General features: G+C 42.4%; 1 protein-coding gene, 10 non-coding genes and 1 pseudogene across 11 annotated transcripts; 6 read left to right on the forward strand and 6 right to left on the reverse strand.

Moving 5' to 3' along the window:
* Positions 1-4,670: 4,670 nt before the first annotated feature.
* LOC138095565 (U1 spliceosomal RNA) lies at positions 4,671-4,834 on the reverse strand. The gene has a single exon (XR_011146324.1). It is a non-coding gene; the product is annotated as a U1 spliceosomal RNA (small nuclear RNA).
* Positions 4,835-9,153: 4,319 nt separating this feature from the next.
* Positions 9,154-9,317, forward strand: LOC138095576 (U1 spliceosomal RNA). Its single transcript, XR_011146332.1, has one exon. It is a non-coding gene; the product is annotated as a U1 spliceosomal RNA (small nuclear RNA).
* A 7,623-nt stretch (positions 9,318-16,940) lies between these two features.
* On the reverse strand, positions 16,941-17,030 carry TRNAY-GUA (transfer RNA tyrosine (anticodon GUA)). Its single transcript is given in 2 exon segments — positions 16,941-16,976; positions 16,994-17,030. It is a non-coding gene; the product is annotated as a tRNA-Tyr (tRNA).
* Positions 17,031-19,628: 2,598 nt separating this feature from the next.
* On the forward strand, positions 19,629-19,792 carry LOC138095589 (U1 spliceosomal RNA). The gene has a single exon (XR_011146343.1). It is a non-coding gene; the product is annotated as a U1 spliceosomal RNA (small nuclear RNA).
* A 7,485-nt stretch (positions 19,793-27,277) lies between these two features.
* LOC138095612 (U1 spliceosomal RNA) lies at positions 27,278-27,441 on the reverse strand. Its single transcript, XR_011146364.1, has one exon. It is a non-coding gene; the product is annotated as a U1 spliceosomal RNA (small nuclear RNA).
* A 2,600-nt stretch (positions 27,442-30,041) lies between these two features.
* On the forward strand, positions 30,042-30,131 carry TRNAY-GUA (transfer RNA tyrosine (anticodon GUA)). Its single transcript is given in 2 exon segments — positions 30,042-30,078; positions 30,096-30,131. It is a non-coding gene; the product is annotated as a tRNA-Tyr (tRNA).
* A 3,148-nt stretch (positions 30,132-33,279) lies between these two features.
* LOC138095600 (U1 spliceosomal RNA) lies at positions 33,280-33,443 on the reverse strand. Its single transcript, XR_011146354.1, has one exon. It is a non-coding gene; the product is annotated as a U1 spliceosomal RNA (small nuclear RNA).
* A 2,791-nt stretch (positions 33,444-36,234) lies between these two features.
* Positions 36,235-36,324, forward strand: TRNAY-GUA (transfer RNA tyrosine (anticodon GUA)). Its single transcript is given in 2 exon segments — positions 36,235-36,271; positions 36,289-36,324. It is a non-coding gene; the product is annotated as a tRNA-Tyr (tRNA).
* A 3,572-nt stretch (positions 36,325-39,896) lies between these two features.
* LOC138095624 (U1 spliceosomal RNA) lies at positions 39,897-40,054 on the forward strand. The gene has a single exon (XR_011146374.1). It is a non-coding gene; the product is annotated as a U1 spliceosomal RNA (small nuclear RNA).
* A 1,773-nt stretch (positions 40,055-41,827) lies between these two features.
* SNX6 (sorting nexin 6) lies at positions 41,828-95,289 on the reverse strand. Its single transcript, XM_068990865.1, has 14 exons — positions 95,228-95,289; positions 95,027-95,074; positions 78,604-78,708; positions 78,257-78,367; positions 74,941-75,062; positions 72,881-73,004; positions 65,498-65,593; positions 63,115-63,220; positions 59,173-59,248; positions 57,281-57,320; positions 51,381-51,467; positions 47,780-47,939; positions 47,612-47,697; positions 41,828-43,467 (listed from the first exon to the last, which is right to left on the reverse strand). The coding sequence occupies exons 1-14, from the start codon at positions 95,231-95,233 to the stop codon at positions 43,414-43,416; spliced, it is 1,221 nt and encodes a 406-aa protein (XP_068846966.1). The 5' UTR covers positions 95,234-95,289; the 3' UTR covers positions 41,828-43,413.
* LOC138095633 (small nucleolar RNA U3) lies at positions 59,704-59,926 on the reverse strand. Its single transcript, XR_011146382.1, has one exon. It is a non-coding gene; the product is annotated as a small nucleolar RNA U3 (small nucleolar RNA).
* Positions 95,290-113,082: 17,793 nt separating the features above from the next.
* On the forward strand, positions 113,083-113,765 carry LOC138095439 (cleavage and polyadenylation specificity factor subunit 5 pseudogene; annotated as a pseudogene).
* Positions 113,766-144,179: the final 30,414 nt, after the last annotated feature.

The following is a 144,179-nucleotide window of genomic DNA, read 5'->3' on the forward strand; positions in this document are numbered from 1 at the left end:
TCTTAGTCCCGACCTTTTCTCAGCCCTTACCTTACATCGCTGTATATGTGAGATGAGACAGATGACAGCGTCTTGACTGTGAGAGTTTCTTCTGTTTCTCTACCAGCCTATACTGAAGTGTCTGCCCCCTTAGGGACAAGTGACCCCTCTTAATGATCCAATTCAGATGACTACTCTGTCTTATTTAATCCTTGCCCTTTCCTCTGATACTTTGTCAGATTTCTTCTTGCTTGGCTAGATATCTCCGCCTGCTGCAATTCAATCAATGTAGCACCAGATCGGCACAGCATCTTTCACCCCATTTCTATGCCTCAGTCAGAGCTACTTTTGACTCAGTTTCTGCTCTTACCACTTCCCAACATCCTTAGAGTTGCCATAGACTGAAAGTCTTGGAATCGATTGGACTCCTTTGTCCCTCCTTTGCTGACAAAGGGCTGTCTAGTCAAAGCTGTGGTTTTTCCAGTTGTCATGTATGGATGTGAGAGTTGAGCCATAAAGAAAGCTGAGCGCCGAAGAATTTATGCTTTTGAACTGCGCGGTTGAAAAAAACTCTTGAGAGAATCCCTTAGACTGTGAGGAGATCAAAGGAATCAATCCTAAATGAAATCAACCCTGAACGTTCATTGGAAAGACTGATGCTGAAGCTGAAGCTTCAATACTTTGGCCGCCTGATGCGAAGAGCTGACTCACTGGAAAGGACCCTGATGCTGGGAAAGATTGAAGGCAGGAGGAAAAGCAGTGAGAGAGGATGATGAGATAGTTGGATGGCATCACCGACTCAATGCACATGAGTTTGAGCAACCCTGGGAGACTGTGAAGGACAGGTAAGCCTGGCATGCTGCAGTCCATGTGGTTGCAGAGTCATCAGGCACGACTGAAACAGTAAGTGATTTTTATAGATATTATATTTGTCTTCGTCCGATCTGCTTAGTATAACCTCTAACACCTATTCAGTTCAGTTCGGTTCAGTCGCTCAGCCGTGTCTGACTCTTTGGGACCCCATGGACTGCAGCACGCCAGATCTCCCTGTCCAGCTCCCGGAGTTCACTCAGACTCCATGTCCATTGAGTCGGTGATGCCATCCAACCATCTCATCTTCTGTCATCCCCTTCTCCTGCCGCCTTCAGTCTTTCCCAGCATCAGGGTCTTTTCCAATGAGTCAGTTTTTCACATCAGGTGGCCAAAATACTGCAGTTTCAGCTTCAGCATCAGTCCTTCCAATGAATATTCAGGACTGATCTTCTTTAGGATGGACTGGTTGGATCTCCTTGCAGTCCAAGGGACTCTCAAGAGTCTCCCCCAACACCACAGTTCAGTTCTTCACTGCTCAGCTTTCTTTATAGTCCAACCCTCACATCCATACATGACTATTGGAAAAACCATGGCTTTGACTAGAGTGACCTTTGTTGGCAAAGTAATGTCTCTGCTTTTTAATATGCCGTCTGGTTGGTTATAAGTTTTCTTCCAAGGAGCAAGCGTCTTTCAATTTCACCGCTGCAGTGATTGTGGAGCCCCCCCCCCCCCCCCCCCAAATAAAGCCTGTCACTGTTTCCATTGTTTCCCCATCTATTTGCCATGAAGTGATGGGACCAGATGCCACGATCTTAGTTTTCTGAATGTTGAGTTTTACGCGAACTTTTTCTCTCCTCTTTCACTTTCATCAAGAGGCTCTTTGGTTCTTCTTCGCTTTCTGCCATAAGGGTGGTGTCATCTGCATATCTGAGGTTATTTCCCGATTTGGAACCAGTCTGTTGTTCCATGTCCAGTTCTAACTGTTGCTTCCTGACCTGCGTATGGATTTCTCAAGAGGCAGGTCAGGTGGTCTGATATTCCCATCTCTCTAAGACTTTTCCAGAGTTCGTTGTGATCCACACAGTCAAAGGCTTTGGCATAGTCAATGAAGCAGAAGTTTTTCCTGCAACTCTTGCTTTTTCCGATGACCCAACGGGTGTTGGCAATCTGATCTCTGGTTCCTCTGCCTTTTTCTAAATCCAGCTTGAAGAGCTGGAAGTTCAGGGTTCACATACTGCTGAAGCCTGGTTTGGAGAATTTTGAGCATTATTTTACTAGCGTGTGAGACGAGTGCACTTGTGCGGTAGTTTGAGCATTCTTTGGCATTGCTTTTCTTTGGGATTGGAATGAAGACTGACCTCTTCCCGTCCTGTGGCCACTGCTGAGTTTTCCACATTTGCTATGCCAGCACGTTCACAGCATCTTTTGGGATTTGAAATAGCTCAACTGGAATTCCATCAACTCCACTAGTGAAGGTCCTAAGGCCCACCCACTTGACTTCGCATTCCCGGATGTCTGGCTCTAGTTGAGTCTGAGTGATCACTGCTGCTGCTGCTGCTGCTGCTGCTAAGTCGCTTCAGTCGTGTCCGACTGTGTGCGACCCCATAGACGGCAGCCCACCGGGCTCCCTCATCCCTGGGATTCTCCAGGAAGAAACGCTTGAGTGGGTTGCCATTGTCTTCTCCGAGTTGAGTGATCACACCATCTTGATTATTTGGGTCGGGAAGATCTTTTTTGTAAACACCTATTCAAAGTGCTGTAAATTCAACAGAGACCCTTTTCCCACTTGCCTGGGTAATACTGAAGTAAAACCACACTAACCTGGAAAGGGATTTGATTTAGGTCATACCTGAATGGTCTAGCGGTTTTCCCTACTTTCTTCAATTTAAGTCTGAAGTTGGCAATAAGGAGTTCATGATCTGAGCCACAGTCAGCTCCCGGTCTTGTTTTTGCTGACTGTATAGAGCTTCTCCATCTTTGGCTGCAAAGAATATAATCAATCTGATTTCGGTGTTGACCATCTGGTGATGTCCATGTGTAGAGTCTTCTCTTGTGTTGTTGGAAGAGGGTGTTTGCTATGACCAGTGCATTTTCTTGGCAGAACTCTATTAGTCTTTGCCCTGCTTCATTCCGCATTCCAAGGCCAAATTTGCCTGTTACTCCAGGTGTTTCTTGACTTCCTACTTTTGCATTCCAGTCCCCTATAATGAAAAGGACATCTTTTTTGGGTGTTAGTTCTACAAGGTCTTGTAGGTCTTCATAGAACCGTTCAACTTCAGCTTCTTCAGCATTACTGGTTGGGGCATAGACTTGGATTACGGTGATATTGAATGGAAACGCCTTGGAAACGAACAGAGATCATTCTGTCGTTTTTGAGATTGCATCCAAGTACTGCATTTCGGACTCTTTCGTTGACCATGATGGCTACTCCATTTCTTCTGAGGGATTCCTGCCCACAGTAGTAGATATAATGGTCATCTGAGTTAAATTCACCCATTCCAGTCCATTTTAGTTCGCTGATTCCTGGAATGTCGACGTTCACTCTTGCCATCTCTTGTTTGACCACTTCCAATTTGCCTTGATTCATGGACCTGACATTCCAGGTTCCTGTGCAATATTGCTCTTTACAGCATCGGACTTTGTTTCTATCACCAGTCACATCCACAGCTGGGTGTTGTTTTTGCTTTGGCTCCATCCCTTCATTCTTTCTGGAGTTATTTCTCCACTGATCTCCAGTAGCATATTGGGCACCTACTGACCTGGGGAGTTCCTAATTCAGTATCCTATTATTTTGCCTTTTCATACTGTTCATGGGGTTCTCAAGGCAAGAATACTGAAGTGGTTTGCCATTACAGACTGGTTCCAAATAGGAAAAGGAGTACGTCAAGGCTGTATATTGTCACCCTGCTTATTTAACTTCTATGGAGAGTACATCATGAGAAACGCTGGACTGGAAGAAACACAAGCTGGAATCAAGATTGCCAGGAGAAATATCAATAACCTCAGATATGCAGATGACACCACCCTTATGGCAGAAAGTGGAGAGGAACTAAAAAGCCTCTTGATGAAAGTGAAAGAGGAGAGTGAAAAAGTTGGCTTAAAGCTCAACATTCAGAAAACAAAGATCATGGCATCCGGTCCCATCACTTCATGGGAAATAGATGGGGAAACAGTGTCAGACTTTATTTGGGGGGGCTCCAAAATCACTGCAGATGGTGACTGCAGCCATGAAATTAAAAGACGCTTACTCCTTGGAAGGAAAGTTATGACCAACCTAGACAGCATATTCAAAAGCAGAGACATTACTTTGCCAACTAAAGTCCGTCTAGTCACGGCTGTGAAGGCTGAGCGCCGAAGAATTGATGCTTTTGAACCGTGGTGTTGGAGAAGACTCTTGAGAGTCCCTTGGACTGCGAGGAGATCCAACCAGTCCATTCTGAAGATCAGCCCTGGGATTTCTTTGGAAGGAATGACGCTAAAGCTGAAACTCCAGTACTTTGGCCACCTCATGTGAAGAGTTGACTCACTGGAAAAGACTGTGATGCTGGGAGGAATTGGGGGCAGGAGGAGAAGGGGACGAACAGAAGATGAGATGGCTGGATGGCATCGCTGACTCGGTGGACGTGAGTCTGGGTGAACTCTGGGGTCGCAAAGAGTCGGATACGACTGAGCGAACTGAACTGACCCTGGAAACTGACAGGCGTTCGTAAAAAAAAACTGCAACTGGGAGTACAACTTTTCTGGGCAGTATCAGCACCGCAAACTACGAAACACAACAGCACAACAACGAAACAAAAGAAACACAAGCGCAGCGACCACAGAGGCAGCGAACTGGGTAACTACTTAGTCTCTATCTCTTCTTAGCAAACCGCGTTGATCAGGGGAAAGCGCGAACGCAGTCCCCCACTACCACAAATTATGCAGTCGAGTTTCCCACATTTGGGGAAATCGCAGGGGTCAGCACATCCGGAGTGCAATGGATAAGCCTCGCCCTGGGAAAACCACCTTCGTGATCATGGTATCTCCCCTGCCAGGTAAGTATGAGTTGTCGCCCACCCACCGCCCAACACGCTCGAGCTCGCCCCACTCTGCACGCACGGTCACTTCCCTCGCACCACCCCCGCACACTCAGCCCCTGCGCGCCCCTCGGCCCGGCCTCGCCCACCCGGGGAACAACCTCAGGAACCTCCGCGTGTGCACACGCAGGACACCGAGGCCCGGGAGGAGCGGGACCAGCAGCCTCGGCGCGCCGCTCATCTACATGCGCCACGCCCCCATGCCGGTTCTGTGACCAACCAATCCCCAACCTGGACAAGTTGCCTTGAGGTTTCTCGGCCCCAGGGTCTGCGCGCGCAGCGAGAAGACGCGACCTGGAGGGGGAGCCCCGGAAAACAGGAGTTCTGGGCGGCCGGAACCCCGCATTTGAGAGTGAGGGTGTGAGTCGCGGCTCCGTTCTAGTCTCCCCTTCCGATTTTGTTTCCACAGCCAGACCGAACTCATCCCCACTGGGCATGGTTATTATGAGGACCTTTCCCTCCCCCGACCCCCGTTAAATATTTAAGTAATAAGATTTCCGCAGTCAGTTTAAAAGCGATCGCTTTATTCGTAGTGTCTTCCTGAGTTAGCATCTCCATCAACTACTTCAACACGTATCTGCTTCAAGATACACAACTAAACCAAGTGAAACTTAAAGGGAAAAAAAGTCAAGAGTCTAACCTTGAAGAAAGTAAACCAGGGCAAGGTACAAACTTCTTCCACTTTGCAAAGAGTACAGTGCTTGAGTCAAGTATATAGTACTGGCAAATACAAAGTTTTAGATTTTATTTTGGCCGTTGCCCTGCGATTTGCAGGATCTAAGTTTCCCCACCAGCGACTGAGCCTCTGCTCCCTGCAGTGCAAGCACGGACCTAGCAACTTGACCGGCAGGGAATTCCAAACAATTTTCGGACAGTAAATGAGACATTTATATCCCAGCTACTCTGCCCACTTAGAGCCTACCCCTCCCCTGGAATCCCAGTAACTAAGCTGATCAACAGAATGAGGCCCAAGTGATTTTCAGGGGATTCTGAGGCTAGGTCCGCGGAAGCCTTGCATCTTCTGTGTCTCTGAGAACCTTGTGTGGCAGACTTGAGCTGTGAGTAAGAAGACTGACAACTCGGGCTGCCATGTTGAGAGGAAGCTGCTGCTTAAACCTGTCTCTTCTCCCTCCGTAAGGAGAGAGTAAAGATAGAGATGAAAGTGAAAGTGAAGTCACTCAGTCGTGTCGGACTCTTTGCAACCCTGTGGATTGTAGCCTACCAGGCTCCTCCGTCCATGGGATTCTCCAGGCAAGAATACTGGAGTAGGTTGCCATTTCCTTCTCCAGGGGATCTTCCCGACCCAGTGATCGGACCCGGTCTCCCACATTGCAGGCAGACGCTTTAACCTCTGAGCCACCAGGGAAGGCCAAGATAGAGGTAGGCCACCCTAAATTGGTAGATGGCAGGTCCAAGAAGCATAGGAACTTATTAAGATTGTCTTGGGTGGCTGAAAGAGTAGTAGCTCTCTACCTCTGCCTGCCAAGTCTTAAAAGTTTATAAAAAGGCCTTAACTGGGTTATCAGGTACACTGTTCAGATGGTCTCAACAACACCTTACTTCCTCAAGGTGTTTTCCTTGGGATAGCTCCCACTGTGGGAGTAGTAGGCAGAGGGTACATTCCAAGGACAGGGGAATGGTTGCCTGAGTCTAGCTCAAAGACCAGTGGTCACAGCCTACCGATCATCTCCTTCAACAGAAGACCAAAGTTTTGTCTCCAATCTGTTCCTGGTTGGAGAAGTAAGATCTCACAAGCCAAGAGCCATGCATGGAAAAGGGACACACTCGAGTTTCAGTCCCAAACTGTGACCCCAGAAACTGCAGATTTGGATGAAAATAGATGAGTGTTTTTGTTTCAAAGCTCTTAACTTTGGGGGTGATATTTTCTCGGGGGGGGGGTGATATTTTTGTGCAGCAATAGAGAAATAGAAGAGGGATACAGAAGTAAGCAAACAAGTAACATGAAGTAGAAAGGGGGAAAGTGGATTAAGGGATAAAGAAGACACAATGGAGAGCAGGGGGTGGGGTTGAGGGCTTACAGTGTTTGATGAGGGGGTCAGGGAAAGCCTCTCTGTTTCAGTTTGCTACATAATCCTGCTTCCCTTTGCTTGCTTGTCATTAGCGCATGTAACCACCAAAAATTGACAGGCTCAGCCCCTGAGTTTACTTGTTCTGTTACCAGTCCTAGAATCAAAACCAATTCCTTAGCATTTCCAATTCTTAGTTTTAAATTTATGGGAGTAAATAAGTAATGACTTAACTTTGTGGATCGGAATGAATATGGATGTAATTGTGGCCAAGGGCCACAATTCTTCAGCTCAGCTCAGTTCATTTCAATCCCTCAGTCGTGTCTGACTCTTTGCGACGCCATGAATCACAGCACGCCAGGCCTCCCTGTTCATCACCATCTCCCGGAGTTTACCCAGACTCACGTCCATCGAGTCCGTGATGTCATCTCATCCTCGGTTGTCTCCTTCTCCTCCTGCCTCCAATGCCTCCAGGCATCAGAGTTTTTTCCAGTGAGTCAACTCTTCTCATGAGGTGGCCAAAGTACTAGAGTTTCAGCTTCAGCATCATTCCTTCCAAAGAAATCCCAGGGCTGATCTCCTTCAGAAAACACCACAGTTCAAAAGCATCAATTCTTCAGCGCTCAGCCTTCTTCACAGTCCAACTCTCACATCCATACATGACCACAGGAAAAACCATAGCCTTGACTAGACGGACCTTAGTCGGCAAAGTAATGTCTCTGCTTTTGAATATGCTATCTGGGTTGGTCATAACTTTTCTTCCAAGGAGTAAGCGTCTTTTAATTTCATGGCTGCAGTCACCATCTGCAGTGATTCTGGAGCCCAAAAAAATAAAGCCTGACACTGTTTCCACTGTTTCCCCGTCTATTTCCCATGAAGTGATGGGACCGGATGCCATAATCTTCGTTTTCTGAATGTTGAGCTTGGCCAACTTTTTCGCTCTCCTCTTTCACTCTCATGGGTTTCCTAACAGGTGTCTCTTTCATGTCATTGTGACTCACGGGAGAGTATTGTACCTCCCAAGAGAGTTGGGTGGAACAATAGTTGAAAACCAGAGAAGGGAGTTCCCTGGCAGTCCTCCGTTTCAGGGTAGTGAGTCTGGGTTCAATCCCTGGTTGGAAAACTAAGATCCCACAAGCCAAGAGGCACAGTCTAAAAAAAACAAAACCAGAGAAATATACAGCATATGAGTGGTACATTATCCTACAACATTACAAAGCATAGAAAGAGCACAAGCAGAGGGAGAATCTGAAAAGGTATTACAGCAATCGTACAGTTGGAGTAACCATAGGTGCAGCATCTCATGGCTGAAAGGAATCCTAAAGGATCTTTCTATCTAGTTACTGATCCACCCATTGCTTGCAGATGAATTTTGAAAGACAGGTAGGGTTTGGATGGTGCTTGCACTGCAAGGAGCAGAGGCTCAGTCGCTGGTGGGGAAACTTAGATCCTGCAAATCGCAGGGCAACGGCCAAAATAAAATCTAAAACTTTGTATTTGCCAGTACTATATACTTGACTCAAGCACTGTACTCTTTGCAAAGTGGAAGAAGTTTGTACCTTGCCCTGGTTTACTTTCTTCAAGGTTAGACTCTTGACTTTTTTTCCCTTTAAGTTTCACTTGGTTTAGTTGTGTATCTTGAAGCAGATACGTGTTGAAGTAGTTGATGGAGATGCTAACTCAGGAAGACACTACGAATAAAGCGATCGCTTTTAAACTGACTGCGGAAATCTTATTACTTAAATATTTAACGGGGGTCGGGGGAGGGAAAGGTCCTCATAATAACCATGCCCAGTGGGGATGAGTTCGGTCTGGCTGTGGAAACAAAATCGGAAGGGGAGACTAGAACGGAGCCGCGACTCACACCCTCACTCTCAAATGCGGGGTTCCGGCCGCCCAGAACTCCTGTTTTCCGGGGCTCCCCCTCCAGGTCGCGTCTTCTCGCTGCGCGCGCAGACCCTGGGGCCGAGAAACCTCAAGGCAACTTGTCCAGGTTGGGGATTGGTTGGTCACAGAACCGGCATGGGGGCGTGGCGCATGTAGATGAGCGGCGCGCCGAGGCTGCTGGTCCCGCTCCTCCCGGGCCTCGGTGTCCTGCGTGTGCACACGCGGAGGTTCCTGAGGTTGTTCCCCGGGTGGGCGAGGCCGGGCCGAGGGGCGCGCAGGGGCTGAGTGTGCGGGGGTGGTGCGAGGGAAGTGACCGTGCGTGCAGAGTGGGGCGAGCTCGAGCGTGTTGGGCGGTGGGTGGGCGACAACTCATACTTACCTGGCAGGGGAGATACCATGATCACGAAGGTGGTTTTCCCAGGGCGAGGCTTATCCATTGCACTCCGGATGTGCTGACCCCTGCGATTTCCCCAAATGTGGGAAACTCGACTGCATAATTTGTGGTAGTGGGGGACTGCGTTCGCGCTTTCCCCTGATCAACGCGGTTTGCTAAGAAGAGATAGAGACTAAGTAGTTACCCAGTTCGCTGCCTCTGTGGTCGCTGCGCTTGTGTTTCTTTTGTTTCGTTGTTGTGCTGTTGTGTTTCGTAGTTTGCGGTGCTGATACTGCCCAGAAAAGTTGTACTCCCAGTTGCAGTTTTTTTTTACGAACGCCTGTCAGTTTCCAGGGTCAGTTCAGTTCGCTCAGTCGTATCCGACTCTTTGCGACCCCAGAGTTCACCCAGACTCACGTCCACCGAGTCAGCGATGCCATCCAGCCATCTCATCTTCTGTTCGTCCCCTTCTCCTCCTGCCCCCAATTCCTCCCAGCATCACAGTCTTTTCCAGTGAGTCAACTCTTCACATGAGGTGGCCAAAGTACTGGAGTTTCAGCTTTAGCGTCATTCCTTCCAAAGAAATCCCAGGGCTGATCTTCAGAATGGACTGGTTGGATCTCCTCGCAGTCCAAGGGACTCTCAAGAGTCTTCTCCAACACCACGGTTCAAAAGCATCAATTCTTCGGCGCTCAGCCTTCACAGCCGTGACTAGACGGACTTTAGTTGGCAAAGTAATGTCTCTGCTTTTGAATATGCTGTCTAGGTTGGTCATAACTTTCCTTCCAAGGAGTAAGCGTCTTTTAATTTCATGGCTGCAGTCACCATCTGCAGTGATTTTGGAGCCCCCCCAAATAAAGTCTGACACTGTTTCCCCATCTATTTCCCATGAAGTGATGGGACCGGATGCCATGATCTTTGTTTTCTGAATGTTGAGCTTTAAGCCAACTTTTTCACTCTCCTCTTTCACTTTCATCAAGAGGCTTTTTAGTTCCTCTCCACTTTCTGCCATAAGGGTGGTGTCATCTGCATATCTGAGGTTATTGATATTTCTCCTGGCAATCTTGATTCCAGCTTGTGTTTCTTCCAGTCCAGCGTTTCTCATGATGTACTCTCCATAGAAGTTAAATAAGCAGGGTGACAATATACAGCCTTGACGTACTCCTTTTCCTATTTGGAACCAGTCTGTAATGGCAAACCACTTCAGTATTCTTGCCTTGAGAACCCCATGAACAGTATGAAAAGGCAAAATAATAGGATACTGAATTAGGAACTCCCCAGGTCAGTAGGTGCCCAATATGCTACTGGAGATCAGTGGAGAAATAACTCCAGAAAGAATGAAGGGATGGAGCCAAAGCAAAAACAACACCCAGCTGTGGATGTGACTGGTGATAGAAACAAAGTCCGATGCTGTAAAGAGCAATATTGCACAGGAACCTGGAATGTCAGGTCCATGAATCAAGGCAAATTGGAAGTGGTCAAACAAGAGATGGCAAGAGTGAACGTCGACATTCCAGGAATCAGCGAACTAAAATGGACTGGAATGGGTGAATTTAACTCAGATGACCATTATATCTACTACTGTGGGCAGGAATCCCTCAGAAGAAATGGAGTAGCCATCATGGTCAACGAAAGAGTCCGAAATGCAGTACTTGGATGCAATCTCAAAAACGACAGAATGATCTCTGTTCGTTTCCAAGGCGTTTCCATTCAATATCACCGTAATCCAAGTCTATGCCCCAACCAGTAATGCTGAAGAAGCTGAAGTTGAACGGTTCTATGAAGACCTACAAGACCTTGTAGAACTAACACCCAAAAAAGATGTCCTTTTCATTATAGGGGACTGGAATGCAAAAGTAGGAAGTCAAGAAACACCTGGAGTAACAGGCAAATTTGGCCTTGGAATGCGGAATGAAGCAGGGCAAAGACTAATAGAGTTCTGCCAAGAAAATGCACTGGTCATAGCAAACACCCTCTTCCAACAACACAAGAGAAGACTCTACACATGGACATCACCAGATGGTCAACACCGAAATCAGATTGATTATATTCTTTGCAGCCAAAGATGGAGAAGCTCTATACAGTCAGCAAAAACAAGACCGGGAGCTGACTGTGGCTCAGATCATGAACTCCTTATTGCCAACTTCAGACTTAAATTGAAGAAAGTAGGGAAAACCGCTAGACCATTCAGGTATGACCTAAATCAAATCCCTTTCCAGGTTAGTGTGGTTTTACTTCAGTATTACCCAGGCAAGTGGGAAAAGGGTCTCTGTTGAATTTACAGCACTTTGAATAGGTGTTTACAAAAAAGATCTTCCCGACCCAAATAATCAAGATGGTGTGATCACTCAACTCGGAGAAGACAATGGCAACCCACTCAAGCGTTTCTTCCTGGAGAATCCCAGGGATGAGGGAGCCCGGTGGGCTGCCGTCTATGGGGTCGCACACAGTCGGACACGACTGAAGCGACTTAGCAGCAGCAGCAGCAGCAGCAGCAGTGATCACTCAGACTCAACTAGAGCCAGACATCCGGGAATGCGAAGTCAAGTGGGTGGGCCTTAGGACCTTCACTAGTGGAGTTGATGGAATTCCAGTTGAGCTATTTCAAATCCCAAAAGATGCTGTGAACGTGCTGGCATAGCAAATGTGGAAAACTCAGCAGTGGCCACAGGACGGGAAGAGGTCAGTCTTCATTCCAATCCCAAAGAAAAGCAATGCCAAAGAATGCTCAAACTACCGCACAAGTGCACTCGTCTCACACGCTAGTAAAATAATGCTCAAAATTCTCCAAACCAGGCTTCAGCAGTATGTGAACCCTGAACTTCCAGCTCTTCAAGCTGGATTTAGAAAAAGGCAGAGGAACCAGAGATCAGATTGCCAACACCCGTTGGGTCATCGGAAAAAGCAAGAGTTGCAGGAAAAACTTCTGCTTCATTGACTATGCCAAAGCCTTTGACTGTGTGGATCACAACGAACTCTGGAAAAGTCTTAGAGAGATGGGAATATCAGACCACCTGACCTGCCTCTTGAGAAATCCATACGCAGGTCAGGAAGCAACAGTTAGAACTGGACATGGAACAACAGACTGGTTCCAAATCGGGAAATAACCTCAGATATGCAGATGACACCACCCTTATGGCAGAAAGCGAAGAAGAACCAAAGAGCCTCTTGATGAAAGTGAAAGAGGAGAGAAAAAGTTCGCGTAAAACTCAACATTCAGAAAACTAAGATCGTGGCATCTGGTCCCATCACTTCATGGCAAATAGATGGGGAAACAATGGAAACAGTGACAGGCTTTATTTGGCGGGGGGGGGGGCTCCACAATCACTGCAGCGGTGAAATTGAAAGACGCTTGCTCCTTGGAAGAAAACTTATAACCAACCAGACGGCATATTAAAAAGCAGAGACATTACTTTGCCAACAAAGGTCACTCTAGTCAAAGCCATGGTTTTTCCAATAGTCATGTATGGATGTGAGGGTTGGACTATAAAGAAAGCTGAGCAGTGAAGAATTGAACTGTGGTGTTGGGGGAGACTCTTGAGAGTCCCTTGGACTGCAAGGAGATCCAACCAGTCCATCCTAAAGAAGATCAGTCCTGAATATTCATTGGAAGGACTGATGCTGAAGCTGAAACTGCAGTATTTTGGCCACCTGATGTGAAAAACTGACTCATTGGAAAAGACCCTGATGCTGGGAAAGACTGAAGGCGGCAGGAGAAGGGGATGACAGAAGATGAGATGGTTGGATGGCATCACCGACTCAATGGACATGGAGTCTGAGTGAACTCCGGGAGCTGGACAGGGAGATCTGGCGTGCTGCAGTCCATGGGGTCCCAAAGAGTCAGACACGGCTGAGCGACTGAACCGAACTGAACTGAATAGGTGTTAGAGGTTATACTAAGCAGATCGGACGAAGACAAATATAATATCTATAAAAATCACTTACTGTTTCAGTCGTGCCTGATGACTCTGCAACCACATGGACTGCAGCATGCCAGGCTTACCTGTCCTTCACAGTCTCCCAGGGTTGCTCAAACTCATGTGCATTGAGTCGGTGATGCCATCCAACTATCTCATCATCCTCTCTCACTGCTTTTCCTCCTGCCTTCAATCTTTCCCAGCATCAGGGTCCTTTCCAGTGAGTCAGCTCTTCGCATCAGGCGGCCAAAGTATTGAAGCTTCAGCTTCAGCATCAGTCTTTCCAATGAACGTTCAGGGTTGATTTCATTTAGGATTGATTCCTTTGATCTCCTCACAGTCTAAGGGACTCTCTCAAGAGTTTTTTATATCACTTATATGTGGAATCTTAAAAAAGGAAGTCAACTCAGTTATAAAACAGAAACAATCATAAAGAGAAAACAATGCTGGGCATCAAGGGGGAGTAGGAAGAAGAAGGGGAGGCAAAAGACAGGGATAAACTAATAGTATGGGATTAATAGTTATAGAACACTATGAAAAATAAGATTTTACTACATGGCACATCGAACTATATTCAATATCTTGTAATAACTTATAATTGCAAGGAATCTCAACTGTACACCTGAAATTAATACAAGATTGTAAATCAACTAGTTTAATATATAAAAAAATTTTAAAAGAATGTGGAGGGAATTTCCTGGCAGTGCAGTGTTTAGGACTCCAGGATTTCACTGATGGAGCAAGACATCAATCCCTGGTCAAAGAACTAAGATCCTGAAAGCCGTACAGCCTGAAAACAAAAACAGCAGATCTTTTTTTACATGTACAAGAGAACCCCCAAAGGAAGATAAATACCCTCAAAAGTGGCTAAGGGCTTCCTTTTGTTGGCCCTGGTTCCTTTTGCTGAAGAATGATATTTAGAGACTAAAATCTGGTTCCTCTTGTTGATGAATACTGGTGTATCACTGGTATTAAGTCCTGTACCTATTTGACTCAATGGATTATATTCTATTATTATCATTACCTTGATTTGGCAATGGGACTCCTTTGAAACTGGCTCCTTTGCGCTTGATATGCCCCCAAATCAGTCACCGTACATTTCTTCACTTTTCCAGGCTTGCATGTTCCTCTCCTAAGAGCCTCACCTCCCGTGGAAGCTGATGTGCCCCTTCGCCCTCCTGCCCACCATGACTTCGGGTCTCAGCGAGGCTTCCTGTGGAGTGATGGGGAAGGCTATCAGGCTCAGAGCAATCAGCACATTCAGGTGTAACCAGGCCTGTAGCTATTCAGCTTTGGCTGCCCTCCTTCACCCACCTACCCCAGTTCCTGGGCATAAGGGGCTGCTTCCTGGAAGAGGTCAAGGTTCTGTGGACTTCCTGTAGAGGGGGGTGGAATCCAGAGGGAGGGGCAGAGGGCACAGGTGTCCAGGTTGGACACTACAAACATTTCAGATCGCACTGGGTGTGTGTCCACCACCCAAGATTGCTAGCCCACCCAGCAAAAGTCCTCCAGAGGCACAGCAAGCCACAGTGAAGTGGCCTTCCCTCAGCCCGGTGTGTTGCCTCTCCCTGACCAGGCAGCAGGCACCTCTGCCCCTTTGAGGTTGGGGGGACAGTGCCTCAGAGGCCCCCTGCCAGTCTCTGTGACACCCAGACCAGAATAGTTGGCCATGTGGTCACCAAAACCCACAGCCCTTCCCACTTCCCCAAATCCAGGTCCCCAAGGATTGCACACCTCCACATCCCTTCGGGAATAGATCCAACAAAGGCCTAAGTTTCTTTCTTTTGGCCCCATCTGCTGGTCTTTACAGATGGTATCATTTGAGGCTGGGGTCTCTGCAGCCGCAGAGCCACGGACCCTTCTGGAAGGGCACCAGTCAGACTGCTGCGGCACAGCCCTCTAGGCCCAGGGAGACTCCAAAGACTCCAGGTTGGCGCATGTTAGTTAGCAGTGGGACGATGCGAAGGGCTGAGATGAGAAGTGCTGGGTGACCACAGGAGTTTGCCAGGAGAGGAAGACAAAGCAGAAACACAGTCTCCAGTTTGAGAGGCAGTTCAGTTCAGTTCAGACGCTCAGTAGTGACAGACTCTTTGCGACCCCATGGACTGCAGCACGCCAGGCTTCCCTGTCTGTCACCAACTCCCGAAGACTACTCAAACTCATGTCCATTGAGTCGGTGATGCCATCCAACCATCTCATTCTCTGTCGTCCCTTTCTCCTCCCGCCTTCAATCAGAACCAGAACCAAAAAATGGCTTGTGGCCTTAGGGGTCTGGGACGGCCGCCCCGCGCCCCTGAGGTTTCAGAGAGCCACCCTGCCATCGGTGTTCTGCCGAGAGTCCTCTGAGATGGACTCCCAACTGTAAGCAGAGTCTCTGGAGTTTCCCTCCCACAGGAAGGGAGAGAGAAAGTACCACTCCCTGCTGTTCTCTGTATCCACACCCAAATCAGTCTGTCCCCGAAACAAAGCTGCTCCTTCCTGATAACAGTCCAGCCCAGTTCCTTCTGGGTGCTCTCTCCACTTCATCCTCTTCTTTCTCCCAATTTAGCCTTAAGGACCCAGCACTAAAGTTAGTTACCTGGTCAGAAACCACAGGCTAGTGATCTGTGCAACTAGGTGAATTTATGTGCCCCTCATGCTGACATCTCACCTGCCTCCCATCCCACCCTCCACCCTTCTCCCTGCCATCAGCCCCCGTTGCTCCCGACTCAGGGCTCTCTGAGCTCGTCTGTACTTTTGTTGTCATCTCTACTTTGGCCTCCTGATGCGAAGAGCTGACTCACTGGAAAAGACCCTGATGCTGGGAAAGATTGAGGGCAAGAGGAGAAGGGGACGACAGAGGATGATGAGATGGTTTGATAGCATCATCGACTTGATGGACATGAGTTTGGGTGGACTCTGGGAGTTGGTGATGGACAGGGAGGCCTGGGGTGCTGCGGTTCATGGGATCGCAAAGAGTCAGACACGACTGAGCGACTGAACGGAGCTGAACTCTCTCCTCCCCCAGATGTACAGAATGGTGTGGGCGCTTTTAAGGGTGGGAGCAATCCTTGTTCTTTCCACAGGAACTCGAACCTTCCAGCGGCTACAGGGATAGGTGCAACGGCCCGTGAAAGCTGAGGCTTCCCCGGGGGCCACTTCCGGGTCCTCAGAAGGACAGGAAACCTGAAGCAGCCGCGGAATTTCTCATCAGTACTGTCAGGCCCACTAAGAGCCCTGCTGACTTTTGCTCTTGCCGGCGTCTGCTTCTATGTAGGAGCAGGGTAGGCAGTGGTTCGGAAGATCTCGGGGTGGCAGCTCTGCCCCGAGAGATGGCTGGGAAGGTTTTCTGTCCCCCCAAGTCTGCACCTGCAGAGACTATATGAAAGGGAGAGAGAGAAAGTGGTTGGGAGGTTGAAAGACTGTGACTGGGAGAAACAGAGACTGTGACCTTCCTTGGGGGGCAGAGCTGGGGGCTGAACCATAATTGAGGGGGTTTCAGGAAGGGTGCCCCGCTGTCCCTGACTCTGTGTGGCCTGGGTGCTTGTCGGCCTCGCTCCAGGGCTTTTGGAGCACAGATGCCGTTTTGTGGGCCTGGGCGGGAGTAGGGGAGGGATGCGGAGGGTGGGGTGGGAAAGAGAATAAAAGCAGAGAGGGCTCGGCCCGCAGCGGAGGCCACCGCGCTGTGGGCCTATGTGCGGCCTGCAGGCAGGAGACGGCCCAGGCGAGACCCCAGGCCAGGGCCAAAGCGGGGCTATGAGGGTGTCCCCGAAAGGCTTTCCCGCCTCTGTCCAAGAAGAAAGGACGCTGCGCAGCCGCAGGGTGTCGGGCGGGGCAGAGGCGCCGGTGGCGGGGTGCCTTTCCCTGGGGAGCAAAAGCAACCAGCACCTCCTTCGAGCCGGAATCGAACCAGCGACCTAAGGATGACCACACGTGTCGGATCTACAGTCCTCCGCTCTACCAGCTGAGCTATCGAAGGGTGCGCGCCACCATGCGGCCGGGGACCTTACTTTCCCGGAAATGCCGCAACACCTCACTGGGACGCCCGAGGTGAGACCGTCCGGCTTGGTCAGAAGCCCCTTTGAAGAGACCGGTGCGCTCACCGCCAGGGCGCCGGGTGAGGGTGCGAGGACCCGGCAATCCTGCGGGGTGGCTGCGGCCCGGGCGTGGTGGTGGCCGGCATCCGGGCGCAGAGTTTCAAGATGCCTCGTTTCCTCTCCGCCGTCCCTCTTTCTACAAGTGGGGACGGCGGCCTGAAAGCGGGGAAGAGGGCTAGGGGAGAGGCGTTGAGAAATGGATGATGGGCGCGTGGGGTGCGGGAGGCCGGGCCGAGGAGAGGGGCACCGGGGAGCCGGCTGCCAAACGCCTAGCCAGCCACCTGGTGCTCTTTAAGTGCCGTCAGTTCAAACTACTCCTTTGGTCAAAATGGTATTATTTGCTGTGGCACGTTGTGCCACCCTTCAAAGCCAGTATCATCTTGCCTGCATTCTGCAGGTTTCCTATGGATCTCCCTGCTTTCGCTCGGCCACCTTTACAGCCAGAATGATTTTCTCTCCTTTGCTAGGGGAGTGTGGAAGAGGGGTGGGGGTGGGGTGTGGAGGGTTTAGATGAAGCTGCCTCTCTTCTGGAAGCTTCTGGTTCACTCAGACTTGAACCCTTACAAAGGTCTACACGACCCTCACTCAGTTCTTGTCCCCACGCAGTCACCTCTCTCAGTCTCGGCGCCATTCATAAACTTTGTTCTGACTCAGGACCTTCTTGCTATTCTCCAGACACTGCTCTAACTGACCTTTTGCTAGGGATGCTCTTCCCAGACAGCCCAATGCCCATCCCCCTCCTCCCTCCAGTCTGCTCACATTGTCACCTTCTCCAGGGAGCCTCCCCTGACTACCGAAATCAACACAGCAACCTGCCTCCTTATAGCAGTTCCCCATCTCCTTTCCTTCCTCGTTTTTTTTTTTTAAATTTCTTCATAGCTGTTAACATCTAACATACTAATTAATTTGCCTACGGTGTCTATTGTCAGTTTTCTCCCACCTCCACACCCCTTTCTCTAACTAAAATATAACGTCTAAAACATTTTGCCTTACACCTGAAATTAACACAACGTTGTAAACAACTATATTTCAATTAAAAATAATTTTTAAAAGTCCTCTCTGAGTAAGTCCAACACCTAACACAGGCCCCTGTCATACTTCTTCTTTCTTTCTTTTTTTGTCCGAGCTATGCTGCATTTCAGTTCCCTGGCCAGGGTAACCCCTGCCCCCATACAGAGCTCAGAGTCTTAACCACTGAAGCGCCAGGAAGGTCGTCTAACTGCCATTTGTTAGAGCATTCATTTAAAAGGGCTTGCAATTGTGAAGATGGGTTTCTCTTAGTCCAAAGAGTCTCTCTTTGGGCTGGGAGCCATTCCTTTGACACACGTGTAAGCAAGAAGGATAGGGCCTCTGTCTCCCACTTTCTGTGCGAGGACCCAACCTAACTTCAGTAACTGCCCACTGACAAACACGGCTGGCCTGCCTCTCTACTGACCAACTCTGAGGTGTGTCACTGCTGCCTCTTCTGAGCCCCCTTCCTCTCATCCTCTCCTTAAAACGCTCCGCTCCCCTCGCCCATTCCGGAATGGAGCTGGTCAGCTCTGTCCCCTGCTGTCAGTATTCACTGAATAAAGTCTCTTTCACCACTTTCTCTGCGGTCTGCTGTGTTTCTCTTCGACCACGTCAGATCGGAAAGGACCGAAGGACACCTGGGGGGCCGCCCAGTGTCTGCCCGTTGGGGCAGCAGGCGGGGGTCGGGGGTGGGATGCGGGGGCAAGGCCCAAGGGCAAGGGCTCCTGACCCCGAGCACCGCGCTCCGGGAGCCCCCGCCTGGTGCGCTGGAGGCGACCGCTCGCGCTCTCACCTGGTTTTCTCTCTGCAATAGGACCCCGGGCTTTCCTTCCAGCACCACTAGGATAGGCTACATATCCCGAAGCACTTTCGTCACTTTTACTTAAAAAGACACCGTGAAGAAACATTACCACGCTTTCCTATTAAGGCGGCTTTAGCGCTTAATGTAAACCGGCAAATAGGTCTTTCCTGAACCTTCCATGACTAGAAGATGAGTTCAGGGAGGCGAGGGCAAAAATGGGCTATTTTTCGCTGAAAGGAAGGAGAGACCAGACTCGAGCCCCGACCCACCCCCTCAACTGTGGGGCACCGCGAGCTCGCGTCTTCCCATGTCCCCCACGACTGGTCGCCCCTCGCCCACGCGCTCCCCTCCCGAGACACCGGCGAGTCTCGGGTGGGGTTAGTAGGTCCCGCGCCCCCGCCTGGAAGAGCATGACATCCGGGACATCCCGGCAGGGGGCGTGGCGTATGTAGATGAGCGGCGCGCAGAGGCTGCTGGTCCCGCTCCTCCCGGGCCTCGGTGTCCTGCGTGTGCACACGCGGAGGTTCCTGAGGTTGTTCCCCGGGTGGGCGAGGCCGGGCCGAGGGATGAGCAGGGGCGGAGGGTGCGGAGGTGGTGCGAGAGTAGTGACCGTGTGTGCAGAGTGGGGCGAGCTCGAGCGTGTTGGGCGGTGGGTGGGCGACAACTCATACTTACCTGGCAGGGGAGATACCATGATCACGAAGGTGGTTTTCCCAGGGCGAGGCTTATCCACTGCACTCCGGATGTGCTGACCCCTGCGATTTCCCCAAATGTGGGAAACTCGACTGCATAATTTGTGGTAGTGGGGGACTGCGTTCGCGCTTTCCCCTGATACGTGGTGTTTTAAAAATAGATAACTGCCGCTTGTCAGGGTATGACTAACCGGAAAATTAACATCTATGATCTGGTTTTTGTTTAACTTATATTAGAAGGGTAGATTTAGAACAGTCGGACAGTCTTTTGCAAAGTAAAAGCTTTCATTTGTTCGTTTCAATAGTGGTGAAGCATATCTGAATTCAATCAATTCAGATGTTTTAAGTCTGCCGTTTGACTTGGTGTCGTATCAACTACATGTAACATATCACGTGTTTTGTCTCTTATCATTGAGCATTGTTTAAATAAAATCATTTTTGTTCATTGAATCGGTAATGTTTTGTAACTATCATTCTTCACTTGTCTCCTCCTCTTGCTCTTAATCTTTCCCGGTATCAGGTATTCTCAATGTCTCAGGTGGACCAAGTTGAAGCTTCGACTTCAGCATTAGTCTTTCCAGTGAATTTCTGAACTGACTTTTTTTTCGGTTTGACTAGTTTGATCTCGTTGCAGTCCAAGGGACTCTCAAGAGTTTTCTCCATCACCACAGTTCGAAAGCATCAGTTCTTTGGTGCTTGATCTCTCTTGTTCATGGGGGGAAAACATAGCTTTGACTATACAGACCTTTGTCAACAAAGTGATGTCTCTGCTTAATACACTGTCTAGGTTTGTCATAGTTTTCCTTCCAAGGAGCATGTGTTTTAATTTTGTGGCTTCAGACACCATCTCCAGCGACTTGGGAGCCCAAGAAAATAAAATGTCACTGTTTCCACTTTTCCCCCATCTATTTGCCATGAAGTGATGGGACTGGATGACATGTGATCTTAGTTTTTTGAATGTTGGGTTTTAAGTCAGCTTTTAGAGTTAACCTTTTATATGTAAGTCAAGTACTTACATAGACTGGAGCAAATATATATTTTTAAATGTATATATAACAGTCATTTTGCTGTACAGTAGACTGACAACACTACTCATTGTTTTCGTGTCAAATTTAACGCTTGAGGACATGGATTCAAGTTAGATTTATTTTGATATTATGAAAAGTGCTCTGCCAATAATCACCAATGACAGCTGTTCGACTTCAATACAAACCATTTCTGAGAGTGCAAAGTGGCATTGACTGGAAACATGTATCTGTAGGAAAGAATCATTACCTTTTCAGTGCAGCTCAGTTCCAACGTCAGTTATTCAGAAAATTTAAGTGTTATGTGCTTGTGTAAATCACCCTTTGGTCTTCCTAAGGTACTTACTGGCTTCACATGGGAAATATGAATCCAACTGATTTTCTCTTTCACTTTGATAGCAAATAAGCAACCCAAGGTCAGGGTTTGAGCCTTCAAAAAGTGTGGCAGCTGCTGCTGCAGCTTAAAAGCACACAAGTAGGCACTTCCAGGACACTGAAACCAAGAACTGAGAAACATGCTATTAGGTTTATAGCCTAATCCTGACTTTTGACTTAAAATTCCATTAACACAACTTTGTTTTCATTTCAAAATAAGTGAAAGTGTTTTGTTTTTGTTTTTGTTTTTTTCTAAAAATTGGAATACCCAAAGTTGGGGGAAAATAGCTGATTTTTCTTCAAAATCTTTTTTCTAGGGACCAAACCAGTAGATCTGGGGAATTCCCACACAGTGCTTTGTCAGAAGTTTTGCCTCTGGAAAAGCTGAAACCTACCATCTAAGTACCTGACTAGTGGTGGTGGTGGTGTAGTCGCTCAGTCGTTTCCAACCCTTTGTGATTCTATGGACTGTAGCCCACCAGGCTCCTCTGTCCATGGGATTTCCCATGCAAGAATACTGGAGTGGGTTGCTATTTCCTTTTCCAGGGGATCTACCTGACCCAGGGATTGAAACCAGGTCTCCTGCATAGCAGGCAGATTCTTTACTGCTAAGCCACCAGCGAAGTCCCTACCTGACTAGTACTTGTACCTGACCCCAAACCGTCTTCTTTTTTGGTACTAGATGCTTCACTGAAAAATTAGGTGACTCTTAGCTTGTAACATTTTGCAGCCTTTGATTGACAACATACCCTAAATATTTTACTTCTGTTTCACAGTACTACAGTTTGACTAGTGAGGCCTTGTTTCTCTGTGAAGCAAGGAGCTGGAACAAAGCTGAGGTGTTGGTTTTCCAGTGTCCTTTAGGAGGCTGTCAGAAAATCATCTACAATTAAAGACCCTTCTGCTGGGACATAGTTCTGTAAGTTTTCCCATAAATTTCTGTTTTTTTCCTAGAGAAAATAGAAGAGTCCTGAAACCCTTGAGGAATCCTTTGCCATCAATATAGAACTCTGTGATATGAAAACAAAGACTCTGCCATTAGGGAGATAGAAAAATAACCAGAGCTCAGATCAATGACACAGATAAACCTCGCAGACGATGGTACGAAGTCAGGATAACTGCAGGGTTAGAAGCTTACAGGCCTTAACATTAATGGAATAACAAATTAATTTTTCTGAGATTGTGTATAAATCTACATGTCAATTATTTATCAAATTTAAGTTACTTCTTTACAAGGTGGGCGCTATTTTAAAATTCTCATTTTTCTAATTTTTTTAAAACTGGTTTATTCCTTCTATTGAATTCTTTTGCTAAACCTATTTAGTTATTTTTGGCTGTGTTGGGTCTGAGTTGCTGTGTGGGCTTTCTCTGGTTGCGGTGTGTGGGTTTCTCACTGTGGCAGCTTCTCTCGTTTTGGAGCACAGGCTCTAGCACGCGGGCTTCAGTAGCTGCAGCCCAGGGACTGTCAGTAGTTGTGGCTCATGGGCTCTAGAGCACAGGCTCAGCAGTGGCGCACGGGCTTAGTTGCTCCACAGCATGTAGTATCTTCCCTAACCAGGGATGGAACCTGTGTCTCCTGTGTCTCCAGAGGCAGATCCTCTACCACTGAGCCACCTGGGAAGCCCCTTTTAATTGAATTCTTGACAAAGGATATTGTTTTATACCTGACCATAGCTTATCCTTTTGGTAAATTATTGATTCTGATGGAACTGAATGTATAAACAGGACAAGAAAATTTAAGCGTAACATAGTCCCTGCCCATACGGGCCCTCCCTAGTGTGTGATGTATATTATACATTAACCAGATCTCCTTAGAGGTGGAAATGCCTGCTGGACCATAAAGATCAATTTTTTTCTCCCTTTCTTCTGACAACAGCGATGTAACTTCTCAGAGGATTGACATTCTTTCCCAGCTGTGTCAAAGGGTATGGTGGCTTGCTGCTTGATTTGTACATGCTTACCTGAACTATGCATCTTTGGTGAACTTTATGTAAAATGTCAGTATGTTGTTTTGATGTATGATTATTTGTTCTGAAAAATATATGTTGACTGTGCCTTGGACTTCTTTCTCAGAGCTTATCCTGGGTTATAATCCTCAATTTGACTAGAATAAAATTCTCTTTTTTCTCCTTAATTTGATTGTTAACTTTTGTTAATTGTTCTCTATCTCAAACTAAAACTGTCATTATTTGCTGAGGCCTACCTCCTTATGTGGATTGGTCTCTGTTTGGAGGGCTTTTCCAGTGCAGTGTGAGATAGTAACTCTTGGCCATCCGTCTTCTTTCAGGAGGTACATAGTTACCAAATTAATTAGGGAGTTTTTTCCTCCAAGGAGCTCCACCAACATGGCATCTCTAGCACAGGACATGATAGCTTTTAATATGCACAGCAGGTCTCCCCAGTAGTTTAAAAGGAGAAAATAAGAATACATGTTTCTCAAGTCAGAGAACTTGTTCTATATGCGAACCATGGAGGAAAAGGAACAAGTAGAAAGGTGGCCAAAAACCCAACAGTTTCTACTACGCTATCACCAGATGGAAAGTAAAGCACTTCCAATAAATTGAAGAGTAGTTCAGTTCAGTTGCTCAGTCATGTCCGATTCTTTGCAACCCCATGGACTGTAGCCTGCCAGGCTCCTCCGTCCATGGGATTTTCCAGGCAAGAATACTGGAGTGGGTTGCCATTTCTTCTCCAAGGGATCTTCCCGACCCAGGGATCGAACCCAAGTCTCCCTCATTACAGGCAGACGCTTTAATGTCTGCACCACCAGGGAAGCCCTGATGAGAGCAATGAAAAGTGAAAGTGAAGTTGCTCAGTTGTGTCCGACTCTTTGCGACCCCATGGACTGTAGCCTACCAGGCTCCTCGGTCCACGGGATTTTCCAGGCATGAATACTGGAGTGGGTTGCCAGTTCCTTCTCCAGCGGATCTTTCTGACCTAGGGATTGAACCCGGGTCTCTCAAATTGTAGGCAGACACTTTACTGTCTGAGCTACCAAGGAAGCTGGTATATATATATACACACACAGACATATTTATTTTACCTTCAGTGCTAATAGTGATCCTGAGAATTTTAGAACCTGTGGCACCCCACTCCAGTACTCTTGCCTGGAAAATCCCACGGAGGGAGGAGCCTGGTAGGCTGCAGTCCATGGGGTCACGAAGAGTCGGACACGACTGAGCGACTACACTTTCACTTTTCACTTTCATGCATTGGAGAAGGAAATGGCAACCCACTCCAGTGTTCTTCCCTGGAGAGTCCCAGGGACGGGGGAGCCTGGTGGGCTGCCATCTATGGGGTCGCACAGAGTTGGACACGACTGAAGTGACTTAGCAATAGCAAAAAAAATGTTACCCATGCTTACTTAATATGTTGATATTGAAGCAGGTGGTTCCTCTAGCTAGAATTTGAAAAGAGCAGAGGGCTAAAAAAGGGCTTTTTCTTTTTTTGCCACACCACATGGCATGCAGAAGTTTCCCTAACAGGGATCAAACCCCTGCCCCCTGCACTGGAATCATGGAGTCTTAACTACTGGACCACCAGGGAAGTCCTAAAAGGGAGATTTTTATATAACTCAGGGTCTTTATAACTTTTAATAACTCAGGGTCTTTTCTCATCTGACTCTTGTGAGACCACAAGACGTTTACCCAATTCAGTCAAGTCAAGAACCACCAAGCCAACACTTGTCCTCGATGCCAGACCATTGAGAATACCATCTCCTGTCAAACCAGGGAATCCTCTCCACAAAGGTAGAAAGAAAATATTTTTACTGAAAAACTACTAAACCACATTGCAATGTGCATCACAAGAAATGCACCAAATAGACTGCAAAGACAGGATATCATTCAGTTTGGGCTGCTGTAATAATACATCATGGAGTGCCAGGGAGGTTTGAATAATAGGAACATTTCCCAGTTTGAGGAGCTGTAAATCCAAGACCAAGATATTGGCAGCTTTGCTTTCTTATGAGGCCTCTCCTTGGCTTGAAGCTGTCCCTCACATGTCCAATTAAGGACATCAGTCATCTTGAATTAAGAGATCCACCTTTAAGACCTCATTTCAATCTTAATTTACCTCCTTAAAGGCCCTATTTCCAAATACAGTCACATGAGGGCTAGGGCCTCAACATATGAGTCTTGGGGCAGGGGGAATGACACAATTCACCCCATAACAATAAGAATGTTGCCTGTTATATAGGCAGGCAGATACAACTTATTACATATATGTCTTTAAGATCTTGTCCTCAATAGGAGGACTTGACAGCACCATTTGCTACACAGTTCATCCTAAATTCAACTGGTAATTGGAGTGGCCATCCAAAAGGAAATAAAACTCGTATCTCCATGGCAAGCAGGTCGTACAACATGGAGCCAGCCACTTTAGCTAAATTCCCTGAGGTAGGGGAAGATGGGGCACTTCCTTAACGTTCACACTTCAAGAAGATGGCTTCAAAGGCCCACAACAAACATTCTTAGGTTGCAACACTGACAAAAGATTTATTTAGCTGTTAAAAACACTATGTATCTATGTATCTCAAAAGGACAGATCAGGTATTTGCAAATTTTTTAAGAAATGGTGAGGACTTCCCTATTAGTCCAGGGGCTAAAATTCCACACTCCCAATTCAGGGGTCTGGGTTCCATCCTATTCAGGGAACTAGATCCCACACACTGCAACAAGAATCCCGCAAGCCAAAACTAAGACTGGCACAGACAAAAATAAAACAAAAGAATAAACAGTTTGAGAAAGAGGAGTAAATATTGTTCCCTGTTTTGCACAGGGGAGTTTTTTGTTGTTGTTGCAAATTTAGTATTCATCTTCCATTACACATGTTACATGTCCCAGTGCCTATGGGGCTGAAGAGCCTGGGCCAGAACTTGCTTGGATGGTGAAGTGAGTGAAAGGCTCTCAGTTGTGTTCGACTTTTGGCAACCCCATGGACTATGAAGTCCATGGAAGTCTCCAGGCCAGAATACTGGGGTGGATAGCCTTTCCCTTTTCCAGGGGATCTTCCCAAGCCAAGGATCAAACCCAGGTCTCCCACATTTCGGGCAGATTCTTTCCCAACTGAGCTATCAGGAAAGCCAGGATGGGGAATGGCAACATTATCACTAGAGGAAAGGTCCACATCAGGATGGTAATTCCAAGTCTTACGATGGCAGTCTCCTATTTCTTCCTGGGCAGTCAGGAGACCTCTATACAGCATCTATGAAAAACCTTAGCAAATGGCCAGGGTCTTGCCTGGTCTTCTGAATCCATCGAAAGCACAAGTCGCTTGTTTTGGAAGGGACTCATAAATAGGCCTTCGCTGTCATCACATGCCTACATCTTGAGAGTGGGGATAATGCTGTCCCAGCCCCTTCTGAAGGCCTAGAATTTGTTCACGGCTGTGTATTATATACTGTCTACACGCCAACCCTCCAGGACAATCTGATCACACGGACCACAGCCTCACTTAATGAAACTAAGTAAGCTATGCTGTGTGGGGGCACCCAAGACTGTCGGGTCATGGTAAAGAGGTCTGACAGAATGTGGTCCACTGGAGAAGGGAATAGCAAACCACTTCAGTATTCTTGCCTTGAGTAATCCCAGAAGTGAAGTGATGTCGCTCAGTCGTGCCCGACTCTTTGCGACCCTGTGGACTGTAGTTTATAAGGTTCCTCTGTCCATGGAATTTTCAGGCAAGAGTACTGGAGTGGGTTGCCATTTCCTTCTCCAGAGGATCTTCCCGACCCAGGATCGAACTCAGGTCTCCCGCATTGCGGGCAGACGCTTTACCGTCTGAACCACCAGGGAAGCCCACCTCATGAACAGTATAAAAAACAACTTGCACAAGATAACAAATCAACACGGTTAAAAAGCAGACGATCACAACCTAGTAAAGTATGTAACAAAAAGAAAAACGTCAGACAAGCTAAACCTAAACCGTACGTATATTTCAGTTCAACTGCTCAGTTGTAGCTCTTTAAGACACCATAAATTGCAGCACATCACAACACCAAACCCTCTATCCTCTTCACCATCCCAGAATTCCACCAACACAGACGTAGTCACTCTGCAACCCCATTAAACTCTTTTATTTTATATAGTTACTTCTCATTTTTCCCAACACACACTTAGACCTTTTAAAACTACTAATACATTAAAAAGCTCATAAGTTTAATAGAACTACAAGCATCCCCCCCAAAAAAAAACAAATTGATCTTAAAGCCAAAAAGACATTCAAGAGAAAACGCGTAACGCAGTCTTCTCCTACTACAAATTATACAGTCAGAGTTTCCCATATTTGGGGAAATCGCAGGGGTCAGCACATTCAAAGTATAACAGATAAGCCTCGCCCTGGGAAAACCACCTTCGTGATCATGGTATTTCCCCGGCCAGATAAGTATGAACTGCTACCCACCCACCGCCCAACACGCTCGAGCTCGCCCCACTCTGCACGCACGGTCACTACTCTCGGACCACCTCCGCACCCTCCGCCCCTGCTCATCCCTCGGCCCGGCCTCGCCCACCCGGGGAACAACCTCAGGAACCTCCGCGTGTGCACACGCAGGACACCGAGGCCCGGGAGGAGCGGGACCAGCAGCCTCTGCGCGCCGCTCATCTACATACGCCACGCCCCCTGCCGGGATGTCCCGGATGTCATGCTCTTCCAGGCGGGGGCGCGGGACCTACTAACCCCACCCGAGACTCGCGGGTGTCTCGTGGGGAGCGCGTGGGCGAGCGGCGACCAGTCGTGGGGGACATGGGAAGACGCGAGCTCGCGGTGCCCCGCAGTTGAGGGGGTGGGTCGGGGCTCGAGTCTAGTCTCTCCTTCCTTTCAGCGAAAAATAGCCCATTTTTGCCCTCGCCTCTCTGAACTCATCTTCTAGTCATGGAAAGTTCAGGAAAGACCTATTTGCCGGTTTACATTAAGCGCTAAAGCCGCCTTAATAGGAAAGCGTGGTAATGTTTCTTCACGGTGTCTTTTTAAGTAAAAGTGACGAAAGTGCTTCGGGATATGTAGCCTATCCTAGTGATGCTGGAAGGAAAGCCCGGGGTCCTATTGCAGAGAGAAAACCAGGTGAGAGCGCGAGCGGTCGCCTCTACCGCACCAGGCGGGGGCTCCCGGAGCGCGGTGCTCGGGGTCAGGAGCCCTTGCCCTTGGGCCTCGCCCCCGCATCCCACCCCCGACCCCCGCCTGCTGCCCCAACGGGCAGACACTGCGCGGCCCCCCAGGTGTCCTTCGGTCCTTTCCGATCTGACGTGGTCGAAGAGAAACACAGCAGACCGCAGAGAAAGTGGTGAAAGAGACTTTATTCAGTGAATACTGACAGCAGGGGACAGAGCTGACCAGCTCCATTCCGGAATGGCGAGGGGAGCGGAGTGTTTTAAAGGGAGGATGAGAGGGAGGGGGCTCAGAAGAGGCCGCAGTGACACACCACAGAGTTGGTCAGTAGAGAGGCAGGCCAGCCGTGTTTGTCAGTGGGCAGTTACTGAAGTTAGGTTGGGTCCTCGCACAGAAAATGGGAGACAGAGGCCCTATCTTTCTTGCTTACACTTCAAAGGAATGGCTCCCAGCCCAAAGAGAGACCCTTTGGACTAAGAGAAACCCATCTTCACAATTGCAAGCCCTTTTAAATGAATGCTCTAACAAAGGGCAGTCAAGCGACCTTCCTGGCGGTTCAGTGATTAAGACTCTGAGAGCCCAAAGCGGGGGCCGGGGGCGGGGCACGGGTTACCCTGGCCAGGGAACTGAAATGCAGCATAGCTCGGACAAAAAAAGAAAGAAGAAGTATGACAGGGGCCTGTGTTAGGTGTTGGACTTACTCAGAGAGGACATTTTAAAATTATTTTTAATTGAAATATAGTTGTTTACAACGTTGTGTTAGTTTCAGGTGTAAGGCAAAATGTTTTAGACGTCATATTTTAGTTAGAGAAAGGGGTGTGGAGGTGGGAGAAAACTGACAATAGACACCGTAGGCAAATTAATTAGTATGTTAGATGTTAACAGCTATGAAGAAATTTAAAAAAAAAACGAGGAAGGAAAGGAGATGGGGAACTGCTATAAGGAGGCAGGTTGCTGTGTTGATTTCGGTAGTCAGGGGAGGCTCCCTGGAGAAGGTGACAATGTGAGCAGACTGGACGGAGGGGGGGATGGGCATTGGGCTGTCTGGGAAGAGCATCCCTAGCAAAAGGTCAGTTAGAGCAGTGTCTGGAGAATAGCAAGAAGGTCCTGAGTACAGAACAAAGTTTATGAATGGCACCGAGACTGAGAGAGGTGACTGCGTGGGGACAAGAACTGAGTGAGGGTCGTGTAGACCTTTGTAAGGGTTCAAGTCCGAGTGAACCAGAAGCTTCCAGAAGAGAGGCAGCTTCATCTAAACCCTCCACACCCCACCCCCACCCCTCTTCCACACTCCCCTAGCAAAGGAGAGAAAATCATTCTGGCTGTAAAGGTGGCCGAGCGAAAGCAGGGAGATCCATAGGAAACCTGCAGAATGCAGGCAAGATGATACTGGCTTTGAAGGGTGGCACAACGTGCCACAGCAAATAATACCATTTTGACCAAAGGAGTAGTTTGAACTGACGGCACTTAAAGAGCACCAGGTGGCTGGCTAGGCGTTTGGCAGCCGGCTCCCCGGTGCCCCTCTCCTCGGCCCGGCCTCCCGCACCCCACGCGCCCATCATCCATTTCTCAACGCCTCTCCCCTAGCCCTCTTCCCCGCTTTCAGGCCGCGGTCCCCACTTGTAGAAAGAGGGACGGCGGAGAGGAAACGAGGCATCTTGAAACTCTGCGCCCGGATGCCGGCCACCACCACGCCCGGGCCGCAGCCACCCCGCAGGATTGCCGGGTCCTCGCACCCTCACCCGGCGCCCTGGCGGTGAGCGCACCGGTCTCTTCAAAGGGGCTTCTGACCAAGCCGGACGGTCTCACCTCGGGCGTCCCAGTGAGGTGTTGCGGCATTTCCGGAAAAAGTAATGTCCCCGGCCGCTTGGTGGTGCGCACCCTTCGATAGCTCAGCTGGTAGAGCGGAGGACTGTAGATCCGACATGTGTGGTCATCCTTAGGTCGCTGGTTCGATTCCGGCTCGAAGGAGGTGCTGGTTGCTTTTGCTCCCCAGTGCAAAGCAGAGGAGGTTCTCATCAGGTGGCTAACTTTAGTGCTGGGTCCTTAAGGCTAAATTGGGAGAAAGAGGTTGAAGTGGAGAGAGCACCCAGAAGGAAATTGGCTGGACTGTCATCAGGAAGGAGCAACTTCACTTTGGGGACAGACTGGTTTGGGTGTGGGTACAGAGAACAGCAGGGAGTGGTACTTTCTCTCTCCCTTCCTGTGGGAGGGAAACTCCAGAGACTCTGCTTACAGTTGGAGTCCATTACAGAGGAGCCTCCGCAGTACTTACCCCAGTTAGAGTACACAGTGTGTCTTTCTGCCTCCCCGCCCGGGATTAGCCTTGACTGCAGGCATCTGACTCCTCCGTACCGCCCCCCCGCCCGGCGCCCGAGGTCCCCCGACCTGAAGCCTCCACCTTCACTGCCTCCCACCACGTGGCCTACTTCGAAGCTTCTGCCAAACTGCGCTCAACGTGGATGAGGCCTTCGAGCAGCTGGTGCGGGCCGACGGGTGAGCTGAGCCCCCTTCCCGTGATCCTCCTCCTGCCCTAAGCCCCTGCTCCACCCAAACTCACCAGCCGATGGCACTGTGGCTCTCTGAAACCTCAGGGGCACGGGGCTGCCGTCCCCGACCCCTGAGACCACAAGCCCTCTTTTGGTTGCAGGAGGAGAAGGGGAAGACAGAGGATGAGATGGTTGGATGGCATCACCGGCTCAATGGACATGAGTTTGAGTAGGCTCCAGGAGTTGGTGATAGACAAGGAAGCCTGGCGTGCTGCAGTCCATGGGGTCGCAAAGAGTCTGTCACTACTGAGCGCCTGAACTGAACTGAACTGAACTGCCTCTCAGACTGGAGACTGTGTTTCTGCTTTGTCTTCCTCTCCTGGCAAACTCCTGTGGTCACCCAGCACTTCTCATCTCAGCCCTTCGCATCGTCCCACTGCTAACTAACATGCGCCAACCTGGAGTCTTTGGAGTCTCCCTGGGCCTAAGGGGCTGTGCCACTGCAGTCTGACCAGTGCCCTTCCAGAAAGGTCCATTGCTTTGTGGATGCAGAGACCCCAGCCTTGAATGATACCATCTGTAAAGACCAGCATTTGGGCCCAAAAGAAAGAAACTTAGGCCTTTGTTGGATCTATTCCCGAAGGGATGTGGACGTGTGCAATCATTGGGGACCTGGATTTGGGGAAGTGGGAAGGGGTGTGGGTTTTGATGACCACATGGCCAACTATTCTGGTCTGGGTGTCACAGAGACTGGCAGGGGGCCTCTGAGGCACTGTCCCCCAACCTCAAAGGGGCAGAGGTGCCTGCTGCCTGGTCAGGGAGTGGCAACACACCGGGCTGAGGGAAGGTGGGCTAGCAATCTTGGGTGGTGGACACACACCCAGTGCGATCTGAAATGTTTGTAGCGTCCAACCTGGACACCCGTGCCCTCTGCCCCTCACTCTGGATTCCAGCCCCCTCTCCAGGAAGTCCACAGAACCTTGACCTCTTCCAGGAGGAAGCCCCCTATGCCCAGGAATTGGGGTAGGTGGGTGAAGAAGGGCAGCCAAGCCTGGATACCTACTGGCCTAGTTAAGCCTGGATGTGCTGATTGCTTTGAGGCTGATACCCTTCCCCATCACTCCGCAGGAAGCCTCGCTGCAACCCGGAGTCATGGTGGGGAGGAGGGCGAAGGAGCACATCAGCTTCCACGGGAGGTGAGGCTCTTAGGAGAGGAACATGCAAGCCTGGAAAAGTGAAGAAATGTACGGTGACTGATTTGGGGGCATATCAAGCGCATAGGAGTCAGTTTCAAAGGAGTCCCACTGCCAATCAGGGTATGATAATAATGGAATATAATCCATTGAGTAGGTACAGAACTTACTAGCACTGACACACCAGTATTCATCAACAAGAGAACTCAGATTTTAGTCTCTAAATATCATTCTCCAGCAAAAGGAACCAGGGCCAATAAAAGGAACCACTTAGCCACTTTTGGGGATATTTATCTTCCTTTGGGCGTTCTCTTGTACATGTAAAAAATCTGCCTTTCGAGGGGGCCTGCACAGCTTTGGGGATCTTAGTTCTTTTATCAGGGATTGATGTCCCACCCCATCAGTGAAAGCCTGGAGCCCTAAACTCAGGATCCCCAGGGAATTCCCTCCAGGTTTGTTAAAAAAAAAATTTATGTATTAAACTAGTTGATTTACAATCTTGTGTTAATTTCAGGTGTACAGTTGAGATTCTTTTCCATTATAAATTATGATATTGAATATAGTTCAATTGCTATGTAGTATATTCTTGTTTTTTATACAGTGTTCTACCTATTAATCCCACACTCCTAGTTTATCCATGCCCCCCCCCAGCTTTGTTTTGTGATTGTTTTCGTTTTATAGACTTTTTTTTCAGATTCCAGATGCAAGTGATAGAAGACTCTTGAGAGTCCCTTAGACTGAGAGATCAAACGAGTCGATCCTAAATAAAATCGACCCTGAATATTCATTGGAGAGACTGATGCTGAAGCTTCAATACTTTGGCCACCTGATTCGAACAGCTGACTCATTGGAAAAGACCCTGATGCTGGTAAAGATTGAAGGCAGGAGGAAAAGGGGTGACATACAGGACGATGATGAGATGGTTGGATTGCACCACTGACTCAATTGAGCAAGGAGTTTGAACAACTCTGAGAAACAGTGAAGGACAGGTAAGCCTGGTTTGCTGCAATCTAAGTGGTGGCAAAGTCGGGCATGACTGAAACAATAAATGACTTTATAAATACTATGTGAGATATTATATGGGTCTTTTTCTGATCTTTAATACTATAAATGCCAAAGTTTGTTTTAAGACGTTCATCTTCCAAATAGGAACCCCTCTTTTCGAAAAAACCCCACAGTTGTTAGAAAAATGACAGGTGCTTGCAAAAAAAATGAAACAGAAATGAGATAAAATCGAAAACACGACTCAGAAGAGTTCGTTGTTGTATTAACCAAACGATCATGAGACTTAAAGACACAAACTATATAACAGCAACAACACAAAAAACACCGGAAAAGACGAAGTCCAATACACCCAAACACAAAGCCTCAAGAATAGTGTAGTAAATTAACTATCATAGTTAGCCAATTTTATCTATTATTGGTAAACCAAACTATCAGGGGAGAGCGCGAACGCAGTCCCCCACTGCCACAAATTATGCAGTCGAGTTTCCCACATTTGGGGAAATCGCAGGGGTCAGCACATCCGGAGTGCAATGGATAAGCCTCGCCCTGGGAAAACCACCTTCGTGATCATGGTATGTCCCCTGCCAGGTAAGTATGAGTTGTCGCCCACCCACCGCCCAACACGCTCGAGCTCGCCCCACTCTGCACGCACGGTCACTACTCTCGCACCACCTCCGCACCCTCCGCCCCTGCTCATCCCTCGGCCCGGCCTCGCCCACCCGGGGAACAACCTCAGGAACCTCCGCGTGTGCACACGCAGGACACCGAGGCCCGGGAGGAGCGGGACCAGCTGCCTCTGCGCGCCGCTCATCTACATACGCCACGCCCCCTGCCGGGATGTCCCGGATGTCATGCTCTTCCAGGCGGGGGCGCGGGACCTACTAACCCCACCCGAGACTCGCCGGTGTCTCGTGAGGGTAGCGCGCGGGCGAGTGGCGACCGGTCTGGACCTGGAGTGGGAACCTGGGAAGACACGAGACCGCAGTGCCCCGCAGTTGAGGGGGTGGGTCGGGACTCGGGTCTGGTCTCACCTTCCTTTCAGCAAGAAGAAAACATCAGCCCTTTTTTGCAGTTCCCTGTCTGAACTCATTTTCTAGTCATGGAAAGCTCAGGAAAGACCTATTTGCCGGTTTACATTAAGCGCTAAAGCCGCCTTAATAGGAAAGCGTGGTAATGTTTCTTCACGGTGTCTTTTTAAGTAAAAGTGACGAAAGTGCTTCGGGATATGTAGCCTATCCTAGTGGTGCTGGAAGGAAAGCCCGGGGTCCTATTGCAGAGAGAAAACCAGGTGAGAGCGCGAGCGGTCGCCTCCAGCGCACCAGGCGGGGGCTCCCGGAGCGCGGTGCTCGGGGTCAGGAGCCCTTGCCCTTGGGCCTCGCCCCCGCATCCCACCCCCGACCCCCGCCTGCTGCCCCAACGGGCAGACACTGCGCGGCCCCCCAGGTGTCCTTCGGTCCTTTCCGGTCTGACTCGGTCAAAGAGAAACACAGCAGACCGCAGAGAAAGTGGTGAAAGAGACTTTATTCAGTGAATACTGACAGCAGGGGACAGAGCTGACCAGCTCCATTCCGGAATGGCGAGGGGAGCGGAGTGTTTTAAAGAGAGGATGAGAGGGAGGGGGCTCAGAAGAGGCCGCAGTGACACACCACAGAGTTGGTCAGTAGAGAGGCAGGCCAGCCGTGTTTGTCAGTGGGCAGTTACTGAAGTTAGGTTGGGTCCTCGCACAGAAAGTGGGAGACAGAGGCCCTATCCTTCTTGCTTACACTTCAAAGGAATGGCTCCCAGCCCAAAGAGAGACCCTTTGGACTAAGGGAAAACCATCTTCACAATTGCAAGCCCTTTTAAATGAATGCTCTAACAAATGGCAGTTAGGCGACCTTCCTGGCGGTTCAGTGGTTAAGACTCTGAGCTCTGTATGGGGGCAGGGGTTACCCTGACCAGGGAACTAGAAATGCAACATACAGAAGCCAAAGGAAAGAAAGAGAGAAAGAAAAAACGGAGATCAGGGGCCTGTGTCAGGTGTTAGATTTTTTGAGATAGTATTATATATATTGTAGACTCTATTCACATGTTATTACAAAATATTGAGTATAGTCCTGTGTGCTATACAGTAAGTTCTCTTTGTTTATCCTGTTTATATATAGTAGTGTGGATATACTAATCCCCAATTCTGTCTTCTCCCCACCTTTCCCCTTTAGTAACCGTAAGTTTGTTTTCTATGTCTGGGATGAGACAGACATTTTAATGGGGGTGGAGGTCAAGGCAGGGACAGGACCTTATGCTGCTGAAAGCCAGGCTTGAGTCTGGTCAGGTCTCTTTAGTGCAGGAAATGGTTTGAAGGGGTTGCTACCTGCTGCGAACTCTATAGTTCTCAACTTAAATGCTCTATTTTGTGACCAAAGAAGATAATTCTCCACATCCCCCTGGGCAAACCCTGGCTCCTGGCCCCTTCTTTTATATCCTGATCTCCTCTTTGACAGTACTGGGCACTTTTCCACTCAACAACTATGTATTGAATGCCAGACACTGTTCAGGAATTTGGCAACAAAAAGGCCTCTTGATATTCCTATTTTACTTAGAGAAAGGTGTGTGGGGTGGGAGAAAATTGACAAGAGACACAGTAGGTAAATTAATTAGTATGTTAAGAGCTATGAAAAAGAAAAAAAAAGAAAAAAACCAAGGAGGAAAAGCGGATGGGACTTGCTATAAGGAGGCAGGTTGCTGTGTTGATTTCGGTGGTCAGGGAAGGCTCGCTGGAGAAGGTGACAGTGTGAGCAGACTGGAGGGAGGAGGGGGCTAGTCATGGGGCTGTCTGGGAAGAGCATCCCTAGCAAAAGGTCAGCTAGAGCAGTGTTCAGGTGGGACTGGGTCTGGAGAATAGCAAGGAGGTCCTGAGTACAGAACAAAATTTAAGAGTGGTACAGAAACAGAGAGGTGACTGCGTGGGGACAAGAACTGAGGGTCTTGTAGACCTTTGTAAGGGTTCAAGTCTGAGTGAACCAGAAGTTTCCAGAAGAGAAGCAGCTTCATCTAAACCCTCCACACCGCACCCCCATCCCTCTTGCCCACACTCCCCTAGCAAAGGAGGGAAAATCACTCTGGCTGTAAAGGTGGCCGAGCGAAAGCAGGGAGATCCAGAGGAGACCTGCGGAATGCAGGCAAGATGATGCTGGCTTTGAAGGGTGGCACAAGGTGCCACAGCAAATAATACCATTTTATTCAAATGAGTATTTTGAACTAACGACACTTAAGAGCACTTAAACGGCACTTAAACGCTCTCTTCAAAGGGGCTTCCGACCAGCCCGGTCAGTCTCACCTCGGGCGTTCCAGTGAGGTGTTGCGGCATTTCCGGGAAAGTAAGGTCCCCGGCCGCATGGTGGCGCGCACCCTTCGATAGCTCAGCTGGGAGAGCGGAGGACTGTAGATCCGACACGTGTGGTCATCCTTAGGTCGCTGGTTCGATTCCGGCTCGAAGGAGGTGCTGGTTGCTTTTGCTCCCCAGGGAAAGGCACCCCGCCACCGGCGCCTCTTCCCCGCCCGACACCCTGCGGCAGCGCAGCCTCCTTCCTTCTTGGCCAGAGGCGGGAAAGCCTTTCGGGGACACCCTCACAGCCCCGCGTTGGCCGTGGTCTGGGGTCTCGCTTGCGCCGTCTCCAGCCCGTAGGCCACACACAGGCCCACAGCGCAGTAGCTTCGGCCGCGGGCCGCGCCCTCTCTGCTTTTATTCGCTTTCCCACCCACCCCCCCCCCCATCCCTCCCCCACTCCCGCCCAGGCCCAGCAAACGGCAGCTGTGCTCCAAAAGCCCTGGAGCGAGGCCGACAAGCACCCAGGCCAACACAGAGTCAGGGACAGCGGGGCACCCTTCCTGAAACCCCCTCAATGTCGGCTCAGTCCCCAGCTCTGTCCCCCAAGGAAGGTCACAGTCTCTGTCCCAGTACAGCCTTTCAACCTCCCAACCTCTGTCTCTCCGACCCTGCCTTTCACATGGTCTCTGCAGGTGCAGACTCAGGGAGACAGAACACCTTCCTAACCATCTTAATCTATTTGTGGGGCAGAGCTACCACCCGGAGATCTTCGGAACCACTGCTAATGGAACATTAGTAAATGTGATGAAAACAGGAGACTGAAAAGTAGGTGCTCATCAGGACTTGCTCTTATTTGCTGTCCTGAGACCGCCATGAGAAGACTGACTTAGCCTATTGGAGGATGAATTATGGGAGTGAAGATGAAATATGTCTGCTGAGGCCCTTAGACCAACCTGCCCCAACTGTCGGACAAGTGACTGCAGCTGTATAAGTGAGCCTACATCAATGCCACAGAACTGCCCAGCTGAGCCCAACTGCAATTGATAACCCAAAGGATGGTGGGCAAATAACATGGTTGCTATTTTTTAAATTAATTAATCACTTTATTTATTTGCCTGAGTCAGGTCTTAGTGATCATTGCCTAGGCTTAGTTTCTCTGCAATTTTTAACCATGGGACCAGGGAAGTCACCCACATGGTTACTATTTTAAATTGCTAAGTTTTACAGTAATCTGTCACACAGCAGTAGATGACTGTTACACCACCCTAACCAAATAATGAATGTTAGCACCATCAATAACTGAACAAACTGGCTTCACATGCTTCCAGTGTAATGCCCACAGGAGAACACTGGATTAACTTGATAGGGCTATCATAATAAAGTACTACAATCTGGGTGGTTTGAAACAACATAAATTTATTATTTCACAGTTACGGAAGTTAGAAATCCAAAATCAAGGTGTCAGCAGGACCATGCTCCCTCTGAGATTCTGGGTAGATTCTGTCCTTGCTTCTTCCTAGCTTCTAGAGGTGACAGTCAATCCGTGACTTGCCGCTACAAGTCACTGCAAGACCACCGCTACAAGACCACTGCAGTCTGTCCTTTGTCATTACATGGCATTATATATCTCTGTCCTTACACAGCATTTTCCTCTTATAAGGGCAATATTCTTACTGGATTAGGGCCCGCTTTACTGACCTTTTACAGAAAGAAAGCTGAGGGCTGAAGAATTGATGCTTTTGAACTGTGGTTTTGGAGAAAACTCTTGAGTCACTTGGATGGCAAGGAGATCAAACCAGTCAATCCTAAAGGAAATCAGTCCTGAATACTCATTGGAAGGACTGATGCTGAAGCTGAAACTCCAATACTTTGGCCACCTGATTTGAAGAACTGACTCATTAGAAAAGACCTTGATGCTGGGCAAGATTGAAGGCAGGAGGAGAAGGGGACAACAGAGGCTGAGATGGTTGGATGGCATCACCAATTCGATGGACATGAGTTTGAGCAAGCTCTGGGAGTTGGTGATGGGCAAGGAAGCCTGGCCTGCTGCAGTCCATGGGGTCACAGAGTTGGACACAACTGAGTGACTGGACTGACTTACTGACCTTACCTTAATTATATGTACAAAGATTCTATTTCCAAATAAGATTGTGTTCATAGGCACCAGGGATTAGGATATCGAGGTGTGTTGCTTTTTTTCCTGGTTGGGGGGTGGGGTGGGGCGGGACACAGACGTAATTCAACCTGTAGACCGATACAGTATCATTTATGTTGTCTACCTGTCAAAAAAATACATATTTCAATGTAATTATGAGGACATACAGGACAATTTAAAAATCAAAGGATACTCTACACAATAATAACTGGCCTGTAATTTTCAAAAATGCCTGCATAATGAAATTAAAAAGATAGGGCTGGGAGTTATATCAGATTAAAATAGGTTTAAAAGTCAGGATACATAATGTAACACGTGATTCTGAATTTCCCTTTGTTATAAAGGATTACTGGGAGAATTGAGCAAATGGAATAATGTCTATAGAATAAATAACATATCAATGTTAATTTCTTGATTTTTATCAAGAAACACTGGGGTTAGATAAGAAAATCCTCTATTTTTAGGAAATATTCACTAAGAAAGAAAACTTCCTGAGACAACCAATAATCAAAAAGGGTGCTTGGGACTTCCCACTTGGTCCAGTGGGTAAGACTCCGTACTTCCACTGCAGGGCGGCGCGGGCGCGCGATTCCATCCCTGTTGCGGGAACTAGCATTGCCCCCACCAGACATCGCCGCAAAAAAAAAAAGAAAAAGAAAAAAAGGGTGCTATAACACGTGTTCTAGGATCTTTGAGCAGTCAGGACCCCAGAAAGCCTTCCCTAATCTTAAAATCTCCAGTCATGCCTCTCGCCTCCTGATCGCACAACAGTTCGTTCAGTCGTTTTGCTCACGTTTGAGGAGGAGCCACTTGATTCCGAGAAATAATCTTCATATACGGAAGAGGAAAAGACAAATCTGGCAGTTGAAAGGGCAGCCTAGTCTTTCAAGACTAAAACGTGATATTTGCGTGCATTTGATTTTCAGGGACCATCCAACACCTCACCCAGCCCATACACATCTACCCCTTACAGGGACGCTTTGCCCTGATAGTGTTTTTCTTTCGCTGTTGCAAGATTAGATTACTACACAATCAGAAAGAAAGATCATGGACGAGGACTAAATTTCATGCTAAATTTATGACGAAACACTATTTAACGTCAGATTGACATTCTGTTGCGTGTCAATTTCAGTAAAAGTGAAACCAGACCCAAGCCGGGACCCACCCACCCACCGCCTCAACTGCGGGGCGCCGAACGCCGAGAGCTCGTCTTCCCTGGTCCCCTCTGCAGGTCCCGACTTGTCGCCACGCGCCATGCCCCACCTCCACTGGAGATATCGGCGCGTCTCGGGTGGGGTCAGTAGGCTCCGCGGTCCCCAAGGCGAAGCACGCCGGCGACACCCACTCAGGGGCGTGGCGTATGTAGATGAGCAGGCGCGCAGAGGTTGCTGGTCCCACTTCACCTGGGTCTGCGCGTCCTGCGTGTGGACACGCGGAGGCTTCTGGGGTTGGTCTACGGCTGAGCGAGGCCACGAGGATAGGCGTGCAGGGGCTGAGGGCCTGGAGTGTGCAGTCGGCTGAGTAAGTGACCGTGCCTGGAGAATGGAGCGAGCGCGAGTGTGCTGGGCGGTGCGTGGGCGGAAACTCATATTTACCTGGAAAGGGAAATACCATAATCACGAAGGCGGTTTTCCCAGGGCGAGACTTATTCATTGCACTCTGGGTGTGCTGACCCCTGTGACTTCCCCAAATGTGGGAAGCTCGATTGCATAATTTGGGGTAGCAGGGGACTGTGTTCGCCCTTTGTGAATACAGATTATAAGGGACTTATTTGGTGTCTGGAGTATGTTGTGTTTCAATGTTTTATACCCAAAGGGATTTGTAGCGGTGCTCTTTTGTCATTTTTGTTTTCTGCTATAAACTTGCTGTTAGGTATTGTTCAGTGCCTCAGTCCTGCTGATTGTCACCCCATGAACTGCACCATGCCACCTATTGAAGTTTGCTCAAACTTATGTCCATTGAGTCAATGATGTCATCCAGCCATCTCTTCTTCTGTTGCCCCCTTCTTCTCTTGCTCTCAGTCTTTCCCAGCATCAGGGTCTTTTCCAATGGTAGCCAAAATATTGGAGCTTCAACTTTAGCATCAGCCTTTCCAGTAAACATTAAGGGTTGGTTTCCTGCAGGACTGATTGGTTTGATTTCGTTGCTGTCCAAGGGACTCTCGAGTCTTCTCCAGCACCTCCAGCACCAATTGACGCTTCTTCCAAAGCATCAATTCTTTGGCTCTCAGCCTTCTTTATGGTCCACTTCTCACATTTGTATGTGACTGGAAAAACCAGTTTTCTATGTGGACGTTTGTAAGCAAAGTGATGTCTCTGCTTTTTTAATATGCTGTTTAGCTTTGTCATAGCTTTTCTTCAAGGAGCATGCACAGAATTTTGGAGTCCAAGAAATTAGTCATTGTTTTCATTCCCCTCCCCCCCCCATCTATCTGCCATGAAGGGATGGGACCAGATGTCATGATCTTGTTTTTTGAATATTGAGTTTTAAGCCAGCATTTTTACGCTTTTCAAGAGGTTCTTTAGTTCTTCACTTTCTGCCATAAGGGTGGTGTCATCTGCATACCTGAGGTTATTGATATTTCTCCTCTACCCATAAGCAGTGAACAATCAATTTTTTGATAGCTTTCCTTTTACACTATGTGCCCACTGAAAAAAACTCTCATCCAGTTGGAGCCTCACTGGCTTCAGGCAGGCTTGCCTCACCTTTTTCACTGATTCCCTCTCCTGTCACTCTGCTCGCTCACCACATAAACTCCTAATCCCTTACATCCTTGGTTCCCACTGCAACCAACGACTCCCCAGGCCGTTTCCACAGACCGGGTTGCTCCACTCCTCTTCCTCGAAAAGCATAAAGCATCTCCTGAGGGAAACCATTTTTTTCCATTGCTGTCCTGTCTCTGCCACTAGGTTCTTCCTCTCGTACCTTTGCCATGCTAAAGCTTTATGAATGCCACAACTCAATCAAGAGCAGTGAATCCAGGGTGGGCTATTTTTAACAGGGACTAGGAGAAGGAAATGGCAACCCACTCCAGTGTTCTTGCCTGGAGAATCCCAGGGACGGGAGAGCCTGGTGGGCTGCCGTCTCTGGGGTCACACAGAGTTGGACACGACTGAAGCGACTTAGCAGCACCAGCAGTGAGCTATGGAATAAATGTTTCAATTGTTCTGGAGGTACAAAGTAAACTTTTGCCATATGACTTCAAATGAGTAACACACATTCTTTCCCAAGACCCTTGGATAGTAATTAACTCATTTATATATGTATTTATTAAGCAGGCCTTACCTCCCCACACCCATAATCGTCACCTCCAGTTTACCCCATTCCGTCAAGCATTCTAAAATGTAAACCAAAAGGTCAGGGGATGTACTTTCCACTGTACTCCCTTCCTAGAAAAAGGCCACCTTGGTAGAAACAGATTAGTTGATGGCTGTGTAGAAAATTGTGAACTTGCTATTTTTTAGCACTGACACAGCATCTTCACATTTCCAAAGCACTGTACCAACATTTATTAATCCTCACAACACCCCTGTGAGGTAGGTCAGTATATCCTTCATGGTGGAGAAACAGGCAAAGAGCTCAAGTGAACCCTGTGGTCTGAGGCCACAAGGGACTGCCCCTGAATCCAGAGGCTGGGGCCCTCCACCCCACGCTCACCCACTGGTGGGCATCACAGGGGCATATTCTCACCAGTGAAGGGGACATGGAGGACAAAAAACAATCTCTCAGCCAACACAAACATGGACAATTCAAACACACTGAGGAACAACAGTAACAGAGAGAAACATTGAGCAGCACACCAGTGAGGCAAGAGACAAGCAGCAGAGAAGTCGGGAACCGGAGTAACTAGCCCTGAGACCCAGGCAGGCGGTCTTCAGAATGGTTTGCAAAAACAATTAGGAACACACCGCAGGAGTGACCAACCCAAATGCCTGTGGTTTCTACATGGGAGACAACTTAGAATGGAAAAATCCAACCACTCAAGCTAATTTTAAACTAGGAATAACATAATGGTCATTCACATTAGAAAGGTCAATAATATTTGTGAAGTAGCTACTGACATTACCTTAACTTTGTACCCTAACTTTTATTCCAAATATTCCAACTTTTCCCCACTGACAAGTGCTATTCCCTATAGCAGGCCTCTTTCTCTCTACATACCAGTCTATACTCTGGCATATGTCTCATGGTTAATTGGCTGAGCTAGAGGTGGAATCCTGGAAATTATAACAGATCAGAGTCTCTGTTCCAGTTTTAGAAACAGTGGTCTCTAACCTGTCTCTGTCCAATTCCATCTTACACGAAGTGCTCAAAGCACCCAGAGAAGCAGTTCATTCTTTTGTAAAGCGGTGAACTTGGTTCCATATGCCATTTTAAAAGAAATAAAGAAAAGCTAAGACCTACACTGTAAAAGCATAGTATAGGAGTAGATTATAGCTACTCCAAATTTTAGAGTGATACAATGACCACAGAGTTAAAAACTATCACTGTTATCACTGTTTATTTGATAATAGTTGGTTTAGTCTACAAGTTTAAGGCAAACATAATAATGCATTTGCTTTTCTTCAGAAATCATACTTATAAAGAGTAAATAAAGCCTGTCCCAAAATTTCTAGGAAATGTTCATTAATTAAAATAAGTCTGATTAAGATGCTTTACCAGGATACAAGAGTGAACTATGGTGGTGTATAATTTTTTTAACAAAATTTAAAAAAAAAGGTAATGGCAATCCTTATCTTCGTTTAAACCATGTATTTTTGAAAGGGTTAAACTTCAGAAATTATTTAAAGGTAAATAAGATTGGCAGCCAAAAGGAATACTATTCATATACACAGTTATAGAGGCTACTTAAAAAAGACAGAACTTTGGACTTCTGAAGAGGAGGAGGGCGCATTGATGGGCAATTGTCCAGGGTGCAGGTGCCACCACACAGCCCGCAGACCCGTGGGTGGCACTGATCCGTTATTTTTCAGAAAAAGGAGAGGAGATGCACTCTGTCAGCTGTTTCTTTCGTTTCCAGTGAGCAGTAAATGCCTAACATCATTAAGAAAAAATAAAATCTGAAGGAAGGCAGCCCTTTTTAACTGGAAGGCAAGAGTGTGGCTTATGTGTCTCCATTGAGCACTGCCAGGCAGTTCTGCAGCAACTGTAGATTACCCTGCAAAGGAAGGAAACAGCAACAGTGAGGTTCAAATAGTGTGAAAGAGTCTTACTGAAAACACATGGCATTAGAAATCACATTAAGATACCAGAATTATGAAAACAGTCATTATGTAGAAATAAAGCTTTAAAGACATAAAATTACAGAATCTGTTCCATGCACAATAATATTTACCATGTACTAGATGCTTCAGTAAGTTTCTATCTAGACTAATAATATTTGGCATGCTCTAGTAAGGGTTATAAAATATGCCCTTTGTATACAGATTAAACTACTGAGCATGTTCTGATGGTAAGGTAGGTTCTTATTCTTTAGCTATTAAAATATACATTAGCTTAGACTTATAGCAGTTTTATAAAAATAGTAATATTACACAGAAGTATTCTACAAAAGTCATACCTAAATGCCCATTTATAAAACGTGAACTGGCATCCAAATTTAGGAACATACAAAAGTAAATTTAAGTATATTTATGTTACAGTAATATATTAACAGGAGTGAAGCAAATCCTTCTCCTTAGAAATTCAACTAAAATGTATAAAGATGGAATTAGAAAATGACCATTTGGCAATCATCACAAATTAACTGACTCAGGCAAAAAACATGAATGGATGCTATTATGAGACTTAAAATGGCAATACTGTAGCCATTAGCTATGTACAGCTGCATAATTAAAATTTGTTAATTAAAATCAAATAAAAACTCAGTCCCTCAGGTGCATTATCCACATTTCAAGGGATCAAGAGCCACACGTGACTAATGCCAACCACACCGGGCAGCGCTAATGAGTACTCCCACCATGGCGTGAAGTTCTGCTGGTCAGTGCTGGTTGAGTGATGGGGTGTTTAACAGTCTCAAGTACCTCCCCACAGAATACCTCTTAATTCCAAAGTATAAAACAGCAACTCGGCCACTGTGAAGCCTGCAGACATCACTTTAAGCAAATGATCAATGCTGTACATTGTACAAGGCAGCTAATCAACAGCATGTATCTCCCACACGCGATGCAATGAAACCATCTGAACATCACTTCTGTGTGGGACACCTTCCCAGAGTGCAGAACCCAAACCCAGGAATCAGACAAACCCGAACTGAGGGACATTCTACAGGCCTGTATCCAATGCTACAAAGCACAAAGACTCAGCAACTTCTCTAGACACCAGAAGTCTAAGACGACAGGTGCACTGAATACACACAATCTCTCCAGTCTCCTTTTGCCATTAAGGACATTACTGGCACAACTAGGGAAATGTGAATACTCAGGTCTCTGAGTTAGAGAATAGATTTATGTCGATATTAATTTCCTCTCCTTTATAACTATTTTAAGAGAATTACTTGGTTTTAGGAAATTCACACTGAAATGTGTAAAAGGGAGAAGCATAGTATCTGCAACTTATTCATATGGTTTAAGACAAAAAAGGTGTGTACAGGGGTGTGTGTGTAAAGAGAAACAGGGAAGAAGGGAGAGAAAAAGACAAAACAGATGTGATAACATGCACATTTGGGGATCCTGGGTGAAGAGTATTCAGGAATTCTTTGTACTTTCCTTGCAACATTTCTGAAAAGTCTAAACTTAAGTGAAAATAAACAATTGTAGATGTTTAAGTTACTGTCAATTTTTGGCCAGTATAACAACAGAACTGACAAATGACTCTAAGCCTGCCTATTGTTATGCAACTACCTTCTTACAGCTGCATCCCCCAACGGGAACCGGTGAGTCACAAGATGTATGTGCTGCAGGCTGACACCTGCCAAAATGCCCCGCAAAAGGTGTACCTTTCTCTGCACCTACAATAGGGTATGTGGGGACTCACGTCACACCCTCACAGTTGGCTCATCACTTTCTTTTGTTACTGCCCCTATCATACATTTTTTATTTCCTTAATAAAGAATCTGAGCCTATTTTCAAGGAAACAAAAGTGACCTAACTATCGAGTTTTCTGTTATAACTCTGCTTCAATTATGTGGTAAAGTCATATATGTCAGTTATAATAAATAAAATCCAAAGTAGTTTCAAACATCTTGCTGTAAATTTAACCATTACCTACTCTTTCTGGAATGGTTTACCTGGATCCTGAGACCAAAATGAGATTTTGTTTACAAAATCAGTAAGAAGTCTGAGACAACAGAGTTCTCCAAGCTCAGCACTCCTGACACTGGGGCTGTGTGATCCCCTCTTGTGGGGGTTCTCTGGTGCATCGGAGGATGTTGAGTAGCAACCCTGGCCTCTGGCCTCTCCATAACTTACCCATCCCGATTGGTAACAACCATAAATGTCTTCAGAAATTACTTAATGTCTTCTGGGGGGCAAAATCACTACTAGTTCAGAACAACTGGACTAGAACAGCTGTGAGAAACTGGCACCCAAAGGACATACCTCAGAAAGAATTTGAAAAAGTATAAAATCTGGAAACCAGAGGCTAACACCAATCTATAGCATGGGTCAGCAAACTCTTTTTTGTGAAGTGTTAAACAGTAAACATTTTAGACTTTCAGAGACATTTGGTCTCTGTTTCAACTACTCAATGTTGCTGCAGTAGTAGTATGAAAGCAATCATGGACAAAGCATAAGTGAATAAGCTTGGCTGTATTTCAATAAAACTTTATAGGTTAAATTTGAGTTTCATATAATTAGCAGGTCAAGAAGTATTATTCTTTTGATGTTTTTATAATCATTTAAAAACATGAATGCTATTTCTGACTCACAGGCTTTACAAAAACAGGTTATAGTTTGTCAACTCATCCTTAATCTATAACAAAATCCGTGATAGTTTATAACCTCTTTAAAAAGAACATAAACAGTGAATATCAGAAAACCAACACAGGCTCGATCCTAATGTCCTTCACAGATAAAATGGAGAAATAATGGTGGATAATAGTATAAATAAGTGAATTCATAAGTATTCAAATAAATATAACCAAATAATATTAATTAATAAGTTAATGTCAATTAGTATAGAAAGAACAGAAGGGAACTAAAAGTTTTTTGGTGCCACTTTTATAAATTAGATTAACAAACACTGATTCATTTAATCCTGATCAATCTTTTAAATCAAAACTTAGATGACATAAAAAGGAAGTTCATACAAATTGCAAATATCAAACTGACAGGAAAAACTAGTGTAATAGTCAAATACTACATGATCAAACCCAAGTTTCCAAAAGATCTCAATGAGCTGGGCTAAGACTAGCAAGCTAAAATTTCACAGACACACATGTGGCCTGCAATTACATTTTTAAAATAAATGCTCAATAAATGAAAAAGTTCTAGAGATCCGGTATACAACAACGTGAATATACTTAACACTAGTCAAACTTTACATTTAAAACTGGTTAAGATGGTAAACTTTATGTTTTTTAACCATAAAAAATATGAATTTGAGAGTAACATATACACACTTTTGTTTTTTTGAAAGTCGATCAGTTGTGTCCAGCTCTTTGCAACCCCATGGGACTATACAGTCCATGGAATTCTCCAGGCCAGAACACTGGAGTGGGTAGCCTTTCCCTTTTCCAGGGGATCTTCCCAATCCAGGGATCAAACCCAGGTCTCTCGCATTACAGGCGGATTCTTTACCAGCTGAGCCACAAGGGAACATATACATGCTACTATATATAAAATAAACAACAAGGACCCACTGTATAGCACAGGGAACTATACTCATATTCTGTAATAACCTATAATGGAAAAGAATCTGAAAAAGAATATATACATATACGTATATAACTGAATCACTTTTCTGTACACCTTAAACCAACATAACATTCTAAATCAACTATATACTTCAATTAAAAAAACATGCTGCAACAAGAAATGTGTACAATAATCATTTCACACATGCAAAAGTGTTTCCATTTTAAATGAGTATAGTATTTTAAATGAGCAATCACAGTAGGGTAAAGAAGATTTATTTTTTTAACTAGTCAAAAAATGATACCGTTTTTCCATATTAGGTACTAGAGTCTTGCAGAGCTAACCATTAGAGACACTGCAGATACTATTCTTGCTGAAATTAGATAATCTTTAAAATCCCTCTCAAGTCTAAGATTTCCTATTTTTAAAATTAGTATAAAGTATCATAACAGACTCATTCCTAAATTTTAAGTCACTTAAATTGTTAAATCTTTAATATGACACTACCTTTGCATGCTTCAGTTCTAACTCCGCCAGTTCCACTAAATTTTTTCTGAATGCAGCAACTCTTCTTGTCTTAAAATCTATAAGTTCTATGAACAAAACAAATTAGGATTAACTACTTGTGTAACAGTGTAAAACATACCTGATGACTAAAGGTTAATATAAAAGTACCTTGTTTTGCAGATTCAGATATTTTTTCAAATTTCTGACAACATAACTGTTGGGATGTTTCAGCCTGCAGAACATCTTTATTTTTCGCTCTTGCTTTATCCAGTGCTTTATTGGCATTTTCATAATCCACTAATGACCTAGATCTTCGATAGAGGAGATCCTATAAAACAGAATGCTTCATGATAACATATACTGCTTGTGTCTAGTAGCTGCTGCCAACCTCCCCCACCCCCACCCCTGACAACCATCATCGGAGCTAACAATTACACACTGAATGCCATAGGCCAGTTACTCTTCTAAATTTTTTTGCTAACAGCTTTATTGAGGTATAACTCATATCACCATATAATTCACCCATTCAAAGAGCATAATTCACACAGAGTTAATATACACACAGAGTTGTGTACCCATCACTACACTCAATTTTAGAACACCTCTGTCACCCAAAAGGAAATCTCATATCCATTGGCAATCACTCTCCATTTCCTCCTACAGCCCCCACCTCCAGTCATGGACAACTATTCACTGGCTGTCTCTACAGATTGCCTATTTTGGACATTTCATTAGAAAAGGAATCCTGGGCTTCCCTGGTGGCTCAGGGGTAAAAAATGTGCCTGCCAATGCAAGAGATACAGTTTCCCTCCCTGATCCGGGAAGATCCCACCTGTCGTTAGACAACCAACCCCATGTGCGCGACTATCGAGTCTGTGCTCTGGAGCCCGGGAGCCACTGCTGCCCGCGCTCTGCAGCAAGAGAGGCCACCACAATGAAGTCCTGCACCACAAGCGGAGAGGAACCCCACCTCGCCACCACTAGGGAAAAGTCCACATAGCCACAAAGACCCAGCACAGCCGAATAAACAGAGTCTTAAAGGGATCATTTCATATGCGGCCTTTTGTGCCTGGCTTTATTTTTTTCCTTTTTTGGCTGCTTGCCTTGTGAGATCTTACTTTTCTGACCAGGGACTGAACCTGGGCCCTCAGCAGTGAAAGAGTAGAGTCCTAACCACTGGACTGCCAGCGAACTCCCCTGTCTGGCTTTTTCACTTAGCATAAAATTTCAAGTTCATCTATCTATAGCATGAATCAGTATTTCATACCTTTTATTGCTAAATATTTCACTGTATGGATATACCACACTGATTTATCCATTCATCAGCTGAAAGATTTGGTTTGTTTCAACTTTTTGGCTATTTCATAAAAATGCTGTTACGAACATGTGTGTTTAAGCTTTTCTGTGGACATTTTCACTTTCACTTCTCTTTCATAGCTCTTTATTTAGAAGCAGAATTGCAGGGTCACCTCGTAACTCTATGTTGAACCTCTTGAGAAAATGCCAGACTACTTTCAAAGTGACTGCACCATTTACATTTTTCCACCAGAACTCTGAGGGGTCTCATTTCTCCACATTCCTGTCAACACTGTTGTCTTTTTTACTAGAGCTATCTAGTGGGTGTGAAGTGACAGAACTCCATGGTTTTGATGTGTATTTAGTGGCTCAGGGACTCCCCTAATGGCTCAAATGATAAAGAATCTGCCTGGCATGCAGGCAATCCGGCTTCAATCCTGGACTGGGAAGATCCCCTGAAGAAGGAAATGGCTACTCCCTCCAGTATTCTTGCCTGGAGAATCCCCATGGACAGAGGAGCCTGATAGGCTACAGTCCATGAGGTCGCAAAGAGTCAGACATGACTGAGTGACTAACACTTTCCTTTCCTTTCCCTAACAGTTAAAAATGTTGATAGAAAGGACCACTATCCAAAATACACAAATAACGCTTCTTTTTTAAACAGGTAGCTCATCAAAGCCACAGAGATGGCAAATAAGCTTGTGAAAAGATGCTTTACATCAAATGTTATCAGGGAAATGCAGATTAGAACAAGGTATCACTACACACCTTGTCAGAATGGCCAAAATCTACAATACTGATAATACCGATTGCTGGTGAGGATGTTATACAACAGGAATTCTCATTCATTCTGGTGGGAATGCAGTGATATAGCCCCTTTGAAAGACAGTTTGACAGAACTACTCTTATCATATGGTCTGGCAATTACCCTCCTTGCTGTTTATTACTCAAAGGAGCTGAAAACTTATGTTCACACAAAAACCTGCACACGCATGTTTATAGCAGCTGTACTCATGACTGCCAAAACTTAGAAGCAACCGTTCAGTGAGGTCAGTGGATAAACAAACTTGATGGATAGAGGCTACTAATTGCTGAAGAGATAAGAGCTATCAAGTCCTGAAAAGCACAGAACCAACTTAAATGCACGTTACCAAGTGAAGAAACCAATATGAAAAGACTCAACAATATGTCATTTTGGAAAAGGCAAAACTACGGAGGCAATTAAAGTACCAAAAAGTGTTAGGAGGAAGGCGAATGAACAGATGGAACACAGGATTTGGGGGCAGGAAAACTATTCTGTATGATGCTTATGTCACTACACACTTGTCCAAATCCACAGAATGTACAACACCAAGAGTGAAGGCTAATGTAAACTGCAGTCTTTACTGTTGGGCTTCTTTCACTCAGCAAAATAATTTTGAGAGTGACCCATCCTGTTGTATATATGCATAGCTTATTCCTTTTTATTTGTTGAGCAGCCTTCCCTTTTATGAATGTATTACAAACAATTACATATTATAATAATAAGTCTTCAAAGGTGAACAACTTATTTTAACCCTGCCCAACCATGTTAAGCAGTTCAAAATACACAATCTGATTTAAAACAAATTCGATATGGACAGTATATCTGCAAGTACTTAAGTCCTCAAAGTTAAAAGGGTTGTTTATAATTTGATGAGAGATAAAAGAAGGGTATTCAAAGCACCAGGGACCAGATGGGAATTTTCTGTACATCTCAATTCATAAATTAACACTGAATTGGAGTATCTGAGTCACTAAGATTTCAGTGCTTTTAGAAGTTTTTGTTAAACATTTTTTTTGATTAGTAAAGAGTTTTAGTTTTACACATGGACAGATTTACAAAAGGAAATTTGAGATGCCTTAAAATAAAACATATCCTTGTTTTATGACTCTCTCACCCTCAACAGAGGGCTTCCCTGGTGATTCAGTGGTAAAGAATCTGGGAGACACAGGAGACGTGGGCTCAATCCCTGGGTCAGGAAGGTCCCCTGGAGGAGGACATGGCAACCCACTCCAGTATTCTTGTTGGGAAAATCCCATGGACAGAGGAGCCTGGCAGGCTACAGTCCATGCAGTCATAAAGAGTTGCACACAACTGAGCAGACACCCTCAACAGAGGACTTAGATAGGCCAAATTAGGACTCCTCTAACTGTACAACTGTTATTTGGGCATTTTCCTTTTGTCTTTGCAGGTATTTCACCTGGCTAAATATATCAAATTCAAAAAAAAGATAAGTTCCAGACAAACTGTATCAGAAGTTAATAGAGGAGACTTTAATGTGGGGTTCTGTGACATACAATCTATAAAAGGAGAGAAAAAAAAATCACACTTGAAAATAAGATTTAAAATCAAGAGATAAGTCATCTTAAACCATCTCAAGTCTAACAACTTCTAAAGAGATGATGGATTTCTGTAAAGCAGTCCATTTTAAAAAACAATGAATAAAATTACCTTAGCAGCTTGGGATTCTCTTAAGTAATATTTTAAAAGGTCAGAAAGTTTGAGGTCCTCATCAGCTGACACTCGTGCTTCTATTTTCTAAAATAGGGAAAAAAAATTAAGTATTTAATCAGTATTTACATTCTACACTCAGTACTTTATTATAAAAAAATTAAAGTTATATCATACATAAAAATAAACTCAAAATGGATTAAAGATCTAAATATAAGACCAGAAACTATAAAACTCTTAGAGGAAAACATAGGCAGAACACTCTCAGACATAAATCACAGCAAGATCCTCTATGACCTACCTCCCAGAGTAATGGAAATAAAACAAAAACAAACAAATGGGGCCTAATTAAACTTAAAAGCTTTTGCACAACAAAGAAAACTATAAGCAAGGTGAAAAGGCAGCCTTCAGAATGGGAGAAAATAATAGCAAATGAAACAACTGACAAGGAATTAATCTCCAAAATATACAAGCTCATGCAACTAAATATCAGAAAAACAAATGACCCAATCAAAAAGTGAGCCAACAGAACTAAACAGACATTTCTTCAAAGACATATAGATGGCTAACAAACACATGAAAAGATGCTCAACATCACTCATTATCAGAGAAATGCAAATCAAAACCACAATGAAGTACCATTTCATGCTCATCAGAAAGGCTGCCATCAAAATGTCTACGAACAATAAATGCTGGAGAGGGTGTGGAGAAAAGGGACCCCAGTTACACTGTTGGTAGGAATGCAAACTAGTGTAGCCACAATGGGGAACAGTGTGGAGATTCCTTAAAAAACTGGAAATAGAACTGCCATATCACCCAGCAATCCCACTGCTGGGCATACACATCGAGGAAACCAGAATTGAAAGAGACACGTGTACCCCAATGTTCGTTGCAGCACTGTTTATAATAGCTAGGATGTGGAAGCAACCTAGATGTCCATCAGCAGATGAATGGGTAAGGAAGTGCGGTACATATACACAATGGATTACTCAGCTATAAAAAAGAATGCATTTGAGTTAGTTCTAATAAGGTGGATGAAACTTGAGCCTATTATACTGAGTGAAGTAAGTCAGAAAGAGAAACACCAATACAGTATATTAATGCATATATATGGATTTAGAAAGATGGTTAACGACGACCCTATATACAAGACAGCAGAAGAGACAGATGTAAAGACAGACTTTTGGACTATGGGAGAAGGTGAGGGTGGGCTGACTTGAGTTATTAGCATTGAAACATATATATATTACCATATGTAAAACAGATGACAAGTGCAAGTTCAAAGCAAGAAGCACGGCACTCAAAGCTGGTGATCTGGGACAACCAAGGGATGGAGTGGGAAGGGAGGTCGGAGGGGGGTTCAGGATGGGGGGACACGTGTACACCCATGGCTGATTCATGTCGATGTATGGCAAAAACCACCACAATACTGTAAAGTAATTAGCCTCCAATTAAAATAAATTTTAAAAAATGAAGATAAAGAAATTAAAGTTATAAGTAACTACAGTATCAGTTCCTATTTAAGCTAAGTTTCCTTCCATTCTTTCTATGAGCCTGTTATTTTGTCTTTGTACGTAACTGACAAAAAAAATTTAACAGAAAAATGATGAGATCAAATGAGATTAGTGAATTTATGGAAGGACTCTATATTTGACTCAAGCTCTTGGCTGTAACTAGTTCCAATATCATCTTTTAGGTTCACCTGTATTTTTCTATTCATTTTAATAGCAACTGATATGTACACATGACTATAAAGTAATAGAGGCTGGCAGTAGTAATGGACTAGGTAATTGAAACCAATCCCCCTGCTGCAGACAACCACAAAACAACATTAAAACATTTACAAAATGTGCCTGAAAATACCAAAGAGTAAAAATTAAAAAAAAAAAACAAAAACACAGAACTAAAGTGGTGTGGTGAGTCTGAGGTGAGATGAAGTGGGAAGCAGCCAAGTCAGACTAAAAAGATGAGAACTCTTCATTCACTCTGTAGAGACAGAGGATAAAGAAGAATGTATTATGTCAACCAAATCTAATATGGGAACCTCATTTGAATCCTGATAAAAGAAAGTCCACTGTAAAAAGCCACTTATAAGACAACTGGGAACATTTGTAAAACAGATATTGATACACTAAGGAGAATCACTGATAATCATCCTGCTACATTAAAATTGATTCTTAGAAAACAACAAAATTCTGTAAAGCAATTATCCTTAAATTAAAAAATAAAATTTCAAAATTGATTCGTATCTTTAAAAGAGAGAGAGAAATGTACACAAAGGGCAAAAAACAAGAAATATGGACCTTTTGGAATAAAATAACTTTAATGTAGAAAATGTTAACATTAAGGGAATCTGTATGCAGGACAAGAAGCAACAATTAGAACTGGACATGGAACAATGGATAGGTTCAAATTGGAAAAGGAGTACATCAAGGCTGTATACTGTCACCCTGCTTATTTAGCTTATATGCACAGTACATCATGCAAAATGCTGGGCTAGATGAATCACAAGCTGGAATCAAGACTGCTGGGAGAAATATCAACAACCTCAGATATGCAGATGATACCCCTTTAATGGCAGAAAGTGAAGAGGAACTAAAGAGCCTTTTGATGAAGGTGAAAGAAGAGAATGAAAAAGCTGGCTTAAAACTCAACATTCAAAAAACAAAGATCATGGCATCTGACCCCATCAGTTCACGGCAAACAGATGTGGAAAAAGCGGAAACAGTGTCATATTTAGTTTTCTTGGGCTCCAAAATCACTGCAGACAGTGAATGCAGCCACAAAATTAAAAGATGCTTGCTCCTTAGAATAGCTATGACAAACTGAAACAGTGTATTAAAAAGCAGAGACATTGCTTTGCCAACAAAGGTCCCTTTAGTCAAAGCTATGATTGTTCCAGTAGTCATGTATGGATGTGAGAGTTGGACTATAAAGAAGGCTGAGCACCAAAGAATTGATGCTTTGGAACTACGGTGCTGGAGAAGACTCTTGAGAGTCCCTTGAAGTGCAAGGAGATCCAACCAGTCCATCCTAAAGGAAATCAACCCTGAATATTTATTGAAGGACTGGTGCTGAAGCTGAAGCTCCAATACTTTGGCCACCTGATATGAAGAGCTGACTCACTGGAAAAGACCCTGATGTTGGGAAAGACTGATGGCAAGAGAAGAGGGCAACAGAGGATGAGATGGTTGGATGGCATCACCGACTCAATAGACATGAGTTTGACAAACTCTGGGAAATGGTGATGGACAGGGAGCCTGGCTTGCTGCAGGTTCAAGGGGTTGCAGAGTTGGACAAGACTTAGTGACTGAACAACAACAAAAGGAAAGGAAAACTGGGTGACACGTGTACAGGAATTCTTTTACTATTCTTGCAATCTAAGTCAGAAACTGTTTTCAAAATAAAAAATTAAAACAAAACAAAACAAAACAAAACAACCCTATACATCCACCAGAACAGCTAAAGTAAAACAAAGATACCAAATATTACAACCCTGTGCAGCAGCTCAATGCTCACATTCATTCTGGTGGGAATGTAAGTTGGCACAATCACTTTGGGAAACAGTTCACCTACAAAAGCTTTTCACATGGGTATCCTACATATCATCACGTCTCCAAGTTACATACACCCAACAGAAATGTATACTTATGTTCCGCTGCAGATAAACAAAAAATGGTCTTAACAGTACTGTGTCAAGTACCTCAAACCGGCAACTATCCAAATGCCCACCAGTAGAACAAATAATAAAGCCAGGTATATTCTTGCAATGGCAAACAATACAGCAATAAGAACGTAGGTACTATACCTACATGCAACACCACCAATGAATCTCATGTATATAACAATTAAAAGAAACCAAAGAAGAATATATACTGCATGTATATTTATATAAGATATGAAAATAAAACCAATTTTTGCTGTTAGAAGTTAGGACAGTGGTTAGTCTTGCAGGAGGTGGTGACTCAGAAGGCAGCTGAAAGGGGAGTCAGGCACCTGAATTGCTGTAATGCTCCATTTCTTGATCTGGGTATTCATTACATGGGTGTGTGAAATAATATCTCACTGAGCTGTACATTTCTGTTATGTGCTTTTTTCTACATGTATAGTATACTTTAATAAAAAGTTAGAAAAAACTTTAAATTTCTTTGCGGAGAAACAAACTATACTTCCTGATATGCTAGTTAATGTTCGGTGCTTTTAAACGGGGCTCCTCTCCTGCCATTAATAAGTAGGGTGTGTGTCCTCTCTCTTTGAATCTGGGCTCTAAGACTGCTTGGCCAATACAAGAATGATGCCATGCCAGTTTCCAGGCCCCAGCTTCCTCTTCCCATCATTTGGGATGCTCACTTTTGGAACCTCTTTACCAAGCTGTGAAGAAGCCTAAGCAGCTCCATGGGAAAGCCACATGTAGGTGTTACAGGCAGCAGCCCTAGCAGAAGTTCCAGCTGCTAGCCAGTATCAACCCTCGGACACAAGAATGATCAATCCTTCAGACAGTTCCAGGCCCTGGCCTTCACAGCCTTCCTGTGGAGGAACACCAGGGGGCAGAGGCAATCATCTCTGCTGCGCCCTTTCTGAGTTCCTGAACCAGAGTTCATTGGCTTTATCAAATGGTTGCTGTTTAAAGCTACTGATTTTAGGATGATTTGTAACACAGCCATAGTAACCAGAACATCACGCACATGCTAACGGAAATAAGAATTTGGGGGTTATCGAAATGTGCCACCCGGACCTTGGTCAAGAGAAATGCTTGCTGAGGCTGGCTGATAGCCCCAAATGCAGTATCTCTGGATCTGGAATCATGTTCATACCAAAGTTATGTTCTGTCCTCCCCACCTAGCCCATTTTTGCCTGACGCAGAACTCCTCTAACGGGCGGCTCTGGCTTAAGGACTCCCCTGTGACCTGGATAAAGCTTTCTTAGAACTATGCTATAGTCTGAAGCCCTGCCTAGCCAGTCCTCTTTCCTCTCCCTCTCCTTTCACAGGTGCAGACTGGCACTGTCATCTGAAGGCTCCTCCTGTCTATTATTGCTCCTTCCTTTTTCCTTTTCACAATAAATCTCTGTGCATCTAATCCCATCTTTACATCTACTTTTAGTAAACATTTTCACTATTCTATCAATTTATAAAAATGTTAAATAGTATTTAACTATCATAATGATTATACATAAATACGACCCCTGAAAACCAAGACTGTATCAGTATTATTACTCAAATGACTGAAAATTTCATGCAGTTATATATTTGCTTTACATTGATACAACTCACTTTTAACTCAGTATTTCATGGGGGATGAAAAACAATAATCTTGGTAAAGTTATAGTGAATCCAAGATTTTCTTCTAGGTTACAAAATCCCCAAGAAAAAATGATTTTTTTCATAAAAATACACCCGGTTTCCTACTAAACACATTTTCTGATCAAGAATTTGAACTTAGGGTGGGATGATTTGGGAGAATGGCACTGAAACATGTATAATATCATATATGAAACGAATCACCAGTCCAGGTTCGATGCATGATACAGGATGCTTGGGGCTGGTGCACTGGGATGACCCAAAGGGATGGTATGAGGAGGGAGGTGGGAGGGGGGTTCAGGATGGGGAACACGTGTACACCCGTGGCGGATTCATGTTGATGTATGGCAAAACCAATACAATATTGTAAAGTAATTAGCCTCCAATTAAAATAAATAAATTTATATTTAAAAAAATTTGAACTTTTACACCATAACAAAAAGTGAATTTCCTGAAAAAACTCATTATTTTCAAATCTAAATCTGTCTTCATTCTTCTAAAGTATAACTCATCTTTCTCATAAAGTTAAACACAGCCCAACAAGTTAAACATTATTGTTTGCAGAGATTTACACTCCCAAAGGTTAGTTATTAGTACTTACTCTTGTCTTATCAAACAGTTCTGAAACTTTAAGAAAAAACCTGGAAGGGAAAAATATTTCATCATAAGCTACCTTTGAAATAATTTTCTATTCCAAATGTTCAAAGAACACCCCCCCAAACCATATTAATAATGAACATTTTTATCTCATTACAATAATAATGATCTTTTTCACTGCAGATTTCATCTAGTTCAATAAAAATCTTTCTTTGTACAAGCACCCATATAACAGATCCCCCTTGATGTACTGTTATAGAAAATCCTCCCATTTCAAGGTAACAGTCTAAGCCATACATTAAAGACTTTGTCTTGGGAATTCCGTGGTAGTCCAGTGGTTAAGACTTCATGCTTCCAATGCAAGGGCCTAGGTTCAACCCCTGGTCAGGGAACTAGATCCCACATGCCTACTAAGACCCAGTGCAGCCAAATAAATATATTAAGTAAATATTAAAAAAAAAACTTCTGTCTTGATATCCTTCAGTAATATGCTGCATAATATTAAATAAAGTCTATACCTTTAAGTTACTACAGAAGTACAGAACAATCACATCCAAAGAACTACATTTTAAATATTTTCAAATAGAGCTGTTTTGTTTTGGAAAACAATAGAAAGGAAGAGCCAATTTCTATTTTAGGATTCACTTTCACTTTTTTCGGGGTGGGGAGGGGAGCTGCACTTGCAGCTTGCAGGATGTTCCTGACCAGGGACGAACTGGGGCCACCTCAGTGAAAGCCCGGACCCTAACCGCCAGGCCACCATGAAGTCCCCACTGTCGCTTTTAACTAGAAAGTCCATCTTTCAAATGCTAATGCCAACTAAAAAAATATCCCAAATGCCAAACTATTAAAGGGTATTCTGTAAAATATGACAGACAACATTATATTTGGATTAGGGCATATACTATTGAAAGCTGAATTTTATGAACTTCACTTTACTAAAAAGAACTTGCTTTGACAGGTTTATGTAAGATAACACATGGCAAGGTTGCCTTTTTTTCCGTATCAAAGACTTAAGAACTGTTTGGGAAGGTAGCATGTTAATTAGTTAATTAGTAGGCTATGGTATCTTGTTTTGCTGAAAAATTTGATCTGACATGTCTACTGAGACAGGATATACTAGAGAAAAAGTTCAAGGATGTGGTTTAGAGAAAGGCATAGACTATGAAAACAGTTTTTCCTCTTAAATTTTTAAAAGTATGTTTGAGCTACTTTCAACGGAGAGTTAAGTTTAAATAACATTACACAAGCAACTAAGATTTATGGCTAGATTAAAACTTCAGTTCAGTTGCTTAGTCGTGTCTGACTCTTTGCGACCTCATGGACTGCAGCACACCAGGCTTCCCTGTCCACAACCAACTCCTGGAGCTTGCTCAAACTCATGTCCATTGAGTTGATGATGCCATTCAATCATCTCATCCTCTGTCATCTCCTCCCCTCCCTGCCTTCAATCTTTCCCAGCGTCAGGGTCTCTTCCAGTGAGTCAGTTCTTTGAATCAGGTGGCCAAAGAGTAAAACTTGGCCTCCAGCAAAATATATATTAATATATATATATTCTAATTCTAAAAAAACATTTCTTATTTAAAATAAACTTTATTAAAATCTAAGAACATTTTAATATAAATCGTTTCTCTCTCAAATTGGCAAATTTTCATCAACTAAAACACTAAATGTTAAAAATTATATATACTGAGGTCGATTTTTATTTCTCAGATTTAAAAAAGAGAGAAAAGGAAGAGAAAAATAACACCAACCTAAGTTTATAAAGAAGCTCTATACTGTCAGTGTGTTTTGACAAAAATATTCCAAAACGCCTGCTGGGTCAGCAGTAGTGTGTGTGCCCGAGCTGCCAACAAAAATTTTGTTTTATTTAATGTTTTAAATCAGAATCCTTACTTGCATATATCTGTAGAATCCTGAGTTCCTAAAGCATATAATGAAGAACCAATTCTATTGTAATCATCTGCAGCACCTATGGAAAAAGTTTTAAGGATTTAATATATTTATTCATGGATTAAAAAAGTTACTGAATACGTACCTGCCAAAAAATGTGTATGTAATATGAGATATCGAAGTCTAGAGAAAGAAACGACACAAACTATAATACATTATGATGAATGGAACTGGAAGTAGCTATAAACTACTTAAGGAGCAGGGGAAACAGATATTCCACCTGAGGATGTCAGGGAAGGGTTTACAGACGCTACAGCAGGAGCTGGAGCTTGCAGGGTGAGGAAATCTTTACTAGGTAAAGTGGAGGAAAGAATTCTAGATAAAGAGAAGGGCATGGAAAAGGACCAGGGAGACATACAAGAGCAAAGAATATTCAGAGAGACTTCTGGGTCTGTAGCACTGTATAGAGGGTTATTTTTTTTTTAAGTAAAACAAAAAAAAATTTAAGTATTTACTTTTTTTTTTCTTAAGGAAACTACCGAGACAACATTCTCTCCCTCTTACTCTCCCAAAGGAGGAGGAGAACAATCATCAACAGCAAATAGCAACTGCAGAAGCAACACCACGAGCCGGCTTCACGCTGAGGAGAGACTGCTGTGTGAAGTGTGTCTCCTCCTCGTGGTTTCAGGTGCTCTACATGTTCAGAGAAACTTCTAGAGTAACAAACGATAGAAACAATCCCCAAAAGTATAGTCTTAATATTTACTATTTTAAAATAACAGTATTCAAACCATTATATGTTAACATAATATTTAAATGAAAAATATTTAAAGTCAGTGACCATGGTGACACTTAGATTTTTGCAAATCTCTTTTTTGTGTCTGGATTAATAGTCAATAGCTCCGTTCTCTTATCTGCTTCTGCATTCACTGTACTCTGAAACAATATTTTTGCTCAAGTGTGCGCAGAAAAACAGAGAAGGCGATGGCACCCCATTCCAGTACTCTTGCCTGGAAAATACCATGGACGGAGGAGCCTGGTAGGCTGCAGTCCACGGGGTCACTAGGAGTAGAACATGACTGAGCGACTTCCCTTTCACTTTTCACTTTCATACATTGGAGAAGGAAATGGCAACCCACTCCAGTGTTCTTGCCTAGAGAATCCCAGGGACGGGGGAGCCTGGTGGGCTGCCGTCTCTGGGGTTGCACAGAGTTGGACACTAAGTCACTGAAGTGACTTAGCAGCAGCAGTGGGGGGAAAAAAAAATCTAGCTTCAAACAGGTATGTCATTGGAAAAGCAGGAGGTATTTTACTAATATTTTCAGATAACTGTGGATACTCTACTCAACAAGCAGTAGTTCCTTTAAGGGTTAGTCACACTGGGGAACCTAAAGTCCTATCAATTAAATCTGTGTACTCTATCACATTATACTCCAATGTTATGTGATATTTATGCCAAGAATATAAGATTGGTTTAGTATCTGAAAATCAATCAACATGATTAACCATATTAACAGACTAAAAAAATAAAAACCGTATGGTTATCTTCACTGTTGCAAAAAAAGTATCTGACAAAATCCAACATTCATTCCTGACTTAAACCTGCTAAAAGGCATTGAGGAAAAACCTATACCTAACATCACAATTAAGATGGATGCTTTCCCACAAGATAAGGAACAAGGTCAAACCACTTGCCCTCACCACTTTTACCAACATGGTACAAGAGGGTACAGCTACAGTATAATGGACAAGGAAAAGAGAGAAACATCATTTCAACTGGAACTGAAGAAGTGTTACTGTTTTTATTCACAGATAACCCTTTATGTAGAAAATGCTAAGGAATCTACAAAATAGTTAATAAACTAATAACTGAGTTGATTTAGGAAGGCTGCAAGATATAAGCTTAATGCTGAAAATACAATGTATTTCTATATATTGGCAAAAAAAACCCAGAAACTCAAGTGTAAAAAACACATCATTTAGAATCACATCAAAAAACAGAGATCTAACCTAAGATGTATAAGAGCTTTACAAAGGAAGCTACAAAAAACTGCTGAGAGAAGACCAAAGTAAAAAGAGATATACCCTGTTCATGTATCAGAAGAACCAATACTTTTGAGATCTTAATCCTCCCCAAATTGATCTATATTCTACACAATTCCAATCAAAAATCCCAGCAGGCATTTTTGTAGAAAGTGACGAGCTGATTTTAAAATCCATCTGAAAAAATAAAGAACCTAGAGGGGCCAAAACAACTTTGATAAAGAAGAATAAAGTTGAAAGACTTATACAAGAAAAGAAGTTCAATATCATCAATCACTGAAATTAAAACCATATTGGCCTCGCAGAATGGATAAAATTTAAGACTGACTTTGTTGGTCAGAATATGAAGCAGCTGGAATTCTCGTGCACAGCTGGTAGGAATGCAGAATGATACAATCATTTTGGAAAAATGTTTGGCAGTATCTTTAAAAAAGTTACTTATATACTTACATTTGACCCAGTCATTCTACTTCTAGGTACTACCCAAGAGAAATGAAAGCATATGTTCATGAAGACTTACATATGTCAGCTTTATTTTGAATGGGTAAAAGCTAGCAACAATCCAACTGTCCACCAACAGCTGCATAGACAACTGCGGTGTATCTATACAATGGAATACCACTCAGCAATAAAACAGAATGAATTATTGATGCATACAACAACATGGATGAGACTCAAAATAATTTTGTTGAATTTCAAAGCCAGACCATAGAAAGTATATACTGTATGATTCCATTTATAGACAACTCTAGAAAATGCAAATTAAACTAATCTATAGAGACAGAAAGTATTATCAGCAGTGGCCTGGGGACAGGGACAGGATGGAGGGATTATGAAGGGCCACAAGAGGACTGTGTGTGGTGATGGACATGTTCATTATACTGTCTCTAGTGATGATGTCATACATGTGTCAAAACTTATCCAGTTGTAAACTTTGAACATTGCAGTTTATTGATATCAATTACACTTCAATACAGCTGTTAAAAAAAACCATTAGTCTATTGTGTAGTTAACGTGATTTTGATTATTTAGAAAATACTGGTTCAATGAATCACACATCTTCCAAATGCAGATGCACTTCAGTATATAAAAAGTATCACACTCAGTAATATCACCATCAGTCTCCTCAGACAAGTCTTTAATTACTGAAAAGCAAACTCATGGTGACTGATACAAGTTTTCCAAGATTCTAATAATTGCTGGAAACCTTGATTTTTATCACTGTCAACGAACACTGCCAGTAGTTTTCCATGAAGTGTGAGGGTCATTTAATTAATTTTTGATAAAATGGCTACCAATACACAAGTTTGCATAATAGCAGCTTGTCTGTCAGTTGTTCTTTCAATATTTTTACTTGATGGTATTGAAAAAAAGCAGCCAGTTCAGTTACAACTCAGTTGCTTTTCTAGAAAGAACCATCATAATCCATACGCGAAGTGCTTTATGCATACCTCCCAATCCATCATTCAGCATATTAAAAAAGTATACTCAAGGGAGGAGACTTTCAATAAGTAATAAGTTTCACTGCTTCATCAAGGACATTCTTAATTGAATTTTTAAAATTTTGAATGCACTGTGGGAAAGAATTCAAAGATTATTAGTACAGTTTGGTGCCACTGCTTTGATTTGTCCTAAGACACCAGCAATTTATCCATCACGGCTTTTGCATCGTTGGTATAAATGCCAACATGGTGAAAAGGACAAAAAAATCATCCTAGTATTATTATGAAATTAGTTTTGTTCTCAGAGACTTGCTTAAAAGGGCCTTGAGATCAAAGCTTCATAGACCATAGTTTGAAAATCACTGTCCTATATCAAGACTTTTACAACTGTAAATAACATAATAACTTGATAATTATTCCATTAAACAATGTAAACTTGAGCCACAAAGAAAAACCTTACTTTTGTGGGATCTTGTCATCCTATCAGATTTAGCAGATGCATCCTTAACTCGGTTATGATATTCTAAAAGGAATGTTCGTTCATGCTCAAAGAAATCATCTACATCCTATGGGATCAAAAGAAAATATGAGCTTTTTTCACTTATTTGCTTTAATCTAATATATAAATCATTTTGCTTCCCTTATAATCATAAAAGATCATCATTAAACAGCATAGCTATCCTCTAATAATCAGCCATTATATTGATTTCACCAACAAGTTCAAACTTCAAAACATGTAAGTTCAAACTTCAAAAACAAGTTCAAACTTCAAAAACAAGTTCAAACTTCAAAAACATCTATCAAGTAAGAAACCTTCCACAGTTCTACAGCAAAAGGCTTATGGTCCCATATGGTCCAAGCTCCCATGTTGTACTTGAACCTATTCTAGCTTGTGCTCTTCCACTACAATCCTGCTTCTCCAACACACTGATTTCCTCCAGTAGGAGCAATCAATTACTTCTGAAGAAAAAAAAAGGGAAAAAAGCAGACAAGTAGAAATCTGCTTCTCTTGGTCTGTTATGCATTTTATGAACCACTCCTGAATGCTGCCAAGCCTTAGTCATTGGCCCTCTCTGATTGCTTTGGGGAACCTGGCCAAATTAGCTATCTGGGAGCAGTTTTCGTATTAAACACTGTTTTCAATCTTTTTTGGAACAAAGCTAGAAATCCATTAAAACTAAAAACAATGAACTACTGTCCTCCCTTCTAAAATAGCAACTGTTTACTGAAAAAGCACCAGTTGAAACGATGTAACTTGAGACCCATATTAACAGAACATAGTAGCAAAAGTTAGTGTGACAAAATGTGACTTAAAATCTGTTAATGCATGTGTACTAGTTTTCTTAACTAGTACAGGTGAGGTCTATTGGAAAAAGAGAGATAAAACTAACTTGCAGAGTTGTAGTGAAGATTAATGAAATGTGTGCTACCAAACACCACACTCCAAATGTTCAAAAAAATGTCAGCTATTACTTTAATAAAATTATCAAACTCATAATCAATATAGTGGTTTATACTTAATGTTAATCAAAAAGTTCAACGTAAGTAGCAACAAAATGGAAATAATCTGGGACAAAAAAAAACCAAAAAACCCCAGCCTGAATCTTTTTTTGGTCTCACTGCACAGTTTGTGAGATCTTAGTTTCTTGACCAGGGATTGAACCCAGGCCCTCGGCAGTGAAAGCGCTGAGTCCTAACCACTAGAGTGCCAGGGAATTCCCATGTCAACTCTTTATTAAAAGTAGCCACAGGAGATACACTGTCAACATATCAACTGACTTGTCTCTACAAAATCAAAGTATAAATCAAATAGAACTTTACACCCAAGTTTTAGTGTAGATATATTTATAAAAACAGGCAATGATAATAAAGCATTATTTATTGCTTATTTGCTTAATATTATTATTATTGGAGTATAATATACCATCATGATTCTATAAACTTTGAAAATACATTCTGCAATAAACATATTTCTCAATATTTTGATGGTAAGAGTTTTTAAAAAAATCAATTCTTGTACCATTTTCAGACCATCATTAAGAAAAATCTAGGTGTTATCTAGGTAATTATAAGTATATGCATACCTAGCATCTCATTCTTTCTAAATCTAACTCAGTGTTTCTAACAATCCTGTAGCTAGGTAGCATTACTAACGTTTTCAAAATGGGAAACCTGAGATTTAGAGAAAGAAAAGTGACTTTTCTCAAGGTCACGTAGCTACTGTGAGACAAAACCAAAACTTCAACTCGGCTCTTCTAACTTCAAATCTGAACCCAAGTCGGCCCCTAACATTTGTAAAGCCAAGGCTAAGTGTACAAACCGAGGCAGCCCCTCGGTGCCCCACCCTGAGACTCTGTAAGGCACCCAGAGGGACCTCCCGTGCATGTGGCCGGACAGTCATTCCATCCTGCACCCTGCTCTTCTTCCCTGTGCTGGCCCTCTACTCCTTGACTACCTGTGGAGGACAGGCCATCAGAGGCACGGTCTGCTCACCAGCAGATGAATTCAAGGAGGAAGTCCAGGCAGGACTTGAAGGTTTGGAATTTGGGCAAGAAAATGTGGGGTTCTAGATAAGGAGAATGGTCTGGTTTGGAGGACAAGGGTGTGGGCTCTGGGTTGGCAAATCCCCTTGGAGCTGCAGACCTATCACCCCTTAGAGAAAGGAGCTCTCTGAAGAGGGGAACTCAGGGCAAGGGGCCCAGTTCCCCAGGCCTAGGTCTACTATCCAAACTTCTCTTTCATTCCAATATAACTGCCTACACATCGGAAAATCTCAAAGTATCTCTCTCATAGAAGAAATAAATTCTCAAAGCAGTACCTCTGTTAACCAAATAGTGTCTTACCTTTACTCCAGAAACAATTACTCCATCTGCTGATTTAACCATGTTTTTAAAGAAATCTTCCAGTTTCTCTTTTTTATTTTTTCCTCGCACACTCAACTGAAAGAAAGGTAAATTTAAGTTAGTATTTCTTTTAAGATTACAAAAGAGAAGTTAATACCTCCTTTATTCTCTGTCATCAAAACGGCAATCTCAAAAGGACTCCAGTTTTTAAACTTAATAAAGTGGCAATTTCATTATGTATGATCAGTGATTTTCAAATTCTGGGAACTTAAAGGAGTCTGTCCTCACCCCCCAAAATTCAGGTTCAGCTGATCTACAGTAAGGCTCAAAAGTGAAAGTGTTAGCCACTCAGTCAGTGTCTGACACTTTATGACCTCATAAAGTAGACTGGAGCCTGCCAGGCTCCTCTGTCCATGGAATTTTCCAGGCAAGGATACTGAACTGGATTGCCATTCCCTTCTCCAGGGGATCTTCCCAATCCAGGGATCAAAACCAAGTCTCCCACACTGCAGGCAGTCTTTACCGCTGAGCCACTAGGGAAGCCCCTCCAAATTGTGTAAGTGTAGCTGATAATTCTGCTCTAAGGAGCCCTTTCATCATACTTTGTCAAACACTACTACAAAATATAAAGTCAACTAAAAATTCACTCAGGAGCTTCTCTGAACATGTAAAATGTATTGGAGTACAATATACCATCATACGATTCTACAGAAACTCTGAAAATATATTTTGCAAAATTTTCACTCTGAACTCCTCCAAATCTCATCTCCCAACCTATTCTGGGGTCAGCAACTCATGAGACAAAGGACACAAAAGATGACCCTGAATGGCATGAATAGTATATATCTAAAGGCAAAACTGAGAAGCAGTCAACTCTGACTTTACCACTTATTGCACCAGTGCCCCATGAAGGAACATCTCATCTAACTTCTTTATCTGCTGCGATGGCTTCAATACTCACCATTAAGCAAGTGACTAGCAGATCTCAATCACTACGCCTCGGCTCTTTCCTGAATCTTAGATTCTATTTCCAACTGCCTACATCGTATTCTCTACATATATATTCTGCTAACCACACATTAAATATTTTTTAAAGTACTTATAATCTGACCTCCAAGTTTTCCCTCTTCTTGGTTCCCTATTCATGGCTTTCCCATCTATACACTCTCTCAGATTCTCATCTGTTCCCTAAAACCCCATCAGTTCAGTAGCTCAGTCATGTCCAAATCTTTTCGACTCCATGGACTGCAGCACACTAAGCTTCCTTGTCCCTCTCCAACTCCCACAGCTTGTTCAAACTCAGTGCAACGAGTCGGTGATGCCATCCAACCATCTCTTCCTCTGTCACTCCTCTCTCCTCCTCCCTTCAATCTTTCCCAGCATCAGGGTCTTTTCAAATGAGTCAGTTCTTCGCATCAGGTGGCCAAAGTATTGGAGTTTCAGCTTCAGCATCAGTTGTTCCAATGAATATTTAGCACTAATTTCCTTCAGGATGGACTGGCTGGATCTCCCTGCAGTCCAAGGGACTCTCAAGAGTCTTCTCCAACACCACAGTTCAAAAGCATCAGTTCTTTGGTGCTCAGCTTTCTTTATAGTTCAACTCTCATATCCATACATGACTACTGGAAAATCGATAGCTTTGACTAGATGGACCTTTGTTGGCAAAGTAATGTCTCTGCTTTTTAATGTGCTATCTAGGTTTCTCATAGCTTTTCTTCCAAGGAGCAAGCGTCTTTTAATTTCATGGCTGCGGTCATCAACTGCAGTGATTTTGGAGCCGCAGAAAATAGTCTCTCACTGTTTCCACTGTTTCTCCATCTATATGCCATGAAGTGATGGGACCGGATGCCATGATCTTTGTTTTCTGAATGTTGAGTTTTAAGCCAGCTTTTTCACTTTCCTCTTTCACTTTCATCACAAGGCTCGTTAGTTCTTTGCTTTCTACATATTAGTTAAATAAGCAGGGTGACAATATACAGTCTTGACGTACTCCTTTCCCATGTTGGAACCAGTACATTGTTCCATGTTCTATTTTAACTGTTGCTTCTTGACCTACATACAGATTTCTCAGGAGGCAGGTCAGGTGGTCTGGTATTCCCATCTCTCAGAATTTTCCAGTTTGTTATGATCCACACAGTCAAGGCTTTGGCACAGTCAATAAAGCAGAAGCAGATACTTTTCTGGAACTCTCTTGCTTTTTGATAATCCAAAGGATGTTGGCAATTTGATCTCTGGTTCCTCTGGCTTTTCTAAATCCAGCTTGAACATCTGGAAGTTCACAGCTCACGTACTGTTGAAGCCTGGCTTGGATTTTGAGCATTACTTTGCTAGTGGGTGAGATGAGTGCAGTTGTGCGGTAGTCTGAACATTCTCTGGCATTGCCTTTCTTTGGGATTGGACGGAGAACTGACCTTTTCCAGTCCTGTGGCCACTGCTGAGCTTTCCAAATTTGCTGGCATATTGAGTGCAGCACTTTCACAGCATCATCTTTTAGGATCTGAAACAGCTTAACTGGAATTCCATCACCTCCACTAGTTTTGTTCATAGTGATGCTTCTTAAGGCTTACTTGACTTTGGACTCCAGGATGTCTGGCTCTAGGTGAGTGATTGTTGTTATCTGGGTCATGAACATCTTTTTTGTATAGTTCTTCTGTTTATTCTTGCCACCTCTTCTGAATATCTTCTGCTTCTGTTTGGTCCACAGCATTTCTGTCCTTTATTGTGCCCATTCTTGCATAAAATGTTCCCCTGGTATCTCTAATTTTCTTGAAGAGATATTTAGTCCTTCCCATTCTATTGTTTTCCTCTATTTCCTTGCACTGATCACTGAGGAAGGCTTTATCTCTCCTTGCTATTCTTTGGAACTCTGCATTCAAATGGGTATATCTTTCCTTTTCTCCTTTGCCTTTAGCATCTCTTCTTTCCTCAGCTATTTGTAAGGCCTCCTCAGACAACCATTTTGCCTTTTTGCATTTCTTTTTCTTGGGGATGGTCTTGATCATTGCTTCCCGTACAATATTCCACTGTATAATTGCTAAGGGATTTGATTTAGGTCATACCTGAATGGTCTAGTGGTATTACCTACTTTCTTCAGTTTATGTCTTAATTTGGCAATAAGGAGTTCATGATCTGAGCCACAGTCAGCTCCTGGTCTCGTTTTTGTGGACTGTATCAGGCTTCTCTATCTTCAGCTGCAAAGAATATTATCAATCTGATTTCAGTATTGACCATCTGGTGATGTCCATGTGTAGAGTTATCTCAAGTATTGTTTGGAAGAGAGTGTTTGCTATGACCAGTGTGTTCTCTTGGCAAAATTCTGTTAGCCTTTGCCTTGCTTCATTTTGTACTCCAAAGCCAAACTTGCCTCTTACTCCAGGTATCTCTTGACTTTCTACTTTTGCATTCCAGTCCCCTATGATGAAAAGGACATCTTTTTTGGATGTTAGTTCTACAAGATCTTGTAGGTCTTCATAGAACTGTTTAACTTCAGCTTTTTCGGCATTAGCGGTTGGGGCATAGACTTGGGATTACTGTGATGTGGAATGGTTTGCCTTGGAAATGAACAGAGACCATTCTGTTGTTTTTGAGACTGCACCCAAGTACTGCATTTCAGACTCTTTGGTTGACTATGAGGGCTACTCCAGTTCTTCCAAAGGATTCCTGCCCACAGTAGTAGATTTAACAGTCATCTGAATTAAATTCACCCATTCTAGTCCATTTTAGTTTCCTGATTCCTAAAATGTCAGTGTTCACTCTTGCCATCTCTTGTTTCACCACTTCCAGTCGATTCATGGATCTAACATTCTGGTTCCTATGCCATGCTGCTAAGTCGCTTCAGTCGTGTCCGACTCTGTGCGACCCCAGAGACGGCAGCCCATCAGGCTCCTCGCCCCGGGGATTCTCCAGGCCAAGAATACTGGAGTGAGTTGCCATTTCCTTCTCCAAAGTATGAAAATGAAAAGTGAAAATGAAGTCGCTCAGTCGTGCCCAACTCTAAGCGACCCCTTGGACTGCAGCCCACCAGGCTCCTCTGTCCATGGGATTTTCCAGGCAAGAGTATTGGAGTGGGGTGCCATTGCCTTCTCCAATGCCATATCGTTCTTTTATTGTTCTTTACAGCACTGGACTTTACTTCCATCACCAGTCACATCCACAACTGGGCACTGTTTTCACTTTGGTTCTGTCTCTTCATTCTTTCTGGTTATTTCTCCACTCTTCTCCAGTAGCATATTGGGCATGTACCGACCTGGGGAGTTCATCTTTCAGTGTCATATCTTTTTGCCTTATCACACTGTTCATCACATTCTCAAAGCAAGAATACTGAAGTGGTTTGCCATTCCCTTCTCCAGTGGACAACATTTTGTCAGAAATCTCCACTATGACCCATCCATCTTGGGTGGCCCTACACGGCATGCCTCATAGTTTCATTGAGTTAGACAAGGCTATGGTCCATGTGATCAGTTTGATTAGTTTGATTATGGTTTTCATTCTGTCTGCCCTCTGATGGATAAAGATAAGAGACTTATGGAAGCTTCCTGATGGGAGAGACCAACTATGAAGGTATGAAAGTATGAAAACTCCATACCTTTCAATAAAAATCTTGACACAATCTACAACTTCTTTCTTTTTCCTTCCAAAATCACACTTTGAGCATCTCTTCCATACTTAAATAAGTTCATGGAGTTTCATAATGTTCAGAGACTGAACGCCAATCCCCTTAGCAAGATACTCAACACTTTGAAAAAATCTGGTTCAGGTTACCTTTCCACCTCCACCCCTATCCCTAAAGAGCCTCATGCTCCACACTGTTCTCGAAAGAGGCTATGATCTTAGGTTCCTCTGTATCTGAAATGGTATCTCCTCTCCCACCAAAAACTCTATTCAGACTTTAATATTCAAAATAAAAGGCATCTCTTCATGAAACCCTTTCAAATTCCCAGTTAGAATTCACTGCTCTATCTTAGGCCTCTCAAAGCACTCCAGCTTTTTTTTTAACCTTATTTTTTATATTAATTATTTCACTAATTCACTCATTTAACAAACCATAATGAATGTATTTTATAACCACACACTGTGCTGGGTGTTACAAATATTAAGATGATTAACAGGTGGTCCCTACTCTTACAGTAACTAATGGTACAGAGGAGGACAGAGAGAAGCAAACATATAATTACACACAATATGTGAAGTGTAGTGTTAAAGCTATTCATGGGATATCAGCAAAGCACCCAAGAAACTCAATATGACTGAGGGGTTGAGAAAGCTAAGACTGGAGGTTGACTGACCAGTCAGGGTCTGCTTCAATAACCCAGGCGAAGATTATGAAAGTCTGGACTAGTCTTTAGATCTAGTGATGGAAGCAAGTATGCACAGTAAAATGAGACAGAGAGATCTGGTGACTCCTGATAGGAACAGACAGTAGGAGTCCTCAGCAATTTTCATGGTGGAAGGGAATGGGAGTTAGTGATGCCTTCTTTGAGATAAGACAGAGAGTACAAAAGGAGGCATGGATTTAAAAGAAGGGTTCAGCTGATGGTTAAAGGCCAAGGGGACATCTAAATGGAGGTTTTTCAGGAGGCTATTTAATGAATAGTGCTGGGCCTCAGGAGTGATAGAGTTGGGGCAGGGGGAGCGGCCAGGCGGGGCTGTCCCATGCAGCTTATGGGATCTAAGTTCCGTGACCAGGGATCAAACCTGTGCTCCCAGCAGTGGGAGCACAGAGTCCTAACCACTGGACCGCCAAGGAATTCCCATAGATTTCTAAGTTAATAGCATATTAGAATTGATGGAGCCACAGAAGCAGGTATTAGAGAGAACTGACAGAATTAGAAATCTTACAGACTTGTGGAGAACTCAATGAGGAACCTTGGAAGAATCAGATTTAAATGAAGGGATATATGGCGGGAAAAGCCCATGAAGGAGACTGGGAAGCAGCCACAGAGTTAAGAGGGGAACACATCAAGATGGATTCCCATAGATCCACAAGAACATGGGAGTCAGCATAGCTAGAAAGGTATCTCAGTCAAAATAGAAAAGCATGAGGTACTTCACCACATTAACAGAATAAAAAACACGATCATCTCAACAGATGTACTTTTTCATGATAAAAACACTCAACAAACTAGGAATAAAACTTCTTTAAGCTGACAAAGGGTATCTATGTAAAAACTCACATTTAACATCACACTTGATAGTGAAGGAGTGAGTGCTTTCCCCCTAAGATCAGGGACAGCACACGGATGTCTGCTCTTATCATTTCCATGTAACACTGTACTGGAGGTTCCAGCCAGGGCAGTCAGGCAAGCAACATTTTAAAAGGCATCCAGATCGGAAAGGAGGAAGTAAAAAAGAAAAAAGAAAAGAAAGCTATTAAATGAGTGTGGCTGCCAAGGTGGTTGAAAGCTAATGGGCGGGGATACAGGAGGTTTGGGTGTTTGCTTTCTGATTGGTGTCCACTCCCAGTGAACAAGGTCATTATCTGATCAAGAAGAATTATTGCAATTAGCTTTAATGGAAAATGAGAGAGAGCTGTCTAAAGTCATAACACTGCTTAAAGTGACAGAGCAGGCACTCAAGGCAAGATAAGAAAGAGAAACAAAAGAGCTACTGACAGGGTCAAAGTGCAGGGGAAGTCAAGTGTCTAGATGCAGCAGTGAGTCAAAGAACTACTGCAGTGGGAACAGGGAAAAAGGGAGTCGTGAGGACAGAAGGCTATGTTTGGAGTCCATAGTATCAGGGTTTAAGAACTCGGGGGTGAGATGAGGTCCTGGGTGGTCACTGATGCCACAGGAAGAAATGAATGAAGGTTAGGAAACATCTCTCTTCTGCTAAAATTATGAGTTAATCTTGTCATCCAAATAAGAGACTCCAAGATCTGTATCATCCATCCACTAAAAAGATTTTTTCCAGGACCACAAATGAAGAAACCTCTTGAGGAAGGGAGGGAGGAAAATTAGCAGCAACCAGCACTGAGGGAGGCAGGTTAAACAGATTAAGAGTCAATGATCAACCCAAAACTAACTGGGAATTCTTTAGCTCAAGAACTTCTCTGGAATTCTCCATAAGGCTTCAGAAGCCTCCAAACTCAAATTTAAGAAACATTAACCAATTTAATAGCCCTATTTCTTAAGAAGGTCACAATTCAGGATCAAAATCTCATGTAGTAACATAGTTTAGCATCATTTAAAAAATTAATCTACTCAAGTTCTACTGAAATACTGTATCATCATTAAAAAAGTCATATTAAACTGCCTTGAAAAATCAGAGCATTTTATAAAATGTATTTATAAGGCCTTAAGCCTTTTCTAACAACTCCCTTCTCCTTCCAATGACTCTTTAAAAATAAACCTTGATGATCACTGCTTTGACCAATTCAATACTCACATCTTGATTATATTCCAGGAAGACATGGAAATTTAAATCTTTCCTCAAAATGGGATGTGCAGCCACACGACACAGAAACACTTCATGCATTGCAACCGTCTTCTTGAATATTGCCAAATACTCACTAGAAATAATACACAAAATGAAAGGTAAAACACCACAGAAAAACACCTGCAACAGTTTTTTAAGCAAATACTAGGAATTATTCTAAATGCAAAACTAGAGGCACAAAGATATAATCCATGTAAACAAAGGTTTTAGTTGAACTGTTAACAAAATATATAAAACCCAGCTCTGAAAAGACTTCATGCTAGTTAATAGTATTTATTATATATAAACGTTAATATTTTTAAGTTTTATGAACCTTTCTTCCTATGCAAGTTGATGTTAAAGGTAACTATAGGGCTTTTTGTTTTTAGCTTCAGAGAAAGTATACTACAAATTATAGCATACAATTTTAATGATTCAATTTCTAGATAATTACTGCTTTTAAACACCTTCATACAAATAAATAAAACAAACCTGAGTAAACATATTTTCAACTTTAATAACTATTTTCATCTAAAGACCCAAGCACACAAGAAAGAGACACACCATGGAGAGACTAGTGTTTTCCATTATACTGAAGAACTGTGTTTAAAACATTTTAACATCATCAGGGAATCACAGTGATCTTATAGTAATACATGTCAGTTTGGGGGAAAAAAAAAAAACACTCAAGGAAAAGGCCTAATATCCTTGCTTCAACTACGTGCGAGGAGGTTAAGTTTTACATACCAGCAAACCAGCAGGACCAATGTTGGGAGAAGTTTGATCTCTGTGAGGGTAGTCATTCAGTGAAGACAAAAAAGAAGGATGCAGAGGATGGAGGTAGCAGTAGAATAAACCCAAGGTTCTCTGTTATCCAACCCCTAACCAGACCACAAAAGAATCATGATCAGGGCCACTGGAAAACCACAGATTCTTTCAATGTTAATGTGCGCTGCTCATTTCCAGCTGTCAGGCTTGTAAACCATAGAAGTTGTACCTGTCCACTATTAGGCTACTGCTTGCACTCAGTACTGACAGAATTCTTAAAATATCTGTCACCTTACACTTTAACAAAGAAGACCTACTTTATTAATTTCCCTTGTCAAGAGTTTAGCATTCTGAAGAAGAGTCTAGTAGCAGCATGAATATATGCTTAAAAACTGAAATTCAGTGGAAGAGGAAAAAAGGAAATGCACAAACGGGAGAAATGACCAGAAAAAGTGATGGAGGTGATGGTAATGCAAGGAAAGCTATTTTCTTGTTTAACTCTCAAAATACAGAAAAACAATATGCAACAATCCAAAATTATTTCAAATGTTCAAGAGAAGGGGAAAAACTATTTTCAGCGAATATGCTAAAAATGAAATAGAATTTTTTCAAGAATTTAATATATGTCTAGTATATATGAAACTAATAATCATTTAATAAAAAACACTAAAAAACTATTTTCTCATTGCTCTGCTCCTATTCTTTTCCCTTCAGGCAGAAGCCATAGGCAGACAAAAGAAGAGTGGGAAAATTATACACACACGCGCACACACACACATACACACTTTGAAAAAGAAGAAAATATCCAGAGTTGCTTAGTGCACACTTATATGAGAAACAGAAATCTTGGTAGTACGCACTTGTTCAAACAAGAGAACCAGGTGGGTTAATGACTAAGGCCTTGTAAATAAAAACAAAATGATCTACATGTGTAGATCATAATGACTTTAAAAAGTCATTACTTCCCTTTCTACTATCATTTATGAACTTGTGGATCTTTTGTTTTCAATCTTCAGAGTTTATTTAAAACAGCAATTTAAAGAATTTTACAATGCAGACAATTATTCTATAATTTTCCTGTAGGCTCTGATCATGATAGTTAACACTGGTTGTATGGCTTAAACCTGCATCTTCCAGAAAGGGTCACTGTGGTGAAATGATTGAAAGGATGGGGTATCAGAGAGCAGAGAAACAAAAACAAAAACCAACCAAACAAAAAAAGGGCATAAAAACAAGCACAAATAACAACAAAAGTCACATACGCTTCCAATTCCTGCTTCATCTTCGTGAATTCCTCCTTTGTCATAGACCCTTCTCCTTCTCCAAGTTTCTGTAGTTTCTCCCTTGAGGCATCAAAATCAGGTCTTGGTGGTGCTGGAGGGATCTGTCACAGAATAAAATCACTAGTTTTGTTTTGTTTTGACCATGCCATACAGCAGGAGGATCTTAGTTCCCGAAAAGGGATAGGTCCCACGCCTACTGCAGTGAAAGCACAGTCTTAACCACCGGACCATCAGGGAAGTCCCCTAAACCACTAGTTTTTAAAGATTTTCATTTCTTTCAGTAGTCGCACTACTGCCACTATAAAAGACTGTTGTCTCATCGGTTCTCCCTTGAGCTGGCCCGCTGTTCTGACAGTGTCTCCCACTCTAATAAACTTCATTTCCCCCTCAAAAAAGAAAAACAAAAACAGACTGCTGTCTGAGGGAGCTAACGACATCCTGAATGAATGAGGAATATCCTAATTAAGGTTAGAGAAGTTGATTAAGTCTATAAATTAAGTTTCTTGAGGTCCTTAACATCAAGGAAGAAACAGAGCGCAGCACTATATTCTGGTATTAGATCAGTAGGACCCAAACTTTAGGAAAAGGAGTACGTCAAGGCTGTATATTGTCACCCTGCTTATTTAACTTATATGCAGAGTACATCATGAGAAATGCTGGGCTGGAGGAAGCACAAAGCTGGAATCAAGCTGGGAGAAATATCAATAACCTCAGATATGCAGATGACACCACCCTTATGGCAGAAAATGAAGAACTAATGAGCCTATTGATGAAAGTGAAAGAAGATAGTGAAAAAGTTGGCTTAAAGCTCAACATTCAGAAAACTAAGATCACGGCATCCAGTCCCATCACTTCATGGCAAATAGACGGGGAAACAGTGGCTGATTTTATTTTGGGGGGCTCCAAAATCACTGCAGATGGTGACTGCAGCCATGATATTAAAAGATGCTTACCCCTTGGTAGGAAAGTTATGACCAACCTAGATAGCATATTAAGAAGCAGAGACATTACTTTGTCAACAAAGGTCCGTCTAGTCAAGGCTATGGTTTTTCCAGTGGTCATGTATGGATGCAGGAGTTGGACTATAAAGAAAGCTGAGCGCTGAAGAATTGATGCTTTTGAACTGTAGTGTTGGAGAAAACTCTTGAGAGTCCCTTGGACTGCAAGGAGATCCAACCAGTCCATCCTAAAGGAGATCAGTCCTGGGTGTTCATTGGAAGGACTGATGCTAAAGCTGAAACTCCAATACTTGGGCCACCTTACGCAAAGGGCTGACTCATTTGAAAAGACCCTGATGCTGGGAGGGATTGGGGGCAGGAGGAGAAGGGGACGACAGAGGATGAGATGGCTGGATGGCATCACTGACTCAATGGACATGAGTTTGGGTAAACTCTGGGAGTTGGTAATGAACAAGGAGGCCCGGCGTGTTGCGGTTCATGGGGTCGCAAAGAGTCGGACACGACTGAGTGACTGAACTGAACTGAACCCGAACTTTTATTTAGTCTGTAGACTCCTATGTGACAACCTAGAGCTCTCAAATGTATAGGCACATTAAGCTCTAAGTTCATGTATGGATGTGAGAGTTGGACTGTGAAGAAGGCTGAACGCCAAAGAATTGATGCCTTTGAACTGTGGTGTTGGAGAAGACTCTTGAGAGTCCCTTGGACTGCAAGGAGATCCAACCAGTCCATTCTGAAGGAGATCCGCCCTGGGATTTCTTTGGAAGGAATGATGCTAAAGCTGAAACTCCAGTACTTTGGCCACCTCATGCGAAGAGTTGACTCCTTAGAAAAGACTCTGATGCTGGGAGGGATTGGGGGCAGGAGGAGAAGGGGACGACAGAGGATGAGATGGCTGGATGGCATCACTGACTCGATGGACGTGAGTCTGAGTGAACTCCGGGAGTTGGTGATGGACAGGGAGGCCTGGCATGCTGCGATTCATGGGGTCGCAAAGAGTCGGACACAACTGAGCGACTGAACTGAACTGACACGCTAATTAAATGTGTTGCAAATATGCATGCTATTTTTTCCAAAGTATGTAAATGGTATGACTGGAGTGTACCAGAGGCAGAAAGCACTGACTTAACTACAAGAGAATAAGGCAGACTAATGACTAACCTCCCCCTATTCTCCCACAGTGAGGGGGAAAGTAAGCACTTACTTTAAATAAAAACATAAGGTCTAAAAGAGACGTATCACTCAAGGGAATGATATAAGAAAAAAATCTATCTTAGAGGAAGAGCCTGCAAGTAAGAACTGTGAAAGGGAAATGATGAAAGGCAAAGATAGAAAATAAACAGAAGGAAAGGTAAGTAGGGGTAAGTTAAAACACCAATGACCAGAAGAAAAGGATTATACCAAGGAAAGCAACAGGGAAGGAAGCACCAAGTACAGACTGGCACATATTCATTGCTGCCAACACACAACATCTACCATGTGCCAGGCATGATGCTGAACGACCAGCAGATAAATAAGACATGGTCTTGATCTTTGAGGAGTGTTTAGTCTATGAGAGAAAAAAGCAGTAAAAATATAACACCATACAAGAAGATGACGGGGAAGAGGGTGGAAACAGGAGAGCTTCCAGGCTAGTAAACACACTGACATGCTGGGAAAATGGAAGGTGGTACATCCTGGAAAGGGCATGAGAGTTCTGTGCCAACCCCTCACCCCAATATCTCATCCTATGCTTCTTTTCCACTGGGCTGTTCCTCAGTTGTATTCTTTATAAAAACTGGCAATTAACAACAAAAAAAGCACTGCCACTTGTGCACCAAACTGGAGTTGCAGAAAGGAAAAAAAAAGCAAATGACTGAGAGTAAGGGCCACAGGGATAAAGATGGAATCAGGTCAGGATGATTTCAAGGAAATCAAATGAAACAGTTCCAGAAATCTGAGTGTGGTCCACAGCTGAGGCACAACACCGGTGCATATTCACATTAGATAACCTCTCAGGAGCCCTCCAACTCTAAACAGCTGTCTACCTAAGGGTTCAAGACCAATACGGTCTGTAACATCTCCTTAGTTATCACCCCCCAGAACAAGCCCATTTCAATTCTAATAAACAGTAAGAATTTAAGTTTAAATGAGGGAGTGTTACATATTGATATCACCACACTCCCAAACAAGACAACTTGGGATAAAAAAAAGTGGCAGTCAATTATGTTTTATTGCTGGCAATTTTTTAAAAAATTACATCAGTTCACTAGAAGTGTTGAATAAAATTTCCAAACATAATAAAGTATCCAAAAAGTTCCTAGAAAATAGGATTAAAATGGAGCCTCAATACTTACAATGTAACCTGCATAGTCTTCATTTTCAATGAAGGAATCGTGAAGCCAGATAAATTCCTCATGTTGTCGAACAACAGAAAACTCGTTCTGTTTAAAATTTGGCAATGAACTCTGCAAAGACAGAGATTTTCTCAAATAAAAATTAAGATTAGACTATAAAAGTTTCTATGAACATTTTATACCTTATTTTCTAAACTTAGTCTTTAATGAAAGATAACAAGCAGCAGTGAATTATAAACTAAAATACAATTTCTAATTATGTTGAAAACCAAAATTCTAGTCGGTGTACTATTATATATATAACAGCACAATAATTAAAATAACACAAGTAAAAAAATCCTATTTACCTTTGTGTGAACAGTGAATTTTACTTTGTCTCTCTCACTCAGAGCATCAGAAATGTCCACCTGCAGAGCAGCATCACTCTGAAGATCTACATTTATTGCTTTAAGCTACAAAAAAAAATACCTCAGTGAAAATTCTATAGGTTTTATGCAAATTCATTCTTCTCCTAGATAATAAGACAGTGCAAAAACAAAACGAAAATAGCAAATCTTAGATCTAACAAGTACACAAGTTCATTTAATCTATCTTCTGGGGGAGGTGCTTTGGGTATGTTATCTTAATCAATTTTCATTCTACACCATTCAACTACCCTTTGAATGAGTCAATGTGCTAACTATGATTTACTATAGTTTCACCCAAAAAGTAAACTAGTAAACTATTTTCCAAAATGATAGTCCTTTACAAGTTCAAGTGTCCTAAAATTAAGAAACTTATCTACCTTTAAGAATAAGAAAAATAATAAAAAGAATAATGGCCAATCATTTAAATTTCATTGCTTATTTTAATTTAGGAATATATAATAAAATAAATAACAGTTAAATGTATTATATATGCAAAGTGCTAAGAAAATGCTAACAAATAATTATAACTCCTGTGATATGTATTAAATTTTACTCTACAGCTTTAGTACATTAGAAGAACTGGGTATATTCCCTATTTAGTGCTTCTATTTACTCATCTACGAGAAGACACCCCTTAAAATTCTAATCACAATTTTACTTATTCTTAAATATCAATCATTTTCCTTCCCTTTTAAACAGATTAACATTCTAACATCTTAAGGTAATTTGGAGATTTACAAAAGCTAATACACTAAAAGATAAAATCAAGTCTTAGCCATATGCAAAGATACAAAATATTAAAAATCTAACTAACTAGCCTGCTTCAAATACTCTAGCTGTAAAAGCAGGATTGCCTTTGGAAACTTACCTAATCACTACTGTTTCAAATTTCAATTACGATGCAAATGGAAAAATTGCTAGAAACAAAATTGTTCACTCTATGATCTCAATTATATTTTTAAAAACTGCATACATAAAATTATTATGTATAGGAAACACAACAAAATGTGAGTTGCAGTGGATTTTCTTCTATGTTCTTCTATTCTCCCAACTTTCCACAATATGCATGAATTTTATAAAATTGGAAAAAAGCCTTTAAGAAATCTTGTGACTTATTAAAAGATGAATTTTGTGAAGTTTCTCATTAAATAGAGTTGTTTATTAGTAATGAAAGTAAAATACTATTTCACTTTTGCACTACTGGTTCTGTATTGAGTAGACATATTTTTTAAAAATAAATACCATTACAATCTAACTTAACAGTCACAGAAGAAATGAATCATTATTTAAAATGCATGATACTATCTATGATGGCCTTTAACAAAAACTTTATTGGTAACTTTAATGTTTATACTGAATTAAATTTCAATCAGCAATCATATTTTTAAGTTAACACTATAAACTTACATAAAAATGTTTTAAAAATCACTATTGTACTCCGCTACATGTAGCCATTGTCTGATAAAAGAAATTTAAAGGCTGTCCTGAATTGCAAAGAAGTTTTCTTTTTCATTTTCCAATAACTTCATTGCTTCCGCAATATTGGAAACATTAGAGAGTACTCTATTCTTTGGTTTTCTTGCTTTTATTTAGTCTTATCAGGTCTTCAAACTGTTTCCTACCTCTTCTCTAACACCTTACCTTAATTCTAATTTAAGAAATCTGTTTCCTTATTTCTTTTTACTCATATTGAGGCCACTCTTAAGAAGTTTATTGTGGTTGGTTGAATTATAGCTCCCCCAAAGACATCCACATCCAAATCCCTGTGGATGTCACCTTATATGGTTAAAAAAAAAAAAAAGATGTGGAGTTTATCCTGGACTATCCAGGAGGGCCCTAAATACAATTACATGTATCTTTATAAGAGGGAGATTTGACACAGACAAAAGAAGAGAAAGCAACTTAACTAAGGAGGCAGAGATTAGAGTGGTAAAGCCACACGCCAAGGAGTGCAGGCAGCCACGAGAAAGCTGGAAGAGACAAGAAACTAATTCTTCGCTAGAGCCTCAGGGAGCATGGCCCTGCCAACACCTTGATTTCAGCTCAGTGATACTGATTTCAGACTTCTGGCCTGCAGAATCATGAGAGAATAAAATTCTGTTGTATTAACCCATTAAGTTTGTGTAACTTGTTACAGCAGCCCCAGGAAACTAATAACTTTATCTTACGGATTTCGGAATAACAATCTTGGCAGTTCTTCATTTATGTTTTCACTGCCTGGTCTAGCATTTCTCAGACACACCTGGTAAGACTCAACTTGAATGCTTATTAAAAAACACAGAATCCCATGTCCTATCACAGACATATCAAAACAATTTTCAGAATAATCCTTAAAAACCATGAGGGAACGCTAGTCTAGATTTTTCCGGACTGTCTTTACATTCTGTCAAAACTTTATCTCAGTTGCTAATATTTTTTTAATGATTATATAAAACATTTTGCCAGGCTTCATATCTCTAAGTACATTTTAACTTTCAAGTTTATTTTTTTAACCATTGCACTATTAATCTGGAAACACACCTTTCAGGATTTCTACATATGAACAGCTGTTATTTATTCTTCCAATTAAAGATTATTTCAAATTATTAACATATTTCTCTGTCTTCCATTTCAGTATCCTTTTATACCACACCCACTATTTCCCTTTTTTTTTTGCTTTGTTTCAGTTCAGTTCAGTTCAGTTCAGTCGCTCAGTCGTGTCCGACTCTGCGACCCCATGAATCGCAGCACGCCAGGCCTCCCTGTCCATCACCATCTCCCGGAGTTCACTCAGACTCATGTCCATTGAGTCTGTGATGCCATCCAGCCATCTCATCCTCGGCCGTCCCCTTCTTCTCCTGCCCCCAATCCCTCCCAGCATCAGAGTCTGACAGTAAAACATTTGGCTTTTTAAAATTGCAACTCATCAATAAAAGTATTCCTATATACAAAAAGTATACCTCTATTATACATTCCTATACTCCCATATCTCACTTTTGGTCTTGTACTCTATTTTTTTAAGTACAGTTTACATATAATGAAATGCAGATTTTAAGGATATAATTTGAAAAGTTTTAACAAATACATAGATTATACCCTTGTAATCATCACCATAATCAAGATATGGAACATTTCCATCAGTCCAAGAAGTCTCCTCCTTTGCTTTTATTCCTCTACTTCTTTCTAACCTTTCTATAAATTCTCTTCTTGTATGCTTTACTAAAGCATCCCATATAATAGCTTTAATAGCTATTAATTCAATCTGCCATTTGCTTCTTTCATTCTTTTAACAACTGAGTTCTAGAACTGATCTCAGGAAAATGTACATGAATTACAAATGTGGTCACAGCAAAATGCTGATGGTAAGATTCTGATTCTTCCTCTTCATATCTCATAGGAACTTTAGCTAAATATCAGCAGAAGCATTCATTTTGATATGCATGTTCCTATGGTCAGTTCCCATATACACTTCAGACTTTAATTTTTTTCCATTTCCTGGGCCTATGGAGAAGGATTATTTTGTATGACCACAAGATTTGTTTCACACACAAGGGTTTGCCAGCCAATAAAATCATCTCCCATATCAATACAAAACTTTCGCTTAAAGATAATCTAGATGGATAAACAACAAGGTCCCACTGTATAGCACAGGGAACTGTATTCAATATCCTAGGGTAAGCCACAATGGAAAAGAAAAAAAAAATGTCTGTATGTGTATGGGCTTCCCTGATAGCTCAGCTGGTAAAGAATCCACCTGCAATGCAAGAGACCCCAGTTCAATTCCTGGGTGGGAAAGATCCGCTGGAGAAGGGATAGCTATCCACTCCAGTATTCTTGTGCTTCCCCTGTGGCTCAGCTGGTAACGAATCCACCTTCAATGCAGGAAACCTGGGTTTGATCCCTGGGTTGGGAAGATCCCCTGGAGAAGGGAAAGGCCACCTACTCCAGTATTCTGGTCTGGAGAATTCCATGGACTGTATAGTCCATGGGGTCCCAAAGAGTGGGACACAACTGAGCTACTTTCACTACTATATAACTGAGTCACTTTGCTGTATTGCAGGGGTTGACACAACACTGTAAATCAACTATACTTCAATTTAAAAAATTAAGTTAAAAAAGAAAAATAATCTGATATCATATTTCATCAATTCCAGATGCATATTTTCCACATTTTAATGTATCTGAAATAAGGATGCCCTGTAATTGATAACAAATTAATAGTTTAGTTGGCTGTATTTTTTCCTTAGTGGTACATGTAAGAAAATATATCTTCCAATCGACTGCACCTTAGATTTAATAAAATATCGTATTATAAATTTAGTGGGGTTTTTTTCCTCTTTCTTTTCTGGGCCCTGTTGTGCAGTTTGCAGGATCTTAGTTCCTCAACCAGGAATGGAACCCCGCCCCCTGCAGTGGAATCAGAGAGTCCTAACCCTGGACTGCAGGGAATTTCTGTAAATTTAGTGCTAATTATATACAATGTGCACTGACCTTCCTGGAGAAGGAAATGGCAACCCACTCCAATATCCTTGCCTGGAAAATCCCATGGATGGAGGAGCCTGGCAGGCTATATTCCATGGGGTCACAAAGAACCGGACACAACTGAGTACACACACACACACACACACACACACACACACACACACACACACACACACGGAGATTTTGCAAGCAGAGTATCTTCTTGGTTTAGAGAAAAGTAAGTAATTTTAGGTAGCTTTTATTAAGGGGAGGAGTGAAGCAAACAACTGTGATTTATTAACATTTAATTAACTTTGTGCAACTAGTCAGGTCAGTTTGAGGATATTCTAATTAGACTACGTTCATCAGTTTAATCCTTATCTGGGTCAATAAACTTTGTACTTTCTTTCGTCAAAGACTTACTAGTTTAAACATTTGTGTCATGGTCAAGAGAAAGCCCAGGCAGAGGAAATGGATTAAGCAACATAAATACACTATCCTTAGAAATATAAAGACACTGCCCTACTGCTGATAGATTAATTCATGTGTAATTAGTAAAGACGACATTCACTACTAGTTTAGTACACTGATGTGTTTACACATTAAAGTACCTACTTTATGACACTCCTAAAATACTGTTCATCTTTTGTCAGAAAAGTAAATACATGTACAGAGATAGACTGACGGAAGGAGGAGGAAGAAGGAAGCAAGTGAAAGTGAAGTCGCTCAGTCGTGTCCGACTCTTTGCGACCCGTGGACTGTAGCCCGCCAGGCTCCTCCGTCCATGGGATTCTCCAGGCAAGAATACTGGAGTGGGTTGCCATTTCCTTCTCCAGGGGATCTTCCCGACCCAGGGATCGAACCCAAGTCTCCCACATTGCAGGCAGACGCTTCAACCTCTGCACCACCAGGGAAGCCAGTACCTACTTTATGACACTCCTAAAAAACAGTTTATCTTTTGTCAGAAAAGTAAATATATGTACAGAGATAGACTGACGGAAGGAGGAGGAAGAAGGAAGCAAAGTAACTGATTATTGCCACAGCTTCCCAACCAGTCTCTTGCTTCTGTCCTCTTGCCTCCTCAATCTATATTCCATACAGGGCCACTGGAGCGATACCACTAAACTAGAACTCATTCCTCTGCTCGAAACCTAAGGGGTTCTGGCTTGGAGAAAAGCCTAGTCCTTACAGTGAGCCCCCAGGCCCTATTCTTCTGGCTCAAGGCAGCCCTGAAAGAAAGGCGCAAACCGTACTAGTGCCAAGAAACTATTTCTAGGGAATTACAGTACAATCAGTGAAAAACCCTATGAGACAGACAGAAATTCTGTTACGTTCACTAGTTCTGGCCAAATTTTAAATCTATTTTACTCCTAGCTCAGTTAAGATTTAAAAAAGCATTTTTTTTAAATTGAAGTACAGTTGATTTACAGCCAGTTATAATTTTAGAGATGGTGAGGGACAGGGAGGCCTGATGTGCTTCAGTCCATGGGGTTGCAAAGAGCTGGACACGATTTAGCAACTGAACCACAACAAATAATTTTGGAAGTCCTGCAGTGAATTATTTCCATTATTATACCCAGTATACTCAGCAGTCAAATCCATGGTTGGTTATACATACATATACTTTCTGGAAACTAGATTGCCTTTCATCTACCATACCAAAAATAAGTCACTCGATGTCACTCCAATGCCTTTCTCACCCGTCTTGTCAACTCTCACTGCTCTTTGCCATACCTGACTTGCAAATTCCCACCTGGAGGATCAATTCAATCGACATTTTTTGCTTTCTGAGCTGAGTGTGGCTAGAGAAAAGTCACAACTGCTTGTTGCACTTATCCACTACAAATTACTGGTCTCCAAACTGCATAAGATCCTTAAAATCATTCAACAGTCCTAGGCCGATTTGCTCAGCTCCCCTTCTGACCCCCTGAGCAACTACTCCAAAACTTTCCTGTCTCCAGCCTCAACCACATTTCCACCCCTATGCTCAGTAAGTGACACTGCCTCCCACATCTCCAAGAAATCAACACTAGCAGCTGTTACCCCTTCAGACCCATCAATAAGCCTTTCTACAAATAGATTTGGATGGACTCAACACCTCTGCTTTCTCAGAAGACATGGTGTCCTACAGAGAGCCGAGCTTTCTGGCCACCTGAGCATGTTACCATCCTGTCTGCTTTAGCACTGCTCTTCTAGTCAAATTAGCCCTGGTCTCACAAAACCTCTACACGGTGAGGACCTAATTTCCAAATCCAATACTTTGCAGTCTTTTTGACCTCTCTTCAGTATTCTGCCTTAATGATCATTCTGACCCTTTCCATTAAAACTCTCAGCTTCTGGGAACGCTTCTCATTTTCTTCCCGACCATCTCAGCCCCATCAATTAGTCCATTTTCTCCCCTTGGCATGTGAATCTTTGTTTCCTCTGGGTATCTAGCCTTCGTAATTTCAGCCATTCTTGACTAATAACTCCTGAATTTATACCTTCAACTCACATCTCTTATTCTAAGTTTCCAATCATAATTTCAACTAACTAGACATATCCACCTGGATGTATATTTGTTGTTTAGTATTTATGTATTTATTTCTTAATACTTATTAAACAACCGAGTGCCTTCAGTGTGCCAACTACTGTCAAAGGTGCTAGGATGAAAAGACACAATCTTTGTCCTTTCAGATATTAGTTTGTAGTTTTTGGGGAAAGGGATGAGGCACTTCAAATCCAGCATATCTGAAAACCAAACCTATTATCTACCTTCTAACTCTACTCTTCTCTCCTATATTCCTCATCTCCTTCTCCTCTGCCCAGCCCATGTATTTCTTAAGCCACTATGCCCTGTCTATTCTATCTCCAAGACATCTCTACTATGTCCTCTCCTTCATCCCTTCTCCCACTTCACGGCCTTAGTTCTATCTTTAACATTTCTCATCTGGACTGCCACAACGGCCTGCTAACTGCTTTCTCTGCTTTCTGCAAGAAGGCAGCAATCCATCTTCCACACTGGAGTCATCTATAATGCTATTTTCATCTGGGTATATGTCCTTCCCAGCTAAGAACCCTCAGAACTTCCCACTGGCTGGATTCTTTACCATTATGCACTTTATCTGTACTACTGGTATTTACTCCTGCTTCCAATGTGAGAGACCTGGGTTCAATCCCTGGATTGGGAAGATTCCCTGGAGAAGGAAATGGCAACCCACTCCAGTACTCTTGCCTTGAAAATCCCATGGACGGAGGAGCTTGGTGCAGACTACTATCCATGGGGTTGCAAAGAGTCGGGCATGACTGAGCGACTTCACTGCACTCCAGTAAGAACAAGTGCTCCAGGTGGAACCAAATGGCTTATCTACACGTTATCTTCTCTGCTGACAAGCTCTCCCCTTCCCTGACAGCCTACACAATTTCTGATCAACATTTAAGGTTTAGCTCCTTTAGGAGACAGCACCATGGTTAACATGATTGTTTACTACCTCTCAACCATAAACAGCACAAAGAGTTTTGGAGTATTTTGAAAGTCTTAATTAGCATAAGGCTTTTCTCATTGTTGAGTCAATGATTACCGCCAGGCCTCCATATCCTTAGACACCTGGGAATATATTAATCAATGTATTTGGAATATAGAAAAGGAAATATAGTAGTTTTAAGGTTAGCAATACTAGACTTTTTGAGTGAATGAATTTTCTCTTTTGTAATAGATCACTGTACTTTGTTATAAATCACTGTGTCCTTGCTATGTAAAAATGTAACTTTATCACTATCTTAAGACTAAAAAGATCTTAAGGGGAACATTGGTGAAAGGATTTTCATTTGTTGGGCTGATGTTTGCTGCTAAATCTCCATATTCCCTGCCCTTATAATGAATATAACTAGCAAACAGGAGAAATAAGTATTAACCTTTAAGATTAATCATGTTAACCTTGGGTTAAATAAATTCCTTTCTTGATTGTAACTCACTACACCCTCACCCTATAGGAATGTAACTTTATTTGGAGGGTGGTGCCTGGTTTAAGAAAAAACACCCTTGGAAAAAATAAGTTTTTTGGTTATCAGAAAGAAAGGATCATAAAATCCCTAAGACCTTTTTACGTGAAGCACCTGATTTTGATAAAGGTCAGGACTGCTGACCCCCACGTGACTCTGTATTCATCCCTATGTGTAACAAAAGGTATATAAGCAAACCCCAAAATAAAGAAATCGGATCAGTTTCCGGAAAGACTGATACCCCCACGTAGTTCTTTCTTTGCTCCCTGTTTTTCTGCCTGAATTCCCATGTGGAGCACGGATGCTATTCCACGTAGCCAACTTATTCAGCCTCTTTTTCTCCACTAATTTTCTTTTTCTCCACTACTACACTATCCATTTCCAATCTCTCTATATACCTGTGATTAAATATGTATTTTTCCAAGGACGCCGACGCTGTCCCCACCTTCGAATTCCCTGGATCCACCGGGGCTGGACCCCGACACTTATCTACACGTTATCTTCTCTGCTGACAAGCTCTCCCCTTCCCTGACAGCCTACACAATTTCTGATCAACATTTAAGGTTTAGTTCCTTTAGGAGGAGGAGCAACCCCGTGTCCAAGGAGCGGTGGCTGCGCGGGCACAGGAGGGCCTAGAGGAGCCATCCCACATTGAAGGTCAGGAAGGGCGGTGGTGAGGAGTATCCCTCATCTCAGGTAAGGAGCAGCGGCTGCACTTTGCTGGAGGAGCCGTGAAGAGATACCCCACGCCCAAGGTAACAGAAACCCAAGTAAGATGGTAGGTGTTGAAGAGGGCATCAGAGGGCAGACACACTGAAATCATACTGACAGAAAACTAGTCAATCTAATCACACCAGGACCACAGTCTTGTCTAACTCAATGAAACGAAGCCATGCCAGTGGGGCAACCCAAGACGGGCGGGTCATGGTGGAGAGGTCTGACAGAATGTGGTCCACTGGAGAAGGGAATGGCAAACCACTTCAGTATTCTTGCCTTGAGAACCCCATGAACAGTATGAAAAGGCAAAATGATAGGATACTGAAAGAGGAACTCCCCAGGTCAGTAGGTGCCCAATATGCTACTGGAGATCAGTGGAGAAATAACTCCAGAAAGAATGAAACTGCTGCTACTGCTGCTAAGTCGCTTCAGTCGTGTCCAACTCTGTGCGACCCCATGGACTGCAGCCTAGCAGGCTCCTCCGACCATGGGATTTTCCAGGCAAGAGTACTGGAGTGGGGTGCCATTACCTTCTCCGGAAAGAATGAAGGTATGGAGCCAAAGCAAAAACAATACCCAGCTGTGGATGTGACTGGTAATAGAAGCAAGGTCCGATACGGTAAACAGCAATATTGCATAGGAACCTGGAATGTCAGGTCCATGAATCAAGGCAAATTGGAAATGGTCAAACAGGAGATGGCAAGAGTGAACGTCAATATTCCAGGAATCGGCGAACTAAAATGGACTGGAATGGATGAATTTAACTCAGAGGACAATTATAACTACTACTGCAGGCAGGAATCCTTCAGAAGAAATGGAGTAGCCATCACGGTCAACAAAAGAGTCCGAAATGCAGTACTTGGATGCAGTCTCAAAAATGACAGAATGATCTCTGTTCGTTTCCAAGGCAAACCATTCAATATCACAGTAATCCAAGTCTATGCCCCAACTAGTAACGCTGAAGAAGCTGAAGTTGAACGGTTCTATGAAGACCTACAAGACCTTGTAGAACTAACACCCAAAAAAGATGTCCTTTTCATTATAGGGGACTGGAATGCAAAAGTAGGAAGTCAAACACCTGGAGTAACAGGGAAATTTGGCCTTGGAATGCGGAATGAAGCAGGGCAAAGACTAATAGAGTTCTGCCAAGAAAATGCACTGGTCATAGCAAACACCCTCTTCCAACAACACAAGAGAAGACTCTACACATGGACATCACCAGATGGTCAACACCGAAATCAGATTGATTATATTCTTTGCAGCCAAAGATGGAGAAGCTCTATACAGTCAACAAAAACAAGTCTAGGAGCTGACTATGGCTCAGATCATGAACTCCTTATTACCACATTCATAATTAAATTGAGAAAGTAGGGAAAACTGCTAGACCATTCAGGTATGACCTAAATCATATCCCTTATGATTATACAGTAGAAGTGAGAAATAGATTTAAGGGCCTAGATCTGATAGACAGAGTGCCTGATGAACTATGGAATGAGGTTCGTGACATTGCACAGGAGACAGGGATCAAGACCATCCTCATGGAAAAGAAATGCAGAAAAGCAAAATGGCTGTCTGGGGAGGCATTACAAATAGCTGTGAAAAGAAGAGAAGTGAAAAGCAAAGGAGAAAAGAAAAGATATAAGCATCTGAATGCAGAGTTCCAAAGAATAGCAAGAAGAGGTAAGGAAGCCTTCTTCAGCGATCAATGCAAAGAAACAGAGGAAAACCATAAAATGGGAAAGACTAGAGATCTTTTCAAGAAAATTAGAGATACCAAGGGAACATTTCATGTAAAGATGGGCTCGATAAAGGACAGAAATGGTAGGGACCTAACAGAAGCAGAAGATATTAAGAAGAGGTGGCAAGAATACACAGAGAACTGTACAAAAAAGATCTTCACAACCCGGATAATCACGATGGTGTGATTACTCATCTAGAGCCAGACATCCTGGAATGTGAAGTCAAGGGGGCCTTAGAAAGCATCACTATGAACAAAGCTAGTGGAGATGATGGAATTCCAGTGGAGCTATTTCAAATCCTGAAAGATGATGCTGTGAAAGTGCTACACTCAATATACCAGCAAATTTGGAAAACTCAGCAGTGGCCACAGGACTCGAAAAGGTCAGTTTTCATTCCAATCCCAAAGAAAGGCAAGGCCAAAGAATGCTCAAACTACCACACAATTGCACTCCTCTCACATGCTAGTAAAGTAATGCTCAAAATTCTCCAAGCCAGGCTTCAGCAATACGTGAACCGTGAACTTCCTGATATTCAGGCTGGTTTTAGAAAAGGCAGAGGAACCAGAGATCAAATTGCCAACATCTGCTGGATCATGGAAAAAAGCAAGAGAATTCCAGAAAAACATCTATTTCTGCTTGATTGACTATGCCAAAGCCTTTGACTGTGTGGATCACAATAAACTGTGGAAAATTCTGAAAGAGATGGGAATACCAGACCACCTAACCTGCCTCTTGAGAAACCTATATGCAGGTCAGGAAGCAACAGTTAGAACTGGACATGGAACAACAGACTGGTTCCAAATAGGAAAAGGAGTACGTCAAGGCCGTATATTGTCACCCTGCTTATTTAACTTATATGCAGAGTATATCATGAGAAACACTGGACTGGAAGAAACACAAGCTGGAATCAAGACTGCCGGGAGAAATATCAATAACCTCAGATATGCAGATGATACCACCCTTATGGCAGAAAGCGAACAGGAACTAAAAAGCCTCTTGATGAAAGTGAAAGAGGAGAGTGAAAAAGTTGGCTTAAAGCTCAACATTCAGAAAATGAAGATCTTGGCATCTGGTCCCATCACTTCATGGGAAATAGATCGGGAAACAGTAGAAACAGTGTCAAACTTTATTTTGGGGGGCTCCAAAATCAGTGCAGATGGTGATTGCAGCCATGAAATTAAAAGACACTTACTCCTTGGAAGAAAAGTTACGACCAAGCTAGACAGCATATTCAAAAGCAGAGACATTTTTGCTGACTAAGGTCCGTCTAGTCAAGGCTGTGGTTTTTCCAGTAGTCATGTATGGATGTGAGTTGGACTGTGAAGAAGGCTGAGCACCGAAGAATTGATGCTTTTGAACTGTGGTGTTGGAGAAGACTCTTGAGAGTTCCTTGGACTGCAAGGAGATCCAACCAGTCCATTCTGAAGGAGATCAACCCTGGGATTTCTTTGGAAGGAATGATGCTAAAGCTGAAACTCCAGTACTCTGGCCACCTCATGCGAAGAGTTGACTCCTTGGAAAAGACTCTGATGCTGGGAGGGATTGGGGGCAGGAGGAGAAGGGGACGACAGAGGATGAGATGGCTGGATGGCATCACTGACTCGATAGACATGAGTCTGAGTGAACTCTGGGAGTTGGTGACGAACAGGGAGGCCTGGCGTGCTGCGATTCATGGGGTCACAAAGAGTCGGACACGACTGAGTGACTGAACTGAACTCCTTTAGGAGACAGCACTATGGTTAACGGGATTCTCTGGTGGCTCAGTGGTAAAGGATCCACCTGCAATGCAAGAGATGCAGGTTTGATCCCTGGGTCAGAAAGATCCCCTGGAGAAGGAACTGGCAAACCACACCAGTATTCCTGCCTGGAGATTCCCACGCACAGAGGAGTTGGGTGGGCTACAGTCCGTGGGGTTACAAAACAGTCAGACGTGACAGCCTAGGACCCATAGCTAGATTTCCTCTGAGTCTGAATCTATTTCATACTGGCTGTAGGAATCTGGGCAAGTTACTTACTCTTTCTAAACCTCACTTTTCCTTTCCAAAGTAGGAATAACAGAAGCAGTTACTTCACAGGGATTTGAGAAGTGAGTTAATATATGGAAAGTCCCTGGCATGCAGCAAATGCTTCAGCAGCTTGTAGCTATCGCTACGTGTTCACCCTCCTTGGTGCTCCCTCAGCACTTCACCGTAAGTCTCATACTACACTGCCATGGTCCCAGGGCAGGAGCTTCCTCTTCTTCCTCTGCCAACATTCATCTTATCCTTTGCTAACAAAATCTATGTGACATTTTTATCTGAAATAACTATCAATAAATGTGGAATGTATTCAAGCTAAATGCTGAGGAGGTACAAAAGAAAATGTAGACATCTGGGCCAAGTCTTAAAAGACAGGCCAAATTTCATGTGGAAAAAAAGAGGTGAAGGGAAAAAACCACTCCACAACATTGACAAGCATGCATAAAATAGACATTAGAGAGGGCAGAGGTGCTTGAGCAATGACAAATAGACCAGAATATGCCTACAGTGTGTGTGTTGGGGAGGGGATGTCTGCTGCGGCATCTTGAGAATGAAGTCAGCCAGAAAGGATAACGAACGGTATTCAATGCTACGATAATGAGTTTAGACCTTACTGCCAAAAGAACTGGGTCCAAGTAAGTCCTTGTGACTACTGGTGCCGTATGATTCAATCATTTCAGTTAGGTAAACTAGCGGTCATGTGACGTCCGGACTGGAAAACAGAAAGACCAGAGATAGAGACCAATAACAGATACTGCTACAAGCCAGGCAAGAGATGGCAGGGACCTTAACTGGGGTCACGTAAACAAAAGATGGGCTAAACAATATTTCTGAGGTGAAATTATCTGGCCTTGATGACTGTTCTGCTATGGGGATGAAGGATATGATTCAGAGGCTTCTTGCCTGCAGGAATGGAAATGATATTAATGAAGATAAATACAGAGGGAGGAGCAAGGTGAGGAGTCCAGGAGAGGTGCAGTTCCTCCACCTGAAGTAATTCTGAAAACAATAAACATATTATTTAGAATTCAAATCAAATACTAACAGAACTATGCCATCATGCTGGCACCTACTGCTCTATTTAACAAGGACATCAGAGCAAAATGCATCCAGTTCAAAGGGCTCATTTGTTTTACTAAATAATATGTTACTGTCCTGCCTTTGGGAAAGAAAAAAATACCCTATTATGTAGAGGTGTAACCGAAGAGATTAAACGAGACCAATATTTTCAATATTGTATATTCTTAAAGTCTGCTTTTTATGTTTTCTCACGAAACAGTATTTCCTTAAAGCTTTACGATTCTCTTCTGTTCCAAATATAATGAAAATTCAAGGCTGCTTATAAACGTATTTAAAAATGCTGTCTTAAATTTTGTCTACTTGCTGCTTTGAATGAAGTGCTTACACTATTATTTTTGAATCTGTGACGTTCCCCTCTGTAATTTGTATCAAATAGGTATTTCATGCTTTCTCTTCATCAAGACTTTCTTAAAAGGCTGAACAAGACAATCTGAACTGAAAGTTCTACTAATCTATTTCTATCAAGACAAACACAATATAAGGAAATTAACAGGCCTGCAATTTCTGTTCCTGAAATGAGGAAAGAGCAGGATAACTTTGTGCAGCCATAATCAAACTTCATGTGCAACGGAAACTTCTTGCTTGTTAACAAGGTAGTTTTCGTCCCTCCCCATCTCAAGAGACTGATTTACTAGACAGTGGGCCCAAAACCTTTTGACTTTAGCTTTTCAAACACCCCAGGTGATTTTAACGCAAGTGTTTCAAGGAGACTTTGAGAAATATGTGCACTGGCTTTAATGTCAGCTCCATGGTTTAAAGTCCACCTCTCCCACTCACTGACTATATGACTTCAGACTATTTACTTAGTTTCCCTGAGGTTCAGATTTCTCATCTGTAAAGGGGGGATACTAAAAGCTTCACAAGAACGATGAGAAGATATAAGGGAACTGTGCATACACAGTGCTAACACACTGTCCGGCTGTGGCTGTTACTATGATTCACCTAGTCTCACAGGACAAAAATAAGGAAGAACTGGACATGCAGACATATTCATCATGACATTCTAAATGCTTTCAAATTCATGGTAATGTTTGTTGGGTTTTTTTTTTTCCATGTTCATATTAAAATTTTCATCTGCAAGGTTCTGTAAGAACCTCCTGGTCACCCATGCCTTTCATCTCACCCTGCCTTTAATCTGTAATACATGAAAAGTTTCCGGACACATTACTTAAGAGGTTCCAGTTTGATAAGCAAATCTCATCAAAGGCATAAGGCTTGGAACACAAATATTCACCAGAAAATACTCTATTTTTCACATCAACATAAATACTTAAAAAATTAATACTTTTACTGAACATTAGTCAGGTTTTACAAGAGAGCAAATCCTGTTTGCTTTTCCTGTTTTGTGTAAACAGAGAAATATATTAACTCCTCATCTATAAAAGTATAGGGCACCCTTTGCATCTTTCTTACCATGTTAAAGCTTTACAAAGGTCATCAGTTAATACTAACTACCGTATCTTTACTTAAAAAAAAAAACGAATAAAATCTTATAAGAATACTTTATCATCTGCCAAAAACCGACTAACAGATGTGTCTCTCACATTATCAAAGTTATTAAGTAAGTAAAAGCCAAACAGAAAAGTAAAGCTCACGCTGTTAAATGTGAGGAACCATGGAACGCTGCTGAGTTGCAATCATCATGTATCAGTATCTTTCAAGTGCTCACTTGTACAAGGCACTATAGAGATTACTACCCTTCAGCCAAGGTAAATGGGGCAGAGTGGAAGGGAGGAATCACAGCTCTGAAGGCCCTTTCTGAAGGGAACTGCAGTTTGCCTCAAATCACCACCAAGGGATCGCCGCAAAAGATGTGTCTTTTGGACATTAGGAAAAGTAAAGGTACAGTGGGCTACCAGCACTTTGCAAAATCTCGTAGGATACTGGAGAAGAGATAAGATCCGGCGACTGTAAAATCCCTTGCAAAAGGATAATTTACAACAAGCCAGTACTATAATGTTTTAGAGAGAGAGAGAAGGGTGGGCGGAGACGGGTTCGAGGTCCCCAAGGGGAAATTCAGGGTGCGGGCAGGAAGGTCTGACAATGGGTTTCATAGCCCCCAATGTGGGGCGGGGGGTGGGGACTGTCTAGCTCAGGCTTCCCCCTCCACTCCCCCAGCTGCACCCGGAGCGGGCGGGGAAGGAGGTCCACCGGAGGGTCGGAGCCGGGGCGGGGGGCCGAGAGCGGCCGCCGGTCCCGGGGAAATCAGAACCGCACGGCCCCAAGGGAGAAAGGGCTGCAGGAGGGCGGGGCGCGGTGCGGCGAGGAAACCGAAAGGAGGCCGGCGGGGAGCGGGTGCCGCCCGGCCGGGGACCCCCCCTCCGGTAACCCACCCCAGGGCCAAGGCGAGGGAGGGGGGCCCGCGAGCCAGGAGGAGGCAGAACTTACTCCGCGGTCCTCCTCCGAGAGGAAGTCGGGGCCGTCGTCCAGGCCTTCCTGCGGGGTCGGCGGGGCCCAGCGCGCCGGGGGAGAGGATGGAGCGAGGGAGACACAAAGGGAGACGTTAGTGCCCAGCCGGCGCGGCCCCCGCGCCCCCCCGCGCCCGCCGCCCCCACCGCGCGCCCTGGGCTCGGCGCCGCGAACACCCACCATCATGGCTGCTCCGAGGCGAGAGCCAGCGCAGGCGCGTACCGCACCGCGGGCCGTAGGGAGCCGGCGGCGGCGGCGGCTGCAGGCGGGCGGGGCCTCGGAGCAGCCCCGCCCCGCCCCGCCCTGCCCTCCCCGCCTCTCCCTCCCAGACGCTGGGGGCCGGGGTCTGAGAGCGCGGAAGAAGGGCTCAGTGCCCTCCGCCCAACGTCGTCGCAGCCTAGGCTGAGAGCGCCCAAACCCAGGCGCACGTGTCTGGAGACCGCTCGCGGCTGGCCGGTTCAGACCCAGGAAGGGCCGAAGGCCACCCGGGGAGCTGTCCAGTTCCCTTTTCCTGAGGGCTGAAGCGAAAACCAAGCAAGTGCCCTCCGGAGCCACAAGAAACCTTCTAGTCTTTGTATGGTGCCACACGATAATTAATCACAATTAATATTTTGCCCGTAGATGTTGTGGGAGCCAAGGCCCTTTACACAGTCATCGGTCAGGGGCTGTAATAAAGCTTTTTACTGCTGGCAAGGTAATAACTACCTCAGGGTGTGGTGCGCTAATAGTTGAGCACTATATAAATGAGCTGTACACGAGTAGAGTATTCTTTTCTTTATACCAAGAACTGTCCCCAGGCCCACTCTACCTGTCCAGTTCTATAGCACCACACAGGTGTCCACAGGCACTTGAAACAAGACCATTCCTTACCCCCTGCCCCACTTCGGTTACACAGAAGTGCACACACGTGCACAAACAAAAAAGCAGTCCTACGTTTCCATTCAGTTTATAGCATCAGCATGTTCAGATGTTCAGGCCAGAAACCTCAAAAGTCCCATTCAAGTCCTTCCTTCCTCTCCCTCAGTCCTCACATCATTTAGTAATCAAATCCCATTACACCTATAGTTGATTATCTGCCATTACCTCTTAAATTGGTCTCATTCCTCCTTCCAACCCCCTTCCACAACAATTACCTTCAGCATCTCTTGTCTGGCCTGTTTTTAAAAACCATTTTTAAAAATTGAAGTAGAGCCCCTAGTGTATAGCACGGGCTTCCCTGGTAGCTCAGCTGGTAAAGAATCTGCCTGGCAATGCGAGAGACATGGGTTCATTCCCTGGGTTGGGAAGATCCCCTGGAGGAGGAAATGGCAACCTACTCCAGTATTCTTGCCTGGGAAATCCCATAGACAGAGGAACCTGGCAGGCTACAGTTCAGTTCAGTTCAGTCACTCAGTCGTGTCCGACTCTTTGTGACCCCATGGACTGCAGCTCGCCAGGCCTCCCTGTCCATCACCAACTCCCAGAGTTCACCCAAACTCATGTCCATAGTCGGTGATGCCATCCAATCATCTCATCCTCTGTTGTCCCCTTCCTTCAATCTTTCCTAGCATCAGGGTCTTTTCAAATGAGTCAGCTCTTCACATGAGGTGGCCAAAGTACTGGAGTTTCAGCTTCAGCATCAGTCCTTCCAATGAACACCCAAGACTGATCTCCTTTAGGATGGACTGGTTGGATCTCCTTGCAGTCCAGGGGACTCTCAAGAGTCTTCTCCAACACCACAGCTCAAAAGCATCAATTTTTGGCGCTCAGGTTTCTTTATAGTCCAACTCTCACATCCATACATGACTACTGGCTAGAGTTCATGGGGTCACAAAGAGTAGCACACAACTGAGCGACTGAGCATGAGCGCATACTACACAATAGGTCCTTGTTGTTCATCTACTTTATATAGATAACAGTGTGTATATAGCAGTGTGTATATGTTAATACACACACACACACCACACACACATATATATATAGCAGTGTGTATATGTTAATCCCAAACTCCATATTTCTCTCTCCCCACCCTTGTCCGGCCCTTTGCCATAACTTCTCTTGTCATTCTATATATTTCTCATAACTTCTACATATTCTATATTTTCTACATTCTATATATAAAATATTCTATATATTTCTCATAACTTCTTTGCCATTCTATATATACTGCTGCCAGTTTTCCTCCTAAGACACAGATATTGGTGATTATGTTACTACCCTGTTCAGTAATCTTCCCAGGTCTCCGTTATGTGAAAGTCCAGCTCTTCAGCCTGTGGGTCCCTATTTTGCTAGGCCCTCCCATCCTATCTTATTAAATTGAAGCTCTCAAAACAGTAATGGGTTTTATTTTGCTTGGGTTTTTTTTTTTTTTTTTTGGCCAGGTTCCATGGCTTGCAGGATTGAACTTGTTACCCTCTGCAGTGAAAGCACACAGTCCTAACCACTGGACTGCCAGGGAATTTCTACAAAACAATAATGTTAAACTTCCAGACATTTTCATGATAAATTGTAGGTTTCATTTTATATGTAAGGAGAATTGAGGCATAGAAAGATTTATTGGCCCAACAAGGGTTATTCTCCAACATGGGAGAGGGGGGGTGACTTTATTTTTTGTTTGTTTCTTGTTTCCAGTGCAATGTAATAACTACTAGGGTGATGTTTTTCACTGGGAGTCATGAGGCATCATGTGGTGTCAGTGTAGTGTGATGAAATGTCAGGAGGAATGTCCCACTAACTTGTTGCTGATAAAATGTGTCAATATTTCCCAATAATTTGTTTTTGGTTTGTTACACTTCCTAGGCAGAGACAGAAGCAAGGAGCTACAATTAATGAACTCAGGATTTGCACACAACTGGTAGGAGGGTCAGGTGTGTCCTTGTGGACAAAGATCAAGAAGCGCCACATAAGATGATTTCAAATGCTTCTGCATTAACCAAGAGTTTTAAATTTCAATATTTAAGCCAAGTCCAGGAACACTATACAGAAACACTGAGACTCTCAAATGCCAAAACTTTAAGATCACTAGTTCTGAAAAAAAAAAAGGCAGGATTTAAATTATGAGTAACTGGGACTTTCCTTGTGGTCCAGTGGCTAGGAATCTGAGCTTCCAGTGCAGGGGGCCTGTATTTGATTCCTGGTCAGGGAACTAGATCCCATATGCTGCAACTAAGAGTTCACATACCACAACTAGGATTTGGTGCAGCCAAATAAAAATAAACTTTTAAAACAAGATATGAGTAACCAACTAAAATGATCAACAAAGACATATAGTAATTACTGTAGCTAAAATCAATAGCTGAAAACTCACATGAATAGAGAACCCAATCTTGAAATAATAAAGTTGTTCATTAACATCTGAGCCTTCCTTTCTGAGCAAAGGTCTCAAGATATATTTTGTAAATGATAAAAAAAAAAGGAGTTATAAGTAACTGATACAACTATCAAGAAGATAGTTATAGAAGTTCAGGAATATGAAAAGAAATTAAGATAGAAGTTTACATAACAGATTTTTCAACTACTTGTAAAATCAAGAAGATATTAAAGCTAAACCCCTTTCCTAATACTTTTAACCAAGTAATTAATTTTCATCTTGTTTTGATAGATTTCTGTGAAACTACCTACTTTATATAAATTTCATGAGCAAACTATGTTGAATCACAATTTGATTACTTCACAAATTCAACAGGAAAGTAAAATGTTACAATTATGAATAGTTTCCCAGTGGCATGCTTCAAAAGGCATGCATTGGTGGTATAGTGGCTAAGACTCGATGCAGGGGGTATGGGTTGGATTCCTGGTCAGGAAACTAAGATCAAACATACATGATGTAGCCAAAAAAAAAAAAAGACATGCATTAGAAGATTTTAAAGAAGAGTAAGATTTCAGAGAATAATGAGTGAGTTACTTTAAAATTCTGGAAATAGACTATTGGGGTCGAACATTTTTTGTCAAACAAAAGTCAAGTTTTGTTTTTTTTTCCTAGAAGAAAAACTTTAAACATATGAAATAGTAATTGTTTAAGTTAGATGAAGAAGGGGCTTCCCGGTGGCTCAGTCATAAAGAATCTGCCTGCCAGTGCAGGGGACCTCGGTTCAATCCCACATGCCACAACTAAGACCCAGCACAGCCAAAAAATAAGTAAAGAAAAGAATAAATTTGAGAAAAAGAAGTTTACTATCTGTTTTCTTCTAAGAGTTTTATGGTCTCAGGTCTTACGTTTAAGTGTTTAATCCATTTTGAGTTAATTTTTTATATAGTGTAAAAAATTTCATTCTTTTGCTTGTGGCTATTTGGTTTTCCCAACACATTTATGGAAGTACCAGATATTAATTGATGTGTTTTTTAAGGAGAAAGTTTCAGTTCAGTTCAGTTCAGTCGCTCAGTCGTGTCCGACTCTTTGCGACCCCCTGAATCGCAGCACGCCAGGCCTCCCTGTCCATCACCATCTCCCGGAGTTCACTCAGACTCACGTCCATGGAGTCAGTGATGCCATCCAGCCACCTCATCCTCGGTCATCCCCTTCTTCTCCTGCCCCCAATCCCTCCCAGCATCAGAGTCTTTTCTAATGAGTCAACTCTTCGCATGAGGTGGCCAAAGTACTGGAGCTTCAGCTTTAGCATCATTCCTTCCAAAGAAATCCCAAGGAGAAAGTTTAGAAAATTAAATTGAAGATCGTCTCTTCACACACATATATCTCGAAAAGTAGATTGTGATTGCCAAGGGCTGAGGGGTGGGGAAATAGGGAATGATTGCTAAAAGGTATGTGGTTACATTTTTAGGGTGATGACAATGTTCTAAAATTAGTGGTTTTGGTTACACAAGGTGAATATACTAAAAACCACGGAATCATACACTGAAAGGGTGAATTTTATGGTATGTGAATTATCTCTCAATTTAAAGAAGAAAGAAAGAAGTGATTTGGGGAATTTCTTTTTTAGGATCCTACACATGGTCTTTTTTTTTTTTTTTTAAGAATTACATTCCAAAAGGTCACAGAACTCTTTTGTGAAAAGATAGCTGCATCTTTGCATAAAGGGACGATGAGGACTGTTTACAAATCCCAGGCCTTGCTTGGAAAACCTGCTGCTTCCCTACTGCTTTCATCTTTTGTTATTGTTTAGTCGCTAAGTCATGTCTGACTCTTTGCATTCATCTTTTTAGGAGTAGCTTATCCCTTTGCTTAAGATCTAAGAGTACCTGGGGAAGAACCATTTTTCCAGCAAAGACTAATGGGGTTAAACCCCAGGAATCCTGTGAACTGGCCTCAGCCTATGGCTATGTCATGGGAGTCTCAAGAAAGAAAACTTTCAGGAATCAGAAAACTCTCTGAGTTTCCCAAGCAAAAGGCCTAGAAATCCTTCCAAAAGGCTGAGCCCAAGGCCCTGCTCCTCCTTCTGTCTGTCTCTTCAGAAGTGTTGCTCGGCCCCAGCTGACACAAGAGAATCCACACACATGAAGTTCTCCACTTTAGGAGTCAGTTTAAACATTGCACTCAGTAGGAAAAAAATGACAGGTCCAGGAACCCTTCGCTTAGTGGTGCTGAACTTTCCCTCTCATTATAGGGAATAGAATCAGACTGTGTCTGGCCCAGAAAGGGGAGCTGCCCAGATTTTAGTCTGTGCAGGTAATGCAAGACCTCCCCTGTTCTCACAGCCTGAACTCACTTCCCTCCTCATCTGTGCCTCCCCAACCTAACCATCCTTCAAGATGGGCCCAGAAGTTGCCTCCACCACTGCCCCTACTTTACCTGGAATAGTTAGGAAAGAACATGGGCTTTGGGGACAGTCTCCTGTCCAGATCTTGGCCCTGTATCCTGTAACTGTGGGTGAAGAAAGTTATCTTTCTGACCCTGTTTCCTTGCTTTGTAATATGGCAATGCTTATGTAGACTCTGGAGTTAGATGCGCTGAGTGTAAATCTCACCTTTGCCATTTGATCATCATGGAGCCTCAGACACTTTTATAAACTTTTTTGGTTCTTTGGTTTCTTCATTAAAATGGGAATAATAGCACATACCTATCTTAAAGTGGTTGGAGAGGTTTAAAATAATCCTTACAAAGCACACAGAAGAGTACCTGGCTTACAGCAAAAGCTCAGATATTTGTTTTAATGCTATTGTTATCATTTGCTTAGAACTATCTGTCCACTCAAGAGATAGTGGGCCTCCAAAAGCATGTTTCAGTCATGGACAGTAAATCCCTGGTCACAGACAACTGGGCCAGAGAAGGATATCTGACTGAAGCTGGCTGGGCCAATCAGATTCTTCTGCGTAAGGGTCTTGCTGCTGCTGCTGCTAAGTCGCTTCAGTCGTGTCTGACTCTGTGCAACCCTGCAGACGGCAGCCCACCAGGCTCCCCCGTCCCTGGGATTCTCAAGGCAAGAACACTGGAGTGGGTTTCCATTGCCTTCTCCAATGCATGCAAGTGAAAAGTGAAAGTGAAGTCGCTCATTCGTGTCCGACTCTTAGCGACCCCATGGACTGCAGCCTACCAGGCTCCTCCATCCATGGGATTTTCCAGGCAAGAGTACTGGAGTGGGGTGCCATTGCCTTGAGACATGCAAAAACAGAGTTGGAAGCCCAGTCATATTAATGGCAGGGCCTGTCAAAAGAGGCAGGCACCCCAGAATACTGCTGAGGTTCCTAGAGCTGCTCTGACTCCAGTCCATTAAAATGCCTTTGTATCCAGTGAGATATTCCAGCTCTCTTTCAGTAACATCTCCTCCTTTGGTTAAGCGTTTGGTTACTTGTAAGGAAAAGAAGTCTCAATGAATACAAATATATGTACTTTTGTATTGTTAGTTAATACAAGTGTACATATAAATAAAATTTAATGTTTAAGAGCCATATTATTTGAGATTATGCCAACTGCTTTAATAGATACACCTAAGACTTCAATGGTGTAACCCTGTATGATTTACTGCTAACTTAGGCAAAATGTATTTGGCAGTGGTGAGGGTGTGGGGGGCTATTTTGAGAGTCTCAGCTACATGAAGATTGATATTCAGGAACTCAAGCTTCCAATCCTGGGGTTCTGCATCCCTTTTAAGACAGTCATGGTGGCCACAGAATTCAGAGAATCTGTAGACTTGGATGGGAAAAAATTTACGTTTCTATTTTCTCTAGCCTTTACTGTAGGCAAAAAATCTCAGTACCCATGACTGCCATGGAGACAACTCACAGATATTTTCATGTTATACTACAGTTGTTACAGAATCTCAAAATAATGTTTATGTTCACTACTATTTCAAAATCAAGGTAGCTACTAAATCTAGTTATGTAATGTGCTGCTGCTGCTGCTGCTAAGTCACTTCAGTCGTGTCCGATTCTGTGTGACCCCATAGACAGCAGCTCACCAGGCTCCCCCGTCCCTGGGATTCTCCAGGCAAGAACACTGGAGTGGGTTGCCATTTCCTTCTCCAATGCATAAAAGTGAAAAGTAAAAGGGAAGTCGCTCAGTCGTGTCCAACTCTTTGCGACCCCATGGACTGCAGCCCACCAGGCTCCTCTGTCCATGGGATTTTCCAGGCAAGAGTACTGGAGTGGGGTGCCATTGCCTTCTCCATGTAATGTGTTAAGAAAAGAAAAAGCACATAAATTATTGTATCACAGTTTTAAAAAACTCCAATACCTATATTTCATTGTGGTTTGTTTTCTTTATAATCCTGTTTTATGCGTGCAAAACATTATTCTGGAATTCCACAAAATTCCTGACCAGTTCTTCTCCAAAGTACCTGTCAAAGTCATGAAAACCAGGGAAGACCAAGACATTGTCATAGACTGAAGGAAGCTGAGGAGACATAACCACTAGATCCCAGAACAAAAGAGGGATGTTAACGGAAAAACTGGTAAAATCAGAATAAATTCTGGAGTTAACTTAATAATACTGTACCAATGCTGGTTTTGGCAAATGTACTGCAGTAATGCAAGATGATGACATCAGAGGAAACTAGAGCTGAGTGGACAGCATGTGGGAATTCTACTATTGCAATGGACTGAATGTTCATATCCCCCAGATCCATATCCTGAGCCCCACAGTGATGGTATTAGGAGGTGGGTTCTTTGGGAGGTGATTAGTGTCCCCATGAATGGGATTAGAACCCTCATAAACAAGGCCCTAGAGAGACCCCACACCCCTTCCCCCATGTGAGGTTATAGTAGGTAGATGACTATCTTCCTATGGTAGGAAGCAGGCCCTTACCAGACACCAAATCTGCTGGTGCCTTGATCTTGGACTTCACAGCCTCCAAAACTGTGAGAAATAAATTTCTGTTGTTTATAAGCCACTGGGTCTATCTTTTGTAATAGCCCAAATGGACTAAGATACTATCTTGGCCACTTCTCTGTAAATCTAAAATTATTCTAAAGTATAAAGTTTATGAAAAAAGAAAAAGGTTCTGAGAAGGAATGCAGGCATCCATGGTACAAAATAAATAGGAACGCCTCCCCAGGAGGCTCAGATGTTATTAAACAAGGGCTGAGAAAGCACCAGGATCAAATAGGAAGCTTTGGTGGCCCAGGCCTGGTAACAGGAACATCTCCTCTGCCCACATTCAGTCACATGGCCCCTCCTGAGGCAAGGGGTCTGGGAAATGACAGTAACCTCTGGGCTGAGCAACAACTCCATGTTTTGGAAGGGCGTGTGACTCAGCTAGCCATCTGCCACTAGAGTTCAAGCAGTGGAGTCACAGACTTCCTGTCTACCAGTCAAGATTCTAACAGGAAACAGATGTCACACTCCTTAAGAGATTCAAAAGAGGTTCATTTACAAAGTGAAAAAGTTCAAGGTTGAGGGTGGGGATAAGGCAGGACTAGGGCCAGCAGAACCCAAGCCAGCAGAAGTCCCCAAAGGACTTAAATCTTTAGGACAGGAATAAGTCCACCATAGCAATAGCACAGTAAGAAATCCTTAATGGATCCTCAACAAATAGTATTAACTAAATTGCAATAAACTGGAATTTAAAAGCTGGGAAATATATATGGAATGGTCTCCAAGATATATTATGGGAATTCTTAACTGATAGCTGCATATGATATGAAATTAAAAGATAAAAAAGTAAGAGAAAAAAGCTGGGAAATACGTTATAGAGTAAGGCTGATGATGAGCAAAAAAAAAAGGTTAAAGAATGACTCCTTCAGGTGCAAAGAACTGAGTCAGAACTGTACTTGAGTACTTACTCTGTCATTTCTTGGTGAAATAGGGCTTGTTTTTTATAAATATTAAAACACAGAATATAAATACATCCCTAAATTGTGTTCCCTAGCTTTCCACCTCTGACTTGAGTCTAAAGGGTGACTGCCCCGGGGGAACAAAGTGTGGTGCCTTGCTCTTGTTTGCAGGAGAAAATAGTTATAACATAGAGCGCCCACAACAGCTGAAACAAGATATATATATTTAATTTTATGGCTGCACAGTGGGTGGGATCTTAGTTCCATGACCAGAGATTGAACTCTTGCTCCCTGCAGTGGAAACTCAGAGTCTTAACCACTGGACCACCAGGGAATTCCCTGACGATATGCTTGCCTGTTCCTAAGACTTTGCCATGGGGCTGGAGTGAAGAGGGAGAGAGTATCACCAGTTCCTTTTAGCCTTGATGGAGAGAAAGGGAATCGAGAAGAGAAGAGGGCATGGACAGTCACAGGGGTCTTGATTTCCTCTCTGCCGACTTAAGGTCTGGAAAGCATGGGGCATCAGATGCATAGGGCATACGCTAATGTAGGGAGATGTTCTTGCTCAGTTTTAGGGCTGAGAGGGCTGCCCCCTTGTTAATCTAGCAGTTCAGCCCCACCAGGCAGTGAGAAGTTGTGAGTTTTTTTCTCCTGGGATATGATTGAGGCCCAGAGTTTCCCCACCCCTCAGCCCTTCCTCCAAGTCAGAAGACAGCTGAGTTGGGTGCCGGCAAGTCTTCCATGGGCAAGGCACCTAGCAGATACTGGTATTTTGTATGTCAGCTATGAGGACTCAGACAATACCTTGAAAGTTCTATACAACCTTCTCCATGCTTAAAGATCCTGGAGCAGGACACATGATACCTTAGTGTCTCCACCCGCAATCACACACCTCCTAGCGTGACTTCCATCTGGGCCTCCTCAGAAGCAGAGAGTTGGGCTAAATGACCTCTTGAGTTTTCTTTTTGCTCGCTGACTCAGAAAAGGTACTGAATTATTTACTCTTTTATGTTCTCAGTTCAGTTCAGTTCAGTTCAGTTGCTCAGTCATGTCTGACTCTTTGCGACCCCATGAATTGCAGCATGCCAGGCCTCCCTGTCCATCACCAACTCCCAGAGTTCACTCAGACTCATGTCCATTGAGTCAGTGATGCCATCCAGCCATCTCATCCTCGGTCATCCCCTTCTCCTCCTGCCCCCAATCCCTCCCGGCATCAGAGTCTTTTCCAATGAGTCAACTCTTCACATGAGGTGGCCAAAGTACTGGAGTTTCAGCTTTAGCATCATTCCTTCTAAAAAATCCCAGGGTTGATCTCCTTCAGAATGGACTGGATGGATCTCCTTGCAGTCCAAGGAACTCTCAAGAGTCTTCTCCAACACCACAGTTCAAAAGCATCAATTCTTCGGTGCTCAGCTTTCTTCACAGTCCAACTCTCACATCCATACATGACCACTGGAAAAACCGTAGCTTTGACTAGACGGACCTTAGTCGGCAAAGTAATGTCTCTGCTTTTGAATATGCTATCTAGGTTGGTTATAACTTTTCTTCCAAGGAGTAAGCATCTTTTAATTTCATGGCTGCAGTCACCATCTGCAGTGATTTTGGAGCCCCCCAAAATAAAGTCTGACACTGTTTCCACTGTTTCCCCATCTATTTCCCATGAAGTGATGGGACCGGATGCCATGATCTTCGTTTTCTGAATGTGCTTTTATGTTCTACAACCACATTTTTAGCCACTTCTCTGACCTTGCTATTTACACAATTTCCTTTGCCTTGCTTGCAATTTCTAAAAAGGAAAGTCAGAACATGTTTGTCATCATTTTAAAGGCATCTTGGAAACATACACTAATTTCTGAATCATTAAAGGTATTTCTTTTGCCCTCTTGTATTTAACTGAACAGAAATGTATAAACTTGGTATGGGAGGCTCCCAGAAATTCAGGTGAAAACCACCATCGCCCCTGATAGGATTCACTGCGAGACTGAGGCTGCAGTCACTGTAATGGTCTGATGTGAGGCAGGAATGTGGTGCTCTTTAGGCACTAAAAGATATTCAGTTTGACTGGCTGGCTCCATGGTTTGGAAGCTTTCATGAAAGGCTGTGGAAGAGACTGGCCAGATATTCACCAAACTCTCTTTTTTTTCCCAGCCATTTGAGGAGGTTACATTCCGGGGACCCCATCAACATTGGAGTGACTGTCTGACTAAGTTGAATGAGCTGTGAGTGAAAATGGTGTGCAAATGTCTGCCCCTGAAAAACCTCTTATGCAATTATATCATTTTTCTATTACTTCTGCAACAAATTACCACAAACTTAGTCACTTAACACAACACAAATTTATTCTCATTTCTAGAGGCCATTCCTCCCAAATCAGTTTTACTAGCTAAAATCAGGGTGTTAGCAGGACTCATTTATTCTGAAAGCTCTAGTGGGGAATCCATCTCTGCCTTTTTAAGCTCCTGGAGGCCACCCACTGCATTATTGATCCCTTTCTTATATCACTCTGAAATCTCTGATCTTTACATCTTACTTCTTTCTCCTTTGACCTTCTTGCCTCCCTCTAAAATGAGGACCCTGCTGCTGCTGCTGCTGCTGCTGAGTGGTTACATTTAGGGTGCACCCAGATAAGCCAGTGGGAGAAGAAAATGGCAGTCCACTCCAGTGTTCTTGCCTAGAGAATCCCGTGGACAGAGGAGCCTGGCAGGCTGCTGTCCATAGGGTCGCACAGAGCCGGACATGACAGAAGCAACTTAGCATGCATGTATACATTGGAGAAGGTAATGGAAACCCACTGCAGTATTCTTGCCTGGAGAATCCCAGGGACAGAGGAGCCTGGTGGGCTGCCATCTATGGGGTCGCACAGAGTTGGACACAACTGAAGTGACTTAGCTGCAGCAGCAGATAATCCAGGATAATTTCCCCAATTTAAAAGCCTTACTGCATCTGTAAAGTCCCTTTTGCAGTGTAAGATAGCATTCACAGATACTAGAGATGAGAATGTGGACATCCTTGGGGGCTATTACTCAGACTACCACAGCGATCCTACACACTTTGTCTCTCTTTCCATATCTTTGAGCTGAAAGGAGAGAATGATAAAGCCCAAAGAGATGAACGAACCACACAACAGAAGGAGGCTGGGTTGCTGGATGACTGGGTAGGCAGAGTTTCCCTGCCTACCACACAAGATAGACTGTGAAACAAGGGAGAAAACTCAGTTCAGTTCAGTCACTCAGTTTTGTCCGACTCTTTGCAACCCCATGGGCTGTAGCACTACAGGCCTCCCTGTCCATCAGCAACTCCCAGAGTTTACTCAAACTCATGTCCATCAAGTCGGTGATGCCATACAACCATTTCATCCTCTGTCATCTCCTTCTCCTCCTGCCTTCAATCTTTCCCAGCATCAGGGTCTTTTCCAATGAGTCAGTTCTTTGCATCAGGTGGCCGAACTATTGGAGTTTCAGCTTCAGCTTCAGCATCAGTCCTTCCAATGAATATTTAGCAGTGATTTCCTTTAGGGTTGACTGGTTTGATCTTGCAGTCCAAGGGACTTTCAAGAGTCTTCTCCAACACCACAGTTGAAAAGCATCAATTCTTCAGCACTCAGCTTTCTCTATAGTCCAACTCTCACATTCATACATGACTACAGGAAAAACCATAGCTTTGACTAGACAGGCCTTTGTCGCAATGTAATATCTCTGCTTTTTAATATGCTGTCCTCCTATGGGTCCATACTCTTACTGTGGTTCTTTGAACTTCCTGGCCCCTTGACTTTCAGTTTGACCATGGGACTTGGTTTGGTCAATAAAGTGTGAGTGGGAGTGACTGACTGTGTGCCTAGGCTTTACTAAGACATTGCTTGTGTTTCCACTTGCACTCATATGTCTCTGCCACTCTCATGAGCTTGCGCTGCCTTGAGCTTGTCCAGATCAGCTAAACCCCAGCTGACCCACAAATCTGTGTTTATAATGAGTAACTGTCGTTTTAAGGCAAAAGATGTTGGAGTGGTTTACTAGATAACAATGACTAACTAATGTATGTTTTCCTCTAGGAGTTTTATGGTTTTGCATTTTATATTTAAATTATGATCCATTTTGAGGGGTTTTTTATGTTTTAAGGGTATAAGGTCTGTGTCTAATTTTTTTTTGCATGTGGATGTCTAGTTGTTCCAGCACCATTTGTTGAAAACTCAAATGCTTTAAAATGATATTTACATCTGTATAATATAAATGTCAGCTCTATGGATATTCCCGAGCCCTTTGGAATTCAAATGAGGTTTGGTTCAAACACCCATCCCCCGTGTCTCTGAGGATACTCTGGGGCTTATTCTTCCCTCGGTGTCCTCTGGTGAGTCTTCCTTCCAGCAACACTACAGCCCTTCTACTCAGTGTTTCTTCTCCTTTTCCCCCACCTTGTCCCCCAATTTCTTCACCCTGAAACATCACTCATCCATGCTATATGTAAGCAGATATTGTCAAAGGAAGAGAACCACGGAGGAGATGATGATCCAGGGCAGAAGGACCTAAAGAGGATTTTAATATTTCTGAACTTAAAAATCCCTGGTCCATTTTTTCTTATGGTGAATTCACCCCATACCTTTTCCATCTAAGTTATGCTGGGTCCCTCTTGGGGTCACTGTTGACCCATATGACACTTTAGCGAACTTTATTTTTTTTTAAGGCCGCCCTTCTTCAGCAGCCTTTGCAATATTCAGCACAACAGAAAGTGGACCAGATTTGAGCATTGGTTTCCCTTCATCTTGCTTTAGTCCCCATCCTTCCCTTCCTTACTGGTCTTCAATCCCTCAAATTCTCATTCATTTCTTACAGAGCAGGTTACCTCTTTCTTTACAGGCTCCAGGCCATCCAAGTTATTCCCAAAGGTTTCATCTTCATAATTAATTTTAAAATGTGCTCAATTTAACAATTAGAACTCCAAAAGGAACCCTGGGGTGTTGACTTTTTTCTGTCACTACGTGTACATCATGATGACAGTGATAATGACAATAGCCCTTAAGTAAATACAAGTTATCACATGAGGTCTTTTCCAGGAAAATGGTCTTTTCCAGGAAAATCAATAGTCCTTTCTTTGACATGTAAGAGGTTGTATATTATACCCCTGTATACCACAGAATAGAAACCAGAGTCTCTAAAGTGTTTTAAGCTCTCAAAATTAAAAATGCTGATCTCTGTAGATGCATTCTGTAAATGTATAAGTCTGGCAGAAAGCCAGCAAGTTCCTGGAAGACAAAAGGATGTCAGCCCAGCTTTATGAAGCATATGTATTGTCATCACATTCTTTAACAGACCAAGAGGAAGCAGAGGCATGGGCCATGTCTTTGACATAGAGTATTTCTGCAATTCTAAGGTGTGCCAAGAGCATTTGGGAGAAAGAAAAAAGGCAGTGCATTAGATGTTCACACCAGCATTAGGTTACATCCATCCTGATTTCAGAACTTTAAAATGAGAACAATAAAACTGTATCTTAGAAGTAAGGAGTACTATCCTCTCTCTTTAGGTCTTCTATAGCATGTTCCTCTATATCCTGAAGAAAAAGTTATTTCAATAATAGTATTGCTAAATACATGCAAAATAAGCTTTCAAATAGAAATGATAGAATCAGTATATTCAAAACTAGGCATAATATTAATCGAATAGTCTTTTTCTTGACTCAAACTACAGAATATAAAGAATTTGGTGAGGCTATGAATAGCAGATAACAACTTCTCTAAATCTAGTTTTCTTATCTACAAAATAGGTAAAATAAAGTACCACCATCCTGATAGGTGTGAAGACTGAATGAAATAACACATGTAAAGTGCTCAGCATAGTGTCTGGAACACAATACTTTCTCCTGCTCCACAGAAATTCAGAAGGAACTGCAAAGAGAAGGCTGGAGTGTTACTTATTCTTGGTACTATTTAACCCAATCTAACAAATACTTCATGACCATCCACTTTATGCTAAGAATTGGGCTGGGAGGTGCTATAGGAGAAAATAAAGAAGAGTTCTGTGCCTATCTCGTCCTAGGAAGAGACAGCAGATGAGAGATATTGGGCGCATTTTATTTTATTAACTGAACTTTGTATTTAAATATTGACTATGCTATACTTAAGTTATCAAATATATTAAGCTTTAGGTATTAAGTAGGTTAGTGGCTTCCCTCTTGGCTTAGATGGTAAAGAATCTGCAATGCAGAAGACCTGGGTTCGATCCCTGGCCCTGGAGAAGGGAATGGCAACTCACTCCAGTATTTTTGTCTAGAGAATTAATTCCATGGATAGAGGAGCCTGGTGGACTACAATCCATAGGGTCATAAAGAGTCAGACATGACTGAATGACTAACAACACATTAAGTATGTTATGTTGCTTTAAATATACATACTTAATATATACTGTTTTATATACATGATTCTGAGATAATTCTGTATTGGTTAGTACATAAATAAATAACAAAAGAATCTTGCTCCTTGGAAGAAAACCAGTCAATCCTAAAGGAAATCAACCCTGAATATTCACTGGAAGGACTGATGCTGAAGCTCCAATACTCTGGCCACCTGACACAAAGAGCTGACTCAACTAACTTTAAAGCCCCTGATGCTGGGAAAGATGGAGGAGAAGGGGGCGACTGAGGATGAGATGGCTGGATGGCAGCACTGACTCAATGGACATGAATTTGAGCAAACTCCAGGAGATAATGAAGGACAGAGAAGGCTGGTGTGCCACAGTCCATGGGGTCACAAAGAGTTGGACGTGACTTAGCGATTGAACAAGAAGAAGGAGTAAATGAATAAAAAACTACCCCTTATCTCTTTTTTTCCCATTTTTAAAGTTTATTGAATTTGTTACATTACTGTTTCTGCTTTATGTTTTGGCTTTTTTGGCGGCAAGGCCGGTAGGATCTTAGCCCCCTGACTAGGGATTGAACCTGCACCCTCTGCACTGCAGGGCAGTTTTAACCACTGCAGCACCAGGGAAGTCCCTACCCACTACTTCTGAAATAGCAAACCTGAAAATGTACTAGGACATGAAAGTGAAAGTGTTAGTCGCTCAGTCATGTAAAACTTTGGGACCATATGGACTATAGCTCGCCAGGCTCCTGCGTTCATGGAACTCTCCAGGCAAGAATACTGGAGTGGGTAACCATTCCCTCCTCTAGGTATCCTGCCCAGGGATCGAACCCAGGTCTCCTACACTGCAGGCAGATTCATTACTGTCTGAGCTGCATGGCAGGTCCTTGCTCCTGATGATAAAGAATAAATGGCCTTGAAGGACACTTTAAGATTAGAGGTTATCCTAGGTACCTGTACTAGCCAGTTTCCAAGAGGGCTCCTAGAGATCCTTGCCGCTGATAACAGCAGCCTCAGGCAAAATCTGCTTGTATCCTCATGAAAGATTCCAAGCAAGAATTTCCTAACCAAGCCCTTTCCAAGTTCCTGACCCATATGTGATTACTGTTGTTTGAAAACACTACATTTTAGGATAACTCATTACAGATACAGAATGTATTGGGGTGAGGTTAAGTCATTGGAGGTTACTAAGTGGAGCAGTAAATGGTCAGACATGCATCTAGAAATAATTCTGCCTTCGAGGTAGAAGTTGGATGAAGGGGTGGACACTGAGAAACTAAAGGTCAGACACTACTGAGGAAGGGATCATACCATCCACGGGGGAGGAAGTAGGGACTGAGACCGTGTTGTGATCAAGCTGGAGGTTAGAGAAAACTTCAGAAGCAGAGACCTGATTGAAAGAAAAAGTGCTTATATGGGGTTTGTTAGCACTGCTGCTGGGGAGACACAAGTTCTAGGAGAACTTGGATTGTGTTCCACCATACTACAAAATGGGGGAGGCTTATAAAGGCAAAAAATGCAAGGTTAGAGTCAGTTAAATGAGCTCTTTATCAAGAATTGTAATTGGAACTGCCAAGAAGTCAGGGTGCTTCTTAAGTAAGGATTGGTTGGGGTCTGAAATGGTCACACAGTTGCAAAAGAAGACCCTGAGACCATAATGTTGCACCTGGCAGATGGTGTCCTTGGGTCTGGTATAGTTCAGTAAAATTCAGGTTCTCACTGATGGAGAGACTGCTAGAGACCAGATCCTAAATGGCTCCCTGACTCCATTTTTGTATGCCTGAACTGGGATGATGCCATTAGAATTTCCCTTTGTCATCAGGATCAAGATGTGTTTATAAAAGAGACTGATGGGCTGTGACAGGAAAGATAGAGACTAAAATGATTTGTGGTTTTTCTTTTTCCTTCTAGAATCTTGCTAAATGTATCAATTCCCCAGCTTTGGCTATTTGCTGAAGAAAGAGTCAGTCCCATGCTATTTCTCCATCTCAGCACAGAAATTTCCTTTTGAAGGTCTCACTCTTATCTAAGATAAATGTATTTACCTAGTTGCACTTTGTGGATTTATAATAAGTACTAGATAGAAATCGGACACGACTGAAGTGACTTAGTAGCAGCAGCAGCAGAGAAGTAAGAGAAGCCGTCTCTGTGAGCACAACTTCTTCCCATAACTTGGCAGGGAGGGTGGAGTATGTGAGTATTTTCCTTAAACTAAGTGTTCTTTAAAATATTTTGTTCTTCAAGGTTTTTCTTACATCAGCATTTTTCTATTTAAGAAACACTAAAAATGTAGTCTTCATTTCAAATGTTCTTTTAAGTTACTTAATATTTTTAAGACATCAATGATGTAATCTAGTTTTAATAGTAAATTGACTTACTTTAAATTCAAACATATCCATTTGCCCATTAAGAAATTAGCCAAGGCTTCCTTCGGCATTCTCTTGTTAATGGCGGGCAGCGGCTGCTGAGTGGGACGCAGGTAACCGCTGCCCACACAGGCAGCCTCCCTGCCTCCTGCTTTCTACTAGTGCCAAAGCTCATCAGCATGGCCGTGGTGCCACCCAATCGCTCGCAGAACAGCTGGCCCCAGGTGTCACCCAGTTCGGCAACAAGTACATTCCAGCAGACCAATCCCCTCACCCTGGAGCGCACCATCAACCTGTACCCTCTTACCAATTCCCTTTTTGGTACAAAAGAGCCCCTCTATGAGAAGGACAGCTCTGTTGCAGCCAGATTTTAGCGCATGAGGAAGGAATTTGATAAAATTGGCATGAGGAGGGCTGTAGAACCAGTTTTGATTGTCCATGAGCACGGGCTACCCCATGTGTTACTACTACAGCTGGGAACAACTTCTTCAAATTACCTAGTGCTGAGCTTAACCGAGGAGAAGATGAAGTTGAAGGACTAAAACGCTTAACAACAGGAGATATCAGGTGGTAAGATGGAGTCCTGCAAGACTGGGTCTTTGATGACTGCATTGGCAACTGGTGGAGACCAAATTTTGAACCTCCTCAGTATCCATATATTCCTGCATATATTACAAGACCTAAGGAACATAAGAAGTTGTTTTTGGTTCAGCTTCAAGAGAAAGCCTTGTTTGCAGTCCCTAAAAATTACAAGCTGGTAGTTGCACCACTGTTTGAACTGTGTAACAATGCACCTGGATATGGACCCATCATTTCTAGTCTCCCCCAGCTTTTGAGCAGGGTCAATTTTATATACAACTGAATTGCTGCACAGCAGCGAAGGCGGTAGCACCCCACTCCAGTACTCTTGCCTGGAAAATCCCATGAACAGAGGAGCCTGGTAGGCTGCAGTCCATGGGGTCGCTAAGAGTCAGATACAACTGAACAACTTCACTTTTCATTTTCATGCATTGGAGAAAGAAATGGCAACCCACTCCAGTGTTCTTGCCTGGAGAATCCCAGGGACCGGGGAGCCTGGTGGGCTGCTGTCTATGGGGTTGCATAGAGTTGGACACGACTGAAGTGGCTGAGCAGCAGCAGCAGAGAAGTAAGAGAAGCCGTCTCTGTGAGCACAGCTATACACAGCATAGAATAAACGTCCAGGAAGAGCTTTTTTGGTATTATCTCTTTCCCAGTCCTGAAATTACCACCTACTTTCTACTGTCTGAATATAACGTTAATATGAAAAGCTAGATTGTGCTGTTAAAAGAAAAGAAATTAGCCAAGAAAAAACAGGGACATTAATCTCCAAAGTTTTTTTTTTAAGGCTTTCTTTTTAACTTTGGAGAAATCTTTGGGGTATAACTAGTTTTTACTTTGAATAAACATTTATCTGTAGTTCAGTAATTCTTTCCATTTACCTCAGACACCCTTCTTGACCTGTTGTGGCTTTGACCCTAAACAAGACTCTCTTTCTTTGCTCAAGTGGTACTGTTAGGGATTTCCCAGCTACTTGTGTGAACCTAAGAAACATAACACTTCTGCTTAAAAACCATGTTTGAGCTCATGAAAAGAAAAGTGAAAGTGTCAGTCGCTCAGTTGTATCTGACTTTTTGTGACCCCATGGACTGCAGCCTGCCAAACTCCTCTGTCCATGGAGTTCTCCAGGCAAGAATACTGGAGTGGGTTGCCATTCCCTTCTCCAGGGGATCTTCGAGACTCAGGGATTGAACCTGTGTCTCCTGGATTGCAGGCAGATTCTTTACTATCTGAACCACTAGGGAAGCCCCCATTTGAGCTCATGCAAATCAATTAAAAAACAAACAAACAAACACAAAGCAACCTAATCGAAAAATGGGCAGATCTAAAAAGACATTTCTCCAAAGAAGACATACAGATGGCCAACAGACACAGGAAAAGATGCTCAACATCGCTAATCATTAGAGAAATGCAAATTCAAAACTCCAGTGAGATACCACCTCACACTGGTAGCCATCATTAAAAAGTCTACAAATAACAAAGGCTGGAGAGGGTGTGGAGAAAAGGGACCCTTTCTACACTGTTAGTAGAAATGTAAGTTGGTGCCGTCACTATGGAAAATAGTACGGAGGTTCTTCAAAAAGCTAAAAATAGAATTGTCATATGATCCAACAATCCTACTCCTGGGCATATAATTAAAAAGATTCATGGACCTTTATGTTCATAGTAGCGCTAGTCACAATAACCAAGACATGGAAACACTTAAATGTTCACTGACAGAATGAATGCAAAAGAAGCTGTGGTATATATACATATATATACAATGGGATACTAATCAGCCATAAAAAGAATGAAATAATGCCATTTGCAGCAACACGGATGGACCTAGAGACTATCATACTAAGTGAAGTAAGTCAGAAAGAAATACCATATGATATCACTTATATGTGGAATCTAAAATATGACATAAATGAACTTATCTATGAAACAGAAACAGACTCACAGACATAGAAAACAGATCTGTAGTTGCCAAGGGGGAGGTGGGGCAGGAGAGGGATGGGTTGGGAGTTTGGGATTAGCAGATACAAACTATTATATGCAGAATGGATAAACAAGTCCTACTATCTAGCACATAGGAAAAGGAGTACATCAAGGCTGTATATTGTCACCCTGCTTATTTAACTTCTATGCAGAATACATCATGAGAAATCCTGGACTGGAAGAAGCACAAGTTGGAATCAAGATTGCCGGGAGAAATATCAATCACCTCAGATATGCAGATGACACCACCCTTATAGCAGAAAGTGAAGAGGAACTCAAAAGCCTCTTGATGAAAGTGAAAGAGGAGAGTGAAAAAGTTGGCTTAAAGCTCAACATTCAGAAAACGAAGATCATGGCATCCGGTCCCATCACTTCATGGGAAATAGATGGGGAAACAGTGGAAACAGTGTCAGACTATTTTTTGGGCTCCAAAATCACTGCAGATGGTGATTGCAGCCATGAAATTAAAAGACGCTTACTCCTTGGAAGAAAACTTATGACCAACCTTAGATAGCATATTCAAAAGCAGAGACATTACTTTACTGACTAAGGTCCATCTTGTCAAGGCTATGGTTTTTCCAGTAGTCATGTATGGATGTGAGAGTTGGACTGTGAAGAAAGCTGAGTGCCGAAGAATTGATGCTTTTGAACTGTGGTGTCAGAGAAGACTCTTGAGAGTTTCTTGGACTGCAAGGAGATCCAACCAGTCCATTCTGAAGGAGATCAACCCTGGGATTTCTTTGGAAGGAATGATGCTAAAGCTGAAACTCCAGTCCTTTGGCCACCTCATGTGAAGAGTTGACTCATTGGAAAAGACTTTGATGCTGGGAGGGATTGGGGGCAGGAGGAGAAGGGGTCGACAGAGGATGAGATGGCTGGATGGCATTATTGACTCAATGGACGTGAGTCTGAGTGAACTCCAGGAGTTGGTGATGGACAGGGAGGCCTGGTGTGCTGCGATTCATGGGGTCGCAAAGAGCCGGACACAACTGAACGACTGAACTGAACTGAACTGTCTAGCACAGGCAACTATATTCAGTATCTTGTGATGAACCATAATGGAAAATAATATGAAAAAGAATATATATATAAATATGTGTGTATATATATATATATCGGACAAGGCAATGGCACCCCAAGCCAGTACTCTTGCCTGGAAAATCCCATGGACAGAGAAGCCTGGTAGGCTGCAGTCCATGGGGTTGCTAAGAGTCGGACACGAATGAGCGACTTCACTTTCATGCATTGGAGAAGGAAATGGCAACCCACTCCAGTGTTCTTGCCTGGAGAATCCCAGGGATGGGGGAGCCTGGTGGGCTGCCGTCTATGGGGTCGCACAGAGTCGGACATGACTGAAGCGACTTAGCAGCAGCAGCAGCAGCATATATATATATGAGTCACTCTGCTATATAGCAGAAATTAACACAACATTGTAAATCAACTATAGTTGAATAAAAATTTTAAAATCTTTTAAAATCCCTGTGGGGAATTCCCTGGTGGTCCAGTGGTTAAGACTTGGTGCTTTCATTGCCGTGGCCCTGGGTTTGGCCAGAGAACTAAGTTCCTGCAAGCTGCGGGTGTGGCAAAAAAAAAAAAAAAAAAAATCCCTGTGTTTGAATCATTTCAAAGAAATATAGAGCACATATCACGGTAAGGTTCATTTCAGGTTGTGTAGTTCAGGGCACTTGGAAAGCTCCCTTCCAGTGACTGCTTTTCCTTTGTTTTTCCATATTCTGGGATCCCATTATTAGATAAGCATGATTCTAGCACTAACTCTGATGGGTGGGTTTTTTCCCCACACTAAGCAAATCTCTGACACCAGTTGAGTGTCCTAAAATTAAACTCAATTCTGACACTATCTAACCAAATATCATCAGATCCCACGGATTGAGGGCTCCATCCTGCAAGACTGCCCCTCTTCAGATGCCAACCACAAGTCCAGATAGTTACCTGTGCTTCTGACCCAACAGCTAGAAATTAGAGGTTTCCATGACTCCCTCCTGGGGTGCGATTAATTTTCTAGAGTGACTTGGGGAACTCAAACCAGTTTACTCACTGGATTACTGCTTTATTACAAAGGATATTAAAGAGTTGGAATCAACAGCCAGATAATAGAAATATATAGGGGGAGGTCCTAAACAAAGGAGCTTCTGTCCCCATGGAGCTTGGGGCCCAGCACAGTTTGACATGTGAAAACATTCTGGTTCACCAATGTAGAAGCTCTCCAAATCCCATCCTTTTGGGTTTTTACAGAAGCTTCATTACACAGGCATGACTGATTAAATCATTGGCCACCTTAGCTCTCCTCTCCTCCCTGGAAATGGAGGCATGGGACTGAAAGTTCCAATCCTCTTATTATTTGGTTGGTTCTCTTGGCCTACTGCCTTCAATCTGAGGTGCAGCCTGAAAGTCACCACTCTGTCACAAAAGACACCTTGGTCATTTTCTTCACTTGGGAAATTCCAAGGGTTTTAGGAGCTCTGTGCTAGAAACAAGGATAAGACCAAATATCTATTTCTGAGTATAAATGACAACATCACAGTGAATCATCATTAGACGACTCCAAGAGTCCCTTACTAAATTGTATGTGCCCTTTGTCACATATGTCAACAAGAAAGGTCACATACAATTTAGTAATTAATAGTAGATATAAGAAAGAAATGGAAAATTGTATTGCTGCCAACCTGAGGATTATAACCTGGGAAACAGTCTTTCAGAAAGTTCCGAGGACTAGCTCCTTCTTTAGAGGTCGAAGTACAGTGATATAAGTCTTTAAGACAAAGGGCTATAGTCAATTGACAGTTTACACAATCCAGATTTACACATGGCTCTTGGCCCCTTACAAGGTTAAGAAGGAAGGTTATCTCCTAAGGAGCTGTGAGCCTTTATGACTTTAAGAAGGAATTTTATCTCCTAAAGAGAACTGGTTAAAGCAGATATACAACATGCACTGAAGGAGAGGCTAGCGGCCCAAACAGGCAAAGAAAAATTTTATTTAAAAATTTAAATTTAAAAATTTAAATTTTTCTTGTCTTGCCACAAAATGTGAATTTTATTTCAGCACCTTGTAGTAAAAGATTTTCCACTGCTCCTAGGTTCACTCTACACCCACCTTCGGCCTACTCTATAATAGGCTGGCTGATCACTACAGACTAGTTCAGTGCCTTTGACTTCTAGTTGGGTTTAACCAACGACGATCCCTGGGAGAGATCAGAGGAAGAGAGGACAGTGAAGCTGTTCAGGGAACCACTGACTGAAACCACCTGCCCTGGCCAGGGACCACAGGAAGCAGACACTCACATGAGTTATCTTACAACAGGAGATCTTGGTAAGGAATGTGGAACTAACAAGCTACCACCAACTGGAAGAATTCTGGAAAGGTCAAAACAAGAGAGGAGACTCTAGCGCACATGTCCTACCAACCTCCCAGAATCCTTCTCCTGGAATCCATCTTGGCTGAGCAATCCATGTGCCACCAGGAAGGACTCTGAGTCAGAATGATTGGCCAGAGACAACTGGAAACTAACCAAATTACCAATAAACCTGAGACATAGAGCCACGTGGCAGAGCAGTTCTCCTCGGTTCTGTTACCTTACTATTCTCCGCCTGGGCACCTCTTTCCAAAAGTGTCTCTTGCTTCGTTAGCACTTGTGTCTCCTCTGACAATTCATTCCAAGTGCAAGATAAGAGCTCACTCTTAGGCCCAGGAGGTGCTGTTATAACTACCCAACTTCAAGCCTGAAAGGTCACCTTGGGCAGCTTGGGTCCCATGACCAAAGGTCACAGCTCCTCTTCTGGCACGCTCCATGTGTCTCTAGAGAATCTGCTCACTCCCTGCATCCTTCTGGGAGTAGGGGTGGGAATACCCTTGGGACTGCTGTCCCTTGTGGTCTCTCCTTACACACTACATGTACTTGTGTAAATAGTACCTTTATTAAACCCACCTTGAATTATCCTAATTTGAGTGTGCCATCTGTTTTCTCCTGGGACTTTGACAGATACTCCTTGATAGAAGCAATTTATTGAGCTATGATTGGCCATAAACACCCAATTATATATTATGAGATTGCTTTTCAATATATAACTACCTAAGGCTGAGCTCGGAGGGAATGGGACCTACGACAAATAAAGCTTCATAGAGATACAAGAGAAACAACACAAAGCAACAGGAAGAGCAAGAGGTTTGAAATGAGATCTCAGTTTGAATTCTAGATCAGCAGTTTACAACATTTCTGGGCCTCATTTTTCAATAAAGTATGAGTTTTTAAATAGATCAGCAGTTTTCAATTTGCATTTCACAAAACCCCACAGCTTCACAGAGGTACCTCAATGTCCACTAGCCTGGGAGGGGAGAGATGCAAAGAGAAAAAGGTAGACAGAGACAGAGCCCCTGCTTCAACCAGGGCAGCTGTGCTGGAAGCTTTACGTGGAACAAGATAACCAAGGATGTGACTGAGGAGTCCAGATCAAGGACAGGCTACTTTGCTCTGGAGATTTCTCAGGTCATGGATGCAAAACTGGGTATTCCTGCTGCCAGTCCTCTAGGGAAAAGTGGGCTTTGACGTATGTGTGTGTTTAAAGAACAGCTTGGGATTTCTGCCCTCTGTGTACAGTAACAGACTTCCCTAGTGGCTTAGTGGTAAAGAAACTGCCTGCCAATGGAGGAGACCCAGGTTCGATCCCTGGGTCAGGAAGATCTCCTAGAGAAGGAAATGGCAACCCACTCCAGTATTCTTGCCTGGGAAATTTCAGGGACAGAGGAGCCTGGAAGGCTACAGTCCATGGGGTCACAAAGAGTCGGACACAACTGAGGGATGAACACACCAAGAGCGCGGCACCCTTTCTGTCACAAAGCGTGGAAGTCTTATCTGTATGTGATAACACTGGGTGGGAACGAACATCCACCGTCACTTTTCTAGAAGCCACTGCAGGTATCTGTGGTGCAGGACAATTGGGCAATGTTTCCAGGGTGGTGGAAGCTGTCCAAATCTGATTTCCCACACCCACACTCCCAGTAGAGACCAGTAGGCAAGTTAAGTGCAGGACTGGGTCCCAGCATGAGTTTTAGCCCTCTGGTGTTCATGGATTTGTAACACAGAGGAATTTTGCAGAGGGAAGGAAGAAGGGATTTTCCTGAGACTGGTGTGTGCATGTGTTTGTGTGTTGTTTTGATTTTAAAAGGAATGTGATTAAATTTTAGACCCCTATTTGGTAGAAGCAACATATATTCATGACATATAGTGTGCAGTACATAATAGGTGCTCAATAGCTGTGGAATAAGTTAATGCATGGATGAAAAGTGGGTGAATTCTGGGTCACACTGCATTAGAAGCTAAGAATTCTGCTTTTAAATACATGAATGAAAAGCAGTAAGCTAATTCACATGGGCAATATGGTTTGCTCTGCCTGACGAGCATGCACATTCCTGTTCTGGCTAGATTCCTCTTGCAGGTTCCTCAGGGACTATCGGCAAAGGCCACCCTTCCTGGCCAGTAGCCAGGAAGAGTAGGGCAAGAAAAGGAGAGCAGGGCAAGAAAAAGAACAGAAAAGTCAACATTTCAACTCATGCACATTTTTAATCTTTGTCTTTATTTTCTTTCCATTACAGTTCAACAAGCTCAAAAAAGACTTACATGATTTAAAGCTGCAAAGTAAACTCATTAGATTTTTTCCCCCAACTTTTCATTTGAAATAATCATAGATTTACAGGAAATTGAAAATTTAGTACAGAGAGACTAGTGTATACTAGAAACTGTATACCCAGCAACAAAATATATTTTTTTAATGTAAAATCTAGTTTTAAATATTTGGGGGCCACTTAACTCCATTTAATCTTTCTTCTGAAATGGTGATTACTTTAAAACTTAGGATCCAACAGACAAAATTCATATTCTCGCTCACAGAATCTCATGGACAGAGGAGCCTGGAGAGCTACAGTCCATGGGGTCGCAAAGAGTCGGACACGACTGAGCAACTGACACTTACTTACTTAATATGATATTTCTGATTAAGAAATCAAGTTGGAACAAAAAAATTCACTGCTCTATCTTTTTCAGATGATAAGCCTTTAGAAAGAAAAGATCACTCAATAGGAAATATACAGAGATTAAGTATTGTATTTCCATGTTTCCAAAAATTTTGAGTCCTCTGTGAACTATTAGCTGCCTGCCTTTCTAGATAGTAACCAGTAGAGGGCACTCTAACCTTCAAAGACTGCAGAAAAAGCCCCAGAATTGCCAAAAGCCTTATCTTCTACCTTTTGCAAGTTACTTTTCACCTTATTATGAGCTTGCCTGTTGGATGACTGCTGAGTTTTGAGTGTGTGTGTGTGATGAAAATAAAAAATTATGAACTCCCAAATAGCCCGTCTTCAGTTCAGTTCAGTTCAGTTCAGTCACTTAGTAGTGTCCAACTGTTTGCGACCCCATGAATTGCAGCACCCCAGGCCTCCCTGTCCATCACCAACTCCCTGAGTTCACTCGAACTCACGTCCATCGAGTCGGTGATAGCCGTCTTAATATTACACAAATAATTTTTAAAATTAAATCCAATGTTCTTGCATCAGTGTTCCCCAGTTACTCAAATTTGTCTTTGAATTATTTTTATGATACAGGATTCCCAGAGATAACTTACACATGATTATCAGGATTTCATAATCCTGAACACTCTTGCCTGAATCCACATCCATTGCCTGAACCTAAGTCCAATGCAGATGTATTTCTGTGCCAGCCTTTAATTAACCTGTAAAAACACTGATGCACTCCAAGCAGTTTGGAAGGGCAACAAAGCATGCTCTTTTTTCACCTTTTATAAACAGTGCACAAATAGGATTATAACTTCCCCACAAACATGCAGATGAAACTAGAATTTCACCAGAGATCAACATGTGCTTTAGATGCACCAAAGTTCCTCTGGAATTGGGAAGAAAACTATTTTTGCCAAAGATCTAGCATAGGTCAGGCACTTGCTAGGTGTTTCCTGGCCATAAGCTTCATTTCAGACTCCTGTTGTCCAGCCTACCTTACAGCTGGGGAAACAAAGACGCTCAAAGACATCCAGCTAGCTAGTGGCAGGGGAGAAGCAAACCCAGATGTTTCTGGCCCTGGGAGCCTTTTCACTCAGGGACTCTGGTCTGCGTTCAGCCACTCTGCCACGAATTTCCCTGGCACTTTCTGGGACTATATTTCACAGGGAGGTTCACTTTCAGTGATTCCTGGTTGTCTGTATTTAGGAATTTGCCTGTTGGCTGAATATACCGTCTGTTGTTATGAAACTCCCCCCAAACCAGGGTAATAAAGGTTAAAAAAAAAAAAAAGAAACAAAGAAAGAACTTTTTTTTGTAGGGGCTGACTGTTGGGAGAGGGGGGTTGGGGTTGGGCAAGGGCAGTGAAGGGAGACTTGTTTTTCACTCTGTTATTTCTGTAATGTTTGAATATTTTATGATTTGAACATATTCATGCAGTATTTTTTGCAGTATTTTTAATAGAGAAGGAAAAAAAAGAACCTTTCCAGGAAAATGTGAAAAAACAATGTAGAAGGGGCCACAATGCAGTATATGTTCTCTTTTTATGATATATTTATAGTAATTTGAAGATAAAGACCTCTTTTGAGAGAGGGAGAAAGAGGACCAAAGTTTCATTATATGGCTATTCTCTTCTCTTCATCCCTCACACCCTACACTCAGAAACACAAACAAAAGCCTCTTATTGTTTCCCCTGACGGAACAACGATGACTAAGTGAATAAATCATCCAGTCACCAAAACTTCATTCCCAGTCATTTGACACCATTTAGGGAATACTATGTTGGAAATGTGCAGCTGTTCGAATCCCCATCAGCACCACCCCTTCAGATGAGCAGATCCGAGGAATAGGAAAGAAGTAGTCAATACAACAGTTTCTAAATGAACGGTGGGTGTTCCATGTCAACAATCACGCTCTTAATTTGAAGGTGAAAACGGTGAAAACATGTTTCTTTCTCCCTTTCTTCCCAACTGCAGCACAGATTTTTTTTCCACACTAAATTGGAGGAAATAAGGTTACATATTTTTAGGGTTAAATTTACAGTCTGTTAAATTCATTCACGGTCCTACAAACAACTTTAAAGTAAGGTTTGTGCCAGGAAACTGAAGTACAATGGGGTTAAATTTTAGACGCAGAGAGGGTTGAATAACCTCTCCCTGGTGATTCAGTATCTGCAGAGTTTACAGTGGAGAAACTTGACAACAGGAACAGAGTCAGGACACTTCCCTCTCTTCTATTACTCATACTGCTTTGCAACCTTATTAAAGCTGGTGCATTGTGGAAGCTCTATTTATTCTAGTTATTCTGGTACAAATTTCCTTGTTAGGTAGCAAGAGCACCTCAAACCTCTTTTCAACATTTAGTAGTGAGTATCCTACTTTCTCTTGTTCTCCCCCACTTGAATAACCTGGAATGCTTCTGTATTCAGCAGTGCCTCCTGTGTGGGGCACATTTTGTCCATATATATTAGTATATACACTCACATGTTTATATACATATGCATTGCACATACACGTATATACTTGTGTGTATATGTTTTAAGAAACTGCCTACAGAGCAGACTTTCCTTTCACCTGCCTTTACTGGTTTTCTCTCTAATCCTTTTAAAATCATTGAGTTGATAGGTTTGTTCTTCACAATTTTTCAAGGTAATCATATGCATAAGATCTAGCCAACAAGCTGAATGGATTTGCTGTAGTCACTGCGACTATGTTCACCTATTTGATATCTTTATTCTTTTGGTTCTCAAGACTTCTTGGCAAATATCCTTTTCAGATAACTTCTTAATTCATTAATTTAAGGTGGCCTCTTGTTTTTAAAAGTACAAAAGTTTATTGTTTTACGTAGCAAGAAGTCCAGAGGTGGGGCGGCTTAGGAGTTGGTTAGCTCAGTGGATCAGTGTTGTCAGGGACACAGATTCTTTCCACTGTTCCCTGGCCATCCCAACTGAATTGGCCTTCGTCCTCCCACTTGTCCCTTCACAGTCTCATCGGCAACTTCTCTTCCTAATGATTATTCTGGGTTCTTTCTCCTGTTTTCCTTACCTGAAGGAGTTCTGCCTCAGGAGATCTGAAGATCTGGGATTTTGCACCTCTAGCCTGCCCTCTACCTTCCCCCTCCAGAAGGTTACCTGATCTGACTCCAGCTGGCATAGGTCTAGGTCCCAAGGCCCCTCTTCTAGAGAACTAATTTGAATTTAAAACCATGAGCAGCTCAGGGGTGGGATTCACTGTTTCTCCTCATTACCTGGGCACCCCCCACTCTCCCCACCCCCGGTTCTTCTGGGTCTCCAGTGTACTTTGCTGTTTCTCTGGCCTGGAAGTCTTCCAGGGTTTAGAAAGATCTGTCCCCTAGGAAAGTCACCATCCTGTGGCTCCCCCTCACTCCTCTGTGACTCTCTTCACCTTCCCTAGGGAGAGAGTCAGGTTCCTAACTCCAGTCATGGCCTGCTGGTCTTGTCACCTTCCTGTTCTGTCAGTTCTTTGACCTGAACATGCCCCAAGCTGAATGCCCCATTCCTTTTCCACCCAGACTTGTCATCATATAGCTGCTGTTAACATGTATCATTCTATTTCAATATGGTTTAAAGCTAAGATCTGAAAAACAGTGGGATTATATTCAGTAACAGTCACTTTTTCAAGAAGTACATAGGCCAAAAGTGAAGATGACAAATTTCTGCATTTAGTCATGAGGCCCACTGCTGTAAATAAAAATTAAGAGGAAAACAATAGTTCTAGCTCCAAAGGGGAAAGGTTTTTAGATTTCAGAGTGAATGGGTGACAATTAAATGCAATGTGTGGTCTTTTTTCCTTTTTATTCTTTTTGATATCTAGATTAAAAGAAAAAAAAAACCTACAAAGGATATTGTTGGGACAAATGAAAATATTTTAATATGGACTGTGTATCAGATTCTACTAGTGCATTACCGTTAAATTTCCTGAGTGAGAGTCTTATTCCATGTAGGAGGAATGTCCTTGTTCTTAGGAAATACACGCTAACGTATTTTGGGATGAAGTGTCAGTGTCTATAATTAACTCTAAATGGTTCAGCCAAAAATTAAAAATTAAAAAGAGAGAAAGCAAATGGGGAAATTCAATTGATGAATCTAAATGAACAGTATATGGTGTTCATGTACTATTTGTAATTTTTATGTTTGCAATTTGTTTGAAATTTTCAAAATAAAAACTTGAGGAAAAGCTGTGACTGGTGGAGAAAACCATCCTTCTGATTCAAGGACTCTGTGTGTCTATGTGTGTGTGTGTGTATGTGTGTAGGGTGCATCAAGGTTTAAGTTTAGATTTAGAAAAGTTGGAGGTATAATCACTCAAGAAACAGAGGTGATCATTATCTATTTAAAACCAATAAAGTTTGAACTGTTTTAACGGTTGAAGGGCTGCTTAGCAATGCTGCTTCCCGAAGGCAGGGGTTGCGTCAGTCTGCTCTCTGAAGGCCTCTACCACCTGGCAGACAGCTCTGTTAGCTGGATGTGAGCCCCATGAAGGAACTGGGCTGCATATCTCACTGCAGTAGCCGTGCTCAGATACAGGCCTGGCTGTCTGGTTCTGTCCCACGGACTGGGTCCCCATGGGAGGTGGGAAGTAATACACTGATCCTGTCACTTGTCAGGCTCTGTTCCAGGCTCTCATGGACATCATTTCTTTTTATCTGCACAGCTTTCTAGTAGGGTAGAAACCATCATTCCCAGCTACAAATGAGAAAATGAAGCTCATGCATGATTAAGTTTTAGCCTAAAGCTATAAAATTGGGTAAGTGGAAGGGCTGAGATTCCAATCGGGTCTTTCCACTAGAGATAAACCTAATAGCTTCTACTAAAGTTGATCTCCCTGACTACACACTGTTCCAATTAGAACAAGATGCATGAATTTTGGATAGCTTACAAATTATCAACTTGGTTGTGGAGCCAATTTGTCAACTTACCAGGGAGAAACTGAGGTCGTGTAAGTTTGCCTATCAAGTAGAGCTGTCCACTATATTGCTGACACAAGCTGAGTCCAACAGTTTGGCTGAATCATTACCTGCTTGTGAATAGTTCTGAGGGACCCTGTTGCAGCAGCTGCACTTAGTATAGGAATTCATTCACCTCTCTTTAGGTTGGCAACGTTAAGAGTTTTGTTTTTTACTTTTTAGAAAGTGACCCAGGAATTAACTTCTGAATTTCAATGGTCTTTCTTCCTACAGCTGATTCTCCAGGGCCAGTAATCCTTCACTTTTTCAATGTTCTCAGTATAACTTTAAACCTTTTTTTCGTTTTGAAAATACTATTGAAAGTAGATATGGGTATTATTTTCATTTTTTTCTTTCCAGAAGAAAGGTTTTTTAAATTTTAAAAGTGATATTTTTATCAGATCCAAATCTATAACAAGAGCTGCTAATTATTAATATGGCATAAAGAGGTCTAAGAGGTTTATGTGTTTTAAGTATTCCTTTGAGGGGAGAATGTTGTCCAGGTCACTCAGCTACTAAGTGGCAGAGACAGAGCTGGAACTGGAACTCAGATCAGGCTAACACCAAAGTCCATGTTCTTAATTACAGTGACTCCTAATTATAAAAACATATATGCTTATTATCAACACATTTGAAAAATACAGGAAGTCTAAGGAAGAAATAAATCCTCCTGAAATTCCGTCCACTAAAATAAATCATCAGTAACATTGTCTTCAACTTATTTCTCTGCTTATATCTTATGCATACATAATATGTTGATATATTGGCTTAAGTATTAAGTGAAAAGCATGAAACAAAACTATACTGAATAATTCTACTTTTGAAAAATATGTGGAAAAGGTAAATAAATAGGACTCTTATGCCACATTAATTTTTAAATCTAACATTATATAATGAATGCTTCCCAGTATCATTAAATATTACTCAGAAACATGATTTTTTTTGAGAAACATGATTTTTTAAAGGCTACATATTTCATTGTGTAAATTTTCTGTATTTTAGCCTTTATATTGATCTTTTTTATCATAAAATTATGAGAAATATCTACATAAATTTTTGTTCTATTCTTATGAATGATCAAATATATACTGAGCTCCTACTGTGCGCCAGCTACTGTGCTCAACACAAGAGAGACAAAGGTGAACAAAAGAAGCATGGTTCCATTCTTCGGGGAGTTAGCAGCCTAGCAGGGGAAATTTAATAAACATTAAACCACTGATCACATACAGATTGTAAATATATTCCATGATAAAAAGGAAAGGCATATGTTACTGGATGGCACACACCACCGGAAAGACCTGCCCTAGTGTGTGGGGGATCATGGAAGTTCTCTCCATAGAAGTAACATTGGGCTTGAGATCTGAGTGAAAGGTAGGCACTAATTGAGCAAGGAAGCTGGACAAGAGCATTCTAGGCAGTGGGAACAGTGGATGCAAGGTCCCTGTGACAGGAAGCAGCACAGCGCATTGGAGGAACAGTGGAGGAGGGGGTACAATCATGATGCTGGGTTAGGAAATCTCTTTCCTTTCATAAAGAATCAATTTTTCCAATCTTGGTTTAATCTAAAATTTAGGAGCTGATTTCCACATATTTGTGAGTTTCCTAAATTTCCTTCTATTACTAACTTCTAATTCTACTCCATTGTGATCAGAGAATATATTTCATTTAAATCCTCTGATTCAAACTAGGAAAGTGAAGATAATTTTTTGTTTTGTTTCTGTTTAATCTTTCATGACTTGGATGGCACATGGTGGCAGTGAATAGAAGGACCAAAGTATCAGGACCCCACGCTGGTTATACGGGAAAACACAGCTCTGCAATGAGAATGATCAGGCTGTGATCCATCGTATGACTGCACTGATCAATCTTGGTCTCAGTATTGGTGGTGCAACCAGATATTGTGTGGACCTGACATGATATAGCACAAAGGACATAGTGTCACCCATGAAGTATTCTTACCCAAGATGTTTAACTTGAATCTAACCAGTCTTTTATATCCAACTACCAGCTTACAAGGAATAGAGGAACAAGGGAAATGACATCCCAAGGAAATCATCAGAGTGATAAGGTAGGAATATTCTTCAGGACATACAGAGGTTCTTCAACAAATCAATGGCACTAAAAAAAGGTGTTGGAGACTATGCTAGATTATAAGAGACTTATGAAGAATAAAACCAAATACAACATGTGGATTTTGTTGGATTGTGGTTTGAACACATCAGCTGTAAATGACATTTTGGCGGAAATTGGGGAAATTTTAATGTAGATCAGGTATTAGACTATATTAAGAAACTGCTAATTTTGTTAGGTGTGATAAAGGTCTCTGGTGTACAGCCAGGGCTCAGAATCTCAGGTTCGGGCTCAGTGAGACTTGGGCCCCAGACCTAGGTGTTCACAAGATCAAGAGTAATAATACATAAAAATTCCAGTAAGTCCCATGGATTTTTGGGAAGCATGTGAATTTCACTGGATTGAAAACTGTTCTGAAGTCCCCAAGGAGCCAATATTATGATCAATTCTTCAGAAGAAGTCAATAATGAGTAGAGTCATGTATTACCCAATTTTCACCTGATATATGTCACTGTCCAGGAAGAAAGTAACCCTTCCTGTTTGGTCAGTTCTCTCTCATAACTCCTTCCTCATGTCCATGCATGAAATGTAGGGATGTGAAGAAACTGGCATTAGTAAATGGGACTTCTTAATTTGCTTTCGATAGGCCTGTTTGTACATCACATGAGCTGAAGTTCATGCTACCTTAAAAAAAGTTATGATGGTTTGAGTTGTCTGTTTTGTTTCTGTTAATTTAACTATTCATAGTATCCATCACCCTAAAAAGGCAACCACAAATTAATCACCATAGTTTGGATGGCCACCCACCTAATTCCACTGACTTTGGTCCAGAAATACTATAGAAAGTTCTTGAATCTCTATTTAAATCTCACTTCTCTTATCTTGATGTAGAGCTTGCAGCCCCAGATTCTACACAGTGTTTCTAAGCACTGGGAAAAAGAAGAAATTCACATTTATTGAGAAGCCATTATTGGCTAGGCATTATAATAACTACTTAATCTATTTCACTCATTTAATTGCAAATTAATATAAAGCAGTAAAGAAGACTGACTCTAAAAAAAATAAAAAAAATGAAATCTGAGAAAGAAAAAGAGGGAGGAAGAGAAGAAGCAGGGATGTAAAATCAGTAAAATATTAACAATTATTGAATCTAAATGGAGGGTGTATAGGTACTCTGTACTATATTCTTCCAACTTTTGAAATTTTTCACAATAAAAAAGAATGTCCTTAAATAGATAAACATAGTCATCATGTGACCTAGCATATGACTGCTAGATACATAACCAATAAAAATGAAAGCCTAACTTTGCACACAAGTACACTTGTACACAAATGCTCACAGCCCCATTACTCCTGATAGGCAAAAAGTGAAAATAACCCAAAATTTGATGGATGGATAGATAAAAGGGGTATATCCATACAATGGCATATTATTTGGCAATAAAAAGGAATGAAGTTCTGATATATGCAACAGTATGGATACATTGTGAAAGCATTATGTTAAGTAAAATAAGCCAATTATAAAGAAAAACATATTTTATTATTGTATTTACATAAAATGTTTAGAAAATACAAAACTATAGAAATATGAAATAGATTAGTAGCTGCCAAGAGCTTTATCAGTTCAGTTCAGTCGCTCAGTTGTGTCCGACTCTTTGTGACCCCATGAATCGCAGCACGCCAGGCCTCCCTGTCCATCACCAACTCCCGGAGTTCACTCAAACTCATGTCCATCGAGTCAGTGAGAAAGTATAAAGCTCTTAGAGAAAAACATTGACAGAACACTTGATGACATAAATCAAAGCAAGATCCCCTATGACCCACCTCCTAAAGTAATGGAAATGAAAACAAAAATAAACAAGTGGAACCTAATTAAACTTGAAAGCTTTTGCACAGCAAAGGAAACTGTAAGCAAGGTGAAAAGGCAAACCTCAGAATGGGAGAAAATAATAGTGAATGAAACAACTGACAAAGAATTAATCTCCAAAATATACAAGCAGCTCATACAACTATGCAAGCAAAAATAAACAATCAAAAAATGGAAAAAAGACCTAAACAGATATTTCCTCAAAGAAGACATACAAATGGCTAACAAACACATGAAAAGATGCTCAACACTGCTCATTATTAGAGAAATGCAAATCAAAACTACAATGAGATAATTACCTCACACCAGTCAGAATGGCCATCATCAAAAAGTCTACCAACAATAAATGTTGAAGAGGGTGTGGAGAAAAGGGAACCCTCTTGCCCTGCTTGTGGGAATGTAAATTGATACAGCTACTATGGAAGACAGTATGGAGATTCCTTAAAAAACTAGGAATAAACCCACTACAAGGCATATGCCCGGAGGAAACCAAAATTGAAAAAGACCACATATACCCCAGTGTTCACTGCAGCACTATTTACAATAGCTAGAACATGGAAGCAACTTAGCTGTCTATTGACAGATGGATGGATAAGGAAGCTGTAGTACATGTATGCAATGGAATATTACTCAGTCATAAAAAGGAACCTATGTGAGTCAGTTCTAATGAGGTGGATGAACCTACAGCCTATTATACAGAGTGATGTAAGTCAGAAGGAGAAAGAAAAATCTGGTATATTAATGCTTATATATGGAATCTAGAAAGATGGTACTGATGAAATTATTTGCAGGGCAGCGATGGAGACATGGGCTATAAATAATAGACTTGTGGACCCAATGTGGTGGAGGTGGGGGGAGAGGGTGGGATGTATGGAGAGAATAACAGGGAAACTTTGCTGTATGACTCAGGGTGCTCAAACAGGGACCCTGACAACCTAGAGAGGTGGAATGGGGAGGGAGATGGGAGGGAAGTTCAGGAGGGAAGGGATATGTGTGTGCCTGTGACTCATTCATGTTGATGTTAGGCAGAAAACAACAAAATTCTGTAAGGCAATCATCCTTCAGTTTAAAAAAAATTAATAAAAAAATTCATCTTTGTTTCATTTAAACAATAAATTTTAAAAAAAAAAGACTGCCTGAGTTTGGATCCTGTTTCTGCTGCTTTGTTATGCAACCTTGGGCAAGTTATTTAACCTCTAAGCAACTGTGTCTGTAGAGAAGTAGCAGCACCACTCTTAGCCTTGTTTGAGGGCATGATCTATGAGAAAATCTATGTGAAGTGCCCAAAGTAAATGCTCAATATTAGCTATTATTAATATTCCTAATAATCCAACAACCCTAGAAGTTGGCACTAATCCCATTTTTCAGATCGGAACTCTAAGGCCCAGAAAGGTTAATAGTTTGCCTATGGTCATGAATCGAATAGAAAGTAGAGTGGGCATTCTGATGACACATGACTGCAAAAGCCAGGCTTTTCCACCATGTAATTGTGCCTGCCAGAGTGGAGATATCTTTAGTGGTATAATATACATTTAAAGAAAGTGCTTTAAGAATCATGTAACTCATATGAGAAATCAATATGCTGAAAGAAACCCACATAATTTTGACAAATTTTTTATGCCAAAGTGGTATTATTTAATATTTCCCAAACTTCTCTACTTCTGCTTCATTGACTATGCAAAAATCTTAGACTGTGTGGATCACAACAAACTGTGGAAAATTCTTAAGAGATGGGAATACCAGACCATCTTATCTGTCTCCTGAGAAACCTGTATGTGGGTCAAGAAGCAACAGTAAGAACCTTACATGGAACAACTGATTGGTTCAAAACTGCGAAAGGAGTACAAGGCTGTATATTGTCACACTGCTTATTTAACTTAATAGGTGGTTCCTTGGCTCAGACGGTAATACGTCTGCCTGCATTGCGGGAGACTCGGGTTCAATCTCTGGGTCAGGAAGATCTCCTGGAGAAGGCAATGGCAACCTACTCCAGTACTCCTGCCTGGAAAATTCCATGGACTGAGGAGCATGGTAGGCTACAGTCCAAGGGGTCGCAGAGTCGGACATGACTGAGTGGCTTCACTTTCACTTTTTAATTTAACTTATATACAGAGTACATCATGCGAAATGCTGGGCTAAATGACTCAGAAGTTGGAATCAAGACTGCCAGAAGAAATATCAACCACCTCAGATATGCAGATGATACCACTCTAAGGACAGAAAGTGAAGAGGAACTAAAGAGCCTCTTGATGAAGGTGAAAGAGGAGAGTGGAAAAGCTGGCTTAAAATTCAACATTCAAAAAACTACGATCATGGCATCTGGTCCCACTACTTCATGGCAAATAGAAGGGGAAGCAGCAGAAGCAGTGACAGATTTTATTTTCTTGGGCTCCAAAATCACTCCAGATGATAATTGCAGCCATGACATTAAAACATGCTTGCTCCTTGGAAAGCTATGACAAACCTAGACAGCATGTTAAAAAGCAGAGATATTACTTTGCTGACAAAGATCCATTATAGTCAAAGTTATGGTTTTTTCACTAGTCATCTATGGATGTGGGAGTTGGACCATAAAGAAGACTGAGCATCAAAGAATTGATGCTTTCAAACTGTGGTGATGGAGAAGACTCTTGAGAGTCCCTTGGACTGCAAGGAGATCAAACCAGTCAATCCTAAAGAAAATCAACACTGAATATTCATTGCAAGGAGAGATGCTGAAGCTCCAATACTTCAGCCACCTGATGCGAAGAACTGACTCATTGGAAAAGACCCTGATGCTGGGAAAGACTGAAGGTAAAACGAGAAGAGGGTGGCAGAGAATGAGGTGGTTTGATAGTATCACTGACTCAATGGACATGAATTGAGCAAACTCCAGGAAATGAGTGAAGGACACAGAAGCCTGGTGTACTGCAGTTCATGGGGTTGCAGAGTTGGACATGACTTAGTAACTAAACACATAAAACTTCTCTAGCTTGATCTGATACAAAGAAGTGCAATAAGATCACAATTTGTCATTGTGAGAAATAAGCAGACTTTCCTTTTATTCATGGGGTGTTTCTGAATGGTACTGGGCTATTTTTATGGCCAGGTTAATTGAATTAATAACGTATTATCTAAGCACAGCACTGAACACTTCCCACCTGTTATGGCTATTGACATATTTCTTCTCTTCCCTTCTCAGGCAAGCTCTTTTAGAGATGTTAAGGATTTTAAATGTAGAATATACTCAGTAAATTGTTTTTGAATTAATAAATGAATGAACAAACACATGCAAGCCACACCCTTTGGCAGTCATTGGCTCTAGTGTGGCAATAGATTTTCCTAGAGATTGAGAACTTCATACTAAGGACCAGATGGAGAACAAGATTTACAGCTGAAGAGTCAAGGTCCTTGGCTCATCCCAGAAATGGCTAAAAAGTCATAATAATCCTTTTTAAGCTGTAAATTCAACTACCATTTATTTGCAAAAATTACTAAAAGTTCTCATTTAATCACTTTCCCCTCTACTCCACTCACAAAACCAAACACACATACACAGCTAGGATCCTTAAATCTGTTACATAACGCCTGATTAAGGTTGACAATCTAGTAAAGGATGAATCTGAGTGGCATAAGTGACTCACACTATGGAAAGCCTTCCAGCTATGATAGGAAACAAGTCCGGGTGAGGACTTAAATACACAAGTCTAGCCTACTATACCCGGAGAAGGCAATGGCACCCCACTCCAGTACTCTTCCCTGGAAAATCCCATGGGCGGAGGAGCCTGGTAGGCTGCAGTCCATGGGGTCGCTAAGAGTCGGCATGACCGAGTGACTTCACTTTCGCTTTTCACTTTCATGCATTGGAGAAGGCAATAGCACCCCACTCCAGTATTCTTGCCTTGAGAATCCCAGAGACGGAGCCTAGTGGGCTGCCGTCTATGGGGTCGCACAGAGTTGGACACGACTGAAGCGACTTAGCAGCAGCAGCAGCAGCAACCTACTACACCAATTAGGCCCAAGTTTTACACTTCCCCAGAGAGACATTATATACCTGGCACATGTGTGCCTGGCACATATGATACATTCAGCAGTAAAAGTCTGCTGGCTGAAGGACAGAAATTGTCCCTTTTTCTTTGGTTCCTATTCATATTGTCCATATTTTAGATTAGAATTCTCATTTTTTTCAGGTACAAATTTGAGTTCTGCTGTGTTGGCCATAGGCACTGCTGTAGATGAGAAAACAAGAAGTTTGAAAATCATTCCTATCAGAGAAAGAGGAAAGTGAAGAGATTTATGGAAAACCAGAGTCCTTCATACTAGATGATACTCAGGTTTTAACTTGCTGCTCAACTCAGTTCTTCTTATTCTGTGGTCATGGTATGGCCCCAAACCTGTCTAGTTTTTTGTTAATGTATGCCCATGAAGAGGAAAGAAGAGGCAAATCAAGAGGAAAACCCAATTCCAATTTTAAAAACAAGAAACAAAACGCCTCAAAGCACAAGTCAGCGATGTCATCTTTGAAAAGAGAGAATGATTTAATGCACTCAAAGACTGTGAAGACTGTGGGTCTCCCTGGTAATTCCCTGACAAAACAAATCTCCAGAGATTAAAGAGGCAGGATATTCTACTGTAAAACCTGGAAACACACGACCACTAAGATCCTCCACAGTTCACATGAATTTTTTTTTTTCAACATCCTTTTAATTAATTTTATTTTTTGGTTATGTCATGTAGCTTATGGGATTTTAGTTCTCTGACCAGGGATTGAAGCCTGGTCCTCAGCTGTGAGAGTGCAGAGTCACAACCATTGGACTGCCAGGGTATTCCCAGCAACCTTTCAATATAAATGCTTTCTATGTACCAGGTAACTATTTTCAGTGTTGGAGATGCAAATTAGGGGCTGAAAAGAATGTGAAGCACGAAGAACATGGAGAGAGAGTTGTAAGAAATAATATTGGTAGAGACCTTCTTTCAACCCTTTAAAGGCCCCATAGAGCACTGGCTATTCTCCTTCTTCCTTGACAGGTAAGCTTCTTGAAAGAATAATCTGTACGTATACTATGCTTTCCAGGTGGTTCAGTGGTAAAGAATTTGCCTGCCAAGCAGGAGACACAAGAGACGTGGGTTCAACCCAGGGTCGAGAAGATTCCCTGAGGAAATGGCAACCCACTCCAGTAATCTTGCCTGGACAATCCCATGGACAGCAGAGCCTGGCAGGCTACTGTCCAAGGGCGTTGGTAGAGTTGAACACGACTGAGCATGCATGGGAGAGATACTACTGTATGGAATTAATAAGCATTTAGAAGCTTGTACAGCAATGAGACACAGCCATGCCACCCAAGCCTGTCATCAGCGGACCTGTCTTGTTTAAAAGTCTGGACCACTTTGGTTGCCATCCATCCCTCAGGGTAGCTTACATCTGGTACAAACGGCATGCTAGTTGTGTGTGGCAGGACTGCCATAAGTCCACAACAGGTTAGAAATGAGGCACTGTGCTTCACACAGACCTTTGGAAATCACAGGTATATATAACAGTCTCCACATCATTTCTCATTGAGTCTTTAAGCCCTTTCAATATGGCATCTGCCCTCTTCACTCTGCTGAAAATGATGTAGGAAAGGTGACTCACCTCCTTAATAGCCAGGTTCAGTGAATTCTCTCGTCATCATCTATGACATCTCTGCAGCACTGATACCCTTTGCTTCTTTAACATAGCAGAAATCATGTTCTCCTCTTATCCCTCTGACAACTCCTTCTCTCTTCTTTCCAGGCAACTCTTCTTCTGCCTATTGTTCCTCATCTTGGGCTACACTGACACATACTACTGCTGGGCAACCTTACTGATGTCCCATACTTTCCAACCATATACTGTTGACTTCTAAATCTTTATTTATCAACTTGATCATATACTAATGTACTGAGAATGTTTACAAAAGTTTTAAGTTAAAAAAAAAAGATAATGTTTTTTGTTTATAATTGTCTTCAAAATTATATATTTAGTTCCAGAAACCATTTTTATTTCAAATGAAATTTTATATGAAATTCTAACATATAAAGCAAAATAAAAGCAGTTTCCTTGAAATGAAGGTGACCCCTATTCATTCAGTCTTTTACTTCCTGGGGCTTCTCAGTAATCACTAAAGTGCAGGGTTTCTTAACTAGGGATCTTTGGACCTTGAAGGGATCCATGGAATAATTCAGAGGACCCATTAAGACTTCATTTTTAACTAACCACTATTTGAAATCTACCAGTTCCTTCAATTTTAAACTTAGGCCACACCATAGTAGGATAAACATTCATCACCAATAGAAATCATAGACTCATACAAGTCATATCATGTGGTTGTAGATACCTCAAAGTATCATTTACCTTCATCAGGACATACTATGGTAGCTACTACTGACAGAGATATTGTTATACAATGTGTTAAGCAAAAGCATACATGTGAAGGTATCACTTTTGATTGACACAAAAAAGTATACTATTAGGGAGTTCCCTGCTCTGTGACAACCTAGACAGGCTGGATGGTGGGGGGTGGGGGGTGGGGGCAGGAGAACTAGGGGGTGGAGGGGTTGGGGGACAGGAAGGAGGAAGAGGGAGGGGATATATATATACTTATAGTTGATTCATGTTGTTGTACGGCAGAAACTAACACAACACTGTAAAGCAATTATGCTCCAATTAAAAAATAAATTAGAAGAGCTTCATTGGCTTTACTAGACTGCCAAAGGGATTAATGGCACATGAAAATGTTAAGAACCCCTGTGGAAACTCAGGGCTCCATGACAATTTACTCACATTGAACGAAGAACTCCCAGAGTAAGTTCTCTACTTTGGCTCCAGTACTCCAAAATGATCTAATGAAAGTGGTGATAAAAAGGCCCTTTCTGTTCGTGATGTTATGGAGACATTCTCACTGAAGAAAGAGCCTCTTGGAACCTCATTTTAAGTAGTAATTGTATATTTGAAGTGAAAATGCCTTAATTTTTAAAAAAACATTACCTCTAAGTACTGTTTAAAACTCCTTTCTAGGAAATAATTTTTTGACCCTTCTTTTTCCCTGCATTCCCTCAATGGTTATTCAATAGTTTATCACTGAATACTTTTTGGTTCACAGGTCTATTTTGTCTCTCCAGCTGGATTATAAAAGTGCCCTTGAGAAGTTTATTTCTCAGGAGGGCCAGAATAGTGTTCTACAAATAGACACTCAATAAATGCTTCCTGATGAGTATAAAGCTTTTCAGAAACATGAATTTATTTACCATAAAGGCATATTAAGAGCCAGTATGGTTGAGAAATTTTATTACAAGGCAGTGAAAAAAGAGGAATCTCAGATTCTGGACAGTACTTGTGAAAGGAATTAAGCCACCATGTTTATAAATAACTTTTATTTACTAGTAAGGATTAAAAGTCTTCTTTAATAGAAAGTGATCCCTCAGATGACCTGAAAATTCCATATTCTAACACCAGCAGAGCGGGCCAGGCTGTCCCTAATGAGCAGATTATGTGATGAAGAACATTGTTAAATTCTTTCTAAAATCTTTGATCCAGGAATTTAGCCACAGCTTACATGTGGACAGACATGAGTTTTATAATGAAAGCTCAAACACAGAATAATAAAAAAAACAACAATAATTTTTTAAAACTATAGGATATTTCATTTCAAAGATGCTATTGTTATCGTAGTTTCAAATTTTATCTATTGAAACCAGTTATACAAAAATTACTACAAATAAGCCTTATAAATCTAAATTCAAACAGCAGACCTATGACATTTTAGTCAGTGATTTATTTCATACTTTCAAAATGTTACCTTCATTAAAAATGTGTTTAATATTTTTTCTCTCCACATTTCCAAATTTCCTGTTTTCCCTAAGACAATCTGATGATTAAATGATCTTAAATGTCAACAATATTAAAAATATAGCTAAATTTCTCAAGATGACTAAAGCTTTTGTACCCTCTCATTTAATTATGAAATTAATCAAGTCCTGTCAATTCTCCTACACACCTCCCAAGCGCATCCACTCCAAGTGCACTTGCCACTGCCTCAATTCAAGCCTCCTAACTGCTTCCAATTGCTTTCCTCTTCCATAGGTTCTCAACATGCTCAAAAGTGATCAGATGTGTACTTCAGAAGGATCAGCCCATCCTTCTGCTCAAAACCCTGCTGTGGCTCCTCACCATGCACAGGTCCCTTGTTTGTGAGCAGGGTACCCACGGCCCTTGGTGATCTGGCTCATACCCGCCTTTCCTGTACTTCTCCTGCCCGAGTGCTTCATGCTAGACTAATCTGCTAGAAGGGCTCGTTTCTCAGCTCTCCTTTCTCCAGGACCATCCTTTCACACTGACTTCTGGTGAACGCCATCATCCTTCACAACCCAGCTCAAAGATTTACTTACTTCTGTAAGGCCGCCTTGAAGTCCATCCAATACCAAAATTAACCACTCCCTCTTCTAAATCTAACATTTATCTTTTAGTTACCACATTGTGCCGGGAGCCAGTGTGAGGAATCCCGCCCGTGACAAGGTCATGAGGAAGGAAGCTGACATACGCAAGGCGTGCTCAGACTTCAGGGACCCCTCTGGAAATTCCTAAGCATGTACCCCAACAAAAATCTGCCGGCTTTTGTGCTCTGCTTTTCCGCTTTTCTGATATTCTCTGGAAAAAAGTCAATTCAGGGTTTTAGTCTTCTGCATTTGAAAGGGATGTTTCAGTTAAACCCCTCTGATAGCTCTCTAGCCTGCCTAACAGGTTCCCCAGACCTCTTACAGCTTGTGAACTGCTTACAGCCCTCCAACCGCGGGAGGCACAAAGCTTAAAAGCATCTTAAAGATATAGAGCCTTTTCTAAAGAGTTAAAAATTATATTGGTAGAGGGTTTTCACTGTTGACTCAAGGATTGCTGCCAGACCTCCATATTCTTTATCTTTTAGGCACCTGAAAAGATGTTAATGTAAGCAGGATGTAGAAAAAGATACATAGTAGTTTGGATGTTAGCAACACTAGACTTTTGAGTTAATTGCTTCTCTTTTGCTGTAAATCACTGTACTCCCTCTACTTGTTATAAGTTGCTGTATCCTTGCTGTCTAAGAATGTAACTTTATTTAGTGCTTTCTGAGAGTGGCACCAGACCTTGGGAAGATCAACACAAATAAGTCTTGTGGTTGACAAACCCTTATCAGAAAAAAGGCTGTAAAATGTTAATTGGCCCTTTTGGTTGGAAGATGATGTAAATTACCTAAGACTTGTGTATACAATTAGGTATGCAGAGAGAAAAGCCTGGTTTTGATAAGAGTCTGGACTGCTAACGCTGCATAACTTTGTGTTACCCATTGATCTCCATGTTTTATCAAAAGTATAAAAGGCCTTCTGAACAATAAAGGACGGGACCAGATTCTCGGACCAGATTCTCAGACCAGTTTCTCGGACTAGTCTCGGCCTGGTTTCTTGGGAATCTGGCTCCCCCCGTGTCTCTCTCTCTCTCTTTTTCTCTCCCTTTTCTTCCCTCTGCTCTTTACTTTAATTTCAGGCTGAATTTCCATCTGGGGCGCGGAGGCTCGCCAGGTCTACTTATTTGCCCTGGTTATTAAGATCCGCGAGAAAGGGAGCTTAAGGCGAGGCACCCTTAGATATTCAAGCGGGCACCGGTGGCCCAACGTAGACGGTGCAAATTCCTTGTCTGGAATTTTATTGGTCTTCCGCGTAAACCAAGCTATTCAGCCCTCTTTCTCCACTTAATCTTCCTACTGCACTACAGTTTCTTAATCTAATCTTATATTAATAAATAAACAAGTCTTTCCACGCCAACGCCGTCCACCCTTCGAATTCCCTGGATCCACCGGGGCTGGACCCCGGCAAGTGGCGCCCGGAACAGGCTATTCGAAGGTAGGTTCCTCGGAGCAAAAGCTCCCCCCGGAGCACTCTCTGTTGCTCCCCCCGGAGCACTCTCTGTTGCTCCCCCCGGAGTGACTTAATCACTCCCCCCGGAGTACTTTTGGGTACTCCCCCAGTGTTGAGTGTTCGGGACGGCTAGGACCCCACTCAGGGTGCCGCGGACCCCCCTGTAGGATAGACAGGGTGAAGAGGAGTGGGAAGTGTTCAAGGGTTTAAGAGAAACCTGGTGCTCTAGATGTTGAAAGAAACCTGCTATCTTAGGGTTGAAAGTAAAACCCCCCTTGGCTAAGGTAAAACCTTTTTGTCAAGGCAGACTTTTCTACAACTCTTAATTTTCTGACACGGGTAACAATGACTCAAAACAATTACAACTCTTTATATAAGTAATTTTGTAACTATTAAACAAAAGACAAATTAAAGATAAAAAGGCTAGTGTTACAAGAGCAATGTCCTTGGTTTCCAAAAAAGGGATTTTAGATACTTGGGTGAAGCTAGGAAAACAGCTAAAAACTTACTATACTTTGCATGGGCCTGTAAATGCTTTTGCTCTGTAAAATATGATTACAAATGTTCTGGACCCCGGCAACATTGTATTATAATTACTTGATTATATTTCCTGCCTTTTCTTTATCAATGTAAACCTTTTGAGATCATGAAAGGTGTTTCATGTTTGTTGAACTGAACTGAATTTGATCTAACGATCTGAGTAATTGGGAAAGAGGTGGAATGTTTCCAGAGTGATTCATAGTGGCCAAGATCATCATGCTTTGCCACAGCAAGCATAAATCATACGTTTCTTTAATCACAGGGATTACCAGACCCTCTTGGAACAGCGTACAAAACACAACTCTTAAATATAGGTTGAGTATTTCTGGCTTAGTGCAAAATATATACATTATGTTTTACCTTAAATCTTCTGGCAGGGTTGTTGTTTAGTTGCTAAAAGAATCTGACTCTTTTGCGACCCATGGACTGTAACCTGCCAGGCTCCTCTGTCCATGGGATTTTTCAGGTAAGAATACTGGAGTAGGTTGCCATGTTCTCCTCCAGGTGATCTTCCAAACCCAGGGATTGAACCAGTATCTCCTGCATTTGCAGGCAGGTTCTTCACCACTAGCGCCACCTGGAAAGCCCCAAATAATTCCTCTGGAGAAAAATAAAAATTATGCAAGGGATGCCTATTATCAAATTCCAATGGGAAAAAAGTAGGTGGCATGATAAATACGGGGACATTTTGTGGCTTCAAATATTTACAGTGGATGGCCCCAAGTCATACAGCAAGCTTTCAAGTAGGGACAACGCATAATTTTCAAGAGTTAAATCTGCTCCTCTGTCTAGAGCCACAAAAAAATTCTTCGTAGGGTGAAAAATACTAAGGAATGTGCACAAATAATATTTAAGGATAAAATCTCACCTTTGATCAGCATATATTAATAGTTATAACTTAAAACTAGTTTTAACTACAGGAATCTTCCAATTAGTCATAATAATTTAACGTAAGAAAATAACTCATGATTTCACTTTCTTATTTGTTTCTTTCTGTATTTTATAGAGGTTCCACACTGAACATATTATTTTTGAAATAAAAACACAATTATTTTAAAGAGTTATCTAGCACAAACAAAAAAATATTAACTTGCCCCAATTTTTAGGGTTTTCCTATAAGAATACCATTAGACCTTCTCGGTTTAACCTAAGGCTCAGTTTCAAAAAATTCTATTATTTTACATATTGCAAACAGAAAAACTGAGCGAAATAAATACCTAGCTCAGAGAAGGAAATTTTTTTGTTACAGTAGCAGTGACACTTCAACTAGTCCCCAAACCTTTTTTTCTAAAGCCAGGGCACAAGATACCTAATTCAGTCACCTGCTATTTCTTAAGAACTGCTACACTATGATAACCATAAAGCATTTTTCTTTATCAGGTAGATAAAGACAAAACTAAAATAAAGAGGCAAGTGTGTATATATATATATATATATTTTTTTTTACAGAATTTTCAAGCACTTTAAATATACTGTACGAAATAGACAAAAGAATATACTTTATATAGCTCCTTCCCAGATTTTTATAGCACCTGGTGAAATCTTTATCTTTCGCTTCCTTTTATTTCTTCTCTTTCCTCTCTCAGGAGGGAAGCACTGTTAAATTAACTTCATATAATTCTAATGCAGTAATTATTCAAAGTATACATATTACTCAATATGTAAAGGCACTGAAAATGGTAAATCAACAATTCTATTTTTTACTTTTAAAACTTACTTAAACCTTAGGAAAAAACCCAGATACATTCTAAAGTCTAAATATATTTCAAAATAGGAAAATGATTAACACCAGTTTTGCTAGCTCATCCCCCTTTTCTCTCATGTAAAAGACTTTTTGAAATGAAAACTGTATTTGTATACATTCCTTCATAACAGATTTATCAACAAGCAGTAATGAGTTAAGGAATCTACCTTGAACCATAGCTATTTTACACACAAAAGGCTTAAATATTAATGTTCACATACAATTATTTTCTTATTTCATAAATTATACATCTCCTTCGTATCTTATTTCTTATGTGGTACAGCAGAACTTTATGATTTCTAGAACAAATACTCTGCTATCACTTTTACATTTTATAAAACTGTCAAATTATGCCAATTTGGGAACTTTCTTTTTAGCTGGTGATTTAGTTTACAGCTAATTAAAAAGGGCCCCATCAACTCACAGGAACACATAAAAGGTTTTGGGCCACATGCCCAGGAATTCTGTGATTCACTCAGTAACTATCATCTTCCCAAAGGAAATATTTGAAATTCCACTATTAGGAATACATGAAACAAGAAAAAAAGTGATACTATAAAACATAATTAACATAGATGCTTTTTCATTTCTGTGAGAAAATTACACATTTGAAAAAAATCTGTTCCAAATTTTTGTTATGCCAAATAAAGTACCAAAATGTTATATATGCATAATCAAATTAGTTGACAGAAAAGAGTCAATGAGAAGTATCTACATATCTAGATGAAGAGTAATCAAAGCTACTTGCAAGTGAACATGTCTAGGGTACATGTAAGAAAAGTCTAACAAACAAAAAAAATCAATTGGCATTTTATATTTTTAAAGATTTATCAAATGTTTGTTCTCAGATCCTATTATTGTTTCAATAATCCAGAAAAGCTGGATCAAGAATAAACCTTCTCTCTCTTAATAATGGGAACAAATTATTTTTGTGTGCCTTTAATGCCAAAAGCACAATCAAAAGCAAATATAACTTCTCTAATTAATGGTATTTTAGACACCTCATTGGAATACAGTAATGTTTCCTTTACCAACAGCTCAGATCTCATACAAACCTTACTGATAAAAAAATAAAATAAAACCAAAACCCAGACAACTTTCTCTGAACAGTCAAAAGGAATGTTAGAAGGCTCCTGTGCTCCATCAGGCGTTCTGCTCTCAAGCCCTCACTCTGACTCTACTGGGTTTCTTCTACACCAAGTCTAACAAACTTAGCTTTCCAAATCCACATGAGATGAAAAGCAACAGTAAGAGAAGCTGCTATTGGCAAAGCATACTGAAAAGAGCAAAATGCAGTATCTGAGAGTCTAAAAGTATGAAAATCAAAAGAAAAAAAAAGGTCTATAAAGCCAGAATCAATCCTTTTGAGGTTAATTACTTAACAGAAATCATATTCTTCAGGAGACTCCCAAGTTAGTATGCTAGTACATATAACTGAAATGATGATGACCTTGAGTCATCAATAGTTTCTTCTACTTAACTATCATGTTGCTATTAGCCTACTTTTCGATGGAGGAACACATCTGATTTGCTTTTAGACTGTACCAGTTTAAGGTTGTTGTCTATAGGCATAATTATTTTTAGCTCTCCCTTTCAGTCTCAAGAATGGCTTGGACTAAATTTT

This window comes from Capricornis sumatraensis, chromosome 19, assembly GCF_032405125.1.
Source record: "Capricornis sumatraensis isolate serow.1 chromosome 19, serow.2, whole genome shotgun sequence".
Classification (NCBI taxonomy): Eukaryota; Metazoa; Chordata; class Mammalia; order Artiodactyla; family Bovidae; genus Capricornis; species Capricornis sumatraensis.

Coding starts and splice junctions, on each gene's coding strand:
- SNX6 (XM_068990865.1), bottom strand. Junction 65,594..72,880: donor TCCTGGAATATAATCAAGAT/GTGAGTATTGAA, acceptor CCTTTCTTTCAG/TTGAGTGTGCGAGGAAAAAA. Junction 47,940..51,380: donor GAGAATCCCAAGCTGCTAAG/GTAATTTTATTC, acceptor TCTGTTTTATAG/GATCTCCTCTATCGAAGATC.